This window comes from Manis pentadactyla, chromosome 2 (genome assembly GCF_030020395.1).
Source record: "Manis pentadactyla isolate mManPen7 chromosome 2, mManPen7.hap1, whole genome shotgun sequence".
NCBI lineage: Eukaryota > Metazoa > Chordata > Mammalia > Pholidota > Manidae > Manis > Manis pentadactyla.
Window position 1 is genome coordinate 176,403,651 of NC_080020.1, and position 121,896 is coordinate 176,525,546.

Genomic DNA, 121,896 nt, shown 5'->3' on the forward strand with positions numbered 1-121,896 from the left:
ATGTTCTGGGGATCCAGAGAGACCCTGGATCCCCACACCCACCCAGCCCCCACCCCAGCTGCCCAAGGTTCCACCTGCCCTGACCTCCCCTGCAGCTCGGCCCCCGTCCCCGGCCAGGCCAGCAGGAGCAAGCCAGGAAGGTAACTAATGGGTGTGGTTGGAGGGATTCTTAATTTCTGAGTTTTTTTTGTGGTCTTTTTTAACACCTGATTTTGTTGTGAAGCACCCCCCAGAAGTTTCCCTTGCTACCCTTCAAAATGGATTTTCCGGAAATGGCTCTGTGTGCTTCCCCTATAGGCCGTGATTCCAGTGATACAGCTCAGTGGTGCTGTTGAGAGGCACTGTTGCCCTCTGGTAGTGCCCATGAGCTCTGGTGTCAGTTCTGAATTTGAATCCTAGCCCCACCACTTAGCAGCTGCAACACCTGGTCAAGTCACATTACCTCTCCAAATCAGTGTGGTCACCTGCCAGGCGCATGAGAGCAGTGCCTGCCTCCAAGGGTGTGTTGAGGATCAGATGAGATGGTAAGCGGAAAATGTTCAGCCCGGAGCTGCAGGAGAGATTGATAGATCTGATATCATGCTTATCTACCTTTGAAGACCCAGTGCATGTTTATTCACTCATTCAAGTGAGTCTTAATGAATATTTATCGAGGGCCTTCCATGTTCCAGTCCATAGTTCTGGACATTGGGAATACAGAAGTGAGCAAGAAAGAAAAGGTCCCTGCCCACTGGAGCATCTATATTTAAGGCAGAGAAATAAGCCATAAATAAGATAATTACGGATGGAGAAAGGTGGAAAGAAGTAAATGAGAAAACATCCACAATGTGATGACCCAAAGACAGAGATCCTGAGGTGGTAACAGGTGAAATGAAATGTTCATGAAACTCAGAACAGAAAGGATGGATGTGGCGGCAGCATGAGGGATGGCACGAGATGGGGTGATTGACAGCCAGGCTCAAGTCATATCAGGCCTCACTGACCCCACTGGATTTCAGACTTTATTCTAAGTCAATGGGAAACCATTAAAGTATTTCAGGCATTGGAATGATATGATGATTTCCCTTTAAAAAAAAAACAACATTTGATGTCTGTAAAAAGATTGAAGGAAATTAAGGGTAGAACTGGAAAATCTTGGTAGAAATCCATAGCAGTTGTCCAAGTGAGAGACGATGGCTAGGCAAGGATGACACAGTGGGGACGGAGCTTAGTGCCACATGCAAACGAGGCCATGGAGACAATACCAACAGCGTTTACCGACAGCTTGGCGATAAGGGGATGAGGGAAGAGGGAGGAGTTAAGAACAACGCCTAGATTTTCAGCTGGAGCAGCTATGTGGGATAGTGATACCATTTAACAAAGTAGAAAACGGTGGAGAAGAACCGATCTGGGGAGGAGTCCTTTGTTTTGTTTTGGAAAGTTAACATTTCAGATGGCTTATTAATATCCTGATGAAAACATCTTGTGTTTTGGTATTTGAATCTGGAGTTGAATGATGAACTCAAAACTGAAGATATGTTAGGAAACCGTCAGTGCGTTGGTGACATGGGGTAATGTAAAGATGAGTCCGAGGGGACGGGGAGGCAGTTGAAAGCAAACCAGAAGATGAGCAGATCAGGGAAACTAAAAGAGGTGACTGTTGGCAGCAGGAGAAGGCAGGGTAAACTTGCTGGACACTAGTGAGCAGTCCAGTAAGAGGAGAACAGAGAAGCGGCCATTGCATTGGCAGCTCGGAGGTTATGGGTGACCCTGGCAGAGCTGCTTCAGCAGAGCCGCAGAGGCAGAACCCAAACAGGAGCAAGCTGAAGAGCGAACCATGTATTTTGCTCACAAAGCTGCAACTTGGGCAGAGTTCTGCAGGGACAGTTCTCTGCTCCACTCAGTGCCCGCTGAGGAGGTTCAAAGGCTGGAGGCTGGAATAATCTGAAGGCCCCTACATTCACATATGGAGCAGTTGTTGTCAGCCAGGACTTCAGCTGTGACGGACCAGAACACCTTGTGGCCTCTTCCTGTGGCAGCTTGGCTTCCGCACAACATGGTGGCTGGGTTCCAAGGGTGAATGTTCCAAGAAAAACAGATAGAAGCTATACCAGCTTTTATTACTTAGCCTTGATAATCACATAATCTCACTTCCACTATAGTCATAAGTGCACCCAGGCTCAAGGGAATGCAGCAGAGACCGCACTATTCAGTGGAGGAGAGTGTCAAGTTCATTGTAACAAGAACTTTCAATATAAGGTAGAATATACTGGTGTGGCCTTTACAAAATACAATGTCATAGTGACATTTTTCCTCTTCTTTCACCTTGTAATGGGATGATATGCAATGAATCCGAACTTTACCTTATCTAATATGTTTTAACTTATCTAATATGCTTCTCCCATCTTGCTCCCCAGAGAGCACAAGCCTCAATTTGTTTTATCATCTCTTTCTTTATATTTATATAATTTATCATATAGCTATTTAAGCCAAGACAATACATTGTCTTTTTTGCTTACTTTTTGCCTTTAGAAAAAAATATGTTATAAAAAATATAAGTCTTCTAGGACTTAACATTATTTTCCTAATATTTATCCATGGTGATGCATGTAGCCCATCCATTTTCACCACTGTGTGACATTCCATCATAGGAACACAACACGATTTATCTTTCCATTTCTCCTTGATGGTTGCCCAGATTGCTTCCAGTCTTTCCCTACTGCACTTGGTGCTGCTTTGAGCATTCTTGTATCTCCTGGAGCCCATGTAAGAGAGTTTCTCTCAAATACACATCTGGGAGCAGAATTGGTGGACATGCAAATATTTAGCTGTGTAAGAGAATGTTATGTAATTAGCAATACTGGGTATTGTCAGACTTCCTAATGTTTGCCCGTCCAGGGGATGTACAAATCCAAACGTACACAGAGGATTTGCATTTCCCCACTGCTACTGAGGTTGAGCATCTTTCATGTACTTACTAGTTATGTGTATTTCCTCTTCCGTGAACTAACTGTTCATGTCCCCAGATATTGTGCTTCCACATTGCTTTTTTTTAATGAACTTTATTTTTTAGAATAGTCTTGAGTTTACAGAAAAATTGCAAAATAGTTCAAAGAGTTCTTCTATACCCCCACCCAGTTTCCCCTATAATTAACTTCTTACATTATCATGTTACAATTGAAGAACCAATATAGATATATTATTAATTGAAGCCCATATTTTATTGAAATTTCCTGAGTTTTTACCACAGGTCCTTCTTCTCTTCCAGGATCCCATCCAGGATACCACATTACATTTATTAGTCATGTCTCCTTAGGCTGCTCTTGGTCACCAGTTTCTCAGACTATCCTGATGTTTGGTGACCTTGAAAGTTTGAGGAGTGCTGGTCAGGTATTTTGTAAAAGGTACCTTGATTAGATTTGTCTGATGTTCATAGTAAGGCTGGGGGTGCGTAGTTTGGGGAGGAAGATGACGAAGTTGAAGTGCCTTTTTCATCACCTCACATCAAGAGTACATACTATCAACATGACTTAACACTGTGGATGTTGAACTTGATCAACTGGCAAGTACAGTTTGTCAGATTTCTCCAGTGTAAAGTTACTCTTTTTACCCTTTTTCATAATGTAGAAGTCCCTATGCACAACTCACACTGAAGACTGAATAATGGCCCCCAAATATATCCACATCCTAATCCCCAGAATTTATGAATGTCGCCTAACATTGCAAAAGTGATTCTGCAATTGTGAGTAAATTGAAGATCTTGGCATGGAGAGATTATCTTGGATTATCTGAATGGACCCTAATCACAGTCATTAGTGTCCTTATAAAAGGGAAGCAGAGGAGATTGACACAGAAGAGTACAAAGCAAGGTAACCACTGAAGCAGATTAGAGAGTTGCGGCCAGCAGTTACCTACAGCTGGAAGGAATGGACTGTTCCCTAGGGCTCCCAGGGCAAACACAGATCTGCAGACACCTTAATCTCAGTTCAGTTCTACCAGTTTTAGATTTCTAGCCTCCATAACTGAAGCAGAATAGATTGCTGTTGTTTAAGTAATCAAGTTTGTGGTAACTTTTTTTATTACCACTGCAGGAAACTAATACAGAGAGTTATGTTCCACCTCTTTGAGGGTGGAGTATCTACTTACCTTATTTGGAATTCTGCACAGGAGTTTTTTCTTTGTCCCCATTTACTTATTTAATCATTTATTTATATTAGTATGGACTCGGAGCTAATTTATTTTATACTTTGTGTTATAATCCAATGCTAGTTTACTTTGTTATTCCACATTCTTTTTAAAGGGAGAAAGTCTTCGTGCAAGTATCCCACCACATCTACAGGTGCCTCTGGCAGACTGCCTGAGAAGGTTCTAGGGACCAGAAGGAGATTTAGAAGGTGAGTTTGCCTTACCTTCTCACTGTGGCCTGAGGGCTGGCCATGCAAACTTCAAATGGGATATAGGGTAATAAACTTGCCATTTAAACAATAACACAAAAGACAGTGTTACTCCCATGCATGTAAAAAGATTTTGCATACAAATGAATAAATTGATAAAGACTATCTGTCAAACATTTGCTCATTTCTTGCCCATAATATAAGTACTCAAGGAATTATATTTAAAAAGAAAAAGTTAACTGAAGTCTTGGTTGATGTCACTGATGGATTCCAGTCACCTGGACTATGCAAGCACAGCAGCTGTGGTCTATATTCTCCTCAAATATCTCAAGAGAGAGTCACTGCACACCCTTATTTAGTCCTCACTCAAAGAATGTTATGCTCCTTACAGGCAAGATTTTCCTTGTTTCCAGCAGAAATCTCCTCTGCTTTGATTTCAATTTGCAGCCTCTAAGAGAGCAAGAAGAGATACGTGATACAGTTGTCAGTGCCCAAATTGGGTTGGGGGCAAGGAGGGTTGCCAAGGTGGTGGTGCTTGAGGGGAGGGTGCAAGGTAAAGGGTCCTTGTCTGAATGTTCGCTACACAGGCCTTGAATTTCCTTCCAGCGCCATAAGTTTGCTGTGAGCAAGCTTTTCAGGTCAAGAACACATTTCTCAGGGAAGGAGGAGAGGAGATTCCAGGCCGGCCTCCAGGGGTTAAGAAAGCAGCCTTTGGCACAGGAAAGGCCTGGGTTTTAGTTTTGGCTGTAAAGCTTACCAGCTATAAAGCTGTGTGACTTTGGACAAGTTACCTTCCTCCATCTCCTTTCTCTCATCTGCAAAATTAAGACTGGACCTATGTCACAGGTTGTGTGAGGGGTGCAATCAATGCTGACACAATAAAAAGTAGATACTTATTTTATACTTTGGGTTATAATCCAATACTAGTTTATTTAGTTGTTCAACATTCTTTTTAAAGAGAGAATTTAAATTACACATGGCAGAGCTAGGAGCATTACAACCACCACAACTATTACTATTGTGGTGGTTTTGCTGTTATTTGTTATTGTTATTTAGTAAAATCGTAATAATAGCACAGGTGCTGGAGTCAGAGAAAGTTGGTCTCCTGTTCCACTTCCACCACTATAACCCTGGAGTGAGTCATTTAACCTCTCTGGGCCTCAATTTCTCCTCTGTAAAATGGAGTTTATATCACAGGATTATTAGGAAGATTAAAATTAAATGACACAAAGTTAGATGATGCATGTAAGTCCCTTAGCACAGTGCCCAGCACGTTGAATGAACTCAATAATGTGAACTATTACCATCATAGTATTATGTACTCCACGGCATACCTACCAATATGCATTGGTGCCACACTGGCCACAGTGCCCGAGGTCCTGCAAGCTCAGTCCTAGATCCTGAGCTGACCTGAACCAAACCTGGAATGTATTAGGGGCCCAATCCCCTCCTCCTCCCCTCCTCCCCTCTTCGCCTGCCACCCAGGTGGGCGCCCAAATCATTCTTGCTGCCTTAAATTTTTATAGCTCCAGACTGCAATCTGCAAGCTTCCCTCTAACACTGAACAGGAGCCCACAGGCAAATAACCCACCTTCTACCCTGGGTTTCTAAGTATACCCCCACTGAGGCTAAAACCAAGCCCCAAACCACCTCATGTAGGTCCTGGCTCCTTGCCCAACATGCACTGGCCCCCTCCCTGGAGTCTGACACATTCTATCTGTACCCCCACCCGCTGGCTAAAGCCCTGCTTTACCTCCCGCACTAGAACCAGGACCTGTTCAGAACCCCCACTGCCTCACCTCAGCCACCCCCACACATACTGGCACAAGCTGGCTCTTTCTAAAGGTCACTGTACCTGCCAAGACTCTGACATTCCCAATGCCACCAACCTCTCAATCCTTCTAGCCCTAGCCCACCCCTCTATCTGACCCCTTCTCAGCTGAAAGCCTGCTTGCCTCACAGCTGAAGGCCTGGAGGCTAGCCCTCACCTCATTTTACTCCCACAACAACTCTTGAATTGCCCCATTTACAGATAAGGAAACTGAGCCACAGAGATATTCAGCAACTTCCCAGTGTCACGTGACTAATAATTTCCAGAGAACCTGGGTGCCCCTGACCTGAGGTCAGGGCCTACTCAGCTTCCTGTGTCACAGATCCAAAGCTCAGGAGAGCCAGCTCCCTAATTTTCACTTTGGATTCCAACTTTGAAAGCTTGGCAGATATCGCTCTTCCTGACTCCCAGGCATTTGGCACTGGTTGTGTATGTTTCCAGAGATACTTTTCTACATGGAAGAGAAAAAGAGGGAACATATTTCTGTTTGACTAATAAATATGTAATCCCAAGGGCTCTACATCTTTTTTAAGCCCTCTTTTAAGCCTTCAAACAGCACAGAGACCTGCGCAAGTGGGAGAGACAGGAAAAGTATTGAGTTGGTTGGAAACATACTGATTTTATTGCAAAGAGTCCCTTTAGAATATATGTGCTGTTGACATGATCACAGGAGGAGGGAAAAAAGATTTTCCAAGGCTCTCCCACACTCAGCAGCATCTGTATTTTGGAGGACCTGGGGTCCCTTGTGTCTCACAAGTCAGAAGCTTTGCCATGGAGTCCTGTGTGTCCATAGGTAGACACAATAAAATCAGCCCTGGTGGCCTTGAAAGCCGTATTTGACATCAGGAGTCTTTGTTATGCAAAGCCTCCAACATACAAGTCTAGAGGAAAAGAAGATGTCTCCCTAGTCCTCATCACTATCAGAAATGACCTTGTTAATTTAATTGTTTACATGTTAGTACTTCCATGTGTGTTCCACAGGGTCAAGGACACTGTTCACTGCTGGATCCCCAGCTCCTACAAGTGTCTAGCATACAGCAGGCAATCAGTAAATTATTTTTGAGTGTATATATTAAAGTTTCCAATTTGAACCTACTGTGTCAACCACCAGCAAGAAAAAGGGTACCATGTTCTCATTGGTCGTGGGATTGGGAAAGCCAGGTAGCCAGTCTCAGTCAGCCGCCCAGTGCTCAAAAGTTACTGGCAGGTATGCTCAGCACAAGGAAGGTCAAGGATATCTATCCTACTCACATCTCTACCCTGTGTTTTTGACATTTATTTGTTTGTTTTTAATAACAAGTATTACAATGAATGTCTTTGCCAAGTGGCCCACCTCATTAAATCCACCAAATATCTTCCATATCCAGATTTTAGATAAAAGTAATAATTATTACTACGGGTTCTCTACCGATTGACCACTGTGTGCTGTGCATGTATTATCTCCTCAAGTTCTTGAAGCAACTCTTAGATTTAGATTTTATCCCTATTTTACTAATGAAGAAACCAAGGCTTAGAGAAGCTGAGAAACTTGGCCTAGGGCATACAGCTCTTAAGCAAGGGTCATAAGATATGAATCAAATAAATCCAAAGCCCCAGCTCTCAACCACCACGCCTTTCATGAGGTCACAAAATTAGTGAACTGCCTTTTTATTTTCTCTTACGTCTGGTGAGAAGATATTGCTCACCAGAGTGTCGAATGAGAAGTTAATGGTGGACTCCTGGAGTGTCTGTCAGAGCTGGGAGGAAAGACATCCAGCCCAAATTTTCCTGTTAGACCTGGATTGCTCAGTTGTTTGCTGGTAAGCAGCAAAACTGCCTTTTTGAGTTGCCTGGGCCACTAAGATCACCCCTCCATAGTGTACTGTTGCAGTCAGATCAGCATGAAAAGTAGTGCTCAGCCAAGGCAACCCTTAGCTGCCCAAGAACAGTGCAAATGGAAGAAGCACAGGGAAAGGAAGTCCATCCACTGGGGTTCTTCCCTCTGTGGTACACCCTCCTCTTCTCCCATCTACCCTGAGAAGAGATGGGCTTGGGTCAATGAATTTATGGGAGGGTTCCAGAGCTCTAGGAAGGTACCATTTCCAAGGCCCCTGAGACAATCATCCTAAACTCTTAATGAAACCCTCATTCGGTCATGTGTCCATTCCTCCACCCAGGAAAGACCAAGGCCCACCCAGAATTTTTCCTGATGATAACAAAGGTTATCTATTACCATGGGCTTCTGACATTCTCCAAGGAAGTGGTTCTCCTGTCAGGGTGAAAAAGAAAATCTGTTCTCTCCTGTTAGACTTGTAGTTTCCTGTAATAGCTTGACAGGGGCTGTTGCCCCATCCAGCATCCCCTTCTTCCCTTGAGCCCTCAGTCCTCATCAGGTCAGCTATCACATAAACTCCCAACACGATGCCATCCCTGTCCCACTGGAAGGCAAAGAGCCCTGGGACTCAATCTAAAGGAGGTCATGGTCCTGCCTGATCTGAAAGGATGGAGGTCTACCAGTGTCTGTTTTCTGGAGAAGGGTTTTGTAGGTAACCAAATTCCATCCTCTCAGAAGATGGATGCCAGCCCATGCCATCTTCTTCTAGTGGCCGCCTCAGGGAAGGCCATGCACTAGCCTTCAGCTTTCCATCAGGACCAGCAGTCCAAAGTCAATCTCTCCTCTGCCGCGTTGGCAGTGCAAACCATTTTGGATGCCAAGGAAGTGGTACTTTAGCTGAGGGGGTTCAAGCAGAAAGGAAATGATGTATAACTGCAGCTGCACTGAGTCATGGCGTCAGGGTCTGGGAACTGGGAAGGTATGGGATAGGAGAGGGGAGGAATGTTTATTTGGAAACTACCTCACACAGTCCAAATTAAGCAGGCTATTTTTTCAAACCCACTTTCCATCTCAGCCCCTTCTCTCTGATAACTCTTACCTCTCCTAAGTGCTCTCTTCCTCAACCCAATATCACGCTTCTGTCAGTCTAGAGAATTTTTCCTGATCCTCTAGAATCTGAAATGCCCACATAAACTTAGCATCATCCACCTCATTTTAAAATGTCATGAATAGATCAAGGCCCACACCTTCTCTTTGAAGTCTTTCCTGAAAATGGCAGCCATCTCTGATTTCTGTCCTTCCCCACCAGTCTTGAAACTTACTGACTGAATTATCCATTGAGCACTTGAGCCTCTATCCAGCCCAACAGAGATCATAGCTCTTTCATCTTGACTATTTTCAAATTGTTTAAGTATCTTTTCTTCCTGGAAAAACTGTAAGCTCTCTTGAGTCTCAGACTGGTTCATGTAGTCCTTTTGTATGCGATACTAGGCATCCTCATGGTGCTGAATACCTAGGAGGTATTTAGATTTACGAAGCAGCATTGAACTAAACAGAATTAAAGAGCACACAGCAAAACATGAGACCACAGGACACTCAACAGGAAAATGTTTAGTGGCCTCCAATTTCAGGTGAGTAATGCCTAGTAATGGGCCCAAGGTGTGTGCCAGAACAACACTGGGCCAGTCTCTGTTACAAACGGTTAGCTGACAAAGCGCTTCCAGGCTGGACTGGGCTGCCTGCACTTGAAACAGGAAAAAGAAGGAAGACCCCTATTTCTTTTGGACTAACACAATGCCAAGACATGGGTCACACCAGGCTGTCAAAATGGCTAAGTTTCCCTAGAATAGGTGCTAGTTTGCAGCACTTGCTGCTCGTTGGCCCATGTTTGCACTATTTTACATCTCCATGATCATCCGGTCATCAAGGAACATCTGATTTTACTGCAACTACTGTCTATGTTGAAATAAAAAGTAATTTATCAACTTACCTAATCAGACAAAGTAAGTCAGAAGCGGCACTGGGAATTTAACTGATAGCTGTAGAATTTAGGATTGGAGCTATGCTTTCTTGTTCTTTCACTGTCACATGTAAATTTGAAGGGACCTCTTTACTGATGGCCGCCATTGTAGACATTAGCAAAATGAGTTTTCCAGCCACTTTATGAATGGGAGAAATTAGCAACTTGAGAGAAGATATTGCTCACCAGATGGTCAAATGAGAGGTTAATGGTGGACTCCTGGAGCGTCTGTCAAAGCTGGGAGGGACTTCAGAGAGTACCTGCTCAACTTGCTGGTTTTACAGGCCAGGAGTCTGAGGGCCTGGGAGATTTGTGACCTCCGCAAGGTCACACAGCTTGCTAACAGTGTTCCTGGCTTCAGCCTCTTAAGTCCCTGTCCCAAGTTTCCTCAGTACACCAGTAGGAAAAGAATGCAAAGGATAAAAAAGGTACAGACTCTGTGGGAAAACTAGATGGGTGAGAAGGAAGATGTCCTTTGAGAGCTCACTAAGCACTACAAAAAAAAGTCCCACAGAGCATCTGGAGTTGGTGGAGAGGCTCATAGTTGCCAGAAAAATAAGATGCAGCGCACTCAGCATATTAGTTTGCTAGGGCTGCTGTTACAACATCACAGACTGGGCGGTTTCAACAACAGACATTCATTTCCTTGTGTTCTGGAGGCCAGAAATCTGGGATGGAGGTGTCAGCAGAGTTGGTGTCTTCTGAGGCCTGTCTTCTTGGCCCATCAACGGCCATCTTCTCCCTGGGTCTCCACATGTTCTTCCCTCTGTGTGCGTCTGTGTCCTAATCTCCCCTTCTTAGAGGCCGCCAGTCTTATTGACCTCATTTAAACTGAGTTACTTTTTTAAAGATCCTACCTCCAAATACAATCAGTCACATTCCGAGGAATGAGGGGTAAGGACTTCAGTATATGAATTGGCGGTAGTGGGGGCACAATTCAGCCCATCACACCCACTAACGTTTTCTTCTTAATATGATAGTGGGGGGTTGTCAAAATTCTCCTCCTCCCACAGACAGGATTTGTGCTAACCTGGTGGAACACTAGTCCAGTAACCAGAGCAGGCCCGCAGGACTCCCCGGAGAGCCATCATGCCAAACTTTCAGGAGTTACTGCTTTGAATTACTCCACGCAGTCTTGTCAGAGTCTCCTCACCAATCTCCATGGATCTCCACATGCAAATACAGAAGACTTTCTAAAAGAAATGGGGTTCTGCTTTAGTCCATCCATTTGGAACAGAAAGAACTCTGGGTTAAAGAGTAAGAAGCAAATGCCCATGAGATGAAGGTTCTGCAGGAGCCCTGGCCGGGGCTGGAATAAGCAGTGCCCTCAGGCCCTGAAGGCGGCCACGCTGCTGCCAACCCAGCTAGCCTACACAGGGTGAGCCAGGGTGGGGCAGCACCTCCCTCCCCTGGCTTCACACTTCCTTCATATTCTTCCCACATCTGCAGCAGCTTCCTGCAGACAAAGCTGTTCGTGCCTGCCTATGTTTGGAAAACCACCAACGCAAAGAGTAAAACAGCATCTAGATTGGTGCTGTTTTAGGTCTTAAAAATGATGACTCTCTGAATTCTCTAAGAAACTGGCCATAAAGATAGCACAGAAATTGCATCACTCAGGGCAAAGTGTAAGCTGAATACAAAAACAAAAAACAAAACAGGTTGTGGGAGCTGTTAGGAGTGATGCCCCAAATTTGGGGAACTGGGACAACAAAGTTCAAAGGAACATCAGAAATGCTCCTCCAACCTTGCCTGAACTCACTTGACCTTTTGCAAGTGAGCCTTGTCTACCTACAAATGCGTGGGTCTCTGTGAATAGGATGGAATTTTGGTCCCTTGCTGTACCTAAGATCAAATAGTCCACTGGCCCATGTTCGTCACAGGAACTAGATAATATTGGACACAAAGCAAAATGCCAAAACCCACCCACACCCCCTGCAGTCACAGTGCTTTCTTTGACAAAGTCAGAAGGGCAGGCCAGTCACACAAGATACCCTCACATTAGTTAAGGTGACTTCCCACCTAAGAGCTTGATGACCCTTTGCTTCCGCTGATGATTCAGCATTAACCAGTCCCCAGGGCTATTTATGAGCCTGGCATGAAGAAGCACTGCCTTCATGAAAAGCATGACATGTTCAGGGAATAGCAGATTGTTCCCCATGCCTGGCACCTCAGATGTGTTTTTCTTTGCAGAAGGTGTAATTTTCCTCTCCATGTCCAACTACACATGAACTCCAAATAGAGGTGGTTAACCAGGTGTGTGCTATATAGGAAATAAAAAATTAGAAAGCCCATGTGTAGAAAAGGAAGCAGAAGGGGAATATATAGACAAAAGATGGCATGTTATTTGCAAGGACTTAGCAGCTGCATAGTAAAATGTGAGTGAATGAATGATCCTGACTAGTTTCTCCCACACTGGTCCACCTCCCCAGTGGGAAGGAGAAATGTCCAGGGGCCTTCATCCCCTTGCAGCTGGGCTCCCAGAGGCAATTCCATGGGTTGCCCCATTGAGTGCAGGAGGTGAACACCCTATTTCTTGAACATGAGTTTTTTCTGGTAGACCATCAATGATAATAATTAATACCCATATTGCTTTAAAAAACAAAAGGTTAGTTTCCCCCCATAATCAAAATAAAATTTGGCACCAGAATAAAGAGAATCAAAAGAGCTTTAGTATGTAAAAGTAATTAGACATCCTCATGACACGGGTGGCTTTCATAACAACAGAATGCTAATTGTTCTGCAAGGAAAACAAGGTAGATAAGAACTTGTTTGGGTGAAGTACTGTTTGGTTTTCATTCATTAAGGGAAGGCTGCTCACCAGCCAAATTCTGTTATTATCCTAATCAGGGAAAAGGGCCAGTCCTGACACACAGCAGCCTTAAGGAATGAGTAGGGCAGCATGAATCAACCAAACTTGCTAGGATAACAAATCAAAGAAGAGATCCTAGTGTGGGAGAGTCTTAGATGTACCTCCATAACCTGGTTGAGGACAGGAAGTCCCAGCCCTGTACAGGAACTGGCTGGAGGCAGATGAGGAGAACGTTCTAGCAGGATCCCACTTCCTGCTGCACCCAGCACCACCCCAAGCCCCCAGGGTGTGCAGATGAGGTAGACAGCACAGCCCTGCCCTGCCCTTGAGGAAATGACAGTCCTTCTGAGAAAAGGAGACTAACGCCTTGGAATTATCAGAAAACAATCCAAACCACGTGCAGTGGGATCAAGTGCTGGGTAGAGGCTCCAACCACACAGAAAAGAGAGGATGGGGTGGCCTGGGTTAGCCAGAGGGGCTTCTCGAAGAAGGAGGACTTAAATTGGGTGCTTAAGGTGACAGTTTAGAAAGAGCATCCAGAATGGGGGAAAGGAAAGAAAATGGGAGAAAGATTTCTTCATAAAGCGGAGTCACATCTAAGAAGCTAGTGAGAGTTTTTTATGTGATGGGTTATTACCTCTGGAAACTTCATGAGGGCCTGGTTCCCTCTCCCTCTGTGTGTGTGTGTGTGTGTGTGTGTGTGTGTGTGTGTGTGTGCGCGCGCGCGCATGTGCGCGCGCCCTCGTCCTCTTTCTTCTTCTTCCCTCTCTCTCTCCCTCTCTCTCCTTCTCTCTCTCTCTCTCCCCACCCCACCCGGTGATGTGCATTTTGTCCAATTATGAAACCAGAGGGCATCATTCTGTGTAATCAGCACTTTCAGGAGACTAGAGGCAGACCTCTGAGGTGGCTCATAGTCATTTTAAATCTATCATTAGCAACTAAGGGTGACTCTCCACAACCCCTCACAGGGGCAAGTAGATCAGGTAAGAGAGGGTCATGATTCATTGTTCCTCACACCAGAAACCTACCACCTGGTGGGGTAGGACACAGCCCCTGACTTCTCCAGAGCCGTTGACCAAGACTTTCTGTTGGGTTTGATGAGCCTGCTCAGCCTGCCCTCTCCTGAAGGCTGCTGGGACTGTAAAGGGTGCAGCTCCAGAAGGGAGCACCTTGTCAAACCTGGGGAATTTGAAAATGAGGTGAGCAACCATTCCAGTTTGCCTGGGACTGAGGGTCCCAGGATGCAGGCCTTTCCATGCTAAAACTGGGATAGTCTCTGGCAAATCAGGATGATTGGCCACCATACAATCAGACATTTTGATAGTACATTTGGGTCAAGTAGACACCTATGGCTACCTAAGACAGGATTTGAACTGAGGCCCCTTGCCCTGAGGAGAGCAAAGCCCCAGAGAACAAAGTCATATGTCAGAAAGAGGGTTACCAGGAAGAGGAGGATGACAAGGATGAGTAATTGCTCTCACCAGTCCAAGAGGAAGTCATATTTATGCTTCCTGGTTGGCCCAGCCATTCTTTCCCTCTGTTACTCCTCTCTTAGTCTCACTCAGTTCTATAGATCCTCTGAGGACTTCTGCTGAGGGTCTACACACTTATTTATACATCAGCCAAAAACAGAAGGAGAAATCACTGCAGAATTGGTCTTGGTGGACGGCCAGTTGGGGCTTTGGCATGTGCCTGAAACACACTGGGCCCCCTTCCTACTTTTCAAGATGTCCCAATTCCATCAGCTTCCTCTAGGAACATTTTCCCCCTTTCCCTTCCCCTGTTCCCTCTCTCTTATGCCCGCATGTCACTTTTACATCACTCTCATAGACTGTGCTGTTCTCATGAGTGTACAATTATCAATTTGACTTGTCTATCTTCCTGCTAGACCCCGAGCTCAGCACTGGCCACCCCTGTTCAGCACCATACCCTGGTACCTAGGAAAGGGTACATCAAAAAGGAGTTCTCAATAATTTTCCATTGAAAAAAAAAATGTGTTAGTCCAGGAGGAGAAGAGGGGCAATCCCACAAGATTTTTATGATAGAGTGAATGCTCCATGTACGTTTTGCTTTGTTTTGTTTTTTGATAAATAGATGCACGTATGATCACCAAGTAGGATGCTGAGCACACAATGGGTACACTTTTTAGCTTCTCTCCAGAGGTTGGTCCAATACGTTTTTGGTCTTTCCAGACTCCTAAGACACCGTTCCTCAGGATAACTGGGTAAGCAAAAGAAATAAAAGGCATCCAAATTGGAAATCTCTATTCATAGATGACATGATCTTATATAGAGAAAATCCTTTAAAATCCACTGAAAAGCTATTAGTACTAATAAATTAGTACAGCAAGATTGAAGAATGTGAGGTCAATATACAAAAGTCAATATTTCTATACACTTGCAATGAATAATCTGAAAATTAAATTAAGGAAACAGTGCCATTCATGATAGCATCAAAATAATTAAAATATTTAGGAATAAATTTAACAAAAGAAATATAGAACATATACACTATTTGGAAAACTTCAACATGGTGTTGGAAGAAATTAAATAATCTAAACATATTGACCCATTTTCAGTTAACATTGGTAAGATGGCCAAACTCCCCAAACTGATCTACAAATTTGACAAAAAACCTATCAGAATCCCAACTAGTTTCCTTATATAAATTAACCAGAGAATTGTAAAATTCACATAAAGTTTCAAGGGACCAGAATAGTCAAAAAACAATCCTGGGAAAGAGCAAAGTGGGAAGACTCATATGTCCCAATTTTAAAATGTACTGCAAAACAATTGTAATCAAGACAGTGTGATACTGGTATAAGCATAGACCTAATGACCAATGGCATAAAATTAAGAGTCCAGAAATAAACCCATACATTTGTGGTCAACTGAGTTTCAACACAGAAGCCAGGAACAGGTGCCAATGGAGAAAGGATAGTCTTTTCAACAAATGGTGCTGGATAGGTATATGCAAAAGAATGAAGTGGGACCCTTAATCCAAACCATATGCAAAAATTAACTCAATTGGTCATTAAGGAAATGCATATCAAAATCATAATGAGCTACCACTTAATAACAACAAGGATGGCTATAATTTTTTTTTTAATAAAATAACAAGTATTGGTGAGGATGTGGAGAAATTGGAATTCTTGTGCATTACTGGTGAGAATGTAAAATGATGCAGCCACTGGATCATATGGAAATAGCTTGGAAGTTCCTCAAAAAGATAAAAATAGAATTACCATATGACCCAGCAATTCTACTCCTGCATATATACTCATGAGAGATGAAAACATAGGTCCACATAGAAACCTGTACATAAATGTTCATAGCAGCATTCTTTATAATAGCTAAAATGTAGAAACAATCCAAATGTCCATAAGCTGACAAAGCAGTAAACAAAAAACAGTATATGCATAAATGGAATATTGCTTGGCCGTAAAAAGGAATGAGACACTGATACGTGGTACAATGTGGATGAACCTTGAAAGCATCATGCTAACTGAAAGAAGTCAATCACAAAAGAACATTTATTATGTGATTCCATTCATATTGAAATCCAAAATAGGTAAATCTATAGAGGCAGAGAGTGTATGGTTGTTAAGGCTAGGGTGGGGTAGGAAGAGCAGGGAATTCCTAAAGGGCACAGGGTTACTTTTTGAGGTAATAAAATGTTCTAAATTAACTGTGATGATGGTTGCCCAGCTCCATGTGTATATACTAAAGACCAATGAATTATACACTTTTAATGGACAGAGTATGGTATATGGATTACATCTCAATAAAGCTATTTTAAAAAATTAAAAGACTCCGTTCCTCCCCACACTTCCATGCACCCACACAAAGCCATGCTGTCTCTAGGTCTATGGCTGGAACTTTTTAAAATTGGGTCAGGTCATTCCCTGACTTTGGGGAACTGATCCTTATTTGAGACTTCTGGGCCCTTTTGACAGTTTGAGGTAACTGGCCATTTATGTACAAGGGCAAAGTAGTGCTTGGATTATTACTAAAGCCACAGTCTTGAGTCACAGGAGTTTAGAGTTTGGAAAAATACATCAACCATCCCAACAGCCAGATTTCCATGAAAGGAGGCCTTAGCTCCTGATAATTCTCAAGTGCATTCCTAGTGCACTCCACCCTTCTCCAGCAGCCTCTTTCCCATTTTGGCAAATTTCCCCTCCTCGCCCCTTTCCCCATCTCAACAAACTCTTAACTCTGAGGAAAAGCACATTCCCTCCATCCCCTTTCCAACTGGACTCAACTGCCTCCAGCCCAGGCTCATGCATCAAGGCCAGCTGAACTCTGATCTGAGTTAAAAGCTTTGCGTTGTGTGCTAATAGGCTGGGATTTTTCTTTTCTTTTCTTTTCTTTTTCTTTATGCCTTTTTCCTACAGCTCAGATTACCTGGTTTGCAAGTGGGCCAACTCTGGGAGAAACCCTCCCAATCAATGCCTTCAGTGAGGTCTGTATGCCCATGCCTCTAGGAGTAAGAAACAAACCAGAGGAGAAACACATTGCAACACAGTTACTGCATCATTTCTTTATAACCCAGGTCTGGGCAGGGGTGGGGGAGCTGGGGGGAGGGGATGGGAAGGGGGGTGGATGAAAGGTTTTCATACTTAATGAATAAATGCCTTGTAGTCCTCTTTGGCTTTTCTTTAAAGAACTCCGAACACATTGCAAATGTTCCCTTGGTCCTCCATATACCCCCCCCCCCTCAAGGAGAGAGTTGAAGACCCATTTTGCAGATGCAGAAATGAAGGCTGCAGGTAACATAATAACTTTCCTGATCCCCAAACAAGTTCTTGGGCTACAACTTTCACCATCAAATTTATTTTCCATTTCTCTTCAAATGTTCCTCCTTGAGTCCCACCCTTGCTTTTCCCCTACTTCCACTCAAACCCTCTTCTTCCATAATGGGACTACCAAAACCCAGTCCATGCTGATCGTTGCTTTTCTGGAACACACAAGATCAAGTCACTTGTACAATACTGTATCATACACTCTGGTTGTTTTCATGTGGATGGAGTGTCCCAGCCGTAGTGGTGCTCTGCCTGAGATTACGTTTGCGAGGGGTTGGCTGGTTGGTTTGTTTTTCTGTAGAGGACCTCTCTGAGGTATCTCCTAGCAACTTCTCACCCTGTAAAGAAAGGAACTCCTCCTCCTACTGCACCTGAAGCTTCATGCAGGAAATTGTACAGGCTCTTGCCTTTCTCTCCAAATTACAAATACCTATGTACTCTAATGTACATGTAAGGTGATGTGATGTAAGATGGTGGGAATGACCCAGAGTGACTGTCAGGTTGGGGCAGACGGAATGAGCCACTTGAGAGCCTTCAGTGGCTGCGTCAGGAGCATTGGTAACAGCCCCAAGGGACCGATTGCCCACCCCATTGATTGTATGGATCCACAGAAGCGGTTCCATAGATGAAAGTGGCCCCATAAAGGATGGAGGGAAGGACCTTTGGGTGTCTGGTTGACTGTGGACCTCACTAGTAAGCCTTTGGATTCAGTGAGACAAAAAGAGCAGACAGTAAGCGGCAGGCTCCAGTCACTAAGGGACTCAATATTCCATCACTCATATTGCCTCCCTTGGTCTGTCTTTACAATTCAGAATTCCTAAATGTTTCAATAAATATTACGTTGGGGGAGGACATTTATTTATTTTATTGTGATAAAATACACATAACATAAAATTTTCCATTTTAACTATTTCACATCATACAGTTCAGTGGCATTTAGTACATTCACAGTGCTACGCAACCATCACCATATCAAATTCTCACCATCCCAAAAGGAAACCTCATACTTACTAAGCAGTCATTTCTCATTTATCCCTCCTCCCAGTGCTTGGCAATCACTAATCTGTTTTCTGTCTCCATAAATTTGCCTATTCTGGATTTAAGTCTAGCATCAATAGAATCATATGATATTTTTTGAGTCTGGCTTCTTTCACTTAGCATGTTCTCTAGGTTCATCCATGTTGCAGCATATATCAGTAGTTCATTCCTTTTTATGACTGAATAATACTCCATCTATGGGTATACCTCCTCTGGCTTACCTATTCATCAGCTGATGGATTTGGGGGCTGCTTCCATCAAGTATTACTTTTGCAATCAGGAAAAAAAAATAAGGCTTTGGATTATTGTTTGTTTTGTTTTATTTGGGTTACAAATCTCTTCTATCCATGAGGCAGAAGGAGGTTCATGTTCTAGTTCTTTCCCCACCCAACAACCAAAGGCAAATATCATATTTTCTCAATTCAAAGCCTCTTGGATTGTGTTTGTTTGCTTCTTGGTTTAGAATTTTTTAATGTTTCTGAAATGTGGATGCATCTTGTAATCTGCTTACTATCACAGTGGTGTTTCTTTTTCCTTTTTGTAAAGCTATTACTATATTTCATCAATTTGAAAACACCATCAATGGAAAAAGCACTACTATTTTTAAAATGAAAAAACAAAATAATGGCAATAAAAAGAAAGTAGAAATAATAGCAATTAAACTATGACACAATGCTTTTCTCCTCTTACAGTTTATTTAAACTATTGTAAAAGGTTTTTTTGAAGATTAATTTAAACACCGATTGTTAAATTATTTCCCTCTTGGGCTTACATTCGAAAGGACAATTAACTGAAATAAATTGGTTAAGATTTTCCTAAACTTCCTTCACATTCAGTGTCCAACCCTTCCAAATCACTTTTCAACTCAGAGTCATCACTGTCCATATCGTTACACATATATTCTCTTCTGTGGCCTCAAGAGTGTTGGTGACACACACTTCTTAAAAGAAAACTTCATTATTTTCCAAGTCACAGTCACCCATTCTGCAAGGTTTAAAACTGACCTTTCCAGACGTTCATAGTAGGTTTCAGACAACAACCAAAAATTCATATTCCATCATTAAATCATTTGCTGGCTGAGAAATCAAAGGGAAGAAGGTGTCCAATCACATCACCAAGAATGACAGTGAAGTGTACATGTGTGCGTGTGCATGTGCCATGATTACTACATCATGATTACCAACTGCTCAACAGCCTTTATAAGGCATCACCTTTGGTAAGATAACTTCCCAATCTCAGAGTTGATAAAATATTTTTTTAAATCTTAGAATCAGTGAAATGTGATCTTAATCTATGAGGATTTAGATTTAAATATCCTACCTGTATGATCTTCCTAAAAGGAGTAAGAGCAGAGATAGACAAACACACAGCTACGTGTCCCATGTACACCTTTATCTCAAGGTAATTAGGGGAGTTGTGGACATCAGAGCTTCCGGAAAGACTTTCAGAAACCATTCGAGCTGTCCTCATTCTACAGAGATTATGGGCCCTGGAGGGATCAGCAACTTGCTGTGTCTTTCTCAGACAGGAAGAAAACCAGTCCCTCCCTCACACCCGTTCATGTAGGCACACTACACACATAGTCTAGCAGCTAAGTAAAATCGTCTTGCCAGGAAAAATTATAAAAGACTTCCAAATAGCGAAAAAAAATTCCAAGATTACTGAGTTATAAGTGCCTTCCATTGTCTTTTGTGAATTGTGGAAACTGTAAAATGCAAATTCCTTGTTTCCATAGAAATGTAAATAAATTGCATCCCGTGGAAATGCAACTGATTATTGCCCTCTGAATAGTCCATTTTAGTATCTATTTGTAAGTTCATTTCAGCATTCCCAATTATCCGTATGTGTTGTTCTTTAAATTCCCCTTTGAACCAAGTGCAGCAACATACTAGTTCCCTCATTCATTAATGACTTAAAGTCCTTGACATATGCTCATTTTATATTTGTATGAGAGTCCTAATTTCAGCTTTGAAAAATTATCCATTAACTATCTCAACTATTAAAAGTCATGTTTACAGAATTCTTTGCTCAAATAACAATAAAACTGCTTAAGTAATGTCAGGTGAAGAAAACAAGACACAATATTGAAAAATACTGTCAAAACTATAAAGAATATCAAACGTTAAGAACTAAGACAAAAGGTGAATAGGGATTGGCAATACCTAGTACTTCTATCCTAAGAGTATGAATGGGGTTTTTTTGTTCCTGCTTCTTTATATCATTCTGCACTTGGCACTTTTTTACAGTGAACATGAATTGCTTTTATAATCACACACACAGAAAAAATATTTGAAGAAAAAAGAATTAGACATATTCTATACTCAGAGCAAGACCTACAACACTAAGAAACAGGTAGAGCAGTGATTAGGAAACAAACAGCACCTGTAAGACCATAAAGGACCAAATGGTTTCACAGGGCAGGTGGAACCGGCGCTTCACCAGAAAACTGAAGGGCCTCTTGCATTTCATGGGTATTCTATTTTTCCTTTTTCCAATGGAAATTGCACGGCTCAGTGTTTGCTCCTAAGAAAACAGCTGCTAGACTAATCAACGTAAAATAAATAAAGATGTAAATTTAAATTATATGTATAGCCTAGAAAAACACCTACCCAGCCTTTAATCTCCTCCAAGATGCTCATTAGACAGTTTAGTGAATACTTATTACCTGTCCCTGTCAGAGATAGTACCAGAGCCTTTTTTTAATTGAGAAGCCTACTAGAAACACATTCTGGAACCTTCCAGAATTACACAGGCCAGAACAACATTCCAAAACCTTGTATTTAACAGATGTCGGTCACTGGTACAAAAAGACACATGCCACGTAAAGATGAAGTTTTATGTTCAAATAAGGGAATAAGATGAGTTTTTTTATACCATGTTTATATCTTCCTTTATAATAAAAGTATATTTGGATATTTGTCAGATTTTTTTGTAAGCCAAAGCTCAGCTCCCTCTCACTTCACCACTTTCCCTGGGTCTGGTTCTCTCACAGCTGTCACCACAACATCAAGAGAGAAGGAGAGAAAGCAGCGATAAAGGTGACTGTATGGATTCAACGGGAGCCCCAACCCTCCATTTGCCCCAAGTCCCCCTGCCTCTGAGCAGGGAGAGGAGAGTCAGTGATGGAGTTGGCTGTGATCCCTCTCTGGACTATTAGCATGACTCCTTCCTTACTCTTGCCTAAGTAAAAATTCATTCACACAGAGAGCGGGAGAGGACTCATGGTGGGGAGTGTGGTAATGAGGTTTGGGGAGGAAGGTATTTGGGAGAATCAGCAGCACTGAACAAGCGCGCAGGCTGCTGAGAGAAAGGATTCATCCTGACCTCTTCTCACCTGGGGCAATACCTAGGATATTCGTGGTAATGATTTGCACCACCTGCTATGATTTAAATTGTGTCCCTCTGAAACTCCTACGTTGAAGCCTCGATGTGTCTACATTGGGAGATACAGCCTTTAGGATGTAGTTAAGGTTGAATAAGGTCAAAAGTGTGGAGCCCTCATCCTACAGGATCACTGTCCTTATAAGAAAAGACACCAGAGAACTAGCTTTCTCTCTCCTTGCGTGCACCCAGAGGAAAGACATTGTGAAGACAAAGCAGCCATCTACAATCCAGGAAGAGAGGCCTCCTCAGAAACTGACCATGCCAAACCTTGATCTTGGACTTTCCAGCCTCCAGATCTATGAGCAAATAAATTTTTGTCATTTGGGTCACACAATCTGTGGTACTTTGTTAAGGCAGCCTGAGCAGACTAAAACACCACTCCTTATGTTCTTAAAGAACCTGTAAACTTCCCCCTGTATATCTATCCTTACTTCATATAAGAACATACATATGTGTCCTTTAAAGAGTTTTGAATTATTTGACTTTATAAAACCAAATGTGTTAAGATGTTATAGTCACACTATATTAAGCACTTACTTTGTGCCAGATACACTGTGCTCAGCTCTGGAGATGCAAAGATAAGACAGCCTCTGGCTCAAGGAGCTCAGTCTTCTCAAACAGGGGCTAAGGCCCCAGGGAGGTACCAGGCTGACGCAGCCAGAGTCTGGGAAGCTAGGGCTCAGCAAACTGAGCTTAGTTTAGAACAGTCTGGGAATTCCACTTCTGACAGCTCTGCTTCTAGAAAGGTCTGGGCAGTCCTTGGGCCTCCATTGGCAGGCTTGGGGGATGTGGAGCTCAAGAGCAGAGGGGAAGGGCAGTCACTAGCCATCAAAGGTTCAGAAAACCTTTCTGCTTCATATGCAGCCATTCACCCTGGAAGCCCAGGAGCAGGCCCACCCACACCAAACTCAAATGCTTCTCACCCACTCAGCATCTTGCATTCAGCCCATCTCAAGAAACTGGCTGTGCCCAGAAGCACATCCCCCTAGGATTTTTAAACCTAGTTTGTACCTCGAGAGAAAGTTAAATTGCATTCCTTGATTAACTTTATATTTACCTCTCCCACGGGCTGGCGCAGCTGTTAGAGCCCTCTCCATAATAAGACTATTTTCTTTGAAACAGGAAGTACCATTCGGCCCAGCCTAAAAGGAATGGTCCTTGCAGCCCCCTGGATGAGCTCCACCAGGGAATGGCTCTGGGGCTTCCCTCTGCCCCCTGTTTGGGCTGAGGGAGCTGCACGCTGGGGTCAGGCAGTCCTCGAAGAAAGTGAGAGATGGGGCCTGGGAGTAACCCTTACTTAAATCTTCTCTGTAGCCAAAACTGGTGGAACTGGATCATGTTTGCTGGGGGAAGACCAGGGTGCTCATCTCTATTGTGGTTGGTCTAAACTAGATTAAATATCCTCTGCAAGGCCACCCAGTGAGTGGCCATGGGTTTCTGTGACTACTGTTAGGGTGGGAAGAGCAGAGTTCAAGGGGGAGGAACAGGAGGGACACATGTGTCCCTGGCCTTGGAGACAGTTGGTGTTTACAGGTCCATATCAGAGACAGCTGGCTGGGACTCTTCCCTCACCCCTCGGTCCCCACAGCCGCAGTCACTGCCCAGTTGCCAAACCTACAGCCGACTGGAGAAGGCTCCGCCCGGTTTCCCCTCCAGGTAGTGTGAGGGCAGGCCAAGGGCACCATGGGAAATCCTCATGTCCCCAGTCGGACTCTCCCTTCCTCTAACTCCACCAGACTGGAATTCCCTGCTAAGGGACAGAAAGTTAGACCCCGTCCCCAACAATGGTGGACTTTCTGGTGGGAAGAAGAGACAGCACTGAGGGGAAGCAGGGCCTCCCCTCCTTCCTTCCAGGCCCTCATGGCGACAGCTGCCTCCTGCTGAGGGGATACACCTCATCTGGAGCCTGGACTGCTGCAGGGGCGAAGCTCACCTGGAGAGCAGCTGTGTGTGAGAGGGGCCCCTCAAGGCTGGACTGCTGAGGTTAGCCTGCCATCCTAGGGACTGGCAGGCAGGGAGCAGCACGGGCTGGGGGAAAACATCAGTCCTCTCATTCTGTTCATCTCCATCTCACCTCCTAAGGGACAAAGTCGAGGTGGGGAATTTGGATTTGAAGCAGGCAGTCTCAGACCACTATGGCTTCAAGTCCACAGGGATTAAACAGGGGTTAGTCCCCAGCCCAGATACTCCATTTTCTGACCACAGGGTTCCTATGCACCCTTGGATCTCCATGGTAAGTCTTTTTACCAAGCTCTCTTTGCAATACGATATTACGTTTCCTCCCATGAAGAGATGGAATCTATGTCTCCATCCCTTGATTCCGGATGGTCCTTGCAACAAGTTTGTGACCAACAAAATATGGAGGAAGTGACACTACGCTAGTTTCGGAGCTTAGCCTTAAGCGACCTGCAGCCTCACCTCCGCTCTCCTGGGTGATGCCCTCCAGCCAGTCTAGTTTACTCCCAGATGAGAGGCTATACAAAAACCAAGGCACCCTACCTGGCAGCCAGCACCCTCTGCGAGCTGGGTGGATGAGACTGGCTTGGCCCTTGCAGCTGTTCCAGCTGCCCTCTGATTATTCACAGCATTGGTGAGCCCAGCAAGATCACAGAACTGTCTAGCAACTCACAAAATTATCAGAGATAACAGAATAATGTACTGTTGTCTTAGGATACTCAGTCTTGGGGGAGTTTATCAACCATCTGGAGCCAGGATGTGAGGCCCAAATGCCCACCCCTAGGCTCCTACCTTGCCCCAGTGTAACCCACTCCTCAAGCCTGGTCTACTCTTCCCATTCTCGTGACTCTACCTTGGCCTCACGGACCCCTCCTCAGGGCCTAAAGCCAGGCTCACTAACCCACCCCTCGATAAGCCCACCACCACTCATTAGTCACCAGGAAGGGCATAAGCACCCATCCCAGATTCCCTGCTGTAGACTCTACCTCCCTCCTGCCCTGGGAAAATCAACCTGGAAGCCAACTTCTGCCTGAACCACCTTGGAGCCCATTAGCCAGTTCAGGCAAGAAGCCTTACCTCATGTCCATCTTTGTACATCAGCTTCGTGATTGGCCTCCAGTGCCGACGCCATTCAAGGCCCTTCTCAGACCACAATGCCAACTCCCTTCAGTGCCATTCCTGCCTGACTAGGTGGTTTTGGGCTGGAGGCTGAAGATAAAATAACTGTAATGTAATTCTAAACTGTCTGTCTTCCAAGCTATGAGGTTTTGAAGGACAGGAACCAGGTATTATTCTACCTTTGAACCTCCAAGTTCTAAGTACCTGGGAGAATGAATGTAGGAAAGAGGGAAGGAAGGGGAAGGAAGGAACTACAACTACAGTTGTGAATCATATCTTCATTATTAAAATCTTCTCCGTCACTTTAAGTCTCAGAGTCATTGTATCTTCACTGAGAAGGCTCTTTCTTCAGACTTCCACATGGCAACTCTCTTATTGCTTTACATCTTTACTTAAAAGTCACCTTTTTAACATGCCTTTCCCCACCCACCATACTGAAGATGGCAGGACCCCACCTTCACATGCACACAAATGCTTTCAATCCTTTTTCTTCTTAGCGCCTATCCCTTTCTAACATTCTGTACATTTCACTTACATCTATTAGTTAGTCTGTCTTCCCTATTTTAAGCTCCACGAGGATAGGGATTTTTATCTGTTTTGTTCACTGTTAAATCTCAGTGCCTGGTACATAACAGGTCTCAGGAAGTGTTGCAACTATCACTCCCATTCATCCTCTTGTCTCTGTCTCACTGCCTCCCCACTCCTCCAGTGTGCCAGACGTGGAGATGCACCATGCAGGCCTCCCTTCAGGAAAGGACTTGTTGCTCTGCTGTCCACTCCTTGTCTCAGGTGTGGAGAGACACTGTCCTAGGACTGCCCAAATCCAGGGACTGATCAAAGCGGGGGAGTAAATGCCTGGCCATTCTGTGCTGATGAAGGACATGGCTCAAGCCAATACACTCCCGAGCTTCCAGTGGGGTTGGCCATGAATTTGTCGTGCCTGTGTAGGGGAGGAAAACTCTCCCCTTCTTCCCTTTTAGGTTCTTTGGTCTAATAATTAAGTGACGTTAGACAGATTAACAGAAAAAAAACACATTTAATTCTGCACCTATGGGAACCTCAAAGAAATGGGGCTCAAAGACAGTCAGGTAACTGAGGCTCATGTGCTATCCAGAGCTAAGGAGAAGGGACTGGGAGTCTGGGACTTCACAGGGGAAGAAGAGACAGTTCACAGGAAGAAGAGAAGAGCAAATGTTTGGTAAACAAATGTTTGCTATGCCATGCAGATAAGTTTTTCTGATATAAAAAGTTATCCCTGGGATCAACTCTCCTTTTGGTGCAAGCCCTCTGTCTAAATTATTTTAGGCAGTTGAGAGAGGTTAAAAAAAAACACTGCCTGAGTGCTAGGCCTTGATTGCCTTCAGCTCAAAACAACCCACTCGCCACAGGAGCATCTCCTGGGGCCCCGCATTCTGCGTCCCCTCACCCACATTGCAACCTGGCTCTTCCACCTCACCATGTTAACGGCCTTTCCTCCCCTCCACGGAAGGGTTAAATACCCTGCCCATCAAGCTCCATCCCCACCTCTGCCCCTGGGAACCCAAACTGCAATGAACCACTATCATCTCCTGTCAGCTTAATCTGTTAATTTCTAACTGGTCACCCCGCTGTCAATCTTCTCCTCCAACCTATTCCCCCACTACAGCCAAAGAGATACTTTCAAAACCAGACTCAATCCCATGCGTAAAACCTTCAGAAGTTTCCTGTTGCTCTTAGCATAAAACCCAAAACCTTTAAAGTAAACTAGGAGGCCTTCATGATCCAGCCCCTGCCTACCTCACGGTTCTCAAGTCCTACCACTGTGCTTCCGGCACTTGTCTGTCCCCTCAAAGAAGCCATTTTCTGATGTATCATGGCCCTTCTCACCTCTGGGGTTTACTTATGCTGTTCGCCCTGCCTACATCTAGGATTCTCAACCCTGGCTGCGGCTTAAAATCCTCTGAGGAGTTTTATTTTTAATCCCAATGTCCAACCCACATCAAAGACCAAGCAAATCAGAATCTCTGGAGGTCGCACCCTGGTACTGCAATCTGCAAACCTCCCAGGTGATTTCAATATTCAGGCAAGGTTGAGAACCATTGCGGTAGAACCTTGCTACTCAAAAGGAGGATCCCAGACCAGGGGCTCTGATGTCACATAGGAGCTTGTGAGAAATTAGGAATCTTGGGCCCGGTTCCAAAGCAAAGTGCCCGAGAGACACTGGAATGCACGTTGGAGCACTGGCCTGGAATACAGCACCGTGCCCCCGCCTCGCTTCCCCTAGTTAACTCATCTTCATGCTCTGGCTCTTACTTTCTCAGTGACACCTTCCTTAACCGCCCCACCCCGACTCAGTGGAGCCCCAGGTGCTTTCATGACACCCTGTACTCCTTCACAGCTTTTACCGCCACTGAGCTTAAACCATTATGTATTGATTCTACTGATGTCTGAATCCCCTGGTAGAAGATAAGTTCCATTAAGGCAGGGATCAGTTCTGCCTTGTCCATTACTATACCACCAAGAAAAGTGCGTGACACAGAGTAAGTCTTTAAGAAACATTTGCTAGATCCTGGAGTGACTTCTGGGTGGCCTGGAGCTCTCCAGGGACATCTGTGACACAGGAGGAGAAGCTGAAGAAGTAACAGGAATGAAAGCTTACTTGCTATGAATAGAGGTGTTCTGGGAGTGTGTGAGAAGTCCCGGGGCAGCCCCTGGTGATTGAGATAAACAGGTTGGTGCCAGAGCCTGAAGGACACAGGAGCTGGAAGGGGTATAATGTGCCGTCCTAGTGAGGGCAGCCACCACCAGTAGGATAGAATTGGGCAAAGGAGGAAAGAGATGGAATTTAGAATGGTGGAGACTCAAGGGTGTTCACAGACCAAGAAGAAGCAGCACAGACAGGTACTAGTAAATGTGAGACACATTGGACACTCCCTGGTAGATTACTGATACACACACAGACACACACACACACTCCCTGCTGCACTGATAGAGTCTGGCTTCCTCAGCTCTCTCAGAATAGAAAGCTCTGGTTTTAGCAAGACCTCAGTCCAACTTCAGAAACAAAGCACCCTGAGACAGGTGGGACATTTTTTAATAGTGAAGGGGAAACGGACATACTGCTGGTCTCAGGCATGGAGGATTGAGCTGCGCAGGCTGGATTCCCCAGTTCCTTGGGTGTCAGCAAAGTGGTGGGTGCAGGGAGTGAGCCAAAAGGGTCTCCTACCTATCTGATAAGAGTAGACTACCAGTGGTGGCCCTCACAAGGTGATAATGGGACTCCAGATGAACTTCTCCTCTTCCATTAAGGACTATTTGGGAAAGCTGGAGGTTCGCACTGTTCAGGACATCAAGTAGTGCTTCCCAAAGCTATGGCCACTGATCAGTTCATTCCACTCAAACTTCTAGGCAAGAGACTAGAATCCTATGGCACAGTGGCCACTAAGCACATCTCCCCATTCCAGCCACCCCAGCTTAAAGATTCATTCATTATTCATTCTCTTACTCAGCAAGTATTTTCTCAGCATCTGCTATGTGCTCAGGCACTACGCTAAACTCTGGTGATGCAGTGGTAAAATAAAGAATATTCCCCATTGTCCCACAACTCAGAGTCTAGTGGAGATAGTTTTTAGACAATACTGAGAAGAGCCATTAGTCACATGGTTGACGGCTTAAGGGGCTGTAAGTCTGGGGAGAGAAAATCCCAGGGCAAAATACCTCTAAAAACCAAAATCAGCCAAAGGGAGAAATAAAGTTTAAAACCCGTTTTTTGCTTACAAACTGCAGTCCGGCCCATGTCTCGCTCCTGCTCCAGCAGCAGCAAAAACTGGCAAGCAGGCCCGCCCCCTCCCCTTAACCTCTCAGGTTCAGACACGCCCTCAGTTGCCCTGGTAATTTCCCATTGATATGGAGATGAACTTCTCTCCACCCCTGAGGAATGATGCAAATGTCCCAAAGCCATACTTCTCTCCACCTTTGCACGCATATTGATATGCAGATTACTAAAGCCAGGCAGGATATTCTGGAAATATTACAATTTTACCCACAGAGGCCCAAGCAGTCTTTTCCCAGTAGAGTTTATTAGGTTATTCCCTTTACAAAAGCAATGTGTATTTACTTCATTTCAGAATAGTAGAGGAGAGTATGAAGTTCCATTGTCAAATAAGCAGACTGCTACATTTATGTGTATATGTGTGTGAGCATGTGTGTATGTATATATAATTTGGCTTCTTTTATATAGCTGTGATCATACCATATGTATGAATACAGTCTGTTTTTACATGTTCTATTATTATATATTATAATATGCATTTCCCTTGTTATTTTAAACTTTTATGAACATCACTTTTATGACACACAATCTGCCATAGAATAGACATATTTTATTTAGCCATCCTTTGAGTACAAGATATTTTGTCCATTTAAATTTATGATTATATATAGTAAGTATAGAACATCTTTGTGCATAAAACTTAACTTAGATCTCCAGAATTTGGGTTTGGGGGTCAAAGAGGAGGAGGGAAAGGGGAACATTTTGGAGGAGTTCCTGTTATTCTTACTCATACTGACATAATTTAGAACACAGTGCAATTCCTCAGATTTTAGAAGACCACACCTTTGCAGGAGGCACATTCCATTGCTTGACCTGCCCATGGAGTTTCTAAAGGAAATGCCACACCCAGAGACGCTGAAAGGAGCCCTCCACATCAGGTAGACAAGTTGACGGGATCAGGTTGGGAACACATGACCCAAAATCAGCCAGTCCATTGGCTGGCTAGGAACCAATCAAATTTTTATCCTCTCAAAAATTGAACTCGAAGACCCAGAGATGATAGGAAATACATGGAGGGTACTTACAGAGAAAAGACATTAAATCAAAGTTAAGACGGCCAGCCTTTGTCACACACACAACATGTGAGCAGCTGGTCAGTATGAAAAGGGAGAAAAGGAGATTCCCTGGGAAAGCAGAGAAGAAGAGAGAGTGGCCTTTGTTTCTGCCAGCATTCCAGTTCCTACCCCAGGCCAGCTTTTTTTCCTGCCCTGTGTTCTGGAAGATGCTCCCTGCTTCGCTCCCACCCCCAGATAAATCCTGTTTATCACTTGATCTAGCTTGTGTAGTTCTCTGATCTTTTCAACCAAAAGGTCATTGATTGAACAAGCAGAATGTCAGTACTTCTCACTGTTAGAGAATACCAGAACGGGAAAGGGTCACGACTCAATAAACAAACCCCTCCCCCACTCAGGAGCAGCCATGAGGTCTGTGGGACTGACCCAGACCCCAGCTTCTCCTACCCACAGTGATAGGTTCTATCTCCTACCAGTGGCAAGTTCAAGAAGGGCATTAGACCATCAGAGCAAACAGTCCTCCTCTACGTGCTGGTGTCTGTTTCAACAACGAGAAAGAGGAGGGGGAGTGAGAGGAGAAGAACACTCTTTTCAAAAGTAGCATGTGTTTCCTGAGGAAAATTTTGAATGCAGGAAAAGATGAAGAAATAAATAAAAATAGCCTCACGGTAATCAGAGAAATGCCAAAGAAAACCAATGAGACATCACTTTTCATTCATCAGACTGGCAATTTTTTTCCTTACGATCAAGTTTTGACAGAGTTGTAGGAACTGGATACTTAAATACTGCAATGTAAATATCAATTTTTACAGCCCCTGTGGTGGGCAAGTTGTCCATATCTATGAAATTTAAAATCTTAGGACCTGTTGTTCTTCTATACCTGCCTTGTGGAGACCCTTTTACCTGTGCCCAAGGAGTTGTGTTCAAATATGTTGACTAAAGCATTCTTTGCAATAATGAAAAATTAGAAACCAACTAAGTGCCCATGAAAAGGAAAATAGCTAAGCCAATATAATGAAGCCATGCTGTGGACTAACAGATTGTAATTAAGGCAGTAAAGCAGACCAATGTGTCACAACACCCAATGGGACATGCTGTGTGTGAAAAAATACAAGTTGACAAAAGAAATCTACAGTCCAATGTCACTTGTTTTCAAAAAAGCTATTCCACAAAATACAATCTGATTTTCACTTGTGCATTTCTCTATCTATGTGTGTGAATGCATAGAATAATCCCCAAAAGGAGCAATGGACAAAGGGGACTTCATTTACTCTTACCATAAAATAGTAATGTTGCTCAAGAAAAGTGCAATATAACATATTACTTGCATAATTTTACATTAATAAAATTTAGGTCTTGGGAATATATATGCATATACACATACACAAAGTAAAACTTGGGTAATCACAGTGAACAAAGAAATAAATAATCTCAATCCCAACCCAACTTCTAACCCTCCAGAGCCCTTTTGGAAAGGGTCAGAAGTCCACACAAGGATGCCCATCAGCCCATCAGCTGCTCTTCTGCCCACAAGGGAGTCTGCTACCATTCAATCCAGGAGACTTCCTAATCCAAATAGCACCCTGAACTCTGCAGGTCATGGTGCCCACCCATCACTTGTGATTCAAAATATGTAACACTAAACAAAGTTCTGAATTTTCCTACCATGACTTCAATGATTTTTTAAGCAATAAACATCAAAATATTTCCGAACCAATGTTCCCCACCCCCACGTGTTGTTTTGCTTCGTACTGTCGGGATTTTTTCTGTCCCTTCTCCTTGGTGCCCTAAACACACACAGTCTGCCTGTTGAAGAATCCTGCACACTCCTCTCCACACCCTGAGAAGGCTGTGTTTGCAGAGACACACCCAGGGTGCCTGCCCCCACCCCACCCCACATCTATCCCTCTGGTGTCAGTCTGGCTATTGTGTCCCCAGCAAGCTGCAGAACAATGAATTCTTAGCCAATGATGGTGTTGCCCTGTCTCCTCATTCTGAGCCAACCCCAGTTATGCCTGGCATTCAAGAGTCAGCATTTTGTAGGCTTCTGTGACATTTGAGAGCCCACATCTCACTTCTTCCAGCATTTAGAGAAGAGAAGGAAGGACAGAAGGCTGCTCTTGTTGCCATCAATGAGCTCATCCCTCTCAGGGAGGCAGTAAGAAAGCTAAATCTCACCCCATGAATCAGGAAGCCTGAACTCATGAAAAAGCACACATTCCCCAGCTGCCTGACCCACCCGCTGACCTTTCTATAAGAAAAACTAGACTGAGGCCTCCTCCCAAGAATGAGATAACTGATTAAACAAAGACCGACATTTTTTAGTGAAACAACGCTTCCCACCATGCACCTGAATCCTTTGATTTCTGTGTACCCTCCAATGTCAATTCTTTAGGCCTCTTCTGGCTGAAGTCACACATTTCTGGGATCCCTTCCCAACTTCAACGCCAGGGGCAGTGTAGCCTTGAGCAAGTTGCTTAACTGCTCAGGGTTTCCCCTCTTCAATATGCAAACTGGGAATGCCACACTGGGAACGAATCCTCTCATTTTGCACTGTTGAAAGGGTTCACTCTGTGATGCCAGGACAAAATGCCTTTGGGCATTCCTCACTGTCTCAGAAGAGTAACTCTAGGTGAAGGATGCCATGAGGTTCAGTTTGACTCCTCCTGGATATTCCACTCCAGATGAGCCATTGAGTTGTCATCCCCATGCCACAGGATAGTGGCCTGGTGATCCTGAGACAGGGACTTAGACAGGCCTGGGCTTAGACAGAGTAGGGTGAGGGCCTCTGAAAAAACAAGGCAAGATATTTACAGTCAAAGCAATATAACAATGTAAAGTCCCTATCGAAGGTCTGTGTTCAGCATTATGCAAAGTCAAGGTCACACTAATTCTCTAGGGTAAAGATACCAGACTAGGGATATAGACATCTTCACGGAGATCAGTTAAAGGTCAAAAGACCAGCAGCAACTTGGCCTGGAATGTTTGAGTGTTCCGCAAGGGTATCTCAGCATAACCCGTGACTTCACTGTAAACAGCCCTAGCAAACAGACAACAGCCCAGACCACCTTGAGGGCAGGGCAGGTGGTACAAGTCCACACCCTAAGCCCTCAGTTCCCAAAAATCCTCAATTGCCTATAAATCCCCTAGACAAATGCACCACCCTGGACTCTCTTGTCCCCTCCTGGCATGAGCCAGGAGCTCTTTCCTCTCACTTTATTTCTAAATAAAAGCCTCTGCCCTGGCTCTCCTATCTTGGGTGTTTGCTAAGTTCATTCTTCGACTCCACAGACAAGAACCCCGGCATCAATCCTGCCACACTCTCCTCAGGGTGGAGAAGTCTCAGTGTTGTCAGCCATCTGGTCTTCTTTCAAACTCAGTTGACCCTAACAACCTGCCTGTCAGCTTTAGTCTAGATCCTTTAACAATGGGGTTGGTCTGCCTCTGTTCTCTTTCTAAATTACTGCTTCATATTTATTTTCAAGTATATCTCTGATTTTCATCTTTCCTTAGTGGGGAATGGAAGACTTTGGCATCAGTGTCTACAGGTCTTTCTCCCATGGCCAGCAACTGTGGTCCCCTCCTCTTTGCAAGGTGTCTGATTCATCTTTTTCTACCCAGTCTTCTGTGAGCTGGCCGTGAAGATTATGCACTGACTCAGGTTCTGGGTATGGTCCAGGCTTAGAATTTGCACCCCTGAGTGCAATAGCCTCTTTGCAGCTTTGTAATAAACAATCTCTGATGTTATAAATCATGGTAGTGGTACACATTAGTTCTTAATTATCTTTTAGTCCTTCTACAGACTGGTGGCCCTTATTCTAGATCTCTTCTTTTATGGTACTAAAATTAGTATGTCTAATAATTTTAGAGTCGTCAGGAGTCACAGGAAATGAAAAAAAACATTCTTGGATTCTTTCAATTAAATTAACTTAATTTATATTTATATTTTCATATAAATGAAATATTCAATTAATTTCATTTGCAATTAATCCTACTGATACAAAACTTTTGTAAGGAAAGGCAAAACTGTGGACACAATAAAAAGATCAGTGGTTGCCAGGGTAGAATGGGGAGGAATGAATAGGCAGAGCACAGAAGATTTTTAGGGCAGTGAAAATACTCCATTTGCTACTATAATGATGGATGGATGTCATTATGCATTTGTCCCAACCCATAAAATGTACAACACCAAGAGAACCCTAAAGTAAACTGCAGACTTTGGGTGATTATGATGTGTCAATGTAGGTACATCCTTGGTAAAAAAACATAACACTCTAGTGAGTGATGTTGATCATGGGGGAATCTACGCATGAGTGGGAACATGTATGAGAAATATATAATGGGAAGGGAGGGATAAGGGGAATAAGGGCATTACGATTAGCACACATAATGTTGTGGGGGGGCAAGGGGAAGGCAGTATAGCACAGAGAAGACAAGTAGTGATTCTGCAGCATCTTGCTGCACTGATGGACAGTGACTGTAATGGGGTATGTGGCGGGGACTTGATAATGGGGGGAATCTAGTAACCACAGTGTTGTTTATGTGACTGTATATTAATGATACCAAAATAAATAAATAATAGGACAGGAAAAAAAAGAAATATATGGGAAATCTCTATGCCTTCCTCTCAATTGTACTGTAAACCTAATACTTCTCTTTTAAAAATTACATCTTTAAAAAAACACATGTGGAAGGGATGTCTGTTGTCCTCCTTGCCTAACTAAAAAGCTTTCAGGAGGCTGCTCAGAGGTAGAAATTCCAAACTTCTAGGATCCTGACCACAGAGGCGTTGGGCTTCGTCCTCCATAAGGTCTTCATCTTGTTTCTTTTCATCCTCTCTTCTTCTTTGCTTCCCCCTCCCTTTTACTTCATCTGGGGCCAGCTTTTCTCTTTTCTCTTTTTCCTTTTCTGTCCATGTGTTGTCATGATCACTTTTGTCCTCACATAGGCTTAAGTTGTGTCCTGACCTGCATATTAGAGCAGACCCTAAATCCAATGACTGGTGTCCTTGTGAGAAGAGGAGAGAGCATACAGAGACACCCAGAGAAGGCCATGTGAAGACAGAGGCAGAGACCGGAGTGAGGCAGCCACAAGCCAAGAAATGCCAAGGATTGGCAGCAGCCAGCAGAAGCTAGGAGAGACATGTGGCCCAGATCCTTCCTCAGGGCTTCCAGGGGGACCAACACTGTCGTCACCTTGATTTCTGACTTCCAGCCTCTCTGTAACAGAATAAATTTCTGTTGTTTTAAGCCAAAAACAAAATGAAATAAAGGCAACAATGGTTGATTATTGTAATGGTCACACAACTCTGAATATACTAAAGAAAATAGAATTGTATACTTCAAGTGATTGAGTTATGTGGTATGTGAATGTATCTCAATAAAGCAGTTATCTTAAAAAACTGTGCCCTGAACTGCCAGTGGCCTCGTTTTCTCCCACTTTTAGGACCAGATTCAGAGGCTCTGGACACATTCCTCATAGAGGTGTTTGCCCCCCTTGTGATTCTTGGGCATTTGGCCTACATTGATCCCAGTCCTGGGGCCTGCTTACCACACCCACCACGCCACCAGATTCAGGCAGAGAATGAGAAAGAGAGAAAGAGAAACTGTTTGAAGAGAAAGTATAGGAAAGAATACAGCATGTACCTACTGAAGGACATTTAGGTCGCTTCTACTTTTCCCCTCTACAGATAAAAAAGGCAAGTGGCCAATCTTATGTTTACTTCCGCACTAGTATGAGTTTCTCTGGGAAATAGACTAGAGTGGAGTTGTTGGGCCATAATCATTGGGCATATATTCAACTCCCCTAGACATTGATAAATTATTCTTCAAAACAGTTGAAATAATTTACATTGTACCAGCAATATATCAGAGTCCCCAATATGTAAGATTCTCACCAGCCCTTGGTACATCAGACTTGACCTTTTTCTTAAGTACAATTTTTATAAAACATTATCCTCTTCTTTTAAAGGGCATTTCTCTGATTACCAGTGAAATTGAGCATCTGTTCATAACTTTATGGATATTCAGGTTCTTTCTCTATGAATCACCCATTCACATTCATTGCCAGTTTTCTACTGGGTTGGATGCCTTTTACTTATTGACTTGTAATTCTTCATATTTCCTGGGTACTAATCATTTACCAGTTATATGCATTGCAGACATCTTCACTCAGAGTATAGTTTGTCTTTTCACTTTGGTTATGATGTGTTTTCATATTTTCCAGGTTTTAAGTTTAATATTGCCAAATTTTCCTTTATAGTTCATAGGAGTTTTTTGTTTGATTTGAGAAATCTATCTCTATCCTACAAAAATATTCTTCTGTACAGTTTCTTTTTAAAGTTTAACACATTTCTTCCATATTTAGTCTTTAATCCATATGGGATTTATCTACTATGAGGTAGGAATTTTATTTTATTTTTCACCATAGAAATCCACTGGTCCCAGCACATTTTTGTTTTGTTTTATTTTGTTTTGTTATTAAGGTATTATTGTTATACACCCTTATAAAGGTTTCATATGAAAAACAATGTGGTTAATACATTCACCCATATTATCAAGTCCCCCCACAATACCCAGTTGCAGTCACTGTCCATCAGTGTAGTAAGACCAGCATATTTATTGAATAGCCCATTATTCCCTATAACTCATAGTGTCTTCCTATTCAATTCAAGTTCCCATATACAAATGAAGATCTGGAAATTCACACCCTGCAAAACTTAGTTTTAAATGTTATAGTTTTATGATATGTCTTAATTACTTAAGGAGATACAGCCTCACCACAGTTTTCTTCAAAATGATTAGTTCTTCCTGAACCTTTAACTCTTTAATATCAATTTTGTTGAATTCCATGGAAATCCTACTCAGAGTTTGACTTGAATTATATTAAATTTATAATTTAATATTTGGGAGGGAACTGTACTCATTCTTTAGTTAGTATATCTTTCTGTGTTATTCTAGGTTCTCTGAAGAAACAGCACCAGTAAGGAGTATGTGTATATGTGTGCGTGTATAGAAAGAGAGAAAGAGATTTATTCTAAGGAATTGGCTCATATGATTGTGAGGGCTGGCAAGTCCCAAATCAGCAGGGCAGGCCAGCAAGCTGGAAATTTCAGCAGAAATTGACATTGCAGTCTTGAGTCTAAAGGCAGCCTAGGGATAGAATTCCTTCTCTTTTGGGGAATCTCAGTCTCTTCTTTTGAGGCCTTCAGCTGACTGGTTGAGGCCTACTCATATTACGGAGAAGAATCTGCTTTACTCAAAGTCTGCTGATAACATGTTAATATCATCTAAAAAATAACTTCATACAACATCTAGACTGGTGTTTGACCAAACAACTGGGTACCATAGTCCAGCCAAATTGACTCATAAAATTAACTTGCACACTCTTTGTGTTTTTAAGCCTCCTTTTATGCTCTTCATAAGGGTTTTGCATATCTGCTTATTTGACTTATTCCTGGACTTACAGTTTTTGTTACTGTTGGAAATAGCATAAATATTTTTTGAATTTTGAAGTGTAGCATTCATCTGGTAAAGTGAACAAATCATAAATGTACAACTTGATGAATTTTCACAAACATAGTACATACATGAAGTTAGCAAACAGAAAACCCAGAGACTTATCAGCATCCTAGAGCCCCCTTGTGTCCTCTTCCGGAGCCGAGAGTAGCCATGGTCCTCCTGACTTCTAACACCATAGATGGTTTTAGCTGGTTTGGGATTTTATAAAAATCATAGAAAGTGTGCTTTTTTAACAGATATCTTTATCTTACCATCATGTTCTATCCTGATTCTTGTTCTAATGAGGATTGGGGACACAAAACAGACTGGAAAAAACTTTTCTTTCCAGAGCATATCCCAGGTCTTCTTGAGGAAGCCCCTTCAGTGGCAGGGTTTTAGGGCCTCTGGTGGGGAAAGGAGAGAAAAGAGAATGAAGACACTGCATAGTTGCTTACAAAATCTTATTCTTCCACTCTCATGTCCCCAAGAACCACCAGAGAAGGACCTCAGAGAAGGAATTATTAGAGAACCCAGCAACATTACAGCCCAGAGCCCCAATAATTTACAGAAACTTTAGGGAGACCTCTGGATTTCCCAGATATGAAAAAGATGGAATCTTATCTAGTTTTTAAAGAGTTAGGTGGCTCTGGCTGACACTTAGGCAACACTTCAACAGGCTGAGGCAATGTTATCACATTCATTTTATTCTGTTATTCAATTATTATTCATTCCTTCATTGCTCAAGCATGCAGGCAATCAATAATCACATGTATTAGAGATTGGCTAGGTAGAAGGCACTGAGTAATAAGCAGTGGGGATTCATCAGTGAACACAAACAACTTACCTGTGCCAACCCTCATGGAGCTCCTGACTGATACAGGTGAGGTGAGCACAGAGGACCATGTACTCACCTGTATCACCTGATCAGGGTAATCACAGGAGGGACAGAGAAATACAGGTCCCGCCCATCCAGGCCATCATCCAGCCTCTAGGCAGTGCAAGTGCAAGCGGAGGGAAGTGGCAAGGGAGCCCCCCATTTGGATATGACATGACCATGGCTGGCATCACCTGGGTCCCCTCTGAGGCCTTCCTTTCAGCTGGGCCCTAAGGCCTCTCCTGGATGCTCACAGCCCCCTTTCCTCCCTCACAGCTGCAGCCACCCTGGCCTCTGGTTCTCCTCCCTGTCTCTCCCCAGTTCAAGTAATGGAGCAAAATACAGTTCCCTTTTTGGATTACCCCCTAGAGATGAAGGACCCAGAAGTCTTGGTTTTGAGAACTTAACGGGGTGATCACCAAGGGATAAAAGAGGATATAAAAAATGATAAAATGAGTGTATATTATAAATATTCCAAAATTTTACCTTGTTCTTGCAATCATGGTCTTGAGTCAGGAGTTCCTGACTTTCTCTGAAATAATAAATGAAATGATGATGAGGAGGATGATGACAGTACAGCTATGGGGTGTCTAGGATTTCCAAGTATGTTGCACAGCTGTGCAGGTTCAGAAGAATTACCCTCTTTTCCCAGATAAGAAACAGAGGCCAGTATTAAGCGCCTTCTCTAAGAGTGCCAAACCAGGAAGAACCATTCAAAGACCGTGCTATCTGCACTGCACTGCCCTGCCTCAGTGGACTGCAACCCCCACGTTTGTTCCTGAAGGTAGGCTTCACCATCTCCTCCTCCTCCCTGTGTCTAGATGGTGGGCAAAAGTCATGAGGACCTTTCCTCCACACTGCCCCTCTTCCCAGACTGAAAACACTTCATGGTTGTTCTCCCTTGCCTCAAGATGGCAGTTTGCCTCCCCATGGGCCTCTGGGCTAGATGATACCTGTTCTCTGAGCTCCAGGACTGACCTGGAATAAGCCCTCACCTCTTTTCCTCACAGTTATACTTTTTTCATGTGTAGGTGGAGAAAGGAAGTCATTGAGGAAGAGGTTAGAGCCTGCAAATAGGGACGTGTTCTGTTTCACATATTGTAGGAAGGATAAAGGAGTTTCTGTGAAAACACTTAACAAAGAGTACATCCTAAATGTGTGTGAGTTGAAGATAAACAGACTTTTCACTCATCTCTAACTGACTGAAATTTCCTCTCACGCCATCTACCCCCTCCTGGCTGCTCACTCTGGAAACAGGCCGCTTAAGCTGGCTGAGCCAACCATCCTTTCTCCCTAAATCTTGACCTTTTCCTTGTTTTATCTATTCCCCGTTCTCAGAAGGAACAGCCACTTTACCCTTCCAAGTCTTCTCCTCCATCTGGACCTTGAACCCCACTCCCCTGTGGGCCAGGCCCCATCACCTATTCCTTTCAGTCTGCTCTCTCCAGCCGGCTCCCTTCCCCTGCCCGCGCACGCGCTTGGTCTTGCCCAAGATTAAAACAAAAAAAAATGAACCTCTTGACCCTGTCTCCCTCTCAACTTTCTACCTTTCCCTCCTCCCTCCCTGCCTCCCCCACTCCTCCTTCCCACTCTCCAGCCCACCCGGCTTCCTGTAAATGTCATCATAGAAAACACCAATGACTCCCTGTTGCCAAATCTGATGGTCTCTTTTTGGTCTTGACCTTGCTGCCACACTTGACCTCAGGACCTCCTCCCGGAAACCCCTTCCCACAGGGTTCTCCTCCTGCATCTCTGACCAGCTGTCACCTTCCCAGTCTCCTTTGCCACCTCTTCTACTTTTTAAATGCTGAAGGCCCCCAGCTTTCTCTCCTTGGCTCATTTCACTGCTCACTTTGCACACTCTCCCTGGACAAGCTAATCCACTGATACAATATTCTTCCCAATTATTATTTCTAATCCCCAAGTACTAGAGGCATGGAGCCCACCATGCTTTTTTGGGAACTGTGGGTTCCACAAAGGTGCTAGGGGTGGCACTATCCTGCCCATAGCTTGGACTTCTGCCTGTTGACCCACAAGCACTTTATACTTCCATGTGCAGGGCTTTCTGCAAGGTACTGGGGGAAATTCAGAGACTTAAAGCCCTGCAAGTTGGTCAACAGCCCTCCTCCTCCTTTGCTGGGTTTCTTTCCCCTGGGATGGACACACATACCCACTGCTGCTATCACATGTTCTGTGCAACAGAAAGAATAACCAATTCAAAAAGGATGAGCCGCTCCACCTTTGCCAGCACCCAAATTCCTTTTTCTCTCTCCCAAGAACCCTACCCATCCCTCCACCGCTTTCCCCAAAGTGAAGTGGATCCAATGTCGCATGAGAGCAGAGCCCTCTAGAGGAGTATTTTTCAAATTGCAATGGTGCCATCTAAGTGGGTGTGGCAGATTGCATTTTCCAGAAGGGAGCTTGAGTATCTCCCATCCCACCTGCTCTTCTTAACAATGTGACTTTGTATTTCTACCCATAGAGAGGTGGAGCTTATGTACTGTCTTCAGTTGGGGTGGGCCTGTCATTATGTAGGAAGTGATGCTATGCTGCCTAGTTCTCAGCTTTGGAGCCCAGAGCCACCTGTAGACAGTTCAACTGCCCTGCAGTTGGAAGGAAGCCCAGCTAGCCCACGCAGAGAGACTACATGAGAAACAACAGACTCAGCCCCTCACTAGGAAACTACAGCCACTTGGAGACCGAAGTCAGAAGAACCCTGCTGGGCCACCGAAATTCCTGCACCACCAAAAACACAGAGGTAGTGAAATGACTGAAATCTTTTTAAGACACTAGGTTTGGGGGTGATTTGTTATGCAGCTATACATAACCAGAATAGTGGGTCATAAATTCATGTAGTGTTTAAAAGACCAACTAAAACAAAACAGAATAGAATAGAAAGTGTAATAATAAAGACTTAAGCATTATTAGGAAACTTTTTTCCATAAATGGGTGTTTTTCTATATGGTATCAAGAATATGTATATGATCAAGAAGTAACATGTATTTGTTCCAGTGGGTCATTAAAGAACTTTAAGTTTTGAGAAACTAGAGTATTACCGCAAACCTAGAAGTTATATAAATCAAAACCCACTGAGGCCAACATAATCACAGTGATTCAAGGAGACTGGGAATTCTAGTATTTTGTGAGCACAAAAAGAGGTTGAGCTTGTTTAGGTTTGTCATCCAGACCAGAAAGAGGAGCAGAAATGCCTTCTACTTGTGAGAGCAAGAAAAAAGGAAGTCCTTGTATATTTTTACTCTAATATTCAGTACCTCGATTCTCTCAGTAAATATTCTGTTGAATTAATGGGATTTCTGAGGCAGCGTAATGGCATGTTTCTCCATGAAACTCCTGCATCACAATCTCTTGGGGACTTGTAAAACTGCAGATCCCTGGGCCTCACTTTCTGTCTACAGTATCAGAGGCATAGGGCCTGTTAAGGAGGAAGAATTTTCCTCTACACCTCAAGGTCCCTCTAGCTAGTCTAAGAACCAAATTGACAGTAGAGAATCAAATTTAATTCTACAGGTACAGGGAACCCACAGGCATCAGATTCCAAAGACAGTCAGAGACAATAAAGTATGTATTTCATGCTGAACTAAGAAGAAGCAGATAGGAGTCTGGGACTTCAAAGGGAAAGAAAGCAATCATAGGAAGATGAAAGAGTTAATGTTTGGTAAACAAATGTTCCCTGGGTCACACAGAAACAATGGTACACAAGAATTTTAACGGACTTCACTAAATTCCTTCCTGTCTACAGCCTAGGTCATATTATACTGTAGTTATCTGTAGTGATAGCTCTCTTCCTGGAGCAGGTCCTCCATCTAAATCCTTTTAGGCAGTTAGGGGGAAGGTCAAAGTTTCTTTCTGAGTCTTTGGACTGGGATTGTTTTCAGCCGGACATAATCTACCTGCAAAAGTGCTGTATCTTGGGACCGCCTGCCCTTGGCCCAAGGCTGCATCTTCACCCTGCTCCCTAGAGAGTCACAGCATGCTTAACTTTGAGATCCTCTGAGTCACAGGGACACCATCCAAGTAATTGAAATTCAAATCACCCTAGAAAATGAGTTCCCATCATGCAATAAGATAGCTAGCATCCCCTATAAGCTGATCAGAATACTGAGAGGTCTCACTGTACTGGGGGTAACTGGAAATAGCCCTGATTATCAAGAAACCTCATCCAGGACTCAAGAGGGCCAAGGCTAGAATGCCTCCATTTTTTAAAAAAGATTGTATCTCTGAGTAATAGAGAGGTGTGGGGGTATTTCTAAGCATGTGGTTCAATATATATTACAGTATATTACTGAAACATATATGTGTGTATGCTGTAAGTCTGGGGAGAGGAAATCCTGGGGCAAAATACCTCTAAAAACCGAAATCAGTCAAAGGGAGAAATAAAGTTTAAAATCCGTTTATTGCTCACAAACTGCACTCCCGGGCCATCTCCTTTCCTGCTCCAGCAGAAGCAAAACTGGCCTTCCCCTCCCCTCTCAGGTACAGAATAAGCCCTCCTTGCTCAGGTAATTTCCCATTGATATGGAGATGAACTTCTCTGTACCCCTGAGGAATGCTGCAAATGCACTAAAGCCATACTTCTTTCCACCTCCAAATGCCTGTTGATATGCAGATGTACTAAAGCCAGGCAAGATATTCTGGAAATGTTACAATTTTACCCACAATGCTTATATATATATTATATATAATGTATCTATCATATATATAATAAACCACACTCAGAACCACCCAGATATATTATTATAATAAATGATACTATTTTCTGAATGATATATTATGATGTTTTGACACCTTTAAAATTTTTTCCTGCTAAGAAGAGACTGCCTGGGATAGTCAATTCTTAGAGACAGCAAAGGGCCCAGCCAGGAGCATACCCTTGATATGCAAACTAAGCAATCTATGCCAGGCCTTATCTCCTCTGTCTAGCCTGGAAACAATATTCCTGTGCCTTAATCATCTCATGGCCAGGTACCAAAAAAAAAAAAAAATTTCTTCCTACCCTGAGTAAAAGCAGATTTGGATTGATAAATAATGTCAGGGTCTCTGGGCCTCACCTATGGTGATTGGGCCTTGCAAGTTCGATCAGATTGCCCAGTCTGCTCCAACAACAAGGGACCTCAATTATAGTTTAGAGCCAGCAGAAAGTATTCTAATTAGCCACTTACCAGCTGCTCAGCCTGCTGTGCCTTGCCTTTCCCAAGGAGATCCCAGAGAAGGCCACGGACCAAGCACTCCCCTCCCCTCACTCCTGCCTCTTAACCTCCTTGTCTTTCTCCCATGGCCCTGGGCAGTGTGCCATGTCTCCTGTTGAGACAGGGACCATAGGCTTAGACAGTGTAGGGTGAGGGCCTCCGGAAAAAGCAAGGCAAGATATTTACAGTCAAAGCAATATAACAATGTAAAGTCCCTATCGAAACTCTGTGTTCAGCATTATGCAAAGTCAAGGTCACACTAATTCTCTAAATATACCAGACTAGGAATATAGACATCTTCATGGAGATCAGTTAAAGGTGAAAAGGCCAGGAGCAATTTGGCCTGGAATGTTTGAGTGTTCCGAAAGGATATCTCAGCATAACCCATGACTTCACTGTAAACAGTCCTAGCAAACAGACAACAACCCAGCACACCTTGAGGGCGGGGCAGGTGGTACAAGTCCACACCCTGAGCCCTCAATTCCCAAAAATCCTCTACTGCCTATAAATCCCCTAGACAAACACACCACCCCAGGCTCTCTTGTCCCTTCCTGGCGTGAGCCAGGAGCTCTTTCCTCTCCTTTATTTCTAAATAAAAGCCTGTACCTTGCTCTCCTTCCTTGAGTGTTTGTGAAGCTCATTCTTCGGCTCTGCAAACAAGAACCCCGGCGTCACTGTCTCTAGGACCTGTGAGTAAATAAACTTTGTTGGCCTCAGACTCTCCTCCGTCTCTTTTTGTGGCTGCACCTGATTGACTGAAAGAATACAAAACAGCGTCTGTGTGTGTCTGTGGGCTTGTCTGTCTGAGTGTGTCTGTGGGTACCTGTGTTTATGTCTTGCATGGGCCATAGGAGGAATCCTGGGAAGGCCTTTGGATACAGTGGGGGTTTCCTGATGAGCAGAAAACAGGAGCAGTCCCCATCTATTCCAGTTACTTTAAGCCTGCTTGCACCTGAGTGTTTGTCACACACACACACACACACACACACACACACACACACACACACACACACTTTGCTTTCACTGATAGATCCCGAAGGTCTTACTGAACGGGGTCTCATACCTTTTTTTCTTCTTTCACTCCCAGAATTCCATCCATATTAATATAGATACACTATAAATTTAATATAGATATAGATTCACTATAAAAGGAAATTTAAAGATCCTATAATCCAGTGCTTTCTTAAGAAATTTAACGATAAAAATTTTTTTAAATCATCATCCATGGATAGAATGTGAGTGAGGTCACTTGGCTTTAACTAAGCAGCCAAACTGGTCTCACAGGGGAGTTAAATGCTACACAAAAAGATCCAGAGTGTATTCATATGTTGTTTTATCTGGTAATGGAGTGAAAATATTAGATAAAGTAAGTCATTTTACTTTATGAAGAACGAAAAGCACAAACTATGACAAAATTATGTAGTAATTAGTTCAAGACAAGAGGCCTAACACAGCGCCATGATTGTCAAGTAGATGGCAAACCTCCACATGCACCGTCACTGGTAATCACCGTCTGTCATGTGGGGCGCCCTCCACCTTCTGTTTCTCAGCTGGGTCACCACCCCTCAAAGAGAGCCTAGTACATAGTAATAACCACAATATATGTGTGTTTCTATTTTATTACATGTTTTTTCTTTTTTGAGAAAAAAATTCATCTGCATTATTTTGAGAGTTTGGTTTTGGTTGATTTTAGGATTTTAAGATTGCCTTAAGAAGAAAAATTTAGAAACCCTGATTTAACCTTATTTTCCATTGGGGAAACTGCTCCAGGAAGAGGAAGTGACCTGCCTGAAATACTAGGTTGTTTTTTGTTTCAGACTCTTAGAAGGAAAAATAGATTTGGAGAAGATTCACAGGCATGCCAAGTACCTCCTGGGACTCTGGAACCCATGAGGGAATGGTAGGCTGCTGGCCGTCACAGGAGAGTCAGAAGAACTGAAGCTATTGCTGTAATGTTCAAGATGTTAATTACTTAAAATGGAGAGCTCGTCCTTGGGCCTTATTTAGAGATTTTATTGTTTTTTAATAAACATAACCATCTAGAGAGTTTATAAATAACTTTAACAGTCTAATTAGATGAGTCTATTTCATCCCCATGCCCTTAGTCCCAGCAAGACTGAGGAGTGCGTACACTCCGACTCACTGTGACAATGATGGCAGAAGCCACCTAAAGCCAGGTCCACTCGGCTCCACTGTGCACACTGGCATAGTTACACAGTCCTCATGGAACAAACAACTGGCTCCCAGCTCCTCTGATTTCCCTTGAACTCACACCAAGAAGCAGGTGACAAGCTGCCACCTGGTTATAACCTTTCATGTACTGACCCCCGCCACCAGGAGCTGGAGATGCATGTGAAAACCATGGTGCCAACCTTGGGAGGGTTCTGGCCCCTCTGTTCTCCACGTGCCTGAAGGTCTTGCCCAAGCCCTCACTCACCTGCAGCAAAGCCCATGGACTGGAAGCAGGCATTTACGCAGATCCCAGCTGTGGACGCTGTAGAGAAACCTAGGACGCAAGGGATGGCTAGAGGGGTATGTAGGTGGGCACAGGCATGTAAAGGAACCCCGTTGGCGGAGGGAGTCTCAGAGTGATCTAGAGCACTTACATTCACACTTGAAGAACGTGTGGGTTTCTTTTGAGGAAAGGAAAGCTCCAAGCTTAAGGCTGCTTTTCCAGACTTGTCCACTGACCTATCCAAGGCTATAGTTAGAGAAAATATTTCAATTTATAGGTTTTTAAAAAAGTCATTTTGGGATATCGCTTAGGGCCTATGTGATGGTAAACACAGATGAGCCCTGAAATCACATGGGAGAATCGATGTATAATTTGGCCATCTGGATAATCTAGGACATGCTTGTATGTTTTTTAATTAGCAACAGACTAGAAATACTATATTAAGAAATCTGTATAAAATGCACAAAGAGTAAAATACACTGAGGACCCCCAAGTTTCACAAACTCCAGTTGGGGAGCTTTTGAGTAGCCTGAGTTTGGACTGGGACAGCTGGTTGTGGTCTGTGATGCAGAGAATGAAGGCAGGCACGCAAGACTCAGAGAGCAGTTTGACTCCAAATTAACAAAATTGTTTCCTCACCCTGAGTAAGAGCATATTTAGATTGATAAATAATGCAGGGGCCTCTGGGCCTCAGCTCTGAATGACTGGACCTGGTAAGTTTACCCTAACTGCCCAGCCTGCTCCATCAGCCATGAGGGGGTGGCTGGAGCCAAGGGGAAGGGTGCTCAAAGGCCCACCAGCTCCATGCACTGAAAAAAGAGGTGGGGGCATGGGGTGAGGAGTAGCTGCTCATCCATGAATGGACTCAGGAGGATTGTGGTCAAGGCTGAGCTCACCCTAAATGCGGAAGTAGGGAAGGGGTCACCGGGGTCAGGAACACAGGTTGAAGCAAGTCCAAGCCCCGCAAGGGAGGCAAAAGACAGTCGGGCCCAGTGAAAACCAGGCCATCCTACCCACTGACTCAGCAGCTGCTGATTGGACAAAGTCAGGGTGGTATAATCAGAGACTTCCTCCTCAAAACTCTACATTTAAATGTAGACTATAGAAACATGGAAAGATTCCATAATCTTACATAATGTGGAATCTGAAATCAGTCAAGAAAAGTACAAGGAAATTAATTACATGGACCATTCTCATTTACTTTTTTCTTTTTCCTTCATCCTTTTTTGTAATTTTGATATAATTGACATATAACATTATATTCGTTTCTGGTGTAAAACATAATGATTCAATACTTGTATATATTGCAAAATGATTCACAACAAGTCTAGTTAACATCCATTACCATACATTGTTACAAAACTTTTTCTCTTGTGATGAAAACTTTTAAGATCTACTGTCTTAGCAACTTTCAAATATACAATACAGTATTGTTAACTGTAGTTACCACACTGTACATTACATCCACATGAGGTCATTCTTCTTAACAAATCTGTTAGGATTAACAGGTTTTTTTTATTCCTAAATAAATCATCAGCAAATAGAGCCCAACAGTATTTAAAGGAAGTATGTATTGAAACTAACTACACTTTAACTGAAGAATGTAAAAACCATCCTACATCACACATATTATTAATATAATGTATTACATTAGTAGATTAAGGAAGAAAAGACCTGTATTCCTCTTAACAAATGCATAAAAAGAATGTGTTAACATTCAATGCCGTTCTTAGGAAAGAGATGCAACTTTTAGCAAACTAGGAAAAATAGAAAATTTCCTTAGCTTGATAAAGCTTATTTACCTTTAACCAAAGAAAACGTGGTACTTGAACTGAATACTAGATCATTCTGTTATGCCCAAGGGTGATTTGCATGAACAGGACAGCAAGAGAAGTAAGAAGGTGTTTTCCACAAGTTAAAGAAGGTGAGAAGAAAAACAATCCCACTGTAGCAATCAGATTGTCGGTACCAAAGACAGAGTGAGACAGGAGAGGTCCTTGGACAGCAGGCACTGGGCTAGGATGGGCCACGCCCTCGAGAACCAGAATAGCATTCTGTGAACCAGGTGGGAAGGAATGCATCTGCTCAGGAAGCTGGGTGAGGCAGGGCTGTCATTAAGGCAATATGGACAGAGCTATGATTATAAACAGACAACCTGCCAGGATGAAAACTGAAATCCACAGCACGAACTCCCTGCCATACAGCCAAGCTTTCCCATGCTGCCCTTTTATCCAACTACTGTATCTGGGCAGTGTCCTGTCCTTAAGACTTTGTAGGGAAAGTTCCTGATAATAAAAATAATAATAATCTAGTGGTGGTGTTGAGTGAACTGCAGTATTACATGAATTGATCAATCTCTCTTGCTCATCAATTATGATGGAACATACTAACTTGCATTTTATGTATCTGGAGAAAATTCAGAAGCTTCACATAAATATTCAGAAGAAAATTACAATCATTTAAAATCCCATCACCCATATAAAACAAACCTTAACATTTTATTGTGTAACTTATCAAACTTTCTTCAATGCATATAAATGTTTATATTTTGTAAAAAATAAAATCAAGATGCACACTCCTTTGTTATTTGATTTCTCCATACAACCACATTTAACATACATCTTTCCATGTCAATGAAAAATACTCCTACAGTGTCATTCTTTATGTCTGCTGGGCACTCCATCATGTGGTGCTTTTTATTAGTTATTTCATCAGTTTCCTGTTGTTACACATATAGTTGCTTCCAAACATGGCTTATTACAAATGCTGTACCAAACATCCCTGTTCACCAGGCAGAAAAAGACAAACACCATATGATTTCACTTATTTGTAGAATATACAGACAAAGCAAAACAGAAGGAACAAAACAGCAGTAGACTCAGAGACACTGAGAAGTGACTAGTGGTTACCAGGGGGCAGGGGCTGAGAGGGATAAAAGGGCACAGTAATTCACAATCACAAATAAGTTGATCATGGGGACTGTTGAAAACCACTGTGATGTGATGACATTTGAAACCAACATAGCAGTGTATATCAGTGATACTTTAATTTAATTTAATTTTTATTTATTTATTTATTGGTATCATTAATATACAATTACACGAGAAACATTGTGGTTACTAGATTCCCCCCATTACCAAGTCCCCACCACATACCCCATTACAGTCACTGTCCATCAGCATAGCTACTTTAATTTTAAAAAAAGAAAATTTCTTGTTCACACAGCTTTCCAAACATGTCTGATTATTTCCCTAGGCTCCTCCATTAGAAGGAATTGTTGGGTCAAGGAGTTTTCATGTATTTATGGCTTTTGATATACACTGCCAATGGCCTTGCCTAACAGACAGGTCTTCACTTTACATTTACATCATTAAGCCCTTACTCCATTTACATCACCACCATTGTATAAGTGTTCCTTTCTCTGCGTGTTTCCCCCATAATTAGTTTTATCCTGCTATCTAACAAGTTGAGCAGTGATATAAAGAACAGCGGTTTGTTTTACTTTTGATTTCTTAAATTTGATTTCTTTTGAAAAAAGCTGAATATTATTCCACATGTGTCTTAGTTTCCCAGGACTACTGTAACAAAGTACAACAAACTGAGTGGCTTAAAACAACAGAAACGTATTGACTCACAGTTCTGGAAGCCAGAAGTTCAATGTCAAGGTGTCAGTAGAGCCATGGGCCATGGGCCATAAGCCTTCTGAATTTTCTAAGCAAAGCTCGTTCCAAGCCTCTCTCCAAGCTTCCCAGAGCCTCAAGCATTCCTTGGCTTGTAGTTGGCCACCTCGCCCTCGCATCTCTTCACATGGTCTTCCTCTGGGCATGTCTGTCTCTGTATCCAAATGCCCTCTTTTAATTTAATTTAATTTTTTTAATTTAATTTAATTTTATTATTTTATTTTATTAAGGTATTATTGATATATACTCTTATGAAGGTTTCACATGAAAAAACAATGTGTTTACTACATTCACCCATATTATCAAGTTCCCCCCCACCTATACCCCAGTGCAGTCACTGTCCATCAGTGTAGTAAGATGCCACAGATTCACTACTTGCCCTCTCTGTGCTACAGCGTTTTCCCAGTGACCCCTTACACCATGTGTACTAAACATAATACCCCTCAATCCCCTTCTCCCTCCCTCCCCACCCACCCTCCTACACCCCTCCCCTTTGGTAACCGCTAGTCCCTTCTTGGAGTCTATGAGTCTGCTGCTATTTTGTTCCTTCAGTTTTGCTTTGTTGTTATGCTCCACATATGAGGGAAATCATTTGGCACTTGTCTTTCTCCACCTGGCTATTTCACTAAGCATAATATCCTCCAGCTCCATCCATGTTGTTGCAAATGGTAGGATTTGTTTCTTATGGCTGAATAGTATTCCATTGTGTATATGTACCATCTTTTCTTTATCCATTCATCTGCTGATGGACACTTAGGTTGCTTCCATATCTTGGCTATTGTAAATAGTGCTGCAATAAACATAGGGGTGCATATGTCTTTTTGAATCTGAGAAGTTGTATACTTTGGGTAAATTCCAAGGAGTTGGAGTCCCGGGTCAAATGGTATTTCTATTTTTAGTTTTTTGAGGAACCTCCATATTGCTTTCCACAATGGTTGAACTAGCTTACATTCCCACCAGCAGTGTAGGGGGGTTTCCCTTTCTGCACATCCTCACCAGCATTTGTTGTTCTTAGTCTTGTCGATGCTGGCCATCCTTACTGGTGTGAGGTGATACCTCATTGTAGTTTTAATTTGCATTTCTCTGATAATTAGCGATGTGGAGCATCTTTTCATGTGTCTGTTGGCCATCTGCATTTCTTCTTTGGAGAATTGTATCTTCATATCCTCAGCCCATTTTTTAATTGGGTTATTTGCTTTTTGGGTGTTGAGGAGTGTGAGTTCTTCATATATTTTGGATGTTAACCCCTTGTCGGATATGTCATTTACAAATATATTCTCCCATACTGTAGGATGCTTTTTGTTCTGTTGATAGTGCCCTTTGCTGTACAGAAGCTTTTTAGTTTGATGTAGTCTCATGTGTTCATTTTTGCTTTTGTTTCCCTTGCTTGAGGAGATGCATTCAGGAAGAAGTTGCTTATGTTTATATTCAGGAGATTTTTACCTATGTTGTCTTCTAAGAGTTTTATGGTTTCATGACTTACATTCAGGTCTTTGATCCATTTCAAGTTTACTTTTGTGTATGGGGTTAAACAATAACCCAGTTTCATTCTCTTGCATGTAGCTGTCCAGTTTTGCCACCACCAGCTGTTGAAGAGGCTGTCATTTCCCCATTGTATGTCCATGGCTCCTTTATCATATATTAATTGACCATATATGCTCGGGTTAATATCTGGACTCTCTACTCTGTTCCACTGGTCTATGGGTTTGTTCTTGTGCCAGTATCAAATTTTCTTGATTATTGTGGCTTTGTAGTAGAGTTTGAATTTGGGGAGCATAATACTCCCTGTTTTATTCTTCTTTCTCAGGATTGCTTTGGCTATTCGGGGTCTTTTTGTGGTTCCATATGAATTTTAGAATGATTTGCTCTAGTTTGTTGAAGAATGCTGTTGGTATTTTGATAAAAATTGCATTGAATCTGCGGATTGCTTTAGGCAGGATGGCCATTTTGACAATATTAATTCTTCCTATCCATGAGCATGGGATGTGTTTCCATTTATTGGTATCTTCTTTAATTTCTCTCTTAAGTGTCTTGTAATTTTCAAAGTATAGGTCTTTCACTTCCTTGGTTAGGTTTATTCCCAGATATTTTATTCTTTTTGATGCAATTGTGAATGGAATTGTTTTTCTAATTTCTAAAATGCCCCCTTTTTATAAGGATGCCAGTCATATTGAATTAGGACCCACCTGAATCACCTCGTTTTAACTTAATTACCTCTGTAAAGCCCAAATTATATTTCCAAATAACATAAAATTCTGAGGTGCCAGTTGAGACTTCAGCATACCCTTTTGGGAGGACACAATCCAACTTAACTAACATGTTCACTAGCCATTTGTATTCATTTTTCTGAGCTGCTCACTCTCCTATTGAATTGCTTATCTTTTTCATTGATTGGTAAGAATGCTTTATTATTAACCCTTTATCTACCACATGTTTCAAATAGTCTCTCAGTTTGTAGGAAACAGCTTTTAAATTTTTACGTATTCATCTTTGTCTTTTTAATTAATGATTTTTGTATCATACTTGGAACTATTCTACTTTAATACTATAAAAATAGTTTGCCTGTGTTTCCTTTAGTACATTTTGGTTTATTTTTAAAATTTAAATCTGGAGTTTATTTTAACATAGCATCTAGATCACTTTTTTCCCAAATGGCCAGCCAATTGCTCTAATATACTTATTGAATGACTTCCCTTTTTCCCTAGTGATTTGAAACCTTCCTTACCTCTTATTAAATTCCTGCATAAACGTGGATCTATTTTTGGGCTCTTCTGTTCCATTTTTCTGTCTGTCTTTAATAAATATATAAAGGTATTATAACTGCGCAAATTATAACTTTATATCTTTATAAATTTTGTAAAGGGATTATAATTTTATAATACATTTTAATATTTGAAGTACATATTCATCATATTCAAAGAGAATTTAACCTTAATTTATTAGGTAATTTTATTTAAAAATATTTTTATCAAATGTCTTTGTAATATATTCCTCAATAACATTATTTTTCTCATGTGTTCTTTCATTCAGCAAATACCTTCTGAACCCCTACTATGTGACTGGCCCTGTGGTGTGTGCTGGATACAACAGTGAGCAAGACATGGTTGCTGCCCGTATGAAGCTTATTGAGGCTAATGGAGGACACAGATATTAATCAAATAATCACATATTCAGTGCAGACGTACAACCACAACAGGTGCTAAGAAGAAAAGAGTTACAATATTCAGTGTGTGGCCATGGGCCAGTTTGCTTATTAGAAATAGAATCTCCAGCCTCTCTAGGCTTCCCAAATGGGAATCTACATTTTAACAGGATCTCCAAGAGCTTCATATGAACACTGCCACTGAAAAGCACAGGAGTAGGGAGGATTTGACTGCTTAGACACAAGGAAAGTTTCCTTGAGGAAGCAATGAGTAAAATTATAGAGATGTGAAGGAAGAGCAGGCATTACCTAAGTCAAACAGGGAGGGAAGAGTGTTGTAGGTAGAGGGAATAGTATGTGCAAAGTCTCTGTGATGAATGGAAACATGATGCATATCAAGAATTAAAGAGGCCAATGGGGCTGGAATACAGAGGTCCAGTCAGAGCACTGGGGAGATTAGCCTGTAGAGAGAAGAGAGGCCTGACATACAGCACCTTGTGTACTAAGGAATTTTGTCTTTATAGTAAAAGCAATAGGAAGCCATGGTTGAGTTTTAAGCATGAGCACAACTTCATTATATTTGAACTATGAAATGGTCATTTTTGCTGCCTTTGACCCTGTTGATGTGATGATATGAATAATATGTCCTATCAGACCTCTTTATATTAGACTACATCAGCATTCCTGGAATAAACCTTACCTGAACACAGCATTTATTCTTTTAATAGACTCATAAATTTTATTTAGATTTAATACTTAGTATTCTTGTACCCACAGTCATTCATGAAATTAGTCTATAGCTTTTTTGTTTGCTTGTTTGGGTGATGTTTTGTTCTCTTTTTGTCTCAGGATCATGCTAGTCTTGTAAACTAAAATAAAAGTCTCTGCTATCATGATATGCTAAGTTTATATATAATGGGAATTATTTGAAGACTTGAAAGAACTCACCTATGCAAGAAGCTTCTTGAACATACGTTCATAATTTATATCATTAAAAAGAATTTCACCAAGGTATTAAAACATACTAGCATAGCTTTATGAATAATATTCTCCTAATAATCTTTGTTCTCCATATCTATGTTTAAGTCTCTTTTTTAGTCATTTTATCTGTTTATCTTTATTGGCCTAGCTGTGGTGTCTATATTATTCTTGTTTTTAATAACATGTTGAATTTGTTTATCTATTTGTGGTCATGGCTGTTTTTAAAAACTCCGTCCCCCCTGTCCCCACCACTTTGCTGGGGAGAGACCCTATAGCCTTGATCAGAAGGGTACACTTGTGTGAGGCTGTCAATCATAGTGCCTCCGGCACCTCATGACAACAGCTGCACCAGGGTTTCTTAAAACTCAACAGCTGCCAGTCAGATTTCTTTCCCAGGATTTTCTCAGAAGAGTTAACAGGCCTGCCTTCTTTTCCTTTCTGGTCACAGGCTGAAAGGATGTAACCCTCGAGTTGCTTAAATCCATGTTCTCCTCCACGCAGTGGGTAGGGCCAACCACAGAGACGCAGAGAGGAGAAACAAAGCACTTGGCCTGCGCTGGGGTCCTTGCATTCAGGCAACTCCAACTCTGTCTCTGCTCTTCCTTTGATTTGATGACATAAACCAATAAATTCCTTTGTTAATTTCAGCTTATCAGAGTTGAGTTCATTAAACACGGGACTTGTCTTTTCAGTCATCTAAAAGAACTTTTGTGTGTTTTTATCTTGGATCGACTTTCTCTGGAGTTACTATTGCAATCCCTATTTCTTTTTTGTTTGCCTCCACCAGGTTGCCTTTTATTTATAGTCCTTCTGAGTTTCGGGGGCAAATACCATCAGGAGGGCCTCACACCAGGAGCGTTCTTGGTTAAAGGTGATGTGGGCCAGCTAAACTCACTCTGCCTCCCTCATGTGATTGTACAATGTATAAGCCCCTCTTTGCCATCTATCTTCCCTGGTATTTTCATCACAGTACCACTCAGGGTTTGCACGCCCCAGCTCAGCTTCTTTCTATTCTTCTTTCCCAAACTTTCCCACTGTGCTCACTAGAACTCATTCTGTGTGTAATAAATACAGTCAATCTCTCTACTAAATGTTTCCTTCATCTCCTTACCTTAACTGAAATCTAGAATTTTCCCTGGTATCTCCACTTCTAAAATATATTTAAATTTTACAGCACCTCCCCCACCATTTCATTTCAAAGCAATTTTTTTCCTGATTTCTTCTGTTTTCCTTTTCATTTATGTACTCATCAGGCAGTTCCAATCTCATTTCTGGCTTCTATCCCCTTATCTGTTTTTCCATTTCCTGGAAACCACATTTGCTTGCCTTTTATCTGAAGTTCATGAAGACATTATCTGAAGTCTTCTTTTGTTTCCTACCATAAATCTTTTTCACATATAACTGACAAAGAGCTCATTATAAAGTATATAAATATATTCTCCAAACCCATAAATAAAAGACCACTCAATAGGAATATGTGCAAAGATTTAAATAGGGTCAATTATAGTAGCCCAGGCAAATAATTATATTTATATTAACAATAGTGGCTTTATCTAGGGTGATAACATTAGGCTGGAGAGATATGAACAGATTCAAGAGATATTTGCATGGTAAGATATTTATAATCATAAAATATTTGCTTTATTATATATTCAATAATGTAATTATATATAAACCAAAGCTTCTGATGTATTTTAATAAAATTTTTGTGACTTCCAAAAAGTTGAATTCCTCATTCTGCAGAAGATGGTATACTTTTCTTGAGCGTTTTCTTTCCCCCATCAGGCTTCCTAATCTACCAAGGAATATCATGACTGAAAGGTAATTACATAAGAATTGCTTTTCAAATGGATCAACCCATTTTATCCATAAGGTCCACCTGGAGCTCTTCAACCAAGTTTGGTTATATCTGGATTTTTGGCTGCCACAAATTGCTAACCTGAGGTTTAGACAAGGCGGCAGCAATGAGCAAATTTCTTCCTATCATCCCAGGCCTCCAGACTACATTTATCCCAACCACGTCCCAAATATAAGTAAATAGAAAAGAGTTCTGGTCTATCTAGTGCCATTGTTTGTCTCTGACAGAGTGTCTAGAAGTGTTATGGCTGAGGGCATGGTGTGGCGTGCAGGAGGGGTGGGGAAGGAATCCAGACTGCATAACTAACCATCCAGGACCCTGAAAGGGCTCAGGCTTGTTTCCAGTGAGTCAGCCCTGGCTTGGGCCAGACAAGATCTCGGATCCTGAAACCTCGTTTGCTGTTCCCAAAGCACCAAGACAAAAACACAAACAGGTAACTGACCCTTCTAAAATGAAAGTCAACTCTGTTTCCACCATGACTCCTATTTGGTTTCCAACTACAGTCAGGAATCATTTTTCATAAATACTAAAGACCCATTCACTTGAATACATAAACTAGCAAGTCTGTGTTACTCAAGGATTTTTAAATTCATTTTAACATGATTAACTAGGCTCCTACAAGTAGGACTTGGAGAGAGTCAGCCTGACATTTTAGGAACAAGGGAAAAGGGCAAGGAGTTTCAGATTGTGCAGAAAGAAACAATTCTCAGTGGAATTTGGAGACATAAGTATTAACAGTAAGCCAGTCATTGTGGAGATTCCCTATAGTCTGGAGTCAGTTTATCCGGGTTGGAATTCTAGTCCCACCAATTCTAGCTTCTAAGTGTTCAGTGTTTGGCATGTGGCTTCACCTCCTTAGACTTCAGTTTTCTGCCCTGAGAGAAAAGTGGATAACAAAGTACTCATCTGTTTGCATTGTTGTGGAAATAAATAAAATAATCCATGAAAAGACTTAAAACAGAGCCTGGCACATTGTAATAATAGCTAGCATCACCCTGATTCCAAAGGCTGCTGGGAGCCACCTCCAGTCTGACTTGGACTAGATGGTGATGGCAAGGATGTCTCAGACAGTGATTTCTAGGGAGTTACCAGCACATAGGCTAGAAGGGGCCTGGTGCTTGAAGAATACAGCTTTCTTGAAAGGACTCAGGTTGAGTCAAGCATCTCACTGCCTTCAAACCAGAATTCTTCCAGTGCTGAAGGCAGCAAATGCCTAAATTCCCATGTCAGGACCCCTTTCCTTGTGCTCCCCCCTCATCAATCTCCTTTTCTTCTCCAGGCTCCACATCAGCAGAACCACTTGAGTTCCTTTAAGCTTCAAGCTCTTTCACACTGTTTTGTCCATGGCCGCTCCCCATGCATGGCATGGCATTCTCTTCCCCATCCTGTATGCCAGGCAAATACCCACTTGTCTCTTCTAAGAAAGCTTTCCTGAGATCCTGGACCGCTCACTTCCTTCCTGCACCCTGGCCCCCCACTACAGCTCATCTCTGTCAGCATTGCCTGGGTCTGCCCTCTTCCTGTTCACTGATGCTCCCCTGTGGACCCCCACTCCTAGCACAGAGTCCCCTGTCTAGCGGGCACCCAATACGTGTTTACTAAATGAACGCATACTAAAGTTGTGGATGGCGGTGTGGCGTTCCAGATAGAACTGTTCTAGGAGCTCTGAGGCAGCTCGCTGTTGCTGGCACATTGATGTTTCATTGTCAGTTGATATCTGTAGCCCCTGCACTGAATTTGAGGCTTAATAACTTTTTACTAGAAATAAATGTACTAACAATCCAAAAATTCGACCTCTAGATATTTACGCAAGAGAAATGGAAATCTGAGTCTACAAAAGACTTGCTCAAGGATGTTCAGTTACCAGTTTATTCAGAACAGGTAATAAGAAAAGGCCCAAATATCCGTGAACAGGGGAATGAAGAAACAAATGGTAGTATATCCACTCAATGGAATACTATTCAGCAGCAAAAAGAAACCAACAGTATGGCTCCATCGCAAAAGCATTATGCTAGGTGAAGAAGTCAGACACAAAAAGAGCACATACTGCACAATCACATATAAATATGTGTATAATATATATGAGTGTGTGTTTTATGCATATATACACATACATAATCTGTAATCTGTAGTAACAGAAAACAGATCAGTTGTTGCCTGCGAAAGGGGGGAAGAATGGGAGTGGGGAGATTGACTGGGAAAGGGCAGTTAGTTAAAACTAATCAAGCTGTACGCCTAAGATCTGGGCAATTATCTGTTAATTATATTACATTTTAAAAAATAATTTGAAGTTAGAGAGGAAAAGGACAGAAGGAGAGACAGGAGGGAGAAAGGCAGTAGTGCTCGCAGGGCGTAGCCGCGGGTTATCAGGCTGACGCCCTCGGGTGCCCTAGACGGCCGGAGCCGCGGTTGGGAGGCGGGACGAGCGCGGCAGGGGTTCCCGACGTCTGTTCCAAGGACGGGTGCAGTTGCTCCTCTCGGACGCCAGGCGGCAGCGTGGGCCGGGAGGGACGGGCCGCGGTGACCCAAGACGCGACGGCGAGGGGGCGGGGCCGTGCGCCGAAGTTCACGTGGGCCCCGGTGGGGCAGGGTGTAGCGCGGGGTCGCCATGGCGGAGCTGCAGCATCTCCGGGTGCAGGAGGCGGTGGACTCCATGGTGACGAGTCTGGAGAAAGAGAACATCCGGAAGATGCAGGTAGCGAGGCTGGGGCCGATCGGGAGGAGCCCAGGCAGCCCGGCATCACCAGCGCCTCCCCGCGCAGCTGCTCCCCTCCCGGCCGACCTGGAGCGGGGCCTGCCTGGGTTCGCCGCGGCGCCCTCGGAAGCACACCTCACCCTCAGCAGAACTTCTGGAGCTTCGGCTGAGCGGATGAGATCTGTGCACCCTCGCCACTCGCAAAGCCGTTTGACACCCAGGCCAAACCCGGGGAGGGGGTGCCTTGGACCAGGGTTAGAAAGGCCCTAGTTGAGGCGTTCGGCCTTTTCCACCCTTCTCGGTTACGTGGCCCCTTTTGCAGGTGAGCAGCCGAGATACAGAAAGGGCATGGCCAAGGTGACAGATCGGAAAGGTGAAAGCGGTTGGCCTTGATGACCAGTTGCACCGAATTAGCTCCGCACCTATCTGGGTGATACGCCGTTCTTCTTCAGTCCCCTAAATGTTCTGAAGCTGTTGATCTTGCCTCCCTAACCAGATTGTGGATTTACCTTTTAGTGCCCCCTTGAGTAATTGATTAATGGAAGGGTTGTCCTCTGAGGAATCTAGATTATAGGTTATTGACCTCTGAACCCTGTGGTATAGGCACCTAGTTTTCAGAACTTGGTTTCATCTGACTCACTGCCACCTTCCCCTACCACCCAGCATTCAGTGCAACAAGTGCCAATGAGCTAGCGGCAAGAAGGCCATTAAAAAGCACTGAGGGTAACTTTCCCATTTGTGGTTTTGAGGATACCTGTTCTAAGGAGAGGTGCAAATATAGCTGCTATCCCTAACCTCTGTTGCACACTCTGTCCCTGGAAGCTCTGGGACCTAACCCGTCTCTCCTCTCGCCCCAGGGCCTCATGTTCAGGTGCAGCGCCAGCTGTTGTGAGGACAACCAGGCCTCCATGCAGCAGGTACACCGGTGCATTGACCGCTGCCATGAGCCTCTGGCCCAAGCCCAGGCCCTGGTGACCAGCGAGTTGGAGAAGTTCCAGGTGAGGAACATCCCAAACAAGAGCACTCTAGTCATTGATGCTCCTCTTTCACAGGAGATGACAAGCATTTGTTCAAAATTCCTGGCTTTAATGTCTTGATTGTATTAACCTTGGTGACAGTTCTGTGGCCAGCCAGTCTTCACAGGATCTGAAATTCGGGCTGTATTTCCCATGGAAACAGTAATGTAAAAGGGAGTTTATGACCAAGAGCCTTATGCTTTTTTTCTATAGACAACAAATAAAAACATGTATACTAAATAATATAGATCTTTCTAAAGCATATATTCATTCATTCTTATAACAGAATTCCCTGGGAAGGTGGTATAGGCTAGTCTTAAAAAGGTAAATCACAGCAAGATCGTTTTGAGGCCTTAACCTACCCTGGACTACCCCTACTTCTACACCCAGAGGGAGCTCCCATGCGACTGATGAGCAATCATTATTATTGTTGACTCATCGATGCCTGCCTCACAAGCCCCTCTAAGGTCACAAAGAGCCCACCATATCACACTCTCTACCCTGAGCAAAATATTGATTGTATGCTCTTCCTGTGACTATATGTTTCTGGAACTTGGGAGAAGCAGAGCCCATTTCTTTTTCTGAACCAGTTTTTCATAGCTTGAGATTCTGTTCACATGGAAAAATGATATCTAATGTGATCAATTTTTATATCCTGTATAAAATTCTTCAAAATTACTGACACTTGGAAGAAATAACTTCTCCACGGTCATGAAATCCCAAAGGTTTTCTTTGTGTTCATTCTGACAGCTAATTTTGTAGATGGGGTCTTTGAAATTTTGATTCTTGGGTTGCTGTAACTTTCTCTTCCCATTCATTTTTCAGATCTCTCTAATCAGACTTACTTTTCCACCCTGCCAGAACTGCAGTACCATTCCCTGCTGTGGGGCTAAATCCAGAGGTCATTTTTCACTCTGATCTTACTCAGACTATCTGCATTATTGACAGTGATCACACTCTTTCCTGAAACACTGTCCAGTTGGGCATCAGGACACCTCACTCCTAGTTTTCCATCTCACTCCCTGGCCATCCTTTCTTGGCCTGCTTTCCTGGCTTTTCCCCCTTCTCCGACCTCTGAGCACTGGAGTGCCCAGGCCTGTCCTTGGACCTTCTCATTTTTCTATCTAGCTTTCTAGTCTCATAGCTATAAATATCTATATCCTGACAATGCCTATATTCATTTATAGTTCTGAACCAGATCCATTCCTGATCTCAATTCGTATATCCAACTGTTTTCCTGAACATCTCCACTTACTTGTTTGTCTTGCCATATAAGTGCAATAAAGGCAAGAACGTTATCTTTTACTTATTGCTATATTCCTCAACATTAGAACGGTACCTGGCACATGGGAGATGCTCAATAAATATTTGTTGAAGTGAGTATTTTTTTGTTGTAAGGACAGACATGAAAGAATCAAAGTGTTTGACTTTCTGTAGTTGAGTAACAGAAGCCTTACTTACATTTCACTTCCTGAAAAGGGCTTTTGTACAATTTATTCTGTCATTTACAGCTTTCTACTAATGTATTGTTTGGGCCTCCCTATGCCAGCCTCTGTTTCAATCAGAATAATCTTGGTTAATTGCACTGTTGTGTCCCTTTAATATATGTCAATCCAAAATATGTAGCAAAGGGCCTTATCATGTGATAAGCACTCAGTAAATGAATCTATCCTCTCAGCCTTCTCAGCCCTCTTCCTTCTTGCCACAGGACCGCCTGGCCCGGTGCACCATGCATTGCAACGACAAGGCCAAAGATTCGATAGATATGGGGAGTAAAGAGCTTCAGGTGAAGCAGGAGCTGGAGAGTTGTGTGACCAAGTGTGTGGATGACCACATACATCTCATCCCAACCATGACCAAGAAGATGAAGGAGTCTCTCTTGTCCATTGGAAAATAGAAGTCTTTGCCCTTGGCCATGAGGGCTGAGGGCAAGAATCTATTTAAAAAAAGGAGTGGGAATTTTGGTCTTTTAAGCAAAGTTTATGAGTGAAGAAATTAAGAATGGCAGCAAGTTTAAGACATATGTTACTTGCCTCTGGACACTGGTTCCTTTACGTTTCAGCCCTAGAAAGTGAAGTGGAAAAAAAACTGGTGCTAAAATTTGGGTCAGAGAGATCACAGGAGAGTTTTTGATAGCCTAAATTTCATGTGGCAAGTACTTTCCTGGCAGTAGACATCTCCCTTGTACCAAGACAGAACTCTCCAATGCACCAGATTCTTAATAGTACACAGGTACCAACAGCCTGGCAGTTTCCTGTCATCTGCCTGTTATCTGGTAGAGTGTGAGGAGAAATGTTTCTGTTTGTTGCCAACCTCCTGTTTACTAGAAGGGTCACCACGCCATTTTCCATAAATTGTAAAACAAAATCCATGAGAGCACTAATTTAGAAGGGAAGAATGGTTTCTGGGCCTTTGCTTTGCTTGATTTTGTTTTATAGACAAGGGAATAGGGTTGACTTAGGATATGGAGTTGGGAGAGGTAGTTGGGATAAGATCTCTGAAAGGTTTCTTAGGGATATCCGTTTGTGGCAGTCAGGATGTGGATATGCATTTCTTGAAATACTCATACATATTTCAGCCTGGACACCCTGCAAAAACATGAGAGGCAATGTCACACTGGGTGTGGGAAAAGCAGACCTTTTCTCACTGGCAGCCATGATGGGCCCTGAGGCTATCCGCAGCTAGTAACAAGACGATCTTGCAATAACACTCTCTTGAAGGGAAAGGATGTTTTCATTGTACTATATACCGGTATCCAGGAATGACCAACGAAAGAGGCACTGTTGGCTGCTTAAGAGTTACAAAGTACTGGATTTGGGAAAACTGGGTTTTCATAGAACAGAATGGGATGAAATAAACCCAGTCAGTATTACTGCCTCCTGAAATAACAGAGCCCTATTGATATAGTCCCTGGGCAACAGGAAGGTCAAGGGAGAAAATGTAAGCGACTCAGGGGCAAGCTGTGACTCCTTTAGAGCAAAAAAGGGGCAGTCCCCCAGTACCAAATACTGCTTTTGCCTGGGGCCTTTGCAACAATCAGTGTTCCTGCCCCAGCTTTGGTACCTTAATCATTTTTATAAGGACCTAGTTGTTGTTTTACCAACTTACTACTTGAAATTATAATAGAGCCTGTCTGTGCTGTTTGGGGGCTGTGATATATTTTCCTACTTGTTCAATTTTAAAAAATAAAGTTTAATTTTTCCTCCAGTATTGTGTTTCTTCCCTTTTATCTGGGCAGTGAATATATAACTTTATTAGGATGCTTTTCTTTGTAATATGTGAAGTAAGTTTCTTAAGAGGTCCAGAAGAGTGAATATAGTGTTATGGTTGGGATACAGGACTGATCCAATGTAAATGGGGGAAACTTTGAGAACAGGCTAGGGCACTACGTCTTGAAGTCCATCAGTGTAAACAGAAACTATAAGGCTAGAATTGAGTACTCATGTCAGGTCCTAGCTTCAGGTAAACAGTAATAGCAAATGGTGGAAAGGTACACAGTTATGACCCCTCTAGAGAAAATGCAACATCTAGGATTTTGAGTACCAGAAGTACAGACTGTATGAGTTTGTCTTTATTACCATGGGTATTTAAGTATAGCCATTACTGAACGTTAGTAATAAATTGAACTTCTGAGAACCGTCCCCTACTTAGAATCACCAGGATTTCTCTATTTTGGCCAACTCTTCCGTAATCCCTATTTCATAGTAAATTCTCCTATTTTGGGTGATTTAACTGAGAACAAGTTGACGACCGATTTTCACAATGCTCTTGACTTGAAAATGAGTACCACGTATTAGCGTTTGTGTGCTGCAGTTAACATTTTACATATAAGGCAAGGTACGTTAAGTGGGGGTTCTTCTGGAAGCAGTGTTAGAATTGCAGGAGCATCGGTTGGAAATACACTTCCGCGCTCTAGATTAAAATTCTTAAGACTGGCCCCGTCACCCTGCTCTTCTGTTGCAGAGGTCACTAAGATGTTGCTGGAACACTAGGCTTAGCATGACAATATACTGTGAAAATACATGCCCAAGAAATAGAGGCCCACTCCTGAGATTTCTGTTTGGTCTATGTGAAGAAGATAACCGATGCGATCCACAAAGATAAGTGATTGACTGGTGTAGACCAGAGGTTTTATAGAACGCACACTTAACAGAACACTCAGAATTAAGGAAAACGCCCTGAGGCCCCACCCGCTTCATCCTAGCCAGTCGCGGGCAACGCAACCGGAAGCTAGAGCTGATCGACTCCATCAGGCTTCCCCTAAGTATCGCGAGGTGAAAATGTGAAAGCTTCCAGCAACCGATTGGCTAATGGGATCGTTGACGTCAGACGCAAAACGCCAGGCCTACCGCGGGAGCGTGAAGTGGGCTGCGAATTCGTTTGGAGGAATCCTTGAGCTCGCGGTGTGGGCGCCATGAGCAAAGCTCACCCTCCCGAATTGAAAAAGTAAGTATATGTGAGGACCGCGCTTAAGTGGCAGCTTCTTAGCGTGCTTAGAGTTTCTTAGGTCCTCCTCCATTTCCCATCAGTGCGCCTGGCACCCTTACTCCCGCCCGAGGCCGCCGAGATACCGGCCAGGGTTCCGCGCTTCCGCGCCTGCAGTTCGCGCAAATGTCTCTTCAGGGCCTGGTCGGCATGGTTACCAAAGCTGGCGAAGGCGCCTCCATTCTGCAGACTCGCCTCTCTGGCTCGAGTTTCTGGCCCACGTCTTCTTAGTACACTCCCTCGTGCTCTCTCCCTCGTTACTTGGAGATCTCGAATGCCATCCTTTTGTTGAGCATCTTTAATAGCATTAAGTTGTAGATAAGTGACTGGAGAGTAATTATGTAAGGAGGTGCGTGGAATGAAAATGCTTAGTAGTATATGAGGAATCAAAATCTACCTTAACCAAAACCCACGTTTGTAGCTGTTTCTTCGAACTTTAATTTAGTAATCCCATTCCTTTTTCTTGCTTGCTTGTACTTGTTAAACTGTAATGTCATGTGAAACCTTGTTCTGTTAACAGAGATGTGTGAGAACATTCATTTTTCTAATTAGAGGATAGGTTGGTCGCTTTTTCGATACCCAATAAAATCATCTCTAAAGTAGGATATTCCTACGTTAGACAGTGACCGATTTAAATGTTCAACCTCCTCAAAAACTCTTGACTGAACTTAACATGTACCATGTTTCCAAAGTACTTCTCTTTCTTGTATTTACCATGTAATGCTAGAATTCTGCATGTAGTGGTTGTTGGTTAGCACAAATTATGCAGAATTGATCCAGGGATCAATTTGTGTGGCAGCCACCTGGGCACCTTGTTTATAGTTCATTTATTACTAGCTCCATAAAGAAGTAAAAAACTTTCGAAAAATCTCATTTAATAATTCTGCATGTAAGTGCCTGTTTGTATCAAAGCCATCTTTTGGGTTAAAAACTATATTTGAATCTGTTAAAGACAATTATTAAATCATAAGCCTGACATTAAGAAAAATATAAATTATTGTGAAAATGCAGGTCTAAAAGATATTCTTTGATTGGTGATCTTGGCAAAATCTTGTGTCCTCTGGATTCATCAGGAACTGGTGAAATGGTTAATTCTTTTTTAGCAAAAGGACCAGGCTGTACTTGTAATTTCAGATTTCCTTTCTGATTTTTAACAGATACTTGAGAATTTCAGAGGATGAAACTAGTTTTAATACCTTTCTCTTCTCATACCTAGATTTCATGAATTAGGAAATCCTGTCAGAAAGTCAAAATGACTTTGAAAATGTTTCTTCCTTTACTTTCTCACACATGCCATCTTTTACACTTTTATACCCTCCTCGTGGTTTCGCATAACTGATTCTTCACTGGTGAGTGGGGAGTCTGATTGTATCAGCATGGGGTGGGTAGAGGCCAGGGGTACTGCAAAATACCCTACAGTACACTGGACATCCCTCAACAACAATCATCTGGCCACATAGGTCAGTATGGTGAAGTTGAGGTAACCTGGCCTAACCGCATTTTCCCTCACACCTCTTTAAAAAATCACTGCCAAGTAGTCTTGGCAATAACTGGCTCTGCCTTAATAACTTAACCACTGCATTAATACAGTACAGACTTCTTCACCCAGCATCCAAGCTCCTCCATCTGAAATCCAAGCACCAAATATTACACACACATGTATTTGAATGCCCTCTTCTCCATCCAAACGAAACTGTTTGCCCAAACTTTCTCACCTGCTATGTGACCGTGGACAATTTTACTTAACTTTTTCTAAGCCTCAGTTCCCCATCTTGTGAAATGGTGGTGATAATCGTATGTAGCTTTAAAGTTGTCATAAGGATTAAATAAGCTCGTATGTTATATTTGCTTTCGTTTAATATATTAGAATAGGTTATTTAATACATCATACTATATATTTTTATTTGTAAATGTATCTTGCATCTTCTGTCAGGCTCCATGTCTTAGTTATCTTTGAATTCTCGTATGATGTGTTGTACACTAAAGTGGAATGAAACTTTCGGTTTTCTAGCCTAGAACTGGAAGAGGTAAAAAGTGGTTTGACTTAATTGCTTAGTATTCATACCGCCTTGCTGAGATGGCATTTTCTTTTTTAATTCAAATTGTTAAAGCTTCAAAATATGCAGTTATTTTACTAAAATATACTTAGGTATTGAAGAATATCCTGAACATTTAAGATGGATGCTTAATTTTTTTTTTCTTTTCAAATCAGATACTTTCTATTTGGGTAAATTCTCAAAAGTAGAATTACTGGGTCATATAATATTTCTATTTCTAGGTTTTTGAGTAACCTATACTGCTTGCCACAGTGGCTGGACCAATTTACATCACCACCAAATGTGTAGGAGGGCTCCCTTTTCTCCACATCCTCACCAACACTTGTTATTTCTTGTGTTTAGATGGTGGGCATTCTGACTGGTGTGAAGTGATAATCTCATTTTGATTTTGATTTGCATTTCCCCGATGATTAGGGATGTGGAGCATCTTTTCATGTGCCTGTTGGCCATCTATGTGTTTTCCTTGGAAAACTGGTCCTCTGTCCATTTTGTAACGAAATTATTTGTTTTTTTGGTGTTGAGGCATATGAGTTCTTTACATATTTTGGGTATTAGCCCCACTTAATATTTAATAAAACACTACTGTCTCAATTATAAAATAAAATACCTATTGAATTGGGTGTGGTTTGATTACCTCCTGGTTTCTTAACAGCTTTGTTTGGTTTTGGAAATAACCAAATCTTTTTCTCTTTTGGCTATAAAATCCAGTCATTGAAAATTAGGCCAATATTGAACAAGAATGTATTTGTAATTCACATTAGTATAAAGACTTGATTTAATGTATATTAATATTTTAGATCCATTCCTTTTATTATCTTGCCCTTCCCAAATTACAGTGCTTTGTGTAAGTACTGACTGAGGTGGCCCATTACTCCCTCATCTTTTACAGCAGCAACATAGGCTTTTACTGTTTGAAATTTTATTCCTACTATGTAAATTTTAGCAAATTATATTGATTATACCTACTTTTGTTCTTTTTTATGCTAAAGTTTTTAAGATCAGTTATGTCTCCTTTTTATTTTTTCAGATTTATGGACAAAAAGTTATCATGTAAGTTATTTTTGTTTTGTTTTTTAATTACTCACTTGCTTTTTGTATGTGTCTTGGCAGTATATAATGTTTGGAGCAATTTACAGACGTTCAAAGCACACAGAGTCTCTAATTCACATCCATTAATCAGGTTTACTTAAAATCCTAACTAAATCCTAATTTACCTAATTTCTGATATTTAATCAATTTCATAGTACTTCAGACTTCTCATTGTTTCATATAAGCCCTACCTTCCCCATTTTGACAGGATTAACAGGATTTTCCTATTTTGTAATATTTGAAAATTTACCATCCTTTTTTCCTTTAATCAAAAGACAGACATGGATGAAAAATCTGACCTGTACAGTACTTAATATACATAAGGGTTAAAACGGGCTTCAGAGGCAAAACAGCCTTCAGTTTGAAACCCAGCTCTACCACACACTAACTATATAACCTTGAACCAGTTACTTAAGTTCCCTCATAAAGAGTTAGGATAATACTACTTTTTAAGATTCTGGTTAAATTTAAATGTGAAAAATATATATGAAATGTTTAGCCCAGTCCTTGGCACATAGTAAGGATAGCGGATTATGTATCTCAAAATACCTGGATTTTATACCGACTAATATTTAACGAATAGCTGATAATGATCACTTTCATTAAAACTTTCTTCCCTCTTTATAGTGAAATTAAATGGTGGCAGACATGTCCAAGGAATATTGAGGGGATTTGATCCCTTTATGAATCTTGTGATAGATGAATGTGTGGAGATGGCAACTAGTGGGCAACAGAACAATATTGGAATGGTGGTAAGTAAAGACAACAAGATTTCTATAGAGATTTCATTTAAGCGTTAACTTCCATTCAGTCAAACTCTTGGATTAAATAGAAGTTAGGCAAATTACAGGCAAGATTAGACTTTCTATCTTCCTTTTAGTTTAACATGTGGCAGTCACTCAACTGTTAGTTGATACGAATCATACGTAGAATCCTCTTTGGAAGTACTTTTTCAGCTGTATTCTCCAATAGAGGGCCGTAGTCTTTCATTTGAGCAATAGTTCTGGATCTAAAAGTTCTCCAGATATTTCTAAAGTAAGGCCAAGATTAATCACTGATTTAGAGCATTTGCAATCACCTGAGACATTTTCAAAAAAAAAATCTTTTCCTACCCCAAAGCAGTTGAAACTGTGATACCGTTTTTGTTGTTAAAAGATCTTTGGTAATTTTAATGTTAGTGAGGATTAAGTGCTACTTACCAAACTTTATGTGTATAAATTCCCTGAAGATCTTACTAAAATGCAGATCTTAATTCAGTAAGTGTGGGGGTGAACCTGAGTCTTTGCCTTTTTGGCGGGGGGTGGGAGGGATTCATTAATCTACAATTACATGAGGAACATTATGTTTACTAGACTCCTCCCATCACCAAGACCCCCACTTACCCCATTACAGTCTCTGTCTATCAGCGTAGTAAGATGCTATAGTCACTACTTGTCTTCTCTGTGTTGTACAGCCCTCCCCGTGCCCCCCCCCACGATTATACATGCTAATCATAATGCACCCTTTCTTTTTTCCCTCCACGTTGACTGTTACTCAGAATGCCTCCATTTCTAACAAATTGTTATATTTTCTTTATATCCCCTCCTGTCCTTTCACCCATCCAGCTTTACTTGACATGGGACTGTATTTTATTACATCTGCAGTCTACCAGGGTCTCCTGGCCTTCCAGTTTGACTAATTTTTCGACCCCTCCTCAAAGCAGTAACCAACCATTTCACTATGTTCTCCTAAGTATCCTTGTCTTCATTTATAGAATGGCTACTGTCAGGCACTGTGCTCCTAGGGCCTTTCTTTTTAACTTCTTTTTCTGCCTCTAAGCTCTCGCCATTCTCTCATAAATGTATGGCTAGAACAGTGGTTATTCCCCCAACTGTGAAAGTTCCACTCACTCATTGGTTTCATGATACCCTCCACACACGTTGGTGCTTGAGGCCTTCTAAGATGTGATGAAAACTATATATTCCACTTTCCATCATAACATACATGCATTCAGGGTAAATTTTTTCCTATATCCTTACACTTTTTCATCTGTTTTGTCTAGAATTTCCTATCTTCAAGACCCAGGTAAAATGCCATCTTCATAAAGTATACTTTTCACAATACCCATCCTGGTTTGTTCCCTAAATGATCTTATATCCCTAAGCTGACATTCTACTATACTTATTTTTCCTGTTAATTTATGGATATTTTAGGGGTTTTAGGGTAGAGATAGTCATGTTGTTTGCATCCCACAATTTAGAAGGTGAAATGAGTTACTGGAGATTGGGCATCTCAAAAGGGCACTTGTTGTTAGTCTTCAGTCTAGAAGATGTGCATTTCACTTAAAAAGGGCTTAGTGGCTTCATGACATGATTAAGACTTTAGTGTACCTATGGCTTGAAAAAAGCATCACAAACTGACCTTTAATACTGAAAAACCATTAATGATTTGCTGAAAATTCTTTAGTAATCATTGATGTCTGTTAAATGAATTGTACTCTTTTCAAATTTTTTCTTAGGTAATACGAGGAAACAGTATCATCATGTTGGAAGCCTTGGAACGAGTATAAGCAATGGCTGTGTTCACCAGAGACATCAACCGCTTCCACGTCCCCTCTCCACGGCACATGTTTTTTACTGCAATATGAAAATCAGGTGTACATTTTCATATTGAACTTTTTTGTTAAATAAACTTTTGCAATAGTCAAAAATGCTTTCTTGGACATTATGAACATAGAAAATACAATGCTAAATCTTGCTCTAATTTTTTCTAACATGAACTATTCTAACAATTTGTTCAGATGTTTTTATGCGATATTGAAGAATCTGACTAAATGTGAAACATGGCAAGGATCCCTTTTTCCATCTTCTAACACTGAACAAGAGATAACCTACAAACCTAAGTGAGTTTTATCTGCAACATTAACTGTAATTTTCAGATCTCAGTGTAGTAACTTTGGTGTACTCTGACTTTTCCAAGTACATATACGTTCCAAGTGTAGTACAACAGAAGACACAGGATGTCATTGTTTATTTTGAGCATAATTGGGAAACAGTTTTGCATACAAGTAGAAATAGAATTCTAAAGAAAAACATTCCAGTGTATTGTGGTTCTTTGTGGAGAATGGAGGGTGGTGATAATGCTGCACAATATATTCACCCAGGTCATAAATTTTACAGTACACATACCTCAGAGTGAGATTACACATGGTTGTATCATAAACCAAACCTTAAAAAAATCTATCAAACAAATGCTTGGCATATTCTTTTTGTGATCTGGTAAGAAGCCTTCAAACTTTGAATCATTTTTAAACTATTTTAGAGAATGAGGTATACACAGTGAATATCTAAGGTACTTATAAAACACAGAACACAGTGGATGGCTTACAGGTATCTCTAAAATGGTAGTTCCTACTTAAAATATTTATGGCAAAAGAACAGCTAGTGGGCTCAAACCAATTTAATTGTAATAAGGAAAACTGATGTGAAGTCCAGTCTGTTTTTATTCTTCCATTCCCTAGCAGCTTTTTTTATCTTTACTGACTTCACTGATGCAACATTGACAGGCTTGCATTTTCTGCAACCACTTAGCAGAAATGCCAGTTTTTGTATACCATTGCAGACCTATTGAAACAAATTCTGGGAATGAGGCCCAGCAATATTTTAACCCTGTAGTAATTAATTGCCAGTGCATACTCAAGTTGGAGAACCACTAGGGTAGAGCTGGCTTTCAGTCAGCCCCTGCATGATTAATGTCAAAAGATTAGTAGTAGTCTCCTGAAGTAACAGGCTCTGATAGTATTTTTTTCTTTCAATGAAGAATTATTATTTAATGCTAGTTGCATAAAACTTACCAATATGCTTAATACATTGTTAACTTGTTTTGCTCTTTGAAGAGCCAATTTCAGATGCCCTGGTGGGAAACTTAAAGTAGGTTTGATACAGTGTTCTTTCAAGTGAAAATAAATCTCATTGCAAAACAAGTCTTAGGGTGACAGAAACTATTTCATTAATATTTACTGATCCTTAACATACACATAACACAATATTACATTCTCTACAATACTGTTTTCATTGAAACCACAAGAGGAAAAAATAAGAATATGTAACATACTTGTTAAGAATAAAATCAGAAAAAAGCTGACCCTTTGGCAAACTATAAATTTAAGCCCTGCCTTTATATCAAATATATCTTGGCAATTTTATCAGCATACTAATATTCACAATTGTAGCAGAGAAAAAAATCTTGAGGAATCAATGTTCTCTTCCCCCATTTTGCTAAAGTAGCTACTGCTTTAATCAGGTGAAGAACTTTTTTTTACAGTACACGTTGACTTTGTTGGATTTACTTTGAGAAAGCACAGGCTTTTTTTCTGTCCTACTAGTGACTACAAGGACAGTCAGTCATGATCTTCGTATAGTAAGTGTAGAACTGGTTCTCAAGTTTGGCTGCACACAGAATCATTTGGGAAGCTTTATAGTCCTACAGGTGATTCCAATATGCAGCCAAGGTTGAGAACTACTGCCTTAAAACAAGATTTCAGCAACCAATTTCTTACCAAAATGCTACAGTAGCTTTAGAAGCATTTAATAGTTTGAACATATGCTGGATTTATTTGATCAAGTGTGGTGTCATTCTAAATATCCTACTTTAGTGTAATCTGCTCTGGAGTACACTAAATTGCCTCTACTATCAAGATTACTACTGGAGTTCTCATTTAGAGAAATCAATCTTCACAAAATGGATCAGCTTTGATAATGGATTGGTTTCTTGGGACCTTTAAGGCACTAAAAACCCTTTGAAGACAGCTTACACCCCACATCAGTGATTCTCAATTCAGGTTGCACATTAGGAACTTTAAAAAGCTACAATGCTGGGGTCCTGTCCTTAATTCATTAAATCAATCTCTGGTTGTGGGGAATCTATTTTTTAAAGCTCCATAACTGAGGATTTCATAGTAGAATGCCAAATTCTTAAATCAGTAGCCTATATTTGCTTTTCATTTTACTTGAGATTTTTGTATGACATCTTAAGGTTATATGACTTAGATTTCTGAATTTCACCCATAATTAAATCCAGACAGAAGCAATCAAAAGAACATTCTGAAAGTCAAGGCTGCAAGCATGGGCACTTTTACTTTGAAGAGGGCATAAATTATTAACTAAAGCCAGGCATATGATACCAACTCCCATAGTAGTTTTAACTATCTTCTGATCTTTACATTTTTCAAGTGCTCAGCTTATTTAAAATGCTCTAAGGTTTTGTTCAAAATCCAGCATCCCACCCCCAGACCTACTGAATGAGAATCTCCAGAGGAGCTAGGGAATCCATTATTTAACAAACTCCTGGTGAATCTCAGACAAGTTTGGGAAATACTATTTATGGATATTAAAAGTGAAGAAATTTTAGAGATGACATAAATGCAATAGTTACACCTTCACACTCAATTAGAACCTTGTATTTCCTCATGACTCACTTGGGTTATTTTAGTTAAATAATAATGATGACAAAATACCTGATTCACAATCATCTTTGCTCAGATTGTGTTGTTTTTGCCAGTGATGCTCCATTTGTTACCAGGAGGGGAAAATGATAGTGTTATTTCATAGTTCAGTTTTAAGTTTCTCATATAAGTCCTCTTGGTCAATCATGTCTATGTGCCCATTCCAGCGGTGATAGGCAAGAAGAGCGGCATTGTGGGCTGCAATGGCACTCATCTCCATGGCGCTTGCTGCACACTCTATGCCATTGAGGTAATAAAGGTGGTCGTGTAGTATGATGGAGGGGCATTTCTCTGGAGGTTTATAATGGGGATATGCAAGCCACAGCTGCTTCACAGCATAATCATAGGACAAAAAGAGCTTTAAAATTTGTTCTTTAGTAAGAATTTCTGGGGAAAAGATCTTCCAAATATATGTGCCATCTGTTGGTGGTTGAAAATTATTATTTTCTCTCACAGAAGATACAATCCCAATGCTATTAATGAACAAATCTGAATTATCTGTGGTTAAGATAGTACTAAGATCAAACTCAGCTAAAGCTCTGGAGCTAAAAATAGTTGAATTCAATTGCCCCTTAATTAAAGTTGTTACTATATGTTGGTAGTATTGATGGAATTCCGCAATTGGAGGGTCAAAGTTGAGAAAAGTTATATTGGACATTTTCCGATTCAGTGGAGTGGCCACCAAAACTATGTCATAGAAGTCTGAACGGGTCTCAGGTCCAGTTTGGTAGACGACTTCATACATCTTTGTGGGATTTCCTAGAGGAAATAAGGAACCATACATTTCTTTAGTGTTTCTAACACTATTTTACATCTTCTAAAAATAATCCTACACCTTCTTAATAGTTTGTAATTATAAGGAATTAAAGTAGTTTTATCCTGTAAGATAACTGTCCAAAACTGAGGCCAATTTCATACTCAGAATAGAAATACTACCTTGTCAATAATACAAAATATGAAAGTTCTACTTTTAAAGATGAGAATACTTTTTACATCCAAGGAGTCATGCCACTCACTGTACTTGAACACAATTGGGAATATTTCTACATAGCATACACAATTTAAAATTCCCATCATTTGGAACTGAGTGAGAGGTATGGTGGAAGAGAGGTTTTTCTACCTTAGCAATTATTTCCTACAGGGGAAAGTAGCAAGAGTAAAACAGAAATGCAAACTCACCGGTATACTTTGTCCTTGTTTTCTCCTCTATGTACATTACTGAGCCAGGTATCAGGTTGCTTTTGGATGCCTGAAGGAGTCCTGAGCAAACAAGTTTATTGCCACCATCGACTGCCCAAAGGCCAGAATCAGCACAAGACATTGACACTGCCCCTGTCAGTAGCAGGAAAAAATGTGTTTTAATTGTTACTGTAAGAGGCCCTCTACCCACTCTCCTTCCCAATTAGGTGAGTTCTCCTCCATATGTCTTCCAGACATTGCCAAATGGACCCTGGGGGCAAAATCTTTGCCAGCTGAGAATGATTCAACTATAAGAAAAGCTAAGGACTCTCCCCATAAAAATGTACATTTATATATACACAATTTTGCCAACAATGTGTGAGGTTTCACAGAAAAAGGTAGTCTCCAACTCATGGCCTAAAGTCAGGAGCCACCATAGCATCCAGTCAAGTCCCCCTATGAACTAATGTCCATAACTGTTTTGAGCCGTGGCTTACCCACAAAGCCATTGATGTCCATGCTTTGGCCATAATTGACCCTCATGACAGGAGCAACAATTTCATTGAGGAATTTCTCAGAGAAGCCTGCTTTCTGCAAGGTTTCAAGAAGTGTTCGGTTAAGCATTCCAAGGAAGTCGTCCCCTCCGAGGGAATGTAGTAACTTTTCTACACTACTGAAGGCATAGTCATGAGATTGGTAGCGGTAGATCCTTTTGAAAAGAAAAGAAGTGGCCATTAAACACCAAACAAGATAGGGGAAAGGGGATGCACAAATAAGATAAATAGTAAGACTCAAACTGACTTTCATGTTTCCTTCTGAAGGGTACCTATCGTGATAGGCACCTCAGTCACCATCTTCCCCAGATATCCCAGAAGCTCTTGGCCCTCCCTCTCCCTCCTCTGCAAGGCCAATGTCCTTTGCATAAGCTCTTCTGCATTAATATGGTCTTTGTGAGCACCTTTTAAGAAGTGGGTATGTCTTGTTCACCTTATCTTCAGCAGCACTGAGACATGTCGAAAATTAGACATGCATCTTCCCATCAGGCTTGATCCACCACCCACCCAGCCATCCCAACCAAAACTAACAAGTCCCTCCTAACATCCTGAATTTAGTTTCATTCAGTTCATTTGGTTTCAGTTTGAAACATTTTCACTTCTTTCTGCTTCTCCCACCCAAAAAGAAAATCTTACCAATCTAACATTTCTCTTGTTACTTTATTCTAATTTCCTTGACTTAAGTCAGGATTTATATTCAAACTACTAACATGAATATCTGATCTACCTGCTGAGGGCATTGTCAAAAGAATCAGTGGCAATTTAACATCACAGCTGCCAAAAGCTTGATACCATCTAGGACTAACAAGAGGTAGACTGAAAGACTAAAAAGAAATACTGGGGAATGGAAAACATGACACATTCCTAGGGACCTCAAAGGCCATGCCCATGTATGAGGCTGCCACATGCCCACAGCAGACCTGAGAAGGTCCTAATCTGTTATCTCTGGCTGACCTTGAGGCTTTGAGCAAGCAGGAAATAAAGGCTAAGTAGAGGTATAAACTGCCTGCAAAACCATCCAAAACATACCCCAACACACACACACTTCACTGGCCACATATGACAAAGAATACAGACTTTAGACTTAGTCCCAGAAAGTCACTAAACAAACAGCAACAACTAATCCTGAGGTGAGGGAAAATCTGACTGGAGTTGCCATCTAATATTATTTTAAATGTCCAGTTTTCAACAAAAATCATGAGACACCCAGAGAAACAAGAAAGTGTGGCCCAAACACAAGTAGGAAAAGGGAGTCAATAGAAACTGTCCCTGGACCCAGACATTGGACTTGCTAGACAAAGACTTCAAATAAGCTATTATAAATATGTTCAAACAAATAAAGGAAGCCATGTCTAAAGAACTAAAATAAGTATGAGACTGTTTCATGAAATATAGACTATCAATAAAAACACAAAAAAGTTTTAATTTTGGAGTTGAAAAGTACAATACAGACTTAATAGAAATAAAAAATTATCTAGAGGGACTCAACAGCAGATTTGAAATAGCAGACAAATCAGTGAACTCAAAGATAAGGTCAACTGACACATATAGAAAGAAAAAAATGAGCAGAGCCTCAGAGACCTTTTGGACAACAAAACATATCAACATACTCATAATGGGAATCCTAGAAGGAGAAGAGAAAAAAGGACAAAAAAACTGAAAAAAAAACAGCCCAAACTTCCCAAATTTGATGGAAAACATTAATCCGCACATCCAGGAATCTCAACAAATCCAAGCAGAATACACTCAAATCCAAAGCATATAAATACAACAAATCCAAGCAGAATCCATACTTAAATGCATCAACAGTCAAACTGTGGAAGGACAAAAAAAAGAATTCTGAAAGCAGCAAGAGAAAAGTGACTTAACCAGCACAAGGGAGACTCAATGAGATAAACAGCTGACTTCTCATCAGAAACCATGAAGGCCAAAAAGGATGATGCTCAAATTGCTGAAAGAAAAGACCATCAACAAAAAGTTCCATATCCAGCAAAACTCTCCTTCAAAAATGAACAGAAATTAAGATTATCCCAGGTAAACAAAAACAGATTAATTCAATACTAGCTCTCCAAGAAATACTAAAGGGAGTCCCTCAGGCTGAGATGACACTAGACAAACTCAAATCCAGATAAAGAAATAAACAGTACTGGTAAAGGTAACTATATATGTAAATATAATAGTTTTAAAAAGTATAGATGTTTGTAACTCTTTTCTCCTATCTGACTTAAAAGACAACTGCATAAAGTAATAACTATAAAGCTAAGGAGCTTGTAATGATAACACAAAAGATGGTGTGGTAACAAAATATATTGGAGCAAAGTTTTTGTATGCTATTGAAATTAAGTTGGTATTAAAACAACACTGTTTTAAGCAATTAACATTATTTTAAGATTAAAAGTAATCACCAGTAAATAAAACTAGTAATTAATAGTAATATTAATACTAAAACTAATAACAAAAAAATACATATACTAAAAGAAACAACAAAATAATTTAAACAGTATACTAGAAAATACCTCTCTAAAACAAAAGAAGGCAGCAACTATAAATCTAATGCACAGCATAGTGATTATAGTGAAGAGAGAAATGAATGACGACTAGAGTATTAGGGGAAGACTTTGTTGAAAAGAGTCAGATAAGAGATTGGGCTTTGAAGTAAGGAATGGCATCCAACCAAAATTGTGTAAGTACATGCTCAGACTTGGATATCAACCTGGCAAGTCTGGATAACAGGGGCTGCAGGATTGCCACCCCAAGTACCTCCAACAACAGAGAAAAAAGGAATGCATACACCCAGGGGTACCACAAGTTTTACCCCTCTTTCAAGTGTCATGGTTTACTACTGTCACACTGACCTTAAGCTCACACTGTGCACACTGAAATGGAAGCACAAAAATGACAATGTAACTTGACCTCCCCAAAGCTGGTCAGCAAAACCCCCAAAAGTTTCTGGAGAAGACCACATGAAGAACTTACTCCAAAACTACTACATCTAATATCTGAATTCAAAAAATTAATACACGGAATTAATTACACAGATACAAAATTAATACACAGAAATCTGTTGCATTCATATATACTAACGATGAACTAGCAGAAAGAGAAATCATTCACAATTGCATCAAAAAGAATAAAATACCTAGGAATAAATCTAACCAAGGAAGTGAAAGACCTATACTCTGAAAACTACAAGACACTCATGAGAGAAATTAAAGAAGATACCGATAAATGGAAACACATCCTGTGCTCATGGATAGGAAGAATTAATATTGTCAAGATGGCCATCCTGCCTAAAGCAATCCACAGATTCAATGCAATCCCTATCAAAATACGAACAGCATTCTTCAACGAACTAGAACAAATAGTTCTAAAATTCATGTGAAACCACAAAAGACCCTGAATAGCCAAAGTAATCCTGAGAAGGAAGAATAAAGCGGAGGGGATTACACTCCCCGACTTCAAGCTCTACTACAAAAGCTACAGTAATAAAGACAATTTGGTACTGGCACAAGAACAGACCCATAGACCAATGGAACAGACTAGAGAGCCCAGATATAAAAATAAACCCAAGCATATATGGTCAATTAATATACGATAAAGGAGCCATAGACATACAATGGGGAAATGACGGCCTCTTCAACAGCTGGTGTTGGCAAAACTGGACAGCTACATGCAAGAGAATGAAACTAGATTATTGCCTAACCCCATACAGAAAAGTAAACTCAAAATGGATTAAAGACCTGAATGTAAGTCATGAAACCATAAAACTCTTAGAAGAAAACATAGGCAAAAATCTCTTGAATATAAACATGAGCAACTTTTTCCTGAACCCATCTCCTGAACGCAAGGAAAAAAAAAAAATGAACAAATGGGACTACACCGTGCTAAAAAACTTCTGTACAGCAAATGACACCATCAGCAGAACAAAAAGGCATCCTACAGTATGAGAGAATATATTTGTAAATGACATATCCAACAAGGGTTTAACATCCAAAATATATAAAGAAATCACACACCCTCAACACCCAAAAAGCAAGTAACCCTATTAAAAAATGGACAGAGGATACGAACAGACACTTCTCCAAAGAAATGCAGATAGCCAACAGGCACATGAAAAGATGCTCTACATCGCTAATTATCAGGGAAATGCAAATTAAAACCACAATGAGATACCACCTCACACCAGTTAGGATGGCCAACATAGAAAAGTCTAGGAACAATAAATGCTGACAAGGATGCAGAGAAAGGGGAACCCTCCTAGCACTGCTGGTGGGAATGTAAACTAGTTCAACCATTGTGGAAGGCACTATGGAGGTTCCTCAAAATGGAGTTTACTAAAAATAGAAATACCATTTGACCCAGGAATTCCATTCCTAGGAATTTACCCAAAGAATATAGGATCCCAGTTTGAAAAAGACATGTGCACCCCTATGTTTATCGCAGCACTATTTACAATAGCCAAGAAATGGAAGTGACCTAAGTGTCCATCAGTAGATGAATGGATAAAGAAGATGTGGTACATATACACAATGGCATATTATTTGGCCATAAAAAGAAAACAGATCCTACCATTTGCAACAACATGGATGGAGCCAGAGGGTATTATGCTCAGTGAAATAAACCAGGTGGACAAAGACAAGAATCAAATGATTTCACTCATCTGTGGAATGTAAAAACAAAGCAAAAACTGAAGGAACAAAACAGCAGCAGACTCACAGAACCCAAGAATGGACTAACAGTTGCCAAAAGGAAAGGGACTGGGGAGGATGGGTAGGAAGGGAGGGATAAGGGGAATAAGGGGCATTATGATTAGCACACATAATGTAGCGGGGGGCACGGGAAGGCAGTATAGCACAGAGAAGACAAGTAGTGACTCTATAGCATCTTACTATGCTGATGGACAGTGACTGTAATGGGGTATGTGGTGGGGATACTTGATAATGGGGGAAATCTAGTAACCACAATGTTGCTCATGTGATTTTATATTAATGATACCAAAATAAAAAAAAAAAGAGGAAGACCACATGAGCCACTTTGAAGAGGACCCAACCGCACCTGTCATACATATCCCAAAAAGGGGGAAAAAATTTTGAGCAAGGACTTTAGGTTTCTACACTGTTCAAAGAAAAAGCTCCAGAATACTCTCCAACTGTGCATTTTAACCTAGTAGTTCTTCTGACTGTATGTAAGATTCACTTGAGGTGCTTTTAAAAATACCAATGACAAGGCCCCCTACTCCAGAACAATGAAATCAAAACTCCATAGGGATGGAGCACAGCATTCTTATTTTAGAAAGATTGCCTTGTAAATCTAATTGCAGCCAACATTGAGAACAACTGCTTTACTAAAATGCAGGGGAATCTGTTGTTCCAGATTCCTCTTTGGCAACCTCTGTGGCTCCCAATCCTGGCTTTTGTGACATTCCAGTGTCTCTCCAACATGGGGTGATATTACAACTACTTAACAACTGGTTATGGCATTAAACAGAAAGTAGGCTGACTACAACACTGGAACAGAGTGGAGACTCCATGCTGGGAAAGGGAATTCCAAGCAAGGCAGCAGCTATTTCACCAGTCCAGCAGTATTTCACTATTTTAACTGGCACATGCTGGCTCAATACCAGCCTTCCCTCCAACTATCTCATAGCATATGATAAAATTATCAAAATAAGATCTGTATGCTCTTGATTTATTAAACAAAACACAAATGTATGATGCATGCTCCTTTAAACAACACAAAGGCCAGTGCTATATAATCAAATATCAAAGATAGATGGGGTTGGGGCGGAGGCCAATAATTCCACAGTTTGGGAACTGTTTAATAAAATCAAAAGTAGTATAACCTATGTGGTCTCCTCACTGGATCTTCTGCACAGTTCTGTAATACCCTGAATTCACTTTAAAAGTGATTTCTTAATTTCTCAAAGGGCAATTCTCTACATGTCAAACAGATAAGAAAAATAAAGCATACAGGGAGGCTGCATCTATGCCATCTGAAGTTAATTTACCTGCTGAACATGCTGCAACATGCCACCTTCCTTCTTTAAAAGGTGCCTGGCTGTCTCTACACAAATTCTATACATTTTCTTAGCTATTGGTTTATTGCTTATCTCTCTATTAGAAAGTATATTCTTTGAGGGCATGGACAAATTCTACGTTCTGCCTCCTCAAGACCTAGGATAGCGCCTGGCACGAAGCAGGCACTCAGTATTTGGTGAATTAAATAAACGACTTAATGACTACTTTAAAACAATCTGCACTGTGACCTTAATGTACCCAACTGGAAAGGCTGTGCAAGGAATTGACCTAAGAATGATATTTAAAAAGAAAGAAATCCATAACTATCATAAGTTACAGAAACTAGAGTGTACTTAACCTCCTCAACTCTTGTACTTGTCCTGGTCAATACCTGGTCATATGACATGTAATTTTAACTTTTTAACAATTATTTTATTATGTTGGAACAGTCATAGTGATGAAATATTATTGGCATTTACAAGTTTAATTTCTCCAGCATCTAAAATTGTAAAACAGCATAAAAACTAGCACATGCCAACAGCCTTAAAAAAAAAAATAGGTTGAATCTTTCAAAGTTAGACTGGTTATTTTGTTGTTTTTTCCTAATTACCAAAGCAATGAACATTCATACACACAGAAAATTTTGAAAATACAGAAAAACATGAAGAAAAAGAAAAAGGCACCTGTATTCTCACTACCCAGTGCTGGCATTTAATATCTTAAGTTAAATTTGGGGGGCACAGAACTGATACTATACCTCAGGATAACTGAAACATCAGGTCACAATTACAGCTCACTGAAGTTTTCTGATCCTTTCTACAAGCTCTTGTGCACATTACTACATTCAACTACACAATACCAGCACAGAGCAGAGTTAAGAGTGAGGACTCTGGAGTCAGACTGCCTGGGTAGAAACTTCAGCTCCCCCACTTACTAGGGGTACACTTAAAACCTCTCTATGCCTCCACCTTCTACATTTGTAAAAAGCAGCTAGTAACAGTGCCTACCTGAGAGAGCGGCCATGAGAGTTCAAGAAGGTAATATTTGTAGAGCATTTAAGAGTGTCTGGTAACACTAAATAAGCATTTACAAAATACATTTCAGAAGTAAAAATAAACTACCCTTTCAATTTCCAAGTGGATAAATGGTCTGCATACTTTATACAAAACATTTGCCTAACAATTTACCAACAGGCCTTGCAATTAGGTAGAGAACTTTTCCAAGAAACTATAATTCCTAAAGATCAAGGGGGAAAATTACCTCATAAACTTGTCTAATATATCTTCTACCCACATGTGCATTCGGAGGGGCTGAAATCCATAGTGCCAAATTAGTTTAATCATGTTAATTATAAACCAGCTGCTCTCCTCAAACACCATAGTCTCTCCATTATAAACCCCCATTAGGCCACCATAGCTCTGAATAGTTGAGAGACCTGCAAAAAAAAGAGAAAGGGTAGTAAGTCAGCGGTTTCTAAGATGAACAATGACTTCAGAATGTAATCTGAAGCTACTGGGGACTCTCTGAAGTGAGTTAATTCCGGGCTTCCCCCCATTGTCAGGAGACTTATTAAAGGACCTCTTTTTTTTTCTAAGGTATCATTGATATACAATCTTATGAAGGTTTCACATGAGCAACATTGTGGTTACTACGTTCACCCATGTTATCAAGTCCCCCCCACACACCCATTGCAGTCACCGTCCATCAGCGTAGTAAGATGAGGAGCTCTGTCTTTAGAACAGTATGTGATACATTATATACACTCACTACGCTGCCTAAAAGCAGACTCTCTAAAAGATGGGTCAAAGGATCATGCAGATACATCAAAAGAATTAGACTGGCTACTTTCAGTCTAAGAAGACTAAAAAAATCACAAGGGAAAAGCCAAAGTACCAATGAATTCAACTTAAAAACATAAAGGTCATACATGAATCTTTGCGGTATAAATTGCTCCTGGCATATATACGTGCCCTCATAGTGGAGAGGCCCAGGACGCATCCAGAGGAAATACGGAAAGCAGATAAGGGAAAGGAGGCATCCCCGTTTCTGTGCAAATCCTATTTTGTATAACCAGGTATTTCAGATAACTGGAAAGAAGCTAAAAAATTACACAATATTCCCTGAGAAAAGGGCCTGCAGAGGCCTGCCAGACTTCCACAACGTATCCAGCTCCTCTGCTAGTAGGAAAGCAGTCCGATGTCCCAGGTTCTAGGCACATGTCTGTACCTATTAGCTGTGTAACCTTAAGCCAGACACTTCAAGCCTCTGGGCCTCATTGCTCCAGCTATAAAATGAGCACACTAGATCTCTGCAAACCCAAATCTTTGATTCTTCAAAACCCAGAAGTTTAAGAACTGATAACAGCAACCATCTCCACCCCAACCCCATGGCTGTAATTCCAGATAAGTGAAGATAAAAATAACTAGTGTCCCATTACAGGAGAGTGGTTCCTAACTAAGACAGTACCAGTTGCTAGCAAAAAAGTGAGGAAAACAGCTTTCCCAACTTCTTTGTATAAGACAATTAACAAGGAGGAAAAGTTTCAGTTCCCTAGCTGATACAAATATCTGTGGATGGTCACACTGAAAGCTGCTTGGCTCCAAGACCAAATTACTTACCCAGGTCCTTGACAAAACGCTTCATGTGCAGATTTAAAGGATGGATGACAGACCCTCCTCCCTCGTATTCTTGCCCCCTCACAGTCATGGTGGCCAGACGGCCCCCCACCTCTCCTCTTTCAAACAGATCAATCTTCACATCTTTCCCAAATTTCTGCCGCAGATAATAGGCTGCTGAAGTGCCACCGATTCCAGCTCCAATAATTGCTAGGGGGGATAAAAGGAAGAGTTTCCCTCTTACCAGCTTTGTGGGTTTTGCTTTTTTTTTGAAAGGTCATCAACAATAGCAGATATTGCGTTAGCCTATTAGTAATTTAGGAAAGCTCGGGAGAGGGGGAGGCAAGTGACAGTTGGACAGACACTGCCCCAGATAAAAGTGGTAGTAAATTAACTTACAAACTGAAACGAGATTTTTTTTTCCAGATGTCCAAAGGTTCTCATAGCTCTTTGTCAAGGCACCAGCGGGCCTGCACACTCCCCTTTGTGCCCAAACTCATAGGAAAAGAAGAGGTGGGCACGAATTTCCAGCACGCATTTTAAATAAAGTGGCCGCCATTTTTGCCTAGATTCATTCTGTCTCAGTATAGCTAATGAACCCAAAGAACACAGCTTTAATGGGAATAAAAAACAAAGCAAACCAAAACAGGGAGCAAAAAAACAAGGCTGAAACTAGAAAGGCAGTGGATTATTTCGGCTGTGCAGTAGTCCCAGGCAGAGAAATTGTGCAAGCCAGGGGCCTCCTGAGAGCCGGCCGACCTCAGCAAAGCGGGCGGGGCGGGGAAGAGCGTTATCGCCTATCTAGGGAAGAAGACTGGATCAGCTTGTTTGCACTGCTCGGTGAGCTGTGCCCGCGTACTCCTGTCATCTGCAGAACAGAATGGGCCCGTCACTCCAGGACGCACGAGAAGGCTAGCCTCCAAAAGGGGCAGCAAAGGACGGCGCCCAGAGCGGCCTCGGCCTCCCCGGAACCCCAGGCCTCCAAGACAGGGGTTTTGCAGGGACGCTGGGCGGCCGCGCGCCCGCCCTGGTCTCCCCTCCACCACCCAGACCCATTCCTCAAGTGGGCATATCGACACGCCCGGTAAGGCACGTCCCTAGGGCACCGAAGGCTACCCCGAGAACACCGGGAAGAGCGCGACCCGCGCGGAGGGCTAGGCCCTCGCCTCCAGGTGGGCGCCGTGACTGCGTGTACCTCGCAGCGGCTGCCCAGCGCGGAGCGCGCTCCGAATCCCGTTCTGCACCGCCCCCTTCTCGCCTACCGATTTTATCCGGTGGGGCCCGCAGCTCCGCGCTCCCGGGGCACAGCAGCAGCCCCAGCCCGAGAAGCAACGAGACGAGCTCCCCAGCAGTGCACCCCATGGCTCCCCGAGCGCAGCAGCCACCCAGGGAGCTCCCGACAGCCCGCACGGCTGCGCGCTCTGTCCGTCCCAACCCCCCGCTCCGCCGCCGGTCGGCCCCGCTGAGCCCCGCCCACTCCGCCCCGCCCGCTCAGGCCCCTGTCGCCGCGTGTCCGCCTGTCCTTCCAGCAGTTCCCAACCTGGTCCGCTCGGTCCCTGAAGCCCGCCCTGCCCCGCCCCTCCAGGGAGACACCAAAGGCTCCAGAAGCGGAGGCTTGCCGTAGCTCACCTCCTTCCTCATCTATTCAGGCGAAACAACTTAGTTCTTCATTAGTGCCCTTTTCTGTCCCTATGATCGCTCTTTCTCAAAGAAAGCACATAGCTAATCGCTGTCGAAACAGACCAGTAGAGCAGCAAATACTTATTGAGGGATCACTGTGTTCCGGGGACTGTTGGGTACGAGACAAATGGGTAAATGGTGCTTAGGTGAAAAGAAAAATGAGGGAGACCGGGGATTGGTGGCCAAGGTGAAATACAGTGAATGAATAAAAGTATGTACCCATATCCTGTGATGGAAAATTATGCAAGTATTAAAAAGAATGTGGGATCTATAATGTCTTAGGATTGTTGGTGAGAAAAGCTGGTAGATGAAGTGATAGGCATTATATGATCCCATTTCTGTAATTAAAATACCCCACCCACCCCCAAGAAAAGAAAAGAAAAACCAGTACATGAGCATGAAGAACAGTATGGATGAAGGGGTAGTAAATTGGACAGAAAGAAAGGCTGAACTTGAAAAGTAGAAAATCCAGTGCAAAAAGCATTCATTCACTGGACGAATATTTATTGAGTTCCTTTCAAGTGGCTGGCAATATTCTAGAAGCTTGAGAAAAATCAGTGAACAAAAACTTTTAAAAATATTCATTCTAATGAAGTTGACATTCTAGTGGAAGAAGACATGATAATTAGCATAAATAAGTAAATGATGTAAGATACAGAATGAAGTAAGAGGACTGGGGAATGGGTTGCAATTTTAAATAAGATGGTCTGGGTAGGCCTCATTGAGTAGGATGGCATTCGAGCAAAAGCTTGCAGGGAGTGAGGGAGTGGGCCAGGCAAAGTGGGGAAAGAGCTTTCTAGGCAAGGAGAATGGCTTGGCACGTTTGAGGAACAACAAGGAGGCCAGCATTGCAGAGTAAAAAAGGGGGAGTGGAGGTGTTACTGGAACAAGACACAAATCATAGGAAAAATAAACACATCTACTTAAGAACATAAAATATGAAGATTATGACCCCTTTTTCACAACATCAAGAAATTACAAAGAAAGAACTGAATTATGTGTCTTTTACTTTCTTTTTTCCAAACTATATTTTACTCACCACACCTCAGTGCATTAAGTCTACTAGGCCCTTAATAAATACTTGTTGGTTGATTAGAATTGATCATGTTATTGACCATGACACAAGTGTCATATTTGGAAACTTTGATTTCTACTACTGAAACCTTGGGGAAAAAGCTCACCAAAAGGACACTCAGTGAAGAGACAGTGTTAAAGATCTGCAAAGTAGGAGGTGGATCAAAAGTTTTCTCATCTGCACTCTCACCCTTCCAAAAGAATTCTGCCACTATAACTCAAAAGTTTTTTTTTTAATGTCATGAGGGGAAAATGACAGAGACAGGGACCATGGGGTTAGACAGAATAGGGTGAAGGCCTCTAGAAAAAGCAAGGCAGGATATTTGCAGTCAGAGCAATGTAATTACATGCAAGGAAACCCACTACCAAAACTCTGTGTTAAACATTAGGCTCTAGAGTTATTCTTCAGTGGGATCAGTTAATATTCCCCATATAAAGAAGAGTAGCACATGTTTTTATTATGCTGATCATTTGTAATCATGTGTAAGATTCACTTCAGCATGCTAAAAGGCCTAGGCCTATGTGCTGTCTTTCCTCCTTCAGATCTGATGAAGTGATTTGCAAACTGGGCAACTAATTTAGCATGCAGACCCAGCTGTAAACAACATAGTAAAAGGCAGGAAGGATTCCACCATAAAGATAAGATTACATTTTAACACCCACGAAGTTTAAGAAGTAAGATTCTTAACTTACTCTTTAGCAAAGACAATAAATACCTCAGCCCACCTTGGGAGCTGGGCAGGCAGCCTTTTGATATGCTCCTAGACCAACACACCAGTATCCCAGGGAGAAATCAGAGCAGTAAATTTCTTGTGTTAAGTTAATTTTTAATATTCAGGGACCACTACAACACACCACTACAGACTCTCTTGTCCCCTCCTGGCGTGAGCCAGGAGCTCTATCTGTCCTCTCACTGTATCTCTTAATAAAAGTCTCCCTAGCTCTCCTACCTTGACTGTTTGCTAAGTTCATCCTTCGACTCCACAAACAACAACCCCAGCATCATCACCACATATATGAGTAATAATAAGGTAAATAACAAGATAATATAACAAACATTTATTCAAAGGAGTGTTCCTCAAAAAAGCAGTCCCCCTAGGAAGCTGAACACTAAGATTCTCTTCTTGACCAAACAGTCAGGCTTCTCTGAACCCTCTTCCGGACTAGGCCTCAACCTCTGGCCTGTAAAGACTTGAACCTACCCCCTACCTAATTTCTAACAGCTGAAAGCTACAACCTTGGGATGAGCCTAGCTCCCCTTAAAGTAACTGAAGAAACTCAAGGCTGCCACAGATTTTACTGTTTCTCCCAGCCAACACATGACGAGACGCCCCATCTTCCATTCTCTGTGGGAGTGTAGAAGCCTGACTAATTGATGGGTTTAGTGGGTTGGGGAGTGGGGTGGAATGGTGAATAGGGAGTGACTGCTAATTGGTAAGGGTTTCCTTTTTAGGATAATGAAAATGTCCTAAAATTGATTATAGTGATGGCTACATTTTTGTGAATTCATTAAAAACCACTGCCTCATACACTTTATGTGAGTGCATTGTATATTACATGAATTATATCTCAAAATCCTGTTAAAAAATGCTATCTGGTATTAACATTTGTGTTACTCCTCATCAAAAGACTAATATTTGATAGCTTTGAAAAAAATTAGAAGAATGTGCCGCTGATTCTACACAACTCCAAAAATGGAAATCCAGAAGTCCCACAGCCTAAACAAGCTACTGAAGAGGACATCACATTTTTGGATGTGCACATTCTCCTACATTTAAGAAGTATTTCGCATAACTTAGAAGATATAATGCAAAATGCATAATGAGTACACTGAACTACATTTCAGAGCTCTAATTTTTCTGCCCCTCTCCAAGGCCTCTCCAAGAAATATAATTTCTGACTCTTCTGGCATTAGGATTCCTCTGAGCTATTTAATAGCTATTTATTATTATTATAATAAGCATTTAATAATTATTTTCTCAAATATTTTCAAATGTACATTGAGTTCAACAAGGAAATGCAAACATAAAGAAAACTTCGACAGTATCTGGAAATATTTCCCTGGCTCTCAAAAATTTGATTAACACCAAGACAAATTCTTCTTAATGAAACTCATGTTTTTAAGTAAATTTTTTAAATTACGATTTTTCTTTACAGAAGTAGAAACATTCAACTGTATTGGAATGAGAAAAGATACATCATGTCAATATAAAGTAGCAAATACGTGTTAATAAAAAGTAGCATATTATACACTCTCAAAAACTTATCTTTAAATGATTAAATCATAAACCTGAGGAACGAATGTTTGCGTGCATTTAGCCCTAAGATTTTTCAATTAAGCTAGGTATCAACAGCGCCGCTGGTGTAGTGGTATCATGCAAGATTCCCATTCTTGCGACCCGGGTTCGATTCCCGGGCGGCGCAGACTCTTTTAGTTCTCGTCACCAATAAAACGAGTTAACTTGAAGAAGTTGTCAGCAATCTTTCTTCCTCAGGAAATACTTAGAAGCTTAATTTCCATGAAAATTCCCATTTCAGAATTCACTGTTTAAACATTGGAATCTGAAGCTGGAAAAAAAAGTTGACTCCCATCCTGAAACAGTTGACCCTTACGCCTGCGCAGTTTGAAACATCCCTAGCCTGGGGTGAAGAGCGGCTGCGCAACAAGTGAACCTATGGATTGAGGTGTAGCCGGGTGGCCCGAAGGTTGAAAGAGCCAAGATCATTCTGCGCCTGCGCAGCCGGAGTCACTTCGCTGGCTGTTCCTAAACTCTCAGCTCGCCGCCATCTTGTATTGTGGCTTCATTGTTCACGCTGAGCCGGGTGGTTTAGTGTAATTGCCGCCGAACAAGGAGGCGGAGTAACCTCTAGTCAGCCGAAAAACCCCGCTATTTCGCAGTCATAGCAGCTCAAAAGATTTGGGGAGTAGGAAAGGGTAGAGAGCTGGACCTGGAGGCGCCGCCGCGACTGCAGCAGCCATGGAGGACGAGATGCCTAAGACTCTGTGAGTCTGGGGCAGCGTTGAGGGAGGCGGGATGGTGGTCGTCCCGGAGGGAGGCCTCGGCCCGGCGCCGCTCCCCAGCCTATTGTTCTCCGTGGACGCCGCGATATCGTGGTTCCTCTTGGCGCACACCAAATGCTTAGGGACTGAGACCCGGGCTGTGACAGGACAAGGTGGAGGAAGACGGGGCTCAACCCTCTAAAATCCTTTCACCTTAACTACACCACAGCGTGGCCTGCCTCACCGCGGGCCCTGTGTGAGTCTTAGGCCTGGAGAAAAGATTTTTTCATTCAAACCTTTTTTTAGAACTCGGCTTACCTTCTTTTTGTCCCACACTTACCTTCCCGTTTCCTGTCCCTCCGACCCTACTTCGATTAACCTCTTTTGATCTTTACAGCCGTCTCCTTTTACCCTGATTTTCTCCTGAAACTTCCTCTCGTTTTCTTGTTGATAGGAATTTTTCTCTTGAGGATGCTTGTACTCATTCTCAGTAAGGCAAACTTTATTCTCTTAGTTGCCAACTGGAAAAAAGGCAAACATTTTTCTTTAACCACCTCCTACTTTGCAGTAGAAAATAAAGCACTCCCCGGACCAAAAAGCCTAAAATTGGACACCCTAAGGATTTTGAAACTGCTTTTTAAAAATGGAACTCTAACTCGCAAGTGTATATCAACTGAGGGGAAGTGGATTTAAAACATTTTTATCATCGCTTGCTACTTTTGTGATTGACGTGTTGAGCAAAAGGGCAGTTTTCATGAAGCAACAGTTGATATAAACACCTTAACATAGGCACTTGGAATTTTTAGAGATAGTGGTTAAATGATCTCAGCTTGTGATATTTCCTTTGTCGTGTAGCTTCCTCCCCAGCATTCTGTTGCTGAAAGTATTATCGGATGAGGTGGTCTGCCTTTGTTGCATTTCTCAAAAAGAAGAAAAGGCCCGATGAGTTTTTCCACTTAGCTTTTTGTTTCTAAGAATATTGGCATTTTGAGAACTCCAGGCGTTAAAAATACAATTTTAGGTTTCTTTTTGCAAATCTAGATTTTGCAGTTGTTCTGAAATACAATGTAATCAGTTGTTTTTTCACCACCAAACAAGTTAGTTTTACAATCTGTATGAGAAATATAATCACACTTGTTTTCTTAAGATTAGTAAACTTTTTGCTAGTTTCTCTGATAATTACATTAAGTATCTTTTTAATAGGATGAAGCGATTAGTGCGTGACCTTTGTTTTTAAAAGATTACATCTGTAGATGAATACTTCCTAAAAAACTACTAGCTTCAGTTAATAGAAACCATTCCCCCCCCACGTTCGCTAGTATACAGCAGCATATTGAATAAAATACTGTTCGTTTTTTTATAATGTCTTTAAATTTAAGATTCTTAATATGTCAAAATTTCTAATTTCAGAAACTGCCAGAAATATCTGGCAACTTAACCTTTTTAGTACATTGATTTAGGAATATCAAATAAGACAACTTTAGCTTTCTCAGGCTAATCTACAAAAGCAGATAGTAAGTACTAGTTTGGGGACAGGGGACGAACCATTGCAGGAGAAATAATGAAGTTTTATTAAACAAACACTGAATGCTTATGATTTGCTAGGTTCTGTGTTACGTGTTTTATGTACTTACTTAATCCTCATCAGAACTATGTGGTAAATGGGTCCATTTTGCAGCTGAGGAAAAACAAAGCTTAGAGTTTAACTCAGCCAAGGTGATAACTTCTTTTTGTTCATCATTGTGCAATTCTGTCCTCAACTCTTAATTTATACGCTTTCAACTAATTTTGCTTTGTATCCTTCATTAGATCACGCCATCCAAGAATCTCTTCCCCACAGTAGTCCATGCTGTATGTAACATTTGTGATTACTTTCTCCTTTGCTTCTTCCTCCCTGAACCAAAATTCCCATTTTTCCGGTGAGACAAGTCTTGATAAATATGAGTAGGTGCTAATCCTTAAATTATCCAGCAGTGTTTTTACTTTTAATATAAAAGGTTTTCATGACTTGGAAAGTCAGCCTTTAATAGGTTCTTATTTGCATAGTGTCTGGTCCATGGTAATTAATAAATTTGTTTTAAAAACTGGTATTCCAAGCAGTGAATCAAGATTATACTCATTCTTGAGGGTAAAGTATAGTCTGAATCTCAGTGTCACCTTTCTGTGTGCCTAAGTGGCTCAGAGGAAATGCCTTCATTTGTCACAAATGAGTTTAAAGCATCGTCTTATTAAGTTAGAGATTGCCAGTATTCAATTTCTTATCAGCAATACTTTGGAAACACTGTAAGGAGTGGTCTGATTTGGGATATGTTTTGAAAATAAAGCAGTAGAAATTACCAGTGGATTGAATGTGGGATGTAAGAATAAAACAGTATGTAGATTTATTTACAAATGTGTACTATCAGTCATCTAAAATACTAGTTTGTTACAGCCCATGAATAGAAACAAAGGTCTTGAAAGCGTGGGTGTCTGAGGATGTCTCCAGGCATAGTATTAGATACATTTGTTCAAGCTGGTTTGTATGCATATGGTCTGACTCCAAATGAAGAAGGTGCTAGCTAATAAGAGGTTTCAGCTATCATGCAACAGACTGTCCTTTGTGGACAGTTGTTGAATAATAGGTTATGATCCTGGTGTGTAGTATATATCCAAGCATTTAGTGTTCTACATAATTTCATAATTAGTGAAAGACATCCTTTTCCCCCTGAACTAGAGTAACTCAGGTGAAATGGCATAATATCTTAGCAAATTTTCAAAAGTAATTCAGCAGTGGTACCGCCATCTCTTCAACAAATATAAAGAGAGCATTTACAATGTCCCAGGCAGGGTTCTAGTCAGTAGAAACACACTGTGAATAAAAATAAAAACCTCTACTATTACAAAACCTATTCATTGTTTTCACAGAAGCCTGATAGAAAATTCTGGACTTTTTCACAATGATTATCACTCAAAAGAAACCCAGTACAGGAACCTGCTTTGTAAATTTTTTTGTAGATTAAATATTCTAGAGCTATACTAATAAAAATACTTCAAATGTTTTTGGTTTTAATTTTATAACTATTTGTCAGTAGTTATCAGCTTTAAAAATAATGTATTAAGATGATATAAAATCCTATCCTTGGCAGAACTGTCAGGTTTCCACTAGTAGGGCTGATGACTTTTTCCATTGAATCTTCTTGGTTAGCTTTTTATTTTGAAAAATTAAAAACTACAGAAAAGTAATGAAAACAGTACATTGAAGACTTAGGTACCTTTCATGTGGATTTACCAATTGCTGATAGCCAAATTTGCCTTATTTATATATATATATATATATTCCTTTTTTTGCTGAACCATTTGAGAAGACATCGTGATACTTTAGGCCTAAGTACTGCACCTTGTATTTCCTAAGAACAAGGGCATTCTCTTACATAGCCACAATACAATTTTTATATTGAGACTACATTAATACGATATTGTTAGCTGATATACAGTTCATGTTCATGTTTCTCCAGTTGCCCAAAGAATACTGTTTGCCTTAACATTTAATTCTCTTCTACTCCTATCTTTACAGTTCTGCATAAGATTGGTACATGATTTCAGAGGTAATACAGTAAATATCAACATGGGATGCTTCAATCCATGCTGTTAACAAGAAGTCCCTGAACAGCTAAAAGGGAATAGTTTAATGTTACTGCAAAAAAAAGCATTTTGAAAAATAAAAACTATATAAATGTAAGCAAATTACATTTATGTTTAGTAGTTCAATAGAAATGATGGGGAGCCTTGGCTTGCAACTGCTCCAGTTGTAATTTTTGTGTCAAGATTTCCTTGAATGCAATTATCATAATATTTAAACATAAAAGGAATTTATTAAAAAGATACTGGACACTCCGAGAATTTGTGGGAAGGTTGTGGCTTAAAAAACGTTCAGGAAAGCTAGACAGCAAGCCTCCAGTCCTAATCAAGCCGTAGACTATGCCAGAAAGACTACTACTACTACATTGACTGAGGAGTGGATACCACAACTTCTAGGTTCACTGGACATGGGATTCTCCTGCTATTTACCACCAAAATGGATTCTCTTCGATCTCTGCTTCTCTAAGCCTTGTCTTTGTCTTCTGTGTTCAGGGCTGGTATCTCTACTTAAGTTAACCTAAAATCACATGCAAGGAAGAGTACGAAACCATATCTAGCCTGTTCATCTTCCGTAGATGAGTCAGGCTCTGCCATTGTGAGGATCTCTCTAAAAATAGTTAAGGAAGGTGTTTGGCAGCAAAAAAATAATAATAATCTACTGCACATGTAAATCCATGAATCCTTTGACTTCAAAAACAGTATGTGATGAAAGTATGGAACAACTGGAGAATATACGTAAATGAGAATGAATTAAAATCATAAAGTTTTTAATTTATAGAATTATAAAACTTGTTTATTTTTTAATTGAAAGTATCTTGAGTATAAGAAGGGTCTGCAGATTTCAGATTTAAGCTTCTGTCTCAAACTAGTATTTACTTTGCAAAGAGACATGGAAAATAATAACATTAAGTTGTTTCTAAAAACTCAAGGTAGACCCTGGTCATTAACTTATTGGTAAAAAGCAAAAAACTAATGTAATAGGTTTTTATTTGTACAAAGAAGAAAAGGAGATTTTGTCATTTACGTTCTTTGATTATGAAAATGTTGTATTCGGTACATGTTTGTTGTAATGGGGTAGAAGGTTGAGAGCAAGTTGTGAAACTTCATCTGAAGAGCATTTGTATAGGTTAATTGTTAGAGGTTCCTTGAGCTTACAGTATACAGGCCACATTCAATAACAAATGTAAAGACAGTACAGTACAAATCCTACTGCTCTTTAAAGTAACTTTTTTTTAATTACCTCTCTTCAAACTAGGTAATATCAGAAAATATTTCTCAGATTTTTCAGAGTAAATGATGAATCAGATTCACTAAACACTGTCCACTTGTCACTTAATTATCTAGCTCTAACAAAGCAGATGTTAGAATTAAGTTTCAGATTTTTTTTTTCATTTAGAATGCAATCTTGAGAAGAATTTTTTATAGGCACAAGAGTGAGGTGAGAATATACACAAAAGAGTTGCAGAGATAGTACAGCATACTAACAGCAGCTTCCCTAATGTTAGCATCTTACATAACCATGGTAAGAAATTAACATACAGTACTACTAACTACAAATTTTATTCCACCCTCCCTAGTTTTTCTACTAATATCCTTTTTCTGTTCCAGGATCAAGCCAAGATACCATATTGCACTTAGTCATTGTGTCTCCTTACTGTTCCTTCCGCATGTGAGGAGATGTATGTATTTCATGACCATAGCACTTTTGAGGGATACCATTTCTCTTAAGTCTAGTACAGTGACTACTACTTTTCCTCAACATACTCTATTAACTAGAATTGAGTTACTAAGTCTAGCCCACACTCAAGGAGAGGAAAATTAAGCTCCATTTCATGTGGACATATGTTAAAACGACCAATTTATTGGTTAAGCCAATAAATAATATTTTAGAGGAGGTACTTTGAGGCTCTATACGTATCATATTTCTCCTTAAACTTTCACCAACTATAAAAGGTCTGTGGATGGATCTTGCCAGTAGTAATTAGCACTGAAAGGTAATTTCTTATTCCTTCTGCACTAAGAGTTCTATGAGAAAAAGGTATTCCCTCCCCACCAATCCAGGATCTAGTTGAGGATTACTCATTGTATTTGGTTGTTAGTATCTTTTTAAGTCCCTTTTAATCAAAAGCAGCCTTCCCTTTCTGTACTTTTTTTTGGAGAATTTTTTGAAGAAATCAAACAAATTGTCTTAAATGGTATCCCACATCTGAATGTGTGTAGTTGTTTTATATTCCCAATATCCTATAAACTTAGATGTAAATTTAATCTTGACTAGATTCAAGTTCAACCCTTTTGTGATTTGAATATTCATAGGTATTTGAGTAATTCATATTGTACACATATCTCATTGTCCATCTATATAAAGTTATTTAAAATTTGACCAGTGGGTCCAAATGATAAAACAGCCAAAGCTCTCACTTTTAAGGTACAGCTTTCCTTTGCAGTTGTTAAGTAATCTTATGTGATAACTTTGGCACCCAGTAAATACCCATTTTCACACCAGTCTTGCACCTAATCGCTTTGCATCCATAAATTCTTGCCTGAGTCAGTTTTTTCAAGAGGGCTTATACTGTTCATTTAATACCACCCTTCTACATAGACTGACTAGTATTTTTTCTGTGAAAGAGAGCTTTTCCCTGATAAGCTAAAGCTATTAGATTATACGATGCTGGAGTTCCTACTCAAAAGGCAAGATACAGATACCTAATTCTTTCCCCTTAATTACTGACTCAGAAAAAGCACCTGTGTAATCTCCAATACTGGAAAAGTTGCTGTTGGATAGATGTTGCTTTTGCTTTTTCAGAGTATTGTTCTACCTGATCTTTAAATACTGTTCATTGTTCCTTAAGACTCAGCATTTCTCCCTTTGTCATTTTACTTTGTTCCAGTACCTTTGTAGTAAGCACTCAATATACATTTGTTGAACAGGTAATGGAAGAAAGGAGTTGAATCCACACTTTCTGGAATGTATAGATGTTTATTTTTCTGGGGAGAAAGTCCATACCTGACATGTTCTCTGAAGGATTCTTGGCAGAAGAATGAGAAACTCTTTGGTTATTGGGAGTCTACATTCTCTGATTTCAGAAGTGATAAACCTCTGACCTAGTATGTCTAGAGATAATCTTACTTTAAAACCTATTTTGAATATTTATAAGTCCTTTAAATAAAAATCATCCCAATCATGTGGTCTTGTAATACACTATTCACACTAAGTTTGTTAGTCACCAACTTCTATGTTGAAAGTCTCCTGGAATCTTTCTACTCCCTCTCCACTTCCACTGATAAGTGATATTCATTGAAAGATTTCCCATTTCTTTGTGAGCATGTACAACAACTGACAAATGATTTATCCTCAATTTTTTTTTAATGTGTTTCTTGTACAAACCAGAATTTACCTAAACTGGATAGTGTTAGGGGAATCATGAATTAAAAATTGTGGAAGTTTTAATGTTCTCAGTAATACTGTATAAGTAGAAATAATTACAAAGCTTCCCAAGATTGATTTCTAATGATTCATGAAGTATTTTAAAGTATACCTTCCTAAGGTAAACCTAGAAACTTAGAAACAAATAACATGCTTAATTTGTAAAACCTTGACTAAACACACAGACACACACACAGACACATGCTTCTCCACTACTAGCAGTGTCATATATATTTGCAAGTTAATATTAATCTGTCTTGAAAGAGATTTTGAAGCTTTGGCAAACTTTCATAAGCTATTCCCAAGTAGTGTAGTTTAAGGCAAATATCTGACTGTTCCCAAAATTAATTTCAGTAATCAACTTTAGAAACTGATGTAAAAGAAGCACATTTAGAATGGTAAATTGTTTTTCTTTGTGTTTCAGATACGTTGGTAACCTTTCCAGAGATGTGACAGAAGCTCTAATTCTCCAGCTTTTTAGCCAGATTGGACCTTGTAAAAACTGCAAAATGATTATGGATGTAAGGGTATTTTACTTAGTTAACTTTCTTTTTTTTTTGTAATGCATTATTTAAATCCATTACTTCAAGAAACTCTTAAATTAGTTCATACAGTCTAAATTCATAGGGATTTTAGTGAATTTGTAATGAAACAGTTTGGCCCCTGAGTTTGTTTTTACTAAACGAAGGAGAGAACAGTACTACTCATGGCAAGAGCAGGTGAGAGCTATGTGTAGGCTCTTGTTTTTAAGGTAAACTAAAGCATCACAACTGTTTATATTATGTGATGTTGGTCAGTTGGCTAATATGGGAATTCAGTTACTACAATTAGATTGGAAAATTAGGTCAAAACTAGTAGACATTCAGTACTCTGAAAGTACTTTTAACTTCATTTTTGAAGTTCATGACTCCGGTTCTTTCCCCATTGTAGCAGTTCCCATCCATCAGACCTTAAAGTATAGAAAAAACATTCATTCATTCATCCAGTTGGTGTTAACATTGAATCATAATATGTATAAAAATAAAATATTTTTAATGGAGAAAAAAGTGCTAATGAGAAATCCTTTATCCTATGGTCTTTCCTTATAAGCTTTTGGGTTTTTTTGTACCCAGGAAAGAAAATCATCTATGTGTATATATGTAGCTACTTTCTTTTCTATTGTATTCCAGTTTAACTCTTTTGCTTGGTATTTCGTAAAGTAATTGTTTAGCCATTTGGCTTTGGTTTGTTTTAGATTTAAAGTGTCAAACATTTCTCCTAATGCAGCAGGGTCATCTCTGTATACAGCTGACCCTTGAAACACAGGTTTAAATTGTGTGAGCCCACTTATATGCAGGCTTTTTCAGTGAATACAATACAGTATTGTAAATATATTCTCTCCCATACAATTTTCTTCATAACATTTTCTTTCTCTAGTGTACTTTATTGTAAGAATATAGTATATAATACATACAATGTGTAAATATGTGTTAATTGACTTTATGTTATTGGTAAGCCTTCTGGCCAGTAGTACACTGTTAAGTTTGGGAGGAGTCAAAAGTTACACTTGGATTTTTGGCTGCATTGGGGTTCAGTGCCCCTAACCCCTGCATTGTTCAAGGGTTAATTATAATAACAGATGAATTCAACAAATGATTTTATTCTTACACTCTTAAGTGTTTTCTGCTCACATTTAATATCTGTGTACCTTTGGATAAAGAAGAAAAGATCCCTGTACCCATAGAGAAAGATAAGAGGGAAAGATGGGAAAATGGTGGAGAATTTAAAAACAATCTCTTTGATCTGGTTTTCTTTCCTTATCCCTATAATAGCATTTATGGAATGCTTGCAGTCTCTTATTTTAATACTGATACATTATCACAAGTGCTCAATAGAAACATAAAGCAGATTTTATTCCCATTTAATACATGCAGAAATGAGGCAAAGCAAGGATGCAAACCCAGAGGGATGTATCTGAATATAAATCCTTTCCATTGGTTTGTAGACTGCTATTCTCTCCCTGTCTGGGTCATTCTAGATACTTGGTAAAGATCACTAGGCGAAACATTAATGACTGCCCAACCTACTGAAAAAACTCAAGTCTAAATTCCAGTCTATTCACATTATTAGACTTATCTTCATATTTATGAATTTTATTTGAACTGAAGTATAAAGGCTGATAATGTGTATACTTAGATTCTTTTTATCTAAAAAGTAGTTTTTTCTGGGTACAAGTTAATGAAGTAAAATGAATATCCTTTTTCATTTGACAGCTCTACTCTTAAGATAAGCTACTTTTTCTAACCACATTCCGATGCCTATCAAGATTCATCTTTGTAGTAGAATTCCCATCAAGTTATATTCTGTTTGTTAAATAAAATAATGCATAGTCTCAATATCATCAGTTTTGTGGTTGCCTCCTTGTTCTAAACTTCTTAAAAATCACTGCCAGTGACTTTTTAAAACCATTTGCTTGAAACAAAATTGTATATTTGTTTACTCACTATCATTCTAGTCTTTTGAATTTGAACAATTCTGCTTTGGAAATTATGGAAAGAATTTTAAAATAGACTATAAAAGCACTTAGTATTTTGCACTGATAGATATAAAATATTGGGTGTTCTTTTTTGCTTTAATTTACAGTACAGCATTCAGGCTTCACTAATCCTCAAACCTCAACTACTTGGAACACCAATAGAAAAGAGGAGAGAATTGTTAAAAGATTCCTAAGCAGGCAAAAGATTGACGTCAGGAAGTCCATATTCTAAAACCTATTGTAAAGCTTTACTTTCCAAAGAACCTCTTCAGTTTTCAGAGCCTACTTATATTTTAGAAACAGGTTTAAGAAGATTGGGTGAGATTTTCTGCTACTCAGTAAGTTAGAAGTGGCAAGGATATATTTACAAATATAGCAATAAAAAGTAACATATAATGGAACAGGAAAAAATTGAAAGCCAGCCAACATTAAGAGTTGAACACAGGGATCTAGTCAAACTTAAAGCCTCTGTAGCTAGAAATTACCTATGATGGAGAGTGTATACATATAGGTATATATCCATCCATATTTGGGACACTAAATCATTAATAAAAGAAATTATGTATAGCAGTATAGTATAGCTTGCTGAAGAAGAGAAGATAGCTTTCTATAAAAATAGTTGTTCTTAAGTGTTTACTTCCTTACCTGAAGATTTACTTGTGGAATGGACCTTTATTCTCCATGACTGATAACTGAAATGTATAAAGCTTTAGATAATTTGAAGTAATAAGTATAAAACTTAAAAATGGCTTTTTTGTTTCTTCAACAGACAGCTGGAAATGATCCATATTGTTTTGTGGAGTTTTATGAGCATCGTCATGCAGCTGCAGCACTAGCTGCTATGAATGGGCGGAAGATAATGGGTAAGGTAAGCTGTCATAATTAAAGAAGGTGACAGGTGACTTGGACTGGAAAATTTTAAGTTGCATACAGTTTTGCTTACTTTTTAGAAGATTTATATTCACTTCAACAGAAGATCACACTTAGTATTTTTTTAAATAAGGTTAAGCTTTTAGAAGGTGTGTTTATATTAGTATTCATGGTGCCTTGCAATGAATTGAAATATTTGCTGAATTATGCAAGCTTGGCTGAAACATCTAGGAACTTTGGATCCTAATGGGGAAGAACAAAAGAGAAAAACTGTATAGGTACTTTAGATAAGAAAGGTTAGTTGAATGCTAACAGAAGTATGTAAGATAAGGATTCATCTATATTGTTTGCTTAAATCTAGGTTAAAAGATAAATATTAAAACTTTGACCAGAACTGGTATCTTCTTGAATGTTTTGTCTCAAATATGTACCTCCCTATGTGTTCATAGATGAAAATTTTTTCTGATTTTGAGCTTTATTTTTAAGGAGTGTAAATGTAGAAAAATTTTTTTAGGAAGTCAAAGTGAATTGGGCAACAACACCCAGCAGTCAAAAGAAAGATACAAGCAGTAAGTATATTTTATGCTTTTTGAACGTTTGTTTTTAATGTACACAGTAGTTTTATTTTAAAACATATAAACATCATACGTTTGCAGTAATGTTTTGTTCGTTATCCTAAGATATGATTGAATGTGTTTGTGTTAATAAATTTAAGAACAAATCTAATCTTTGTCATCAGGTAGTACCGTTGTCAGCACACAGCGTTCACAAGGTAATTGTATCTTCTTAAACATAAAATGAAATCTCTTGAAAGGGTATTCACTAACCACCTGAAGTTTTTTTGTTTGGGGGGAGAGGGGAGGGAGGAAGTCATTATTTCTGTTTGTCTCTCTGGCAATATTTTTCCCCTTCTTCCCAGTGTTTGCCAAGTGTGGCTTGTCCACTACTTTGGTGCTGTTTCAAGCTCTCTGACCCCCTTGGTAGCAGCTGATGCCTTAGAAATATTTTCACCAACTAAAGGGCAAGATACCCTGCTTCCTTGAGGTCACGATCTGTGCTTCGTACCTAGATCTTCTGATTGCTTGAGTTGCTCCTGAAACTGTGTTTCCCAAATGGCAACCAAATACATTGCTTAAGGCCTGCCAAATAGGGGTAACTTTTCTTTCCAAATATACCTTGTCAAAATTGATAAGTATGTCCATTTGAAAGTGTTGATCCAACTATTTTATATTTTTTTAAGTGTTTCTTTTTTTGAGCATTGTCTTTTTTTTAAAAACTTCACATATGGGATCGTTATTTCTCTCCAATGCTTTTTTAATGGCTCTGATATAAAGTGAAGGGATTACTGTTTTCATTCTATTGCCTTCAGTCTTAGTTCACTTGCACATGGATTCACATAAACTGAATGGTGTAATGTCTGGGCAACCAAAACTGTTGGCTTTTGAGAAAACTGTCAAATACTTTAACATCAAACTGTTGCAATGCAAGGTATTTCTTTGATTGTTCTTCACAAAATATGGTTAAACCAAGTATATCATATAGCTAGCTTCAGTAAATTGTCTTAACTGAGGCAAATCTAGTCTATATAACTCAATACCACTATTTTATTTTAATTTGTAGGGTTCTAATATAGTGGTAAACTAAATAAATGTAAATACTATTAGAATGGTAATTAAGTCATTAATAGTTTTTCAAAACTTGCTATATGTTTTCTTAGACCAGTATAATAATTGGTTGTAAATAGAAATATAAGTGTCAGTTTCCAGTTAGATAATATCAGTCTTTAGGAGAATCTTTGCTTATTGTCACCTTGATTCATTATGTTTAAAATTGATAGGATTTGTGTAGATAATAGGGTAGTGTTATACTTTACTGTAATCTGTAAGTTATTTTAAGAATACTTTACTGAATAGATTTTAGTATTTTTTAAATTCTAAAATTTTGTTTTTCTTTTCACTTCCCCTTCCTTCCCCTTATAAGATCATTTCCATGTCTTTGTTGGTGATCTCAGTCCAGAAATTACAACTGAAGATATAAAAGCTGCTTTTGCACCATTTGGAAGAATATCGTAAGTAACAGAAGATAAAGTTAAAATGCTTTTAATTAGGAACACTTTTATATAGAAGTATTTTGAAATTCTATTGTGAATTTTGGACATTAAATTTAACACTGGAATATAATACATTATTACATTGTTTAGGCACTATTCAGGCAGTTAACAGCCAAAGATTGTTTTCTCATTGATAATTAAATCTTTGGTCTTCAGTTATCTTAAAATCCTTTTTCAATTAGCATTAGCTTTTAAGAGGCAAATATTGTACATACATTTTCTTATGTAAGTGTCTTGCTAGCTTGGTCATAATCTTTAGTAAGCTTGTGCTGTGACTAAGGAATTTAGACCCTTTGGGCATTTCTATGATACCATGCATTTTGTGTTAATATATTTTAACAAAAAGAAACCTTAACAGTTCAACCTAAAAAGCAGTTATTAAACATTAATTCCCAGGTATCTACCCTTTTGTTGTTGTTACTATTAACAACAACAATAATGCCATTAAGTAATCTTCTGAAGCACTGTCTTGTTTGCATTTGTTAATTACAGTTTAGGCCCTTTGTAAAAAGCTCCCTCAAGGTAGTATTCATCATTAAGAGAACTTTTAATTTTTGAAAAGCACGCCATATTAGAGTAAGAATATATCTGATAATATCAGTAAGTTGATTATAGCACTTTCTTAGAAGTAACTGTTGAATTTAGAAAACAAATTTTTTAGGATTTCTTGTTACTTAATTATTATTGCTTCAGCTGGAAGACTAGTAAATAGGAAAGCATTAGCTTTGGTTTGGTTTGAACAGACCAACAACAGAGATACGGTGCAAGGAGACAGGAAAGTAAATGCCAGTAGTGTGGATGATGAATTTTGGGAGTCTTTGAGAAGTTGTAGTTCATTGGTCGTAGCTTGAAAATGCATAGTGACCAAGGAATGGCCCATAAGTAAGGGGCCAACTTTAAAGGTGGTTGCAAGATTAGGGTTTGTAAATGGACTCTTCTGTTAGGAGACATTTTCCTTTGTGAGAAATGATTAGGAAAATCAGTGAAGTTCCAACTTCTTGATTTTTTAAAAAATCTCTTACAGGGTGTTAATGATGATTAGCTTGCTTTCAAATATATTGACTGTCAGGTCTTAATCTTTGGCCTCTCATAAATTGTATAAATTTCTATGTAAAATTTTGTGTTTGTTTTCATTTTGGTGTGGAGTATCTTTGTAAGTTTTATACAATTTTCAGAGTAGTCACTGGAACCATGAAAGGATTCAAGAACCCTGATCTAGATCTTTGCTGTTGCGTAGAGAATCCTTTCAGAAATAAGTGATATATTATTTCAAGGCTAACATTTCCTGAAATTTAATTCTAAGAAGAAAAAAATTTTCCAACATTTTAACATATTAAATAGCTATTGATTAAATAAGGTTTGATTTTGATTGAAGTAGCTTTTCTGTTAACATGGGGATTTCAGTTTGAGAATAGATATTGTTTAACAATCAATTAGTTAAATGACATTCAAATTTTAGTGATTTCATGACTTTTTAATCATGGATCAATGATTTCTTTTTGTTAAATGTGTTGGTATCATAATTATAGTCTAGATTTTCATATGGTCAGCCATGATTATTGATGTATACATTATTTTCTCTTGGTAAGGCCTTTAAGTTTTACAATTTTCAGTTGAGATGATGTATAATGTCTAAGCTTCAGTCTACCAAGGAGTTAGTGTTCCTAAATTTAAAACAACCATTTTCAGTTGGTAGCATTATTTCCTGATTTTTTGTTGTTGTTAAAGGAGATAAGCTAATAACTATATAGTGAAAGAGTCTCATGATACTGAGATATTCTGTTAGAGATCCTCCAACAGTGCTTGATTTATAAAAGCTGTGCAGTGAATGTTAGCCTACTAAAATATTTAGTATAAAAAAATACAGTACACGTATCCTAACTGATTCAATTTAAACTCTGTTCTTTGAGTTTAGGGTAGTCTAACAAACTTGGTTTAAAAGTGAACCTGCTACCAAAATAAATGCATGTGTACCATACAAATAATTTAATAAGTACTTTTATATTTTGAGAAGTGACTTGAATTAGTTTTACCTTTTCACCACCTCTTTGTCATTTTGACCCTAAACACTTAATAAATCACTCCTCCATTGATCAAATATGCTTATGTATACTTTAATATAAAATTATATTGCATGGCTTTCTGACTTGGGTTTTTGTTGTAAAGTGCCTGTTTTGTTCATGTGTCCTGAGAGAACAAGCATTGTGACATACCTGGCTAACTTTAAAGCAGATTGCCTGTGAAGCACAATTTGAGTCCAATTTTTTGAGGTATGGAGTTTTAGCTATCATGGCTGGGTTTTTTACTCAATCTCAAATAATAGGGCTCTGGTTATTTTGCAGAGTGTCTCTGAAGAATGGACAGAATTGCCCTGGCTAACTACAAGCTACCGTTCACAGTGGATAAATGTTGGCGTGCTTTTTTACTTTCTGACTTTTTAAAATTTTGCTTTAATATCTTGTAGTTTCCAATCAATCTTATATGACTACTATTTTAAAATTCAGTATAAAATCTTTTCTTATATCGTTTAAAACTAAAGTGTGTATCTAGTATTTTTCTTCAATGATTTAGCATTTATGAAAACATCAAGTTCTCAAAATTTACCCATAGTCCAAAAGGGGGGTATGGATTGATCTGAGAAAATAAAATAATTTAATTTAGGGAATATACAACTTTTTCATTCTTTTAGTTTCCAGTTTTCTATTTTAATTTCTTAATGTTCAGGTAGCATATAGTGTCAAATAGCAAATTATAAATTGCATGGTTAAAGAAAGCTGTTCATCTAATGTGCCTGTGAACCCTACAAGTAGTTAAGTAATTTCATGTGAATAGCTGCTTTCACCATGCTTAATATTTAAAAGTTTAAAAACCGTATGAAGTGAGGCAGTTTGTGTACAGTGTATATATTTAAGATGTTATTGATTTGCATGTTTATAGAATTAAGCCTCATTTGCTAATACATGATAAATTTTATAGACTAAAAAGGTAAATTCGCATTAAAGGTTCATTTTAATGAAGATGAAACATGAAAATGAATTGTGTGTGAAATTCTCACTTGATATCCAGAGTAGAGTTTGCAAACCTAAACTTCTGGTTATTTCTGATTTCAGAGATGCCCGAGTGGTAAAAGACATGGCGACAGGAAAATCTAAGGGATATGGCTTTGTCTCCTTTTTCAACAAATGGGTGAGCTCAATAAAAAGTGCATGTGCAGTACTTTAAGAGTAAAGAATGAAAATACTGTTTCAGTTCATCTTTTCTTTCATCTGCCATTTGTTTGTTTCACTGATAATTAATACCCTCACTAGAGGATATTTTCTTTTTGCTGTTTGGTCGTTTATTCAACTTTTATTGAATGACTGGTGTGTGCATGCAAAGTACTGTTAAAATGTTTTCAGAATATAGGAAGTAGAGGTGTTTAAATTATCAGTGAAAGATAGGAATTGAAAGTCTCATTTATGTATTTAGTTCATTATCTCCCTGTTTATATTCCCATGATAATTTAAAAGTAGCAAATAAATTGTTCCAGTGGATGGAAACTTTTTTAAATTGTATATTAATGTATTTTAATATTTCTCATCATTTCTTTCAATTCAGCAAATATTTACTGAACACCAATTTGTACAGACTTGAAATTTCTGATTTTTGCAGAGTAAAGGAAAGATAATATAGTTTGTCAAATGAGAGGTGAGAATAGGGTATATAAAGAGGGGAAAGGCTCAAGTTTAGTGTGACAGCTGGACAAAATCTTCGTTGTGTCCTCCACACAATGTAATACTGTGCGCATCGTGTGCAAAGGAAGGGAGCATATATTTGTGTGTGTGGTGTGTGTGTGTTTCTCATGCAGGAATGAACAAGAAACTTGTTGCAGGGTTTCCTGTTTGGGGATAGATAATAAGAGTTAGGCAAATAAGGGGCAGAACAGGAAGCCTCCCACTGTATTGTATTGTTTGAAGTTTGAACATTATAAATATGTTACAAATTCAAATAAATAATTTTAACTTTTTTAGTGTATAATTCAAGGTTCGAAACAGTTAAATGCAGAGATATCACACTTCCAAAATTATAGGGGTGAATGATGGCCCATGCACTAATATTGTACACACTAAGGTTTCATTACTGTTGAATCTTACTGTATTACCTCTATGTTATGACTATTATTTGCCAATGAAAAGTACAGAAACACCATATTTTCTGTGTAAGAGTACCTTAGAGTAAGCCATTAAAAGCTTCTGATAGTATTAGAATGTATTTTAGAAAGGCTTTTCTTACTTTAGTAAGTGGAGTATTTGAAATACTTTATCATTTCTTGATGACTTCACATTAGATTTATGAACATCAGTTATTGTACCAGTTCCTTCTGGGTTTTTAAAAAATACATCTGTTTTCAGTGTGCCAAATAATGTCAAACTGTTTTGGTTTTTTCTCATTCCTGTCTACTTATATTGAAACCAATGTCTGGTTATTCCTTAGTTATGAACTCTTACAATCCAGCCAAAAGAGCTTGCAACCATTTTTTGCCCAAAATTTTCTTTCCAAAATTAAAAGTCTCTCCCAAGATAACTTCCTGGTCAGCTCCCTGATAAGTCCTGATTATGAAATGCCAGACTGAGATTAGGACTCTAGATTTAAGTATATATTCTAGTCATGACCTTAATTTCTGTGTGAGTGACTTTTGTTTTGTTTTAAGGCAACAGAATCTTTATTGTGGTTTAAAATACATTAAAATATCAAAAAAAAAGTCTGCCCTAAAAATGTTTACATGGCTTGCAAGTTCAAGAGAATGTAGAATGTACTGTAGTTGTATGGAGTAGCTGTTCACACAGTAACATGTATCTTGCAATCAGACTGTTTCAATGTGTTATGCAGTATGACTATCATCTTCCTCACATGAAGTGAAAATATCTTCTAAGAAATTAGAAAATCTTGTAAAGAAAGTGGGTAACCCTAAGATGTCAGCAAAAACCCATGTATGAAAGGTTGGAAATAGTAAAGCATATTGGGAGGTGAAAAGTAAAAGCTCTGCCATGTGTTTGTCCCATCCACCAGGTATAAGGTTTAGCATTTCCCTGCTTATCCCCATTTCTCTGCTGTAATTCAGAATCAAACTTCTCAAAAGAGTTGTTTGCATATGCTTCTGCTTGTCTTCCATACACAACCTTAACATACATACACACCCTAAAAAGTATTTTGCCTTTGTTAGTAGCTGTTTTTGTTTTCTACAGCTGCTGTATCAAAGTACCATAAGCTAAATGGCTTAAAGCAACAAAAATTTATTCTCTCAAAGTTCTAGTGGGTAAAAGGCCAAATTAAGGTGTCATTGTGGCCATGTTCCCCCTGAAAGCTCTGTGGAAGAATCAGAATCCTTTGTTCCTTCTTCTTTGTTTCTTGTGGTTGCTAGCAATCCTTGGTATTCTTGACTTGCAGCTTCATTACTCCAAAATCTGCTTACCTTCACATGGCCCTCTTTCCTTTTTGTGTGTCCACATTGGCTTCTCCTCTTATAAGGATTTTAGATTTAGGACCCACTCTAATCTAGTATGATATGTCTTAACTAATACATCTGCAAAGACCCTATTTCCAAATAATGTCAGAGTCACATTAGGGATGGGGGAGTGGGGTGTTAGGACTAAATATCAAATTAAAGGACACAATTCAACCCATATCAGCAGTTAAACATCTCATGGAGTTCAGTCTGGTTAGTGCAGTAAACAGTGTTTGTTTCTTTTTAAGAATATGCATTTCACAGTATCTGTGAAGTGCAATAATGTGAAATGTAATAAAACAAGTATGCCTATCAAAAAACAAAAGAATATTCATTTCTTTTTTATATGTCTTAAAATTGGTTTTTAGCCTTACATTTTCCTGTTCTTTGGTGCTAGGGTAAGCCCACATTTGACATAGCAAAACATTTCCTCTTCAGTCTGCTCTTAAGTTGGCCTGTGTTCTCAGTCTACCAATACTACTCTTTTCAAGTTTACCTCTTGATTTCTGCTTCCTTGGTTCTGTGACAGTAAACTTCTGTGGGTTCCTTTATCATTGGGTACTCCTTAGTCACCTCAGCTAGCAATTTTTCCTTTACCCAGTTGTCAGATTTTCCTGTTTTTCAGGGCTCTTTGCTAGAATGCTTACTTTTTTATTTTATTTTTTATTAAGGTATCATTGATAGATACTCTTATGAAGGTTTCACATGGTCAACATTGTGGTTACTACATTCACCCATATTATCAAGTCCCCCCCACACCCCATTTTAGTCACTGTCCATCAGCATAGTAAGATGCCACAGAGTCACTACTTGTCTTCTTTGTGCTACACTGTCTTCCCATGACCCCCACACACACCACATGTGCCAATCATAATGCCCTTCAATCCCCTTCTTCTTCGCTCCCCACCCCTCCCCTGTGACAACCATTAGTTCTTTCTTGGGGTCTGTGAGTCTGCTGCTGTTTTGTTCCTTCAGTTTCGCTTGTTACAGGATGCTTTCTTTTATCTCTTTAGTCTCTTCATGACTCCAAATTTTGTATCTCCAGTTGTTTACTTCTTTGTGCTCCAATTTAATAACAAATGGTTCTTCATTTAGATGTCTTACAGACGTGTCAAACTTAATGTATCTTGCATGGGGCTCTATTTCTTATTCAGACCTGTTCCCCTCCTCCCTCCCAGACACCTCATTTCTGTAAATGCACTGTCATCCCGACTGCCCAAACAGAAGCCTAGGAGTTACCTTCTTCCTGCCTTTTTACTTACTGTGCATGCCCCCTCCCACAATTCTGCTGACTCTTCCTTTAGATTATATCCACTGCCACTACAGCAGTCCTGGTCACCAGCATGTTTTAAAATATGGATATTGCATTAGTCTCATAAAGTGTGTTTTTACTTTTACTACCCATCTCCTTAAGCCATTCTCCTAGCACTGAGCATGGCCTCCTTAAAACATAAATCAGATCATGACAATCTTGTACTTGGAATCTTTCAGTTTTTTTCCTCTGTCACTCTTCTTTTGCTCACTAGATTCCACTGAAACTAGTCATCTGTCACATGCTTCTTTGAGAAGCATACCAATCTCTTTTCAGTATTAACAGACTTTGCAATGCTTTCCCTCTACCAGGTTTTCTTCCCTGGTGTTTTGATTTGATTAATTCCTGTTCCTCTCTCTCAGAGAGTCCTCCCCTAATTATAATGTCTAAAGTGTGTTTGTTAGCTTTTTGTTTCTGTCATCGCATTTACCAAAATTTGCAATTGGTTTACTTGTCCCCCCCAAAAGAATGTAAGCTCCATGGCAGTAGAAACCATGTCTGCCTCATTCACCCTAGCCCTTACCCTGCTGCCCAGGACATGATAGCTGTTCAATATTTAGTTGTTGGATGAGTGAGAAACCAAATACTATCATTAAGAAGTTTGTTGGATTGTATAAGGTAAGATTTTCATCCATAATAGTCCGACTTGTTAAGCCTTTTAATAGCTATCTCATAAGGATTTGGGGGCTCTGGAAAAATTCAGGGGATGAATGTTCCCAAAGTCTGATATCCAAATAAAAGAAAGGTAATTTAAAAGCACCATTGCATTTTAGGAAAATTACCATACACTGTTTATTTCATAAAACATTTTCATTCAAAAAACATTTGTGAGAAGGAGTCATGCATTTTCTCTACTGCTAACACTTGTTTAACATCAACTAATAATGGCTTCTTTGTCATTTTTAATGTTATATGGAACAGGATGCCGAAAACGCCATTCAACAGATGGGTGGCCAGTGGCTTGGTGGAAGACAAATCAGAACTAACTGGGCAACCCGAAAGCCTCCAGCTCCAAAGAGTACATATGAGTGTAGGTGTATTGGAGAAGAAAAGGAAATGTGGAATTTTGGAGGAAAATACACTAGATTTTAAATGTTAGAGCTGTTCCCGGAGACTTATTGCAGAAATAGATGAGAAGCAAATCAAGACTACTATTCAAAAATGTACTTAGTTTTCATTTTTGTAATTATAAATAATAAATGATAATATCTAATGTCAAGTCTCCTAAATAGAGTATACTGAGTAATTTATTAGACATTCTTGGGGGAGGTTTAATCCTCGAATCAAGTATAATATGTATTATGTAAGCATTTTGATCAAGGTAAATTATACTATTACATTAGTATAGTTAATGCTGCTTTTCTCTTAATATTTTATTTAATGAATTAAAAATTATTAAACTTTCTCTTCCCAGCAAACACCAAACAGCTATCATATGATGAGGTTGTAAATCAGTCTAGTCCAAGCAACTGTACTGTATACTGTGGAGGTGTCACTTCTGGGCTAACAGGTATGAGATCTTTACTTATGTGTCATCTTAAGATTATTTTTTTTAAACTGAAAAGGCTAATATTTGTAGATTTTAATATAACTCAAGTGTGGCTTTTGTTTTTTGTCTTAACAGAACAAGTAATGCGTCAGACCTTTTCACCATTTGGACAAATAATGGAAATTCGAGTCTTTCCAGATAAAGGGTATTCGTTTGTTCGGTAGGTGTGTTTTCTTTTTTTTGTTTGTTTGTTTTTTTAATGTTTTCCCCGAAATCCTTTCCATACATTTAACTTAGTGGTTTTCTTAAACATTTACTCTGGTTTTAAAGAAATTAAGTTTCTCTAATACTTAGCACATTTGCCATTGTTTTTTAATAGCTCCCTCCTTCCAACAAAAGCCAATAAAACACCTTTATTAAAAGAACTTGAACTACAAGATCTTTGGAGGAGGGGAAGCAAAGAAAATATGCCACTTTATAGATTCTTTTATATGAACTGCCTGTTTTACCTCAGGCTTGGCTTGATTTTTTTAAATAGATTTATTCATAAATATTTTAAACAATTTATATTAGTGATTCTTAATATTTTCAATAGGTTCAATTCTCATGAAAGTGCAGCACATGCAATTGTTTCTGTTAATGGAACTACCATTGAAGGTCATGTGGTGAAATGCTACTGGGGCAAAGAAACTCTTGATATGATAAATCCTGTGCAGCAGGTGAGAGGGTTCTTAATTTTGCAGAGTAATTGCTGGGCTAATAATAGGCTATTTTAAAATGAAATTATTGATAATCCTTGTTAATAAGCTTCTAGCTAAAATGTAGTATGTAAGGGCTCTTCCTACATATATTACAGTTTCAGAGTGGTGGTTCTTGGATTGCAGTGGTGACATGATGAATGTGACCACCTCAGTTGACTCATGCTCACACGGTGGATTTTAAAGTGCTCCAACAAACCTAACAGGGTAGTAAGTTTTTTCTTAGTACTTGGTATGTTTATTCACATACTATTCGGAGAACTCACAAGCATGCCTGACTAAATTGAAACAAAAGCTGTAACTATTTAGGGTCTTAGCATTTTCTTTCATATTTTGCTGCTTTTGTTTTTCCAGGCAGCCTTAGTTGTTCAAACTTGAGCCCACAAAGATTACTATGAGGGAATTGTAAATGGAATGCCAAGATAGGAGTGAGAAAATCCTATACCAAATGTTTCTTTAGTAAACTAGTACAGGAATAACTACTCTTTACATCTTCCCTATCTAAAGGGAACAGTGATGTGGATACAAAATACCCATGATACTGAGTTTAACATTTATTCTAAGGCCATTACCTACTGCCTTACAAAGAGTATGCCATTTAGAGCATCTCACAGAATTAACAATGGTATAACCTCATTTATTTTTTTGAGTCACTTACTAAATGCTTGTTTATCCTTTCATTTCAGTTGTAATGTCCCTGTTTGTTACAGCTAAGTATTTGTGGTATATTAGCACTATATATGTACATATAACTTCAAATAATACTAAATTATCTGTTAAAATTCTACTTAATAGCAGAATCAAATTGGATATCCACAAGCTTATGGCCAGTGGGGCCAGTGGTATGGAAATGCACAACAGATTGGCCAGTATATGCCTAATGGTTGGCAAGTACCTGCATATGGAATGTATGGCCAGGCATGGAACCAGCAGGGATTTAAGTAAGCATATTTGATCTTTTCCTTTATTATTAGCCTTTGGAAATGTGAAGAACTTAGGAAGAGACTTTAAGTAATTAGTAGATAATGTCCTATTTAAAGCAAAGCTTTACTTTAGCATTTGAAGAACTTTGGTTTAGAATGATTTTTAATTTATAGTTTTAAGTGTATCTTTTAAAAAATTTTCCCAGAAGTATGTTGCCTTGGGGTGTAACCAGCATTGTAAGAGTTTTGGTAATACTTGGTAAGGAGTCAACTATTATTTAAATATGAAAACAAGAGTTTAATAGTTGCTAAGCTTTTACATTACTAATGGTCACTTAGCCATTCTTGGGTACAATTATTTTGATGCTAGTTTTATTCATTATGCTTTTTTCCTTGCACAAAAGCATTATTCATATATTGTTAAGTGAAAGCTTCCTTATATGCCCTTCCTTACATGTGACTTTACTTAAATTTCTGAAAAAGAAACTGGAAATTAAAATATTTTGCAGTTTTTATTTGAAAGAATCTTGTATTTGTAATCTTGAAAAATCTTAGGAGCTTACATATGCTAGTAACTGTTTTAATTTCTTCTGTGAGTAATATCAATGCTGCTCCTTATTGTCTCAAATTATCAGGTTTCTTTCAGATAGTGGCTTGTTCAACATATATCCGACCCAGATGGACAGTTTCCTTTCTGAGATTAGAAATTACTTCTTTTGAGTTCACTGGGGATAATGTTTACAAGTTAAGGGTATTTCTTAGTTGTAATTGAACTAACAAAATTAAACTGCACAAATTAAACATGAGGATGCTGGTGTTGAAGAGAAAAAATTTTTGCCTCTGCTTTCCTGGCATAACAATTATATTTAGGCTTAAGAAAAAGTGTTTTTACCGTGTATATGGTACTTGTTCTTTACCTTACATTTTATTTTAATTAGTGGATTTCCCCCTCCCCTCTGCTTCTTTCACATTCTTTACCAGTCAGACACAGTCTTCTGCACCATGGATGGGACCAAATTACGGAGTGCAGCCACCTCCAGGACAGAATGGCAGCATGTTGCCTAATCAGCCTGCAGGGTATCGAGTGGCAGGGTATGAAACCCAGTGAAAAAGGACTCCAGAATATAAAGCCAGTGGCTTGAGGCTACAGGGAGTGTAGTGAAGCTGTTGTTTACTTAAAAGATTTATCAAATCAGTCAGTGCAAATGTCAGATACAATGTATTTATTTAAAAGATTCATTTTTTTAATCATGAAATTATGTATCATCCGCATTGTTTTAAAAAGAAACAAGATGCTGGATGTCTGCCAATTTTTGCCTTCATACCTTTTTTGATAAAGTTTCTCAGATCCTTGTTTCAAATACAAATGCAGGGATTGCTGCCACTTTTAAATTAAGAGGCAGAAAATTGCACAATGTTGAACTTTTTTCCACTAAAGTAGTGTGCAGTTCTAGTTTGCATTCCTGATATGGCTTAAAACGTGTAATATAAAGATGTAAAAAAAAAAAGAAAAACCAAAACTGTGCATAGTCTAGAAGTTTTTTGTAATCTTCAGCTTGTGCACAATTCTGTTTTAGGTTTTTGGGTTTTTTTTTAAAGGTATTGTTGAAACTGTCCTATCTCCACTGTATTCCCTTTGGGGTTTTTAAATATAAATTATTAGTTTACATCATTTTTGTATCTACATTTTTTCACAAATTTGTCTTGCCTTATTAAAGTTCTGTAAAATATACTTAAATGTGAAAAATGATGTTCACTTAAATTGAAAACTTTTCTCAGATGGATTGATAATTGCATTCATCTTGTGTTTTATATAAGAAGGTGCCTCAAGAATTTCCTGTTGGATTTGTTTAAAAGGATTTTTATCTTCTATGATAAACTTTGCTGTGTACCAGGAAATATAAAAACAAAAATTTGTTACTAAAGAAAATCTTTGAAATGTGATACATTCTTACAAACCCAAGTTAATTTCATGTGTCAGCTTCTACATTTACATGTATTATTTCACTATGTAAAATGTTTCAGCAGTTTAATATTTTGCACAGTTAGCAAACTTTGTATGTCATTTCCTTCATAGAGGTATCATGTGGAGTTGACAGATTTATAAGGTTTTTAGTTGTTTGCATGTGAATAACAAATACATACTTCGGTAGTCTTTGAATATAGTCATCTGCTCTTGTTTTTCAAGAATTTTGAGACACAAAGTTGTATGTAAAGGAATATATTAATTTGCCATTTTCTAGTTATGTTTACTCAAAAAGAGTAAAATCAACTTAATATTTACAAATGATAGCTGTGAAACTGTAAAAAATCCTTATGTCAGGCTTGGGGCTCGTTATGAACTCCAGAATTTGCCTGAAGGATCAGCCAGGCAAAGCATTTTTTAAATGTTCAGAGGCCAAAAGATAAACAAACAAACAAAAAACCTTAAAATCCTACCTCCTTAAACAGCCTTCAAAGAGGAGAATCCTCAGTGCAATCGTTACTTTGATTCTTCTGGTTCCTGTTTTCCTGGAGTTCCCAATTTTATTATTTTGGGGTAGCCCCAAGCATTAAGAGGTTTAATCTTTGATGGCATTGTTCTAGTTTAGGACATTTCAGAGTCTCTTAGAAGAGTTGTGGGAGATTTTGTTTTGTTTTCAGTGAAAGTCACAAACTCCCTTCTTTGTTGATTGACAAAGAGGAAGAGACCCCAATATACACATTTGGATGGTTGGTTGTTTTTAAGACCTTCAGAGAGCTCCAAGCATTTTACTTAGGAACGGAAAGCCTGTGAAATCTTAAGTTTCCTGGCCCATATCTTCCATGTAGGAGCAGATGACTCTAAGCTGGTCTCTAAGCCAATACTCTTATAAACCAGAGCCCAGGAAAGACAGTCCATAAGTATTCTCTGGAGCTCAATTCTATGCAGTTATACTGATGTTTCATTAAGTTGTACTTTTAAGTGTTGATACATTAAAAATTGCTTTATAGAAGATGAGTAAATTTTTTAAATACTTGGAAATTTTATTTCCTTATTAACTTACAGATCAGGGCATGCAATCAAAAGCAGCTTAAGTGAAATACTCAATAAAATATCAGGAAGCTATTTTTAGGTTCTTCTGGTTTGTGTTTCTATTTTAGGGCCCTCATTTTCTTATTCAAAAATATTTTATTTCCTATACATCTGTGGATTTCAGGGTAAATTATTGGGCATAAATAATTTAATCTAGCAAAAATACAGTTTTTCTTTCATTTTGACTCTCAAATAATAACATTTTTTATTATCCAGTATATTTTCTTACTGCACAAATCTTAAAATGTACAATGACTACTTTTTTGAGAAGAAAGTGGTTTTACTCAAAAGATTACTACTGAACTTATCAGGAACATTGCTAACTTTGATTTAAATTTTATTCTTAATGTTAAATCATTTAAAGATTTTTCAATCTAAATCATACTGGTATTAGTATCAGGTAAGGAAATTAAAGTTTTAAATATGGTTTCATTCTCTGCAATATGCAATCAGATTTTACTTTAAAATACATCTGGTACTGTAAAGAACATGAACTGATTGATACTTAATGAGTCATTAATACAGTATTCTTTGCCCTGACTGTTTGGATATTAAAGTTCCTTTATGTTTTCTATAACCTGTGGGATTTCTTGCAGTGTGAGAGAGATTGTGTGTCAGAGATTATTTTTTCATTTTGATCTAGCCATATTGTTATATTCACTCAGGTATTAGATTTTTTTTAAATCTTATTCCAGAACCATGGTTTGTATGGGGTTACTACTTAATACAAAAAAGCATTGGCATTCTGAAGATTTAACTCATTTTGAAACCAGTATCATTTTATTTATTGATATGCTCTCCCTGTTGAAAATGAGATTCACATTCTAGTTTTATTCTTCTGTTTGGTCCCTGTGCTCTCTAATCTTTTGTAGTGTGTTAGAGTTCTGCTACATGTGAGAAGGCAATTGGTAAGGACTAGATTGTATATACAAAGAGTTAGGTTTACTAAGTGCTATAGGGTGCTTTTGAGGTTAGATTTGAATTGGAAAATAAAGTCTGTTTGTAGGAAATAAAAAGCAAAACCTTTCAGTGGAAGAGTGATGATTTATAAAAACTTATAATAATTTTTTGTAGAGGGTTGTTACATTTTTTCCAGTCACTACATTTTGACTGTTGTGTGTAGAACTTGAAAAACATACCTCTAAAACAATAGATTATAATTTAAGAGCCTTAACAAAATGTATGTGAATGTGTCTTCAATTGAATAGGATTTTCTAATATGGCCTCTAAAATTGGAGGCTGAAGTTAATCTCATAATAATTCAACCAAAAAAGAAAAAAGTAGAAATCTAACTCAGGGTTACTAGGCTAGGGTGAGATGCTGTACAGAAAAGAGGGATCAAGCACAATTTTAATTGCTGGATAAATTACATTCCCTAGCTCCTTATCCTTGTTCAGCTCTAAAATACCAACAGCCATACTTACATACACCAGGCAGGGTTTGGAGGATCCTTCTCTGGAAAACCTAAACAACTCAAGAGAAAAATGAGATGTTGACATATGAGGATCCTCACCAAATAGCCAGCTGGCCACCAGTCCCCCTCAGGGGAGTGTGCCAATCAGTAAGCCCTACACAATCTTCCAAACCAGGTTTTTATTGTTTCACTTCTAAAGACAGCCAAAAGTCACCAGAAATTGAGAAAAATTTTGTGAAAGGCGTATCTATCTAGACAAAAACTAACTTTAAATCAGAAAACCTGAGATAAAAGAAGATACTTAAGAAATCACAACAGGATACTAGTAAAATGTCAGAACAAGAAATTAAAATAAAAAATTCAGTGAGAATGTTAAAAGATAAGGAAATGTTCTAGAACAGAAATTGAAAGTGGAGAGGAAAAAATAAGGATCAATTCAGGAGTCTTAATATACAACCAGTAGTTCCTGGAAGAGAACTAAGAAAATGGGAGTGGGTGGAGTTTATTAAGACAGGAAAATTTCCCTGAAGAGCATTAAGATTGAAAAAAGGCTATTATTGAATTAACACACTAAATACATAAGACTCATATGAAGGTATACCACCATGAAATTGAAGCATCTCTTCCCTGAATTCTTGTATTTCCTAGCTATATTTGCCTCATTCGAATTTTAAATTGTACATTGGAATGTTGGTATGTTTTCATGATGAGAATATTCTAAAATTTGCCAAATAGCAAAAGGATTGAGAATAATACTCAGTAGCAACTTTGGAAACCAGGGACCAATAGGGTACTACCTTCAAAAGTTTAAATGAATTATATACCCAATTACACTGTCATGGGTGACAATAAAGATTTGTAGACATGCAAATTCTGAAATTTTCTTCCTATTCACTGGTTCTCAACTACTGGATAAACTCCCGTCAAAACAAGAGTAAATAAAAAAAATAGTAGTGTTTAGAAATAGTATCCAACACAGGAGTGAGATAAAGGGAAGTCCTAGGATAGCAGCTATGAAGTGACCTGGCAGCCAATCCAGATGGGTGGTCAGTGCGCTAGACTAGATTATCTGACATGTTGGACTACGTAGATAATCAGAATGGGACATTTTACAGACCTGTGGAGGATGTGAGAAGACGTAAAATACTTGGAAGATAAGAGTTGTATGAGAAAGGAAATGTTCCCTTTCCTGAGCGAAGTACATCCACTAAGATATATTTTAGGGGTTTTCCTGAATTATAATCTTAAGTGTTTGTACTATTGCACTGCTTTGGTTTTCTTTGGCAACTCGAGTTGTATGTTGGATCTCTCCTTCCTGACATTTGTTTCTGTCACTGATGGTTTTTACCTTTTCTGTTGCTTTTCTCACTTCTAATATCTTCAACATGCTTCCTGTGGTATCCAGACTTGCTTGTGTTCCTTTTTAGTCTTCATTTCTGGAGTGATACTGTCTTTTTCTGTTGACTAAGTTCTACCAATTTCTGTTTCACTTCAGAGACATCTCTTCCCTGAATTCTTACATTTCTTAGCTGCATTTGCTTCATTAGAATTTTAAAATTCACACTGGAATGTTGGTAGATCATTTTCAGCTGCTTTGTGGGAACAGTTTTCTTGTGAGTTTTCTCCAGGAGAACTAGGTAAGTTTTGCTTCTCTTCCACATTTTTAATTAGAGTATCTTTGTACAAATGCTGTGGTTATTCCTTTCTGTTTATTCATATTTGAACCACTTGGATTTCCCTAAAGCAAAAACCAGCAGGAGGATGAAGGGGAAGGGACCCTGTCCAGATTTCTCACTCCCTTTGTGGCTACAATGAATTGTGTTGTCAAAAGCATAGCCATGAGGCCTCTCTCTTGGGATGTGACCTTATTCAGAAGTTCTGTGCCATGTCCAAGCTCCCTTGGTTCCTTCATCTGCTACATTAGTCCTGCCTTTCAAGGAGGTCCCCTAACTTGCTTTCTGAAAAATGTCACGTCTGGACCCCATAAGTATTTGATACTACCTTCCTTCCCTACCTGTCTCGGCACTTACACACTTGTTCAGTCCGCCAGCAGGCTCCACTCAGGGTTTGACTCTCAATGAATATTTGCAGGTTATTTCTGAGATCTGTCACCACCAACCCCCTTTTCATGCCCTTTTTCCACAGTATATTCTTGGCTTCCCATCCAGTACCAAACTTTCATTAAATGTGGAACTTGTTAATTTTCTCTGCTTCCCTAATTTCACTTAAGGTACTATTCGTAGGGGTCAGTGGTCATGTTTTCCTTGTTTATTTCTGTGATTTCTAGAAGTGAAAAGGTCCAAAACGAGGCTGCTAACGTATCTATCAGAATCAGAAGCCCAAAGGAATCTTAATATGCAAATCTGATCATGAGACACACACACACACACCCCATTTGAAAAGCTTTGCTTCAAATTATATTTAGGATATAAATATCTAAAATCTTTAATATGGCCTGATGCCTTCTAAAGTTCAGTCTGTACTTACCCACCTTCACAGCAAGCCATTCTCCACTCTCCCATAAACCCTTCTGCTCCATGCTCATCTTTCAGCTTGGGTAAGTATATAGTTTATTATCAGTCAGTATCCAGTTAGGATGCAGAGATCAACACTAAAATTTGAGAAGGGAAATGTTAATACAAGTAGCTAAATAATAAAAGGTGGTTAACTATTAAAAGGGGTAAAACAACTCAAAGGGATCAATAAGTTGCATGTACACATGCAAGTTATTATTACTTACAGACAAAATAGACAAAGAAGGGTTTAGGTGAGCCCTGAGATTCTTATCACTTCCAAAAGGGCTTGATTACCACAGGAATGTGCAGCCTGGTAAAGTGACATGCCAAAGAGCATGGACAGGCTGGAGCTCATAGAAATGGTCCACCCGGTGGGAAAACAGCTAATGTTGCCAGATTTAGCAAATAAAAATCCCAGATACTCAAATGATTTCACTTATCTGTGGAGTATAACAACAAAGCAAAAACTGAAGGAACAAAACAGCAGCAGACTCACAGAACCCAAGAATGGACTAACAGTTACCAAAGGGAAAGGGACTGGGGAGGGTGGGTGGGTAAGGAGAGAGAAGGGGGAAAATGGGGCATTACGATTAGCATACAATGGTGGGGGGGACATGGGTAAGGTGGTGTATATAGAGAAGACAAGTAGTGATTCTCTAGCATCTTACTATGCTGATGGACAGTGACTGTAATGGGGTATGTGGGGGGGACTTGATAATGGGCAGAGTTTAGTAACCATAATGTTGCTCATGTAATTGTAGATTAATGATACCAAAATTTAAAAATTTATTTTAAATCCCAGATATGGAACCTACACTGAAAATTATTTAATTGAAATTCAAACGTAACTGTGTGTCCTGTATTTTATCAATCCTCAAGACAGCTGCAGGCTGGGGCAGGTGGGGAGTTTAGCCTGAGGATACTGCTGGGGCAGGTCCCAAGGACCACTAAGAGGAGTCCACTGGATCTTCCATACACTGATCCACTGGCTCCCAAGCTGAATAAAAAGAGGAGAGCACCAGAACCCAAAAGGAAAGTGCCTTCCCATCACTATCACCTTGCATCATTCCCCCAGTGCCCTCTGTTGACAAAGCCTGACACTGAGCCCGCTGAGGGGGTGGATTGGGGAACAGAGATTCCCGCCACCTTTGCCACCTGAACGCCTTTTGCCTGCTCTGTCTTCAAGTCTCCAGTGTCACTTCCTTTAAAATCAGCCTCTCAAACCATCTTAGACTTCATAGCATTATGCCATTGTTTTAAATTACGTGGTTATATCTTTAAAACCTATGTTCCCCACTAAAAACTGTTGACTCTTTAATGCTGTATATATCCAGTATTATGGTAATAGCAGGTGCTCAGTACATTTCTGTTGAATTAATCAGTTAGTTTTTATCCCAAACAATCTGGTTTTGACCAAACAGCTTTCTACCATGTGCTGAGAGTAACACCAGCTAGAGTACTGGGTGTGAAGTGGTAGAAGTTAAAATAGTAGGATCAAATCAAGGCCAATTCTTTATGCTATGCCAAGTAACTTGAATTTTTTTATCCTAAAAGTCTAGCGAGCCATTGAACTAATTTGTGTTTAGTCAAGAGGTCTAGGTTCCTGGCTTGCACAATTCAGTGGGTGGTGGGGCTAGTTACTGGGATGGGAAACAGAAAAGGAGCAAGTTGTGAGTGTAAGAATAGAAATAGTGAAAAGGCAGGAGACGAGAGCTAATGAGTTCCATCTTTCAGAATGTGGAGCTTGGACACATGACATTCAGGTAGAAATACCCAGTAGGTAATGAAAGAATTTAGAAGGGAGATCGAAGCTGGATATAAAGAGAGAAGTCATCAGCATATAGGTCACTGTTCAACCCGTGGAGTGGAAACCACCCAGAGATATCAGCTAGAGTGAAAAGAGGACTGAGGACAGAACTCTTACGTTCCTCAGTGTTTAAAGGGGCAGGGCAGAGAAGCTTGCAAAGGAGAATGAGAAAGAACTGCGTGACTGGTGAGAGAAACAGGGAGTGTAATGTCGCAGATTGTCAGGGAGGAAAACATAGAGGAAAAATACAAAAGTCAGGGGGTAGCCCACTGCATTTAGCAGGAAGTAATTAGTGATGAAGCATTAGTGAAGTAGTGGGAGCATAATGTGGACCGCGGTGGGCTAAGGAAGGGAGTACAGCTAGTGCGGGCTGCCTTCCCAGGTCACTTAGCAATAAGGAGAAAGAAGGAGAGGGGTCTAAGAAAGCAATTTTTAAAAATCTTAATACAATGAACTATGAATAAATCACAAAAGCAAATGGCCACACAAAAAAAAAACCCACCATTTGGAAATACAAAACATTAGCTTTTTATATAAAAAATTGGAACTACAGCTAAAGAGTGCATTTTTGTACATGTTTATGCTGTTTCTTTAGAATACTTAGAAATTGATGGGATATAGAAATGGTATCTGTAAAAATTGTATTATATATTGTCAAAAAGCCCTCTTAAGAGGCTGTACCATTTTATTTTATTTTATATACTCCAATAATGTCAAAAAGCACTCATTTCCCCCTGCCTTTACCAATGCTGATTGTTATTAGCCTTTTATCTTTACCAATCTGATGCATGTAAAATGATCTCTTTAATTAATTTCTCTGTTTTCAAGTAAAGTTAATGATTTTTCCATGGTAATTGGTGGTTTGTATTTATTTTCTGTGATGTATCTGTTCATATCCTGTGTCCATTTCTTGATTAGATTGTTTAATTTTTATCGGTTAGTAGGAATCCTATATGTAGTTTGGATATTCATAAATCCTCTCGAAGAATGTATCCTACACCGAGGCACCTCAGGATTACCTCAGATTAACATCATCAACTGGGATATCACAATCAAAATCTACCATGTACATGAAGAAACAAGATCCTACAAAGGATTCAACAGAAATAAACGACAGAATTTGACCTCCAAAGACTTCAGACATCAAAATAGCCATATATTGAATATGTAATAACTATATATCTTTACAAATAAAAGATGCAGTAAAAATATGAGCAATGAAGAAGTATTGAATGAATAGACAGAATTTTAAAAAACAATTAGAACCGCTGGAAATTAAAAATACAATAGCAAAAATTAAAAATTCAGTGGACTGGACCACCAAATTAGATGCAGCTGAAGTAGTCTGTAAATAGAACCAGTACAGAGACAAGAGTTTAGGAAATATGAAGGCAGCGTGGAGAATAGAATGAGAAATCTAAAATATATTTAAACTGGAGTTCCATAGAGAAAATAATTTGCAGTGGGCAATATTTGAAGAGAGAATGACTTGAGAATTTCCCAGAATTCTTAAAAGGTAGGAATTCTCATATTCAAGAACCACACTGAATCCCAAGAAGGATAAATAAAATGAAGTCCATACTTAATACATACATAATCAAGTTGCAGATTATCAAAGATCTTAAAAACAGCAGCAAGGGAAAAATACATACTACTATGACAGACTGACACAAGCCAGAATTCAGTGGGATATCTTAAATATGCTGAAAGAAACCACTAACCTAAAACAATTACACAAAATGCATATGAAATAGAAAAAGAAAATCTGAAGAGAATTTACCAGCAGTAAGTTAATGAACTAAAGCATATATTTCAGAAAGAAAAACGCAGAACAAAGATCCGACCTCAAAAAGGATAAGCAAAAAATTTATACATACATAAATAGATACAAGAATAGTACCTCTTTCTAAGAGGACTAACTGGATAATATATGTGATATGAAAAGTAAAATGTTCTAAGATTACTTTTTTTAGGAGAATGAAATATTTA

General features: G+C 39.8%; 4 protein-coding genes and 1 non-coding gene across 23 annotated transcripts; 4 read left to right on the top strand and 1 right to left on the bottom strand.

Moving 5' to 3' along the window:
• Positions 1-58,204: 58,204 nt before the first annotated feature.
• Positions 58,205-62,586, top strand: FAM136A (family with sequence similarity 136 member A). The gene is made up of 3 exons (XM_036908303.2): positions 58,205-58,362; positions 59,220-59,360; positions 61,087-62,586. The coding sequence occupies exons 1-3, from the start codon at positions 58,276-58,278 to the stop codon at positions 61,273-61,275; spliced, it is 417 nt and encodes a 138-aa protein (XP_036764198.1). The 5' UTR covers positions 58,205-58,275; the 3' UTR covers positions 61,276-62,586.
• Positions 62,587-63,689: 1,103 nt separating this feature from the next.
• On the top strand, positions 63,690-70,082 carry SNRPG (small nuclear ribonucleoprotein polypeptide G). Its single transcript, XM_036908301.2, has 4 exons — positions 63,690-63,824; positions 66,948-66,970; positions 67,637-67,761; positions 69,507-70,082. The coding sequence occupies exons 1-4, from the start codon at positions 63,793-63,795 to the stop codon at positions 69,555-69,557; spliced, it is 231 nt and encodes a 76-aa protein (XP_036764196.1). The 5' UTR covers positions 63,690-63,792; the 3' UTR covers positions 69,558-70,082.
• Positions 70,083-70,973: 891 nt separating this feature from the next.
• Positions 70,974-84,357, bottom strand: PCYOX1 (prenylcysteine oxidase 1). Of its 3 annotated transcripts, XM_036908300.2 has the most exons (7): positions 84,119-84,136; positions 83,616-83,724; positions 82,860-83,066; positions 81,502-81,676; positions 74,168-74,379; positions 73,671-73,823; positions 70,974-73,250 (listed from the first exon to the last, which is right to left on the bottom strand). In XM_036908300.2, the coding sequence occupies exons 3-7, from the start codon at positions 82,945-82,947 to the stop codon at positions 72,592-72,594; spliced, it is 1,287 nt and encodes a 428-aa protein (XP_036764195.2). In that variant the 5' UTR covers positions 82,948-83,066; positions 83,616-83,724; positions 84,119-84,136; the 3' UTR covers positions 70,974-72,591. The 3 variants fall into 3 exon arrangements, with proteins under 3 accessions (XP_036764195.2, XP_036764192.2, XP_036764193.2); XM_036908297.2 differs by lacking the exon at positions 83,616-83,724 and having other exon boundaries at positions 84,119-84,354; XM_036908298.2 differs by lacking the exons at positions 82,860-83,066; positions 83,616-83,724 and having other exon boundaries at positions 84,119-84,357.
• Positions 84,358-87,963: 3,606 nt separating this feature from the next.
• On the top strand, positions 87,964-88,034 carry TRNAG-CCC (transfer RNA glycine (anticodon CCC)). The gene has a single exon. It is a non-coding gene; the product is annotated as a tRNA-Gly (tRNA).
• A 293-nt stretch (positions 88,035-88,327) lies between these two features.
• On the top strand, positions 88,328-121,121 carry TIA1 (TIA1 cytotoxic granule associated RNA binding protein). Of its 17 annotated transcripts, none has more exons than XR_005029406.2 (14): positions 88,342-88,614; positions 96,078-96,174; positions 98,938-99,036; positions 99,553-99,607; positions 99,778-99,810; positions 101,019-101,106; positions 104,259-104,334; positions 108,867-108,975; positions 109,360-109,455; positions 109,570-109,654; positions 110,030-110,153; positions 110,988-111,133; positions 117,080-117,221; positions 120,849-121,121. XR_005029406.2 is itself a non-coding variant. In XM_036908291.2 (14 exons), exons 3-14 carry the CDS (start codon positions 96,163-96,165, stop codon positions 112,221-112,223), a joined length of 1,050 nt encoding a protein of 349 aa, XP_036764186.1. In that variant the 5' UTR covers positions 88,347-88,614; positions 92,165-92,325; positions 96,078-96,162; the 3' UTR covers positions 112,224-114,747. The 17 variants fall into 17 exon arrangements, 12 of the variants coding, with proteins under 12 accessions (XP_036764191.1, XP_036764184.1, XP_036764183.1 ...); XM_036908291.2 differs by lacking the exons at positions 117,080-117,221; positions 120,849-121,121 and adding exons at positions 92,165-92,325; positions 112,097-114,747 and having other exon boundaries at positions 88,347-88,614; XM_036908289.2 differs by lacking the exon at positions 120,849-121,121 and having other exon boundaries at positions 117,080-118,636.
• The last annotated feature ends 775 nt before the right edge of the window (positions 121,122-121,896 follow it).

What these genes read in the sequence shown, in the direction of transcription:
- FAM136A (XM_036908303.2), top strand. Translation starts at nt 58,276, where the DNA reads ATGGCGGAGCTGCAGCATCTCCGGGTGCAGGAGGCGGTGGACTCCATG. An exon ending in AGAACATCCGGAAGATGCAG is followed by an intron (nt 58,363 to 59,219) that starts GTAGCGAGGCTG and finishes CTCTCGCCCCAG; the next exon opens with GGCCTCATGTTCAGGTGCAG. An exon ending in GCGAGTTGGAGAAGTTCCAG is followed by an intron (nt 59,361 to 61,086) that starts GTGAGGAACATC and finishes TTCTTGCCACAG; the next exon opens with GACCGCCTGGCCCGGTGCAC.
- SNRPG (XM_036908301.2), top strand. Translation starts at nt 63,793, where the DNA reads ATGAGCAAAGCTCACCCTCCCGAATTGAAAAA. An exon ending in CACCCTCCCGAATTGAAAAA is followed by an intron (nt 63,825 to 66,947) that starts GTAAGTATATGT and finishes TTATTTTTTCAG; the next exon opens with ATTTATGGACAAAAAGTTAT. An exon ending in TATGGACAAAAAGTTATCAT is followed by an intron (nt 66,971 to 67,636) that starts GTAAGTTATTTT and finishes CCCTCTTTATAG; the next exon opens with TGAAATTAAATGGTGGCAGA.
- PCYOX1 (XM_036908297.2), bottom strand. Translation starts at nt 84,218, where the DNA reads ATGGGGTGCACTGCTGGGGAGCTCGTCTCGTTGCTTCTCGGGCTGGGG. An exon ending in GGCCCCACCGGATAAAATCG is followed by an intron (nt 83,067 to 84,118) that starts GTAGGCGAGAAG and finishes TATCCCCCCTAG; the next exon opens with CAATTATTGGAGCTGGAATC. An exon ending in AACAAGGACAAAGTATACCG is followed by an intron (nt 73,251 to 73,670) that starts GTGAGTTTGCAT and finishes TATTTCCTCTAG; the next exon opens with GAAATCCCACAAAGATGTAT.
- TIA1 (XM_036908285.2), top strand. Translation starts at nt 88,589, where the DNA reads ATGGAGGACGAGATGCCTAAGACTCT. An exon ending in TCTCCTTTTTCAACAAATGG is followed by an intron (nt 104,335 to 108,866) that starts GTGAGCTCAATA and finishes TATATGGAACAG; the next exon opens with GATGCCGAAAACGCCATTCA. An exon ending in TCCAAAGAGTACATATGAGT is followed by an intron (nt 108,976 to 109,359) that starts GTAGGTGTATTG and finishes TTCTCTTCCCAG; the next exon opens with CAAACACCAAACAGCTATCA.